This window comes from Neovison vison, chromosome 1 (assembly GCF_020171115.1).
Source record: "Neovison vison isolate M4711 chromosome 1, ASM_NN_V1, whole genome shotgun sequence".
NCBI classification, from domain to species: Eukaryota; Metazoa; Chordata; class Mammalia; order Carnivora; family Mustelidae; genus Neogale; species Neogale vison.
Window position 1 is genome coordinate 155,655,782 of NC_058091.1, and position 144,179 is coordinate 155,799,960.

Here is a 144,179-nt window from a genome sequence, read left to right on the forward strand (position 1 = left end):
GAGAGACAGAAGCCTTAGCTGTACAAATGGCTGAAAAATTTACATTCACTGCCAGATGCAGTCTCTTCTCAGACATTAAGCATCAATGTTATTAGCAATCCACATGACACAATAACCACAGCAAGATCTCAAGTGTCAATGGGCAGACAACTAATCCTCTCACCCAAGGCCAGAGGGCTAAAGAACAGAAAGCCAAGTATCTAAAAGGCAAAATCATGTCTCAATCTTCAACAGCTAGTTGGTAAAAACTTAAAAATATTGTTTTGATTTTTTAAAACACAATGTTGACCCTATGGCATAATGTGATTTTTGTTTTTTGTACTATTTTATCTTTGTGATGGTAAGTAGAAGAAAAAAGTGAAAACCTAACGACTGATTTGCCCCCTTGATGATTTTGAGCCTATCATTTTCTCTTCACCTTTGGGGGGGAAATGAACATAGATGATTGAGTTTGCATATGACCTCAGGAACACACGTAAAATCATGACAGTGACTACTATGGGGACAGAGGATATATAATATTTAGTGCTATGAATGTTATTCTACAAGTACACATAAAATTTAGAATAAATAACATAAGAAATCCTTTCCCCTGGATCTCAGGGTCTGTTCTGCACATCTTCGTCTTTTGTCCATGAGGAGAAAAATACTGCATTTTCAACACAGACACCTTGGCCAGAGGAAACCATGACAATGGGAGCCAGGCTGAGGACAAGACTCCAAAGACCCATAGGACTTATTGAGGGTTATATTGACAGAATTCCTTTATGAACAAAAAATGTCTGATATAAGCAGCTTTGAAGACAACCCCATGGGTCCCCAACACTGATCTTTCAGAGAAGGTGCAAATAAGCTCTGAGGTGACAGAGAACCCACCGCAGAGGACACTCAGATGAAACGCTAATTTTCATCTGGGAAGCAGTCCCAGTGGCCTCATCAGCCAAGAGGAGTCTTTCTGGGATAGGCAGAAAATTTCCAGGGCCATTATTTCTCCTTGATTCTGTGCACCAAGATGCTAATAAAAGCATGTCTCCAATCCCAGGCCCCCATCAACAACTATGGTGCTCTGGAGGTAAGTTATTTACCTCACTGCTCATGTGGTAACCAAACCTGGGCTGAAATGCCATACCTTAAAATCCTGTGAGAAGGAAGTGTGTACCTAAGTGATGTCTTAGGCGAGGATTTGATAGACTCAGTGGGGGGAAAGAGGTTGAGATTATTATATGTTTTCCTTGCTCAACAGTTCTCTGCATTTTCAGGAAATTCAGAAACTGGTATCTTCAGTTAAGGGCAGAGCAATCTGATATTTGCTCTGAGGGTCCAATGCCAGGGACTTGCCACAGCGTGTAGACATATAGCTTAGCCATCTGTAAGAGGACATAGCCAACTGCCACAGAAGAATGAAAATGAAAATGGAATCCAGCATGAATTTACATAAGTAAAAGTGGAAAAATAAGATGCATTTACTTTGTCAATAGTATTTTATATCAATTTGATTAAATTATTTAAATATGTTAACATTTTTATTTAATATGTTAATATTTTTTAAATAACAAAAACTATAAGAGGTATGCATTGAGACAGTGCAAACTGAGAATTGTTGGCCATTCAAGTACTTAGATGCAGATGGGGGGAGAAAAATATGCATATTAAATCATTAGGTAGCAGCCAAGAGAATATTTCTGTAAATTTCAAGTAGCTGTAGTAAAACTAATTTATGTAAGTCCTTAAATGTATCAGATGCCATGATGCATCTGATAGTCATGATAAGATCTGATAATCATGATATATCATATCATGATAAGATCTGATAATCATGATAAGAGTTGCTGTAGGGTTTTTGGGAGAAGGCAGGAGCCCTTGCACTCATACATGTGGACAGGTTCAGTGAGGTCAGTGAATGGCATAGCAGGGGAATTGTCAGAAGATGACCATGCAGGGTGCAATGGAGGACTGAATTATACCGTAAGGTCCATAGCATCCACCACAGAAACACTTCATTGTACCCCCAAATGTGCACAAAGTCTAGGTAAGACAGTGTTATTTCCTCAGCAGATACTCCTTTTGTTGTTATTTTGCTTGTTTTAGATTTTCCTGGCCTGCCCAAAGCTATGCCCAGATTCTCTACTGCTCATCACCATCTATAACTACAACTGGGGTGTTACATGAATTATCAAACCTGGACAGGTAGAAAGATGGGGAAGGAAAGGCAAGTGTAGGGACTAATTTCCTGAAGAGGAACCACAAAGCTATCACCTTGGGGTATTAGCAAATGCCTTGGGATATTAGCAAATACCTTGCGGTATTTAGCAGAGTTTGGGGCCAGAGCACAAACTGTTAGACCACTCAGTGCTTATTGCATGGGAAAGACTTGCAAAAAAATGGACTAAGGTGTATTTAGTCCTACTGTAATGCAGCTTACACAAGCAAAACCATCAGGAAAGACACTGCAGTAGTAATAATGCCTCATACCCGCAAACATCCTTACCAAAGGAAGTGGCATAGTCAGCTGTACCTTACAAACAGTTTTAAAATCTCCCTAGGACCATTTTTTAATTCAGTCATGTAAGAAGCTGAGACTTAAGGACATGTATTTCAGGCAAAAACACAGTCAGTTCCGTGGAGTGAGGGCCAAATGGGACAAGTATATCTGGTAAATTAATATGCTCTAAGATCCATGGATCTAGGCTTTACCACACATGGGAGGGGAGCAGTTGCATAGCTGTTAGCTGCCAACCTCTGTCACAACTTCAGGTAAGAGAGCACAGAGCATGTACAATATACAATGTACAATGTATTAAAATACTTTGTTAGTTCTTAAAATCATGGTGGCTTCACCAATGATCAATGGAAAAACCACTAAGTGACACATTTGAAGTCAAATTCTGCTCATTAGGAAAAAGGCAGACATGACTCAGGGTGAGTACAAAAGTGGATTTGTTTCAGGGTTTTTTTTTTCCAGGTAGAAAACGCAAATTTCAACCTAAAATAACTTACAAAGAAACAAAAGGGTATCCTTGATTCTAAAGAAAAGGTGGAAGAATCAAATGATGCTATTTCCAAAAGGATGACAAAGGTAGGTGGGCTGTTCTCCAGGTTACTAGGATATAATTAATTTGCATCACTCTCTAAGTTACAGCACCATGGTTTGACTCACGTATATTATGATATGATCACACCCATTTCTCATAAAGATACAATATATATGTATCATATAGATACAATAAAAAGAAAAAAAATGAGGAAAAAATTTCTCCTCGTGATGAGAACTCTTAGGATTTACTCTCTCAGCAAATTTCCTGTACACCCCAAAGCAGCATTAAACATCATTTATGCATTACACCCCTAGTGCTTTCCTACTTTATAGCTGGAAGCTGATAACTGTTGACACCTTCTTGCAATTCCTCTTATCCCCAACCACAAATCTGGGGTAAACACAAATCCCATCTCTTTCTCTAGGACTATGTGGTTCTCTGTTTTCCTTTTTCTTTTTTCTTACATTCCACATATAAATGAGATCAATAGTGCTTCCTTTTTCTGTCTAATTTCACTTAATAAAAAGTCCTCAAGGTCCATCAATGTTGATATAATTGACAATATTTCCTATTTTTTATGGCTGAATAATATAATAATACTATAATAATTAATAATAATTAGTGATGATATAGAATAAATATAATAATATATAAATAATTAATAATAATGATGACAATGTATATTTATCATAAATCTACTTTTTATTTATTTTTTTCCAATTTATTTATTTTCAGAAAAACATTATTCATTATTTTTTCACCACACCCAGTGCTCCATGCAAGCCGTGCCCTCTATAATACCCACCACCTGGTACCCCAACCTCCCACCCCCCCGCCACTTCAAACTCCTCAGACTGTTTTTCAGAGTCCATAGTTTCTCATGGTTCACCTCCCCTTCCAATTTACCCAAATTCCCCAATCCTCTCTAATGCCCCTTGTCCTCCATGCTATTTGTTATGCTCCACAAATAAGTGAAACCATATGATAATTGACTCCCTCTGCTTGACTTATTTCACTCAGCATAATCTCCTCCAGTCCTGTCCATGTTGATAACAAAAATTGGGTATTCATCTTTTCTGATGGAGGCATACTCTATTGTATACATGGACCATATCTTCTTTATCCATTCACCTGTTGAAGGGAATCTTGGCTCTTTCCACAGTCTGGCGACTGTGGTCATTGCTGCTATGAACATTGGGGTACAGATGGCCCTTCTTTTCCATACATCTGTATCTTTGGGGTAAAAACCCAGTAGTACAATTGCAGGGTCATAGGGTAGTGCTACTTTTAATGTTCTAAGGAATCTCCAGACTGTTTTTCAAAGTGGCTGCACCAAACTTCTGCCTCTTTTTTAATTGTATTGAATTGTTTGTTTGATGTTGAGTGGTATAAATACTTCAAATATTTTGGATATTAACCCTTTATTGAATACATCACTTGCAAATATTCACAATTAGTAAGTTGCCTTTTAATTTTGTTGATTGCTTCCTTTACTGTACAGAAACTTTTAATTTTGAGGAAGTCCCAAGAGTTTATTTGCACTTTTGTTTCCTGTCCCTCGGGAGACATATGTAGAAAAATGTTGTTATGGCCAATGTCAGAGAAATTACTAAGTGTGCTCTCATCTAGTATTTTTATGGTTTCAGATGTTACTTTTAGGACTTTAATCCATTTTAAGTTTATTTTAGTGTATGGTGTAAGAAATGGTCCAGTTTCATTGCATTGCATGTAGTTATCTCATTCCAACACCATTTGCTAAGAGATGGACTTTGTATATTCTTGCCTCCTCTGTCATAGATTAATTGATTATGAAAGTTGGAGTTTATTTCTGGGCTTTCTATTCCGTTCCATTGATATTTGAATCTATTTTGTGCCAGTATAATACTGATTTTATTACCATAGCCTTATATTATATCTTGAAATTTGGAATTGCAGTATCCCCCGCTTTATTTATTTATTTTTTCCTTCTTAAGATCACTTTGGCTGTACAAGGTCCTTTCTGGTTCCATAAAAATTTTAGGATTATTTGTTCTAGTTTTGTTAAAATTGCTGTTGGTCTTTTTTTTAAAGATTTTATTTATTTATTTAACACATTGACATTGTATCCTGCCACGTTGCTGAATTGCTTTATGAGTTCTAGTAGTTTGGGGGTGGAGTCTTTTGGGTTTTCCATATAAAGAATCATGTCATCTGCGAAGAGAGAGAGTTTGACTTCTTCATTACCAATTTGGATACCTTTTATTTCTCTCTGTTGTCTGATTGCTGTTGCTAGGACTTCTAATACTATGTTGAACAAGAGTGGTGAAAGTGGGCATCCTTGTCTTGTTCCTGATCTCAATGGGAAGGCTGCAAGCTTTTTCCCATTGAGGATGATATTTGCTGTGGGTCTTTCATAGATAGATTTGATGAGGTTCAGGAATGCTCCCTCTATCCCTATACTTTGAAGCGTTTTAATCAGGAACGGATGCTGGATTTTGTCAAATGCTTTTTCTGCATCAATTGAGAGGACCATGTGGTTCTTCTCTCTTCTCATATTAATTTGTTGTATCACATTGATTGATTTGCGAATGTTGAACCATCCTTGTAGCCTAGGGATGAATCCCACCCGATCATGATGGATAATCTTTTGAATGTGCTGTTGGATCCTGTTGGCTAGGATCTTGTTGAGAATCTTAGCATCCATATTCATCAGTGATATTGGTCTGAAACTCTCCTTTTTGGTAGGGTCCTTGCCTGGTTTGGGGATCAGGGTAATGCTGGCTTCATAGAAAGAGTCTGAAAGTTTTCCTTCTGCTTCAATTTTTTTAAACAGCTTCAGGAGAATAGGTGTTATTTCTTCTTGGAAGGTTTGGTAGAATTCCCCAGGGAATCCGTCAGTTCCTGGGCTCTTGTTTTTTGGGAGGTTTTTGATCACTGATTCAATCTCGTTATTAGACATTGGTCTATTCAGGCTGTCGATTTCTTCCTGGCTCAATGTTGGTAGTTTATATTTTTCCATGAATGCATCCATTTCATGTAGGTTGCTAAGCTTATTGGCATATAACTGTTCGTAATAACTTCTGATGATTGTTTCTACTTCCTTGGTGTTAGTTGTGATCTCTCCCTTTCCATTCATAATTTTATGAATTTGGGCTTTCTCTCTTTTGGCTTATCGATCTTATTGATTCTTTCAAAAAACCAGCTTCTAGTTTCATTGATACGTTCTACTGTATCTCTGGTTTCTCCCTCATTGATCTCAGCTCTAATCTTGATGATTTCCCGTCTTATGTGTGGAGTTGGTTTGATTTGTTGTTGATCCTCCAGTTCTTTAAGGTGTAGAGACAGCTGGTGTGTTCTGCATTTTACAATTTTTTTGAGCAAGGCTTGGATGGCCATGTATTTCCCCCTTAGGACAGCCTTTGCTGTATCCCTTAGGTTTTGTTTTTTTTTTTTTTTAATGGTATATATATTTTTTTTTATTTTTTTTTCCCAATTTATTTATTTTCAGAAAAACAGTATTCATTATTTTTTCACCACACCCAGTGCTCCATGCAAGCTGTGCCCTCTATAATACCCACCACCTGGTACCCCAACCTCCCACCCCCCCGCCACTTCAAACCCCTCAGACTGTTTTTCAGAGTCCATAGTCTCTCATGGTATCCCTTAGGTTTTGGACCGAAGTGTCTTCATTCTCATTGGTTTCCATGAATTGTTTCAGTTCTTCTTTGATCTCCTGGTTGATCCAAGCATTCTTTTTTTTTTTCAATTTATTTATTTTCAGAAAAACAGTATTCATTATTTTTTCACCACACCTAGTGCTCCATGCAAGCCTTGCCCTCTATAATACCCACTACCTATACCCCAACCTCCCACCCCTCTGCCACTTCAAACCCCTCCGATTGTTTTTCAGAGTCCATAGTCTCTCATGGTTCACCTCCCCTTCCAATTTACCCAAATTCTCTACTCCTCTCTAACGCCCCTTGTCCTCCATGCTATTTGTTATGCGCCACAAATAAGTGAAATCATATGATAACTGACTCTCTCTGCTTGACTTATTTCACTCAGCATAATCTCTTCCAGTCCCGTCCATGTTGCTACAAAAGTTGGGTATTCATCCTTTCTGATGGAGGCATAATACTCCATAGTGTATATGGACCACATCTTCCTTATCCATTCATCCGTTGAAGGGCATCTTGGTTCTTTCCATAGTTTGGCGACTGTGGCCATTGCTGCTATAAACATTGGGCTACAGATGGCCCTTCTTTTCACGACATCTGTATATTTGGGGTAAATACCCAGGAGTGCAATTGCAGGGTCATAGGGAAGCTCTATTTTTAATTTCTTGAGGAATCTCCACACTGTTCTCCAAAGAGGCTGCACTAACTTGCATTCCCACCAACAGTGGAAGAGGGTTCCCCTTTCTCCACATCCTCTCCAACACATGTTGTTTCCTGTTTTGTTAATTTTGGCCATTCTAACTGGTGTAAGGTGATTATGTTCAACCTTAGATCTCATCTAAGTGAAGTCTTCCTTGAGGAAATGGAAGAAAGTTTTCAAATTTTACTTGACTCCTCGCACCCCAGTTTTTCACTTTATATGTTTGATGCTGAAATTTCATTATCACTTATTTAATCTTTGAATGCATTTACCTGGACCTATGATCATTTGGCTGTTGATAAGTAAATTAGACCCTTTTATTTGTGCCAAAAGTCATGGATTTTCTGCACTAACTCCGCATTCGGGCATTTAGAGCATACTAGTTTGCTAGGGCTGCCATAACAAATACCACCATCAGCTTAATGGACAGCTTAAATGACAGAAAGTTATATTGCCACTGTTTTAGAGGCTACAAAGTCCAAAATAAACATGTCAGCAGGGAAGATTTCTCCTCAGGTGTCTCTCCTTGGCCTGTGGATAACTGTCTTCTCCTTGTGTATGCGTATGGTTTTCCCTCTTCGCATGTATGTGTCCTAACCTACTCTTCTTATAAGGAAGGACCCCATCAGACTGAATTACAACCTAGCCTAATGAATATGCTTTAACTTAATATCTTTTTTGAAGTCTCTTTTTGAAGTCTCTATCTTTAAATACAGTCACCTTTTTGAGGTACTGGGGGTTGGGGTTTCAACATAGGAATTTAGGGGTGGGGGAATACAATTCAGTCCATAACACAGAGCCATAGAGAACACAGCACAGTTCAAGTATATATTCTGAACAGACAGCTATTGAGGAAGGGAAGATAATAGCTCCTCAAAGGTTAGAATGCACATGTCCATTAAGAGAATTCTAAGCAGGAATAACTAAAGAAACAGGACTGAAAACAGGCATGGTTGTCCAATCACACTCATAGCCACAAATACCTGTCTACCCCGAGTCAGGCACAGAGATCCCACCCCCATGCACAGCTGGTCACCCACTGTCACACAGTGCTCCATTATTATGGAGATGAAGAACATGATGAGAACCTGCAGTCTTATCCCAATAATAGGATAGTCCTCATTTCTCAGACACACTTAGAGCTGAAAGAGACTTAATGGTACCTCTTGCATGACAGGCATTATTCTAAGTGCTTTACAGATATTAACTCATTTCTTCCTCACACACCAATTATGTGTGAAGCAGATGTGATGATCTTTGTCATGTTACAGATGAGGACTCAGAGACAGAGATAAAGGGGCTCCCATGGTCACACAGTCAATGAATAGTGAGGAGGTACTGGCCTGTGTGGTCAGTCCAGAGATCACGATCTTGACCCCAGGATGGGCCATGGCAATGACAATGTTGAGGGTGTGGTATGCAGCTGTGTGTGATGTGTGGCTCTCTCTGTGTGACACAGTCCACATCTACAACAACAGGGAAATTGGGGTAGCTCCTAGAGGTTGGAATTAGATATTCCTCTGGCTGGAGGTGAGATAGAAAGGAGAGAGGGGAGAGGGGAGTGCCCTCATCCCACTGACTTCTAAGCCCTGCAACTCTTAGTGGGAAACATGACACAAACACGCATTGTGGCGATGTGATTGACAAAGGTGCCAACAGGGTCTGATCAGATCCTGGGAGTTCAAAGGTCTCCAGACCTCTCTAGCACCACCACAAAATACTTTGGAGGAAGAGCAAGCAAAGTATTTACTGCTGAAGGGATGCCTGGATGGCTTAGTTGGTTAAGCTCTGCCTTTGGACTCAGGTCATGATCTCAGGTCCTGAGATCCAGTCCCAGGTGGGGGTGGGGGAGGGGTCTACTCAGCAGCGAGTCTGCTTCTCCTTCTTCCCCTGCTCCTCCACTGCACTCTGCGCACTCTCTCTTTCTTTCAAATAAATAAAATCTTTAAAAATACATCTCCTGGTGAAAATAGAAGAAAACTACAGAAAACTAAGCTGCAAAGATAAATTAAGTCATGCAGATAGAAAACGATGACAGGCATAGAAGACTATGACTGTCCTTTTACACAAAATTATTATCACTAACGAAAACACAGCAAAACAGATGTACCTGGAAATTATTAAAACATAGCATGTTCCTGAAATAAAAGAGTTGAATCTGAAGGTTAAAAGGCCAAAAAGAAATAGAACATGCAGTATTGAAAGAGAAGTGCCTAATGAAGTTACTTAGCTTCAAAGATAAAAAAGTAGAATCTAGGGTGGCTCGGTGGGTTGAAGACTCTGCCTCTGGCTAGGGTCACGATCCCAACGTCATGGGATCGAGCCCTGCTTCAGGCTCTCTGCTCATCAGGGAGCCTGCTTCAACCTCTCTCTCTGCCTGCTTCTCTGGCTACTTGTGATCTCTGTCAAATAAATAAATAAAAGAATTTTCATATGTTAAAGTAAACTTTCAGGATCGTGGGGGGTCTGGTTAAGATTGTCAGTTGCCCTTAACAAAGTATCAACATCGAGGCAGTTGGATCCCTAGAGAAATATCACTCTACCTGTTTGAAGGACTTGTCAATGGGTTGTAGATAGTAAGGAAATTTAATAATTTTTCTTCTGCCTTTGTTTCCCACATTAAAAACTATATAATGGGGGGGGGGACAAGATGGCGGGGTACTAGGAAGAGGCGTCTTTTCAGCTGGTACCCCAAAGTGAGCTGATTACCTACCAAAGAACTCCGATCACCCATGAAATCAGCCTGAGATCAGAATTATACACGTCTGGATCTCTACAGGGGCAGAAGATGCCAGTGGGCAGGTAAAGCGGAATGGGAACGGCGGACTGATATCGGAAGATAAACAAAAGGGGGAGGGAGCCACCAGAGGCAACCAGTGCGAAAGTCATACCCCGATACGAGCGAGAGTGCCCTGCGTCTGGGGACCAGCATTAACTTGGAGACTGGTTGAAAGCATTCCAAAAGAGCAAAGGATTGCGGGGGCAAATTGTGGGAATCAGGGCGGCTAGGGACAGGGGCTTAAGTCCCCGGTCCCAGACGGCCTCCCCGGCGCGGAGGCAGAGAGAGTGCGGCGGAGAAACCGGCTCCTGGTCCCTAAGCTGCCAGCGCACCCCAGAGCGCGTGGGTTCCGGCTCCTGTGAGGGGATGGGAGCTGCGCCAGTCTGCAGAACGTGCACTAGCCCTACCACAAAGCTTGAGATGCGCGCGCACGTCGCCACAGCTCTCCAGGGTTTCTAAGGCCCGGGGGCGCTTCTTGACCCGGGGCCATTGTTTCAAAGCCTAAGCCACGCGCGCGCGCAACTCTTCCCCGGACAGAGGCCCGCAAAAGCCCAGCCTGCAGGTTATGGACCAGCGCCCCGTTCTCAGTGCCCCAGATGCGCGCCCGACCCACAGCCGCCTCTGAAAAGAGGTGCGCGCAAGCCGGGCACTCCCAGCCCAGACCGGCGGCAAAATCTCAGTGTGTGATCGCTGCTTGGAACCTCTCTGGCGGTCAGGAGCTCCCAGACAGCCGCCACTGCCTTGGCTTTGGGTACGAGGAAAAGATCCTGCGCCCCCAGGGTCTTTAACTTGGAACCTGCACTGCCAGGGTACAAGGGGGAATTTATTCAGCTTCTGCACCCAGACTGAGGCTTCTCTCTGAGACGGAGATCAGGAAGTGTTCCAGGGTGCACCTAGACTGGACCAGAGTTGATACATCCAGCTACATCTGTTCAGTCTTCTCCCACCAAAATGACTAGGAGGAGGAATGCCCAACAGAAGAAAAATACAGAGGATGGACCTTCTGCAATAGAGCTAACGGCTATCAACATAGACAATATGTCGGAAAGAGAATTCAGGTTAACAATTATCCAGGCAACAGCTAGGTTGGAGAAAGCCATGGATGACCAAACAGAATTGATTAGGGCCGAAATGAAAGCGACCAGACAGGATGTTCACAATGTTAGGGCGGAACTTAAAGCTACCAGGGAGGAGGTCCACAATGCTCTCAGTGAGTTCCAATCCAATCTAAACTCTCTCAAAGCTAGGGTAACTGAGAGAGAAGAAAGAATTACTGATATGGAAGACAAACAGATAGAGAGAAAGGATCAGGAGGAAGCCTGGAACAAACAGCTTAGATCCCACGAAAGCAGAATTAGGGAAATAAGTGATGCCATGAAGCGTTCCAACATCAGAATTATTGGAATTCCTGAAGGGGAGGAGAAAGAAAGAAGTCTAGAAGATGTCGTGGAACAAGTCCTTCATGAAAACTTTCCGAATCTCGCGAATGAAACCAGTGTTCATGTACTAGAGGCTGAACGGTCTCCACCCAAGATTATACACTCCAAAAAAACATCACGACACCTGATAGTCAAATTGAGAAATTATAATTGTAGGTATAATCACTTGAAAGCTGCCAGGGCAAAGAGGCTCCTTACTTACAGAGGGAAGCCCATCAGAATAACGTCAGACATGTCCACAGAGACTGGCAAGCCAGAAGAGGCTGACAAGATATATTCAGGGCACTAAAGAGAAGAACATGCAGCCAAGAATACTTTATCCAGCAAGACTGACATTCAAAATGGATGGAGAGATAAAGAGTTTCCAAGACCGGCAAGGCTTAAAAGACTATGCAACCACCAAGCCGATACTGCAGGAAATAATAAGGGGGGTGCTATAAAAGAGGAAAAATCCCAAGAATAGCATTGAACAGAAATATAGAAACAGTCTACAGAAAGAAAGACTTCAAAGGTAACTCGATGTCAATAAAAACATATCTATCAATAATCACTCTCAATGTGAATGGCCTAAATGCACCCATAAAACGGCACAGGGTTGCAGATTGGATAAAACGACAGGACCCATCCATATGCTGTCTACAAGAGACCCATTTTGAACCTAAAGATACATGCAGACTGAAAGTGAAGGGGTGGAGAAGCATCTTTCATGCCAATGGGACTCAAAAGAAGGCTGGGGTAGCGATTCTCATATCAGATAAATTAGACTTCAAACTAAAGACTGTAGTCAGAGATAAAGAAGGACACTACATAATCCTTAAAGGGACTATCCACCAAGATGATCTAACAATTGTAAATATCTATGCTCCCAATATGGGAGCAGCCAATTACTTAAGAAAACTGTTAATCAAGATAAAGAGTCATATTGATATGAATACACTAATCGTAGGAGATCTTAACACGCCTCTTTCAGAATTAGACAGATCATCGAAGCAGAAAATCAATAAAGAAAAAAGAGCATTGAATGACACATTGGACCAGATGGACCTCATAGATATATACAGAACATTCCACCCTAAAACAGCAGAATACTCATTCGACTCAAGTGCACAAGGAACCTTCTCCAGAATAGACCACATACTGGGTCACAAATCAGGACTCAGCCGATACCAAAAGACTGAGATTATTCCCTGCATATTCTCAGATCACAATGCTTTGAAACTGGAGCTCAATCACAAGGAAAAGTTCCGAAGGAACTCAAACACCTAGAAGCTAAAGACCCCCTTGCTTAAGAATGCTTGGATCAACCAGGAGATCAAAGAAGAACTGAAACAATTCATGGAAACCAATGAGAATGAAGACACTTCGGTCCAAAACCTATGGGATACAGCAAAGGCGGTCCTAAGGGGAAAATATATAGCCATCCAAGCCTTGCTCAAAAAAATTGAAAAATCCAGAACACACCAGCTGTCTCTACACCTTAACGAACTGGAGGATCAACAACAAATCAAACCAACTCCACACATAAGAAGGGAAATCATCAAGATTAGAGCTGAGATCAATGAGGGAGAAACCAGAGATACAGTAGAACGTATCAATGAAACTAGAAGCTGGTTTTTTGAAAGAATCAATAAGATCGATAAGCCACTGGCTACACTAATCCAAAAGAAAAGAGAGAAATCCCAAATTCATAAAATTATGAATGAAAAGGGAGAGATCACAACTAACACCAAGGAAGTAGAAACAATCATCAGAAGTTATTACGAACAGTTATATGCCAATAAGCTTTGCAAACTAGATGAAATGGATGCATTCCTGGAAAAATATAAACTACCAAAATTGAACCAGGAAGAAATCGACAACCTGAATAGACCTTTATCTAATAACGAGATTGAAGCAGTGATCAAAAATCTCCCAAAAAACAAGAGCCCAGGACCTGTCGGATTCCCTGGGGAATTCTACCAAACCTTCCAAGAAGAAATAACACCTATTCTCCTGAAGCTGTTTCAAAAAATTGAAGCAGAAGGAAAACTTCCAGACTCTTTCTATGAAGCCAGCATTACCCTGATCCCCAAACCAAGCAAGGACCATACCAAAAAGGAGAATTTCAGACCAATATCACTGATGAATATGGATGCTAAGATTCTCAACAAGATCCTAGCCAACAGGATCCAACAACACATTAAAAGGATTATCCACCATGATCAGGTGGGATTCATCCCTGGGCTACAAGGATGGTTCAACATTCGTAAATCAATCAATGTGATACAACAAATTAATATGAGAAGAGAGAAGAACCACATGGTCCTCTCAATTGATGCAGAAAAAGCATTTGACAAAATCCAACATCCGTTCCTGATTACAACGCTTCAAAGTATAGGGATAGAGGGAACATTCCTGAAACTCATCAAATCTATCTATGAAAGACCCACAGCAAATATCATCCTCAATGGGAAAAAGCTTGCAGCCTTCCCGTTGAGATCAGGAACAAGACAAGGATGCCCACTTTCACCACTCTTGTTCAACATAGTATTAGAAGTCCTAGCAACAGCAAATACACAACAGAGAGAAATAAAAGGTATCCAAATTGGTAATGAAGAAGTCAAACTCTCTCTCTTCGCAGATGACATGATTCTTTATATGGAAAACCCAAAAGACTCCACCCCCAAACTACTAGAACTCATACAGAAATTCAGCAACGTGGCAGGATACAAAGTCAATGTGCAGAAATCAGTGGCTTTCTTATACACTAACAATGAAAATACAGAAAGGGAAATTAGAGAATCGATTCCATTTACTATAGCACCAAGAACCATAAGATACCTTGGAATAAACCTAACTAAAGAGGTAAAGGATCTATACTTGAGAAACTACAGAATACTCATGAAAGAAATATAAGAAGACACAAAAAGATGGAAGACCATTCCATGCTCTTGGATCAGAAGAATAAACATTGTTAAAATGTCTATACTGCCTAGAGCAATCTATACTTTTAATGCCATTCCGATCAAAATTCCACCGGCATTCTTCAAAGAGCTGGAGCAAATAATCCTAAAATTTGTATGGAATCAGAAGAGACCCCGAATCGCTAAGGAAATGTTGAAAAACAAAAATAAAGCTGGCGGCATCACCTTACCTGATTTCAAGCTTTATTACAAAGCTGTGATCACCAAGACAGCATGGTACTGGCATAAAAACAGACACATAGACCAGTGGAACAGAGTAGAGAGCCCTGATATGGACCCTCAACTCTATGGTCAATTAATCTTCGACAAAACAGGAAAAAATATACAGTGGGAAAAAGACAGTCTCTTCCATAAATGGTGCTGGGAAAACTGGACAGCTATATGTAGAAGAATGAAACTCGACCATTCTCTTACACCGTACACAAAGATCAACTCAAAATGGATAAAAGACCTCAACGTGAGACAGGAATCTATCAGAATCTTAGAGGAGAACATAGGCAGTAATCTCTTTGATATCAGCCACAGCAACTTCTTTCAAGATACGTCTCCAAAGGCAAAGGAAACAAAAGCGAAAATAAACTTCTGGGACTTCATCAAAATCAAAAGCTTCTGCACAGCAAAGGAAACAGTCAAAAAAACAAAGAGGCAACCCACGGAATGGGAGAAGATATTTGCAAATGACAGTACAGACAAAAGGTTGATATCCAGGATCTATAATGAACTCCTCAAACTCAACCCACACGAAACAGACAAACACATCAAAAAATGGGCAGAAGATATGAACAGACACTTCTCCAATCAAGAAATACAAATGGCTATCAGACACATGAAAAAATGCTCATCATCATTAGCCCTCAGGGAGATTCAAATTAAAACCACATTGAGATATCACCTTACACCAGTTAGAATGGCCAAAATTAACAAAACAGGAAACAACATGTGTTGGAGAGGATGTGGAGAAAGGGGAACCCTCTTCCACTGTTGGTGGGAATGCAAGTTGGTGCAGCCTCTTTGGAGAACAGTGTGGAGATTCCTCAAGAAATTAAAAATAGAGCTTCCCTACGACCTGCAATTGCACTCCTGGGTATTTACCCCAAAGATACAGATGTCGTGAAAAGAAGGGCCATCTGTACCCCAATGTTTATAGCAGCAATGGCCACGGTCGCCAAACTATGGAAAGAACCAAGATGCCCTTCAACGGATGAATGGATAAGGAAGATGTGGTCCATATACACTATGGAGTATTATGCCTCCATCAGAAAGGACGAATATCCAACTTTTGTAGCAACATGGACGGGACTGGAAGAGATTATGCTGAGTGAAATCAGTCAAGCAGAGAGAGTCAATTATCATATGGTTTCACTCATTTGTGGAGCATAACCAATAGCATGGAGGACAAGGGGTGTTAGAGAGTAGTAGGGAATTTGGGTAAATTGGAAGGGGAGGTGAACCATGAGAGACTATGGACTCTGAAAAACAGTCTGAGGGGTTTGAAATGGCGGGGGGGTGGGAGGTTGGGGTACCAGGTGGTGGGTATTATAGAGGGCACGGCTTTCATGGAGCACTGGGTGTGGTGAAAAAATAATGAATACTGTTTTTCTGAAAATAAATAAATTGGGAAAAAATAAATAAATAAATAAATAAATAAATAAATAAAGTTAAAAAAAAAAACTATATAATGTAACAAACCAAGAAGGAAGAATAAGATGTAGGAGGATGAGTAAAGAAGAGATAGCCTTGTTATTATTTGAAGGCATTATCTATATAGGAAAGATGAGTAGATCACTAGATGAACCCACTAGACAAACTACTAGAACATTAAGACATCTCAGTATAACTGTTTGACTAAAGATAAATAGTAAATATTTACATAGTAACTTACTATTTAAGTTGTTGATTTTATATATATATATATATGTATATATATGTGTGTGTGTGTGTGTGTAATCACTTTCACAATCCAACAGTGACACTACCCAGGTGATCCACCCAACTGAAACCAGGAATAGAAATGTGGTTATATGGGACAGATCTACAAAGGACCCTCTTTGACAGTTTGGACCCCTATGATTGCACAGGAAATGAATAAAATTTCTGTGAATGTTCTATCAGCAGAATCACTGACAGCTTGGAAAAGTAAGGAGAAAGATACAGAATGAAATGAAGGAAGGCTGTCAATGTAAGATTCCACTGGCAGGAAATGGGAAAACTGAGCTATATATCTGGAAATATATATTATTTTTCAAGAAAAGGAAAGAATAATCCCAGAGGTGGTCCGAGTTTAACAAGGCTGTCACTGGCATCAGGACCCAGAGGGTAGAGTCTCAGAGGTGGGGCTGTCTTTTCCTCAGTCCCAGGGTGTAGACAAGGAGGGCAGAAGACAGCCAAAAAGGATTATTCTCAAGCCTTCAAATCTAATGAAATCTGCCATCAAGTTGAATACTCACTTGGGACCAATGCCCCTGTTTCCCTTCTGATTTCTCTCCCTTGGAATGAGAGTGTCTATCCTATGCTTGCCCCACCATCGTATCTGGAAAGCACATGGCAAGAGGTCTGGCTTCATGGGTTCACAGCTGGAAAGGATGAATCATCCCTCAAGTCTCACCTATATCTGATTTAGATGCTGTTCAGATGAAATTGGGTGCTGAAGTGAGTTAAGACTTCAGGGGATTTGGGAAGACAGTGGATAATTTTACAGGTAAGAACATGAATTTGGGGAAAGATCACATTTATGAGTTGAACCGTGTTTCCCAGAATTCGTATACTGAACTCCCAATCCCTTCAACCTCAGAATATGACCTTATTTAGAAAAACAACATTGCAGTTGTAGCTAATTAAGATGAGGACATACTAGCATACAGTGGACCTCCTCCTTTCCTACAGGTATTTCTTCAAAGTTTGGTTACTAGGAAATCTTCAGTTGAATGCCTTGATTCTGGGACTGAATGGTACCATTGTAACCCAACTGTACATTTTGCTGTTACGGATTGTACGTGTTTGCTGGGGCTGCCACAAACAGCATAATCTAAACAATAGACATGTATCATCCCACAACTCTAGAGGGTAGGAATCTGACCGTGGTATGCCAGAAGATTTGGGTCCCCTCAGAGTTATAAGAAAGAATCTGTTCCATGTCTCTCTCATAGCTTCAAGTGGTCTGTGGGAAATCCCCAGCATTGCATGGCTGGTACATCTCTGTCATCATTCATCCTCACCTGGTGTTTTCCCTGCATGCATTTCTGTGTCCAAATTCCACTCTTCCCATCTCATGTTAGATATAAATTAGGACTCACCACACTCCCTGTGTTCCCATCTTAACTAATGACATCTACAACAGCTTTATTTCCAAGTAAGGTCAAACTCTGAGGTACCAGGGGTGAGGATTTTAACCTCTGAATTGAAAAGTCCTGGGGGGGGGCAGGGGACACACTATACCCCATAAGTAAAGGAAACAAATACAAGGGAATTCTAATGAACTGGCATCTACAGCTAGATACAGAGGCTCAGTCCCAGTGGACCTTCCGAAAGACTTGTAGAATGTATCTCAGAAAAGGGGTGAAGGGGGGCCTGAGTGACTCAGTCATTAAGCATCTGCCTTCAGCTCAAGTGAGGATTCCAGGGTCCTGGGATCAAGCCTCACATTGGGGTCCCTGCTCAGTGGGGAGCCTCTTTCTCCCTCTCCCTCTGCCCCTGCTTGTGTTCCTTCTCTCATTATCTCTCTCTCTGTCAAATAAATAAATAAATATTTTTTAAAAAGAAAAAGAAAATGGGTGGAAATCTTCATGGGGCCCCCACCAGTGTTGGTCAAAGGCAGCTCCACAGGCATTCATTTTGTTGTATTGACAGATTGAGCAAAAGGGAGTGGTTCTGCATGTGTCCTAAGCAGTGTCACAGAAACTCTATGAAGAATCACAGGCAGCCCACTGATGTGTCATGCTGTCAGATTATATCTCCTGCAGTTTGTGGCATGTGTGGGCATAATCATGGCTGGAGGGAAATGTGGACCAGAGCCCAGCACAAAAAGTCTTAAGCTGGGGCTATAATGTTAACTGTACAATATTCAAAAATTTTAATTTTTAGTGTAGTTTAATTTACTAAGTTTTCCTTTATACTGTGTGCATTTTAAGTCTATTCCAAGAAATTCATTCAACTTATATCTTAGATATTTTGCCCTATTATCTTCTAAATGATTTATGCCTTTATCCCCCCCCATGTTTCACACCCATGGAAACAATATGCTTTTATGGTAATTCCATTCTGTTAAGTTAATGTTCAATGTCAATATGCTTACATGATATGCAATGAAACTTGTTGGCTTTTTTAATCCAGGTTTATATACGGTATATAATGTAATCTTTTGAAACAAGTATGCATTGTGCAATCAATACCACCAACAAGATATTTAACATATCCATCATTTCACATAGTCACCCTTTTAATCTGTGCATTTGTGTGTGTGTGAGTGATGAGAACACTTAAGATCTACCTTCTTAACAATTTCAAGAGTGCAATACAGCATAATTAACTATAGTCAGACTACTCTACATTTAGATCTACTTTTAGAAGAATCCATCAAAATGGCAGCAACCTCTTTGACATCACCCACAGCAACATCTATATTAGAGGTGTCACTGAAGACAATAGAAAGAAAAGCAAAAATGAACTATTGGGACTTCATAAAAATAAAAAACCTCTACACAGTGAAAGAAACAATCAACAGAACTCAAAGACAACGTAGAAAGTTATTTTCAAATCACATATCTGATAAAGGGTTAATATCTAAATCTGTAAAGAAGTTATTAAACTTACCCCCCCCAAATAATCCAGTTAAGAAATGGGCAGAAGGGGGGGACAAGATGGCGGGGTACTAGGAAGAGGCGTCTTTTCAGCTGGTACCCCAAAGTGAGCTGATTACCTACCAAAGAACTCCGATCACCCATGAAATTAGCCTGAGATCAGAATTATACACGTCTGGATCTCTACAGGGGCAGAAGACGCCAGTGAGCAGGTAAAGCGGAATGGGAACAGCGGACTGATATCAGAAGATAAACAAAAGGGGGAGGGAGCCACCAGAGGCGACCAGTGCGAAAGTAATACCCTGATACGAGCGAGAGTGCCCTGCATCTGGGGACCAGCATTAACTTGGAGACTGGTTGAAAGCACTCCAAAAGAGCAAAGGATAGCGGGGGGAAATTGTGGGAATCGGGGCGGCTAGGGACAGGGGCTTAAGTCCCCGGTCCCAGACGGCTTCCCTGGCGCGGAGGCAGAGAGAGAGCGGCGAAGAAACCAGCTCCTGGTCCCTAAGCCCCCAGCGCGCCCCAGAGCGCGTGGGTTCTGGCTCCTGTGAGGGGATGGGAGCTGCGCCGGTCTGCAGAACGCACGCTAGCCCTACCACAAAGCTTGAGATGCGCGCGCACGTCCCTCCAGCTCTCCTGGGTTTCTAAGGCCCGGGGGCGCTTCTTGTCCTGTGCCATTGTTTCAAAGTCTAAGCCACGCGCGCTCGAAACTCTTCCCCGGACAGAGGCGCACAAAAGCCCAGCCTGCGGCTTACGGACCAGTACCCCGTACTCAGTGCCCCAGACGCGCGCCCGACCCACAGCTGCCTCTGAAAAGAGGTGTGCACAAGCCTGGCACTCCCAGGCTGGGCCGGCGGCAAAATCTCAGTGTGCGATCGCTGCTTGGAACCTCTCTGGCGGACAGGAGCTCCCAGACAGCCGCCAATGCCTTGGCTTTGGGGAAGAGCAAAAGATCCTTCGCCCCCAGGTTCTTTAACTTCTATAACAACCTGCACTGCCAGGGTCCAAGGGGGAATTTATTCAGCTTCTGCACCCACACTGAGGCTTCTCTCTGAGACGGAGATCAGGAAGTGTTCCAGGGTGCACCTTGACTGCACCAGAGTTGATACATCCAGCTACATCTGTTCAGTCTTCTCCCACCAAAATAACTAGGAGAAGGAATGCCCAACAGAAGAAAAATACAGAGGATGGACCTTCAGCAACAGAGCTAACGGCTATCAACATAGACAATATGTCGGAAAGAGAATTCAGGTTAACAATTATCCAGGCAATAGCTAGGTTGGAGAAAGCCATGGATAAACAAACAGAATTGATTAGGGCCGAAATGAAACGACCAGACAGGATGTTCACAATGTTAGGGCGGAGCTTAAAGCTACCAGGGAGGAGGTCCACAATGCTCTCAGTGAGTTCCAATCCAATCTAAACTCTCTCAAAGCTAGGGTAACTGAGACAGAAGAAAGAATTAGTGACCTGGAAGACAAACAGATAGAGAGAAAGGATCAGGAGGAAGCCTGGAACAAACAGCTTAGATCCCACGAAAGCAGAATCAGGGAAATAAATGATGCCATGAAGCGTTCCAACATCAGAATTATTGGAATTCCTGAAGGGGAGGAGAAAGAAAGAAGTCTAGAAGATATCGTGGAACAAGTCCTTCATGAAAACTTTCCGAATCTCCCGAATGAAACCAGCGTTCATGTACTAGAGGCTGAACAGTCTCCACCCAAGATTATACACTCCAAAAAAAAATCACGACACCTGATAGTCAAATTGAGAAATTATAATTGTAGGTATAATCTCTTGAAAGCCACCAGGGCAAAGAGACTCCTTACTTACAGAGGGAAGCCCATCAGAATAATGTCAGACCTGTCCACAGAGACCTGGCAAGCCAGAAGAGGCTGGCAAGATATATTCAGGGCACTAAATGAGAAGAACATGCAGCCAAGAGTACTTTATCCAGCAAGACTGACATTCAAAATGGATGGAGAGATAAAGAGTTTCCAAGACCGGCAAGGCTTAAAAGACTATGCAACCACCAAGCCGACACTGCAGGAAATATTAAGGGGGTTCTATAAAAGAGGAAAAATCCCAAGAATAGCATTGAACCAAAATATAGAGACAGTCTACAGAAAGAAAGACTTCAAAGGTAACTCAATGTCAATAAAAACATATCTATCAATAATCACTCTCAATGTGAATGGCCTAAATGCACCCATAAAACGGCACAGGGTTGCAGATTGGATAAAACGACAGGACCCATCCATATGCTGTCTACAAGAGACCCATTTTGAACCTAAAGATACACGCAGACAGAAAGTGAAGGGGTGGAGAAGCATCTTTCATGCCAATGGGACTCAAAAGAAGGCTGGGGTAGCGATTCTCATATCAGATATATTAGACTTCAAACTAAAGACTGTAGTCAGAGATACAGAAGGACACTACATAATCCTTAAAGGGACTATCCACCAAGATGATCTAACAATTGTAAATATCTATGCTCCCAATATGGGAGCAGCCAATTACTTAAGAAAACTGTTAATCAAGATAAAGAGTCATATTGATATGAATACACTAATCGTAGGAGATCTTAACACGCCTCTTTCAGAATTAGACAGATCATCGAAGCAGACAATCAATGAAGAAACAAGAGCGTTGAATGACACATTGGACCAGACGGACCTCATAGATATATACAGAACATTCCACCCTAAAACAGCAGAATACTCATTCTTCTCAAGTGCACACGGAACCTTCTCCAGAATAGACCACATACTGGGTCACAAATCAGGACTCAACTGATACCAAAAGACTGAGATTATTCCCTGCATATTCTCAGATCACAATGCTTTGAAACTGGAGCTCAATCACAAGGAAAAGTTCCGAAGGAACTCAAACACCTGGAAGCTAAAGACCACCTTGCTTAAGAATGCTTGGATCAACCAGGAGATCAAAGAAGAACTGAAACAATTCATGGAAACCAATGACAATGAAGACACTTCGGTCCAAAACCTATGGGATACAGCAAAGGCGGTCCTAAGGGGAAAATATATAGCCATCCAAGCCTCGCTCAAAAGAATTGAAAAATCCAGAACACACCAGCTGTCTCTACATCTTAAAGGACTGGAGGATCAACAACAAATCAAACCAACTCCACACATAAGAAGGGAAATCATCAATTTAGAGCTGAGATCAATGAGGGAGAAACCAGAGATACAGTAGAACGTATCAATGAAACTAGAAGCTGGTTTTTTGATAGACTCAATAAGATCGATAAGCCACTGGCTACACTAATCCGAAAGAAAAGAGAGAAATCCCAAATTCATAAAATTATGAATGAAAAGGGAGAGATCACAACTAACACCAAGGAAGTAGAAACAATCATCAGAAGTTATTACGAACAGTTATATGTCAATAAGCTTAGCAACCTACATGAAATGGATGCATTCCTTGAAAAATATAAACTACCAAAATTGAACCAGGAAGAAATCGACAACCTGAATAGACCTTTATCTAATAACGAGATTGAAGCAGTGATCAAAAATCTCCCAAAAAACAAGAGCCCAGGACCTGACGGATTCCCTGGGGAATTCTACCAAACCTTCCAAGAAGAAATAACACCTATTCTCCTGAAGCTGTTTCAAAAAATTGAAGCAGAAGGAAAACTTCCAGACTCTTTCTATGAAGCCAGCATTACCCTGATCCCCAAACCAGGCAAGGACCCTACGAAAAAGGAGAATTTCAGACCAATATCACTGATGAATATGGATGCTAAGATTCTCAACAAGATCCTAGCCAACAGGATCCAACAACACATTAAATAGATTATCCATCATGATCAGGTGGGATTCATCCCTGGGTTACAAGGATGGTTCAACATTCACAAATCAATCAATGTGATACAACAAATTAATATGAGAAGAGAGAAGAACCACATGGTCCTCTCAATTGATGCAGAAAAAGCATTTGACAAAATCCAACATCCGTTCCTGATTAAAACGCTTCAAAGTATAGGGATAGAGGGAACATTCCTGAACCTCATCATATCTATCTATGAAAGACCCACAGCAAATATCATCCTCAATGGGAAAAAGCTTGCAGCCTTCCCATTGAGATCAGGAACAAGACAAGGATGCCTACTTTCACCACTCTTGTTCAACATAGTATTAGAAGTCCTAGCAACAGCAATCAGACAACAGAGAGAAATAAAAGGTATCCAATTTGGTAATGAAGAAGTCAAACTCTCTCTCTTCGCAGATGACATGATTCTTTATATGGAAAACCCAAAAGACTCCACCCCCAAACTACTAGAACTCATACAGAAATTCAGCAGCGTGGCAGGATAAAAAGTCAATGTGCAGAAATCAGTGGCTTTCTTATACACTAACAATGAAAATACAGAAAGGGAAATTAGAGAATCGATTCCATTTACTATAGCACCAAGAACCATAAGATACCTGGGAATAAACCTAACTAAAGAGGTAAAGGATCTGTACTTGAGGAACTACAGAACACTCATGAAAGAAATTGAAGAAGACACAAATAGATGGAAGACCATTCCTTGCTCTTGGATCAGAAGAATAAACATTGTTAAAATGTCTATACTGCCTAGAGCAATCTATACTTTTAATGCCATTGCGATCAAAATTCCACCGGCATTCTTCAATGAGCTGGAGCAAATAATCCTAAAATTTGTATGGAATCAGAAGAGACCCCGAATCGCTAAGGAAATGTTGAAAAACAAAAATAAAGCTGGCGGCATCACCTTACCTGATTTCAAGCTTTATTACAAAGCTGTGATCACCAAGACAGCATGGTACTGGCATAAAAACAGACACATAGACCAATGGAACAGAGTAGAGAGCCCTGATATGGACCCTCAACTCTATGGTCAATTAATCTTTGACAAAACAGGAGAAATATACAGTGGAAAAAAGTCTCTTCAATAAATGGCGCTGGGAAAACTGGACAGCTATATGTAGAAGAATGAAACTCGACCACTCTCTTACACCGTACACAAAGATCAACTCAAAATGGATAAAAGACCTCAACGTGAGACAGGAATCTATCAGAATCTTAGAGGAGAACATAGGCAGTAATCTCTTTGATATCAGCCACAGCAACTTCTTTCAAGATACGTCTCCAAAGGCAAAGGAAACAAAAGCGAAAATAAACTTCTGGGACTTCATCAAAATCAAAAGCTTCTGCACAGCAAAGGAAACAGTCAAAAAAACAAAGAGGCAACCCACGGAATGGGAGAAGATATTTGCAAATGACAGTACAGACAAAAGGTTGATATCCAGGATCTATAATGAACTCCTCAAACTCAACCCACACGAAACAGACAAACACATCAAAAAATGGGCAGAAGATATGAACAGACACTTCTCCAATCAAGACATACAAATGGCTATCAGACACATGAAAAAATGCTCATCATCATTAGCCCTCAGGGAGATTCAAATTAAAACCACATTGAGATATCACCTTACACCAGTTAGAATGGCCAAAATTAACAAAACAGGAAACAACATGTGTGGAGAGGATGTGGAGAAAGGGGAACCCTCTTCCACTGTTGGTGGGAATGCAAGTTGGTGCAGCCTCTTTGGAGAACAGTGTGGAGATTCCTCAAGAAATTAAAAATAGAGCTTCCCTATGACCCTGCAATTGCACTCCTGGGTATTTACCCCAAAGACACAGATGTCGTGAAAAGAAGGGCCATCCTTAGCCCAATGTTTATAGCAGCAATGGCCACAGTCGCCAAACTATGGAAAGAACCAAGATGCCCTTCAACGGATGAATGGATAAGGAAGATGTGGTCCATATACACTATGGAGTATTATGCCTCCATCAGAAAGGGTGAATACCCAACTTTTGTAGCAACATGGACGGGACTGGAAGAGATTATGCTGAGTGAAATCAGTCAAGCAGAGAGAGTCAATTATCATATGGTTTCACTCATTTGTGGAGCATAACAAATAGCATGGAGGACAAGGGGCGTTAGAGAGGAGTAAGGAATTTGGGTAAATTGGAAGGGGAGGTGAACCATGAGAGACTATGGACTCTGAAAAACAGTCTGAGTGGTTTGAAGTGGCTGGGGGGTGGTAGGTTGGGGTACCAGGTCTTGGGTATTATAGAGGGCACGGCTTGCATGGAGCACTGGGTGTGGTGAAAAAATAATGAATACTGTTTTTCTGAAAATAAATAAATTGATAAAAAAAAAAAAGAAATGGGCAGAGGTCATTTCTCCAAAAAAGACATACAAATGTCTAACACACATAAAAAGATGCTCAACCTCACTCATCAGGGAAATACAGATCATACAGGTCATAAAGAGATACCACCTCACACCACATACAAATGTCTAACACTCATAAAAAGATGCTCATCCTCACTCATCAGGGAAATACAGATCATACAGATCATAAAGAGATACCACCTCACACCAGTCAGAAAAGCTAAGATTAACAACTCAGGAAACAACAAGTGTTGGTGAGGATGTGGAGAAAGGGGAACAGTCTTATACTGTTGGTGGGAAGGCAAGCTGGTGCATCCACTCTGGAAAACAGTACGGAGGTTACCCAGGACATTAAAAATAGAGCTACACCAGGACCCAACAATTGTCCTTCTTACCCAAAGGATAGAAACTCTCCTATTTACCCAAAGGATATAAACATTGTGATCCAAAGGGACACTTGCACCCCAGTGTTTTTAGTGGCAATGTCCACAATAGCCAAACTGTGGGAAAGGCCCAGATGTCCATGGACAAATGAATGGATAAAGATATAGTATATAGTGGGTATTATAGAGTACATGGATTGCATGGAGCACTGGGTGTGGTGCAAAAATAATGAACACTGTTATGCTGAAAATAAATAAAAAATAAATTTAAAAAAAGATATAGTATATATATAATGGAATATTACTCAGCCTTCAGAAAGGATGAAATCTTGCAATTCGTAATGATGTGGATGAAGGTAGAGTCAAACAAGTCAGTCAGAAAAAGACAAATAACGTGATTTTACTCATGTGGAATTTAAGAAAAGAAACAGGTGAACATAGGGAGGAGAAAGAGAGAAGCAAACCATGAAACAGACTGTTAACTATGGAGAACACACTGAGGGTTGATGGAGGGAGAGGAGTGGGGGGTGATGGGCTAAATGGGTGATGGGTATCAGGGAGGGAACTTGTGATGAGCACTGGATGTTATATGTAAGCAATGAATCACTAAATTCTACTCATGAAACTAATATTACACTATATTTTAACTAACAGGAATTTAAATAAAAACATGAAATAAAAAATAAAATAAATAATATCAACATTATTGAAAAAAAATAAACTGTGTCTTTACTACATAGGGAAGTTATTTGTATGATATGAGTAGCAGTGTTCCCATGTTTATAGATATTTGTCCCAACCAGGTTCCTTGACTAGTCCTTCCTTTCTCCATCATTTTCAATGTCACAGATGACATTCCCATGCATTCCATTGGCAGCACATGAACTCTATCCTGCCTCTACTGCACAGACCAATTTTAACACCTTAATATCTAGTACAGAAAATCCTCCTATGTTGCCAAAATTCCCCTCAATCCTCTCTCCATCTATTTTTCATATACATTTTCAAAATCATCTTGCTCAAATCTGTTAAAATCCCTGTTAGTATGTTAATAGCAATTGCACTAAATTTTTGTTATTTGGTGGAAAGTGGGGGGCAAGGGGAGAGAACTTGCATTGTTGCATTACTGAAACTTTTGAACCTTGTCATCCATAAATAGTTCTCCATTTACTTAGTTCTTTTTTGTATAATTTTATACAGTTTTTGATAGATTTACTTCAGGTACCTGATTTTCATTTATTTATTTATTTATTTGACAGACAGAGATCACAAGTAGGCAGAGAGGCAGACAGAGAGAGAGGAGGAAGCAGGCTCCCTGCTTAGCAGAAAGCCTGATGCTGGGCTCAATCCCAGGACCCTGGAATCATGACCTGAGCTGAAGGCAGAGGCTTCAACCCACTGAGCCACCCAGCCATCCCAACCCCCCAATATTTTTTATTAGATGGTCAGATCACTATCTAATTTCTGTTCTTTATACAGTTACTATTTTTTTGCAACTGATTACCCAACTGTGGAGAGATGCTTTCCAACTGTGTAAGTATCCTGCTCTTCACTTATACTCTTTTTAGAGTTTCGCATCCATTTACTTCATACCTTATCCAATCTTGACTATTATAGTTGAGAAAAATTATTTGTTTTACAATTGCATGCTGTTGATGTTTGTATGTCAATCTTCTATCCAGAAACTTTACTCATTTTTTAGTTTTACTGACATAGAAAGCCTCATGGATTTTTCCAAATTAATAGTCACACTGTGGCTATTTGTTCAGATATTCCTCTGATGATTGACAGGTAAACTCTTAATTCGGTTGTAAATTCATGGTGCCCAGAAGTTTTTCTCTTTCCAGATTAAATGTGCTTTGATTACATTTTACTCAGCATGTCGAGGTGTATATAACAGGGAGACAGTATGCAATAGTTCACTTCACCAACATGTGAAAAATAAAAACCTACATCAGAGTTACTTCCAAGTGCTAGTCCTAGACAAGAAAAAAGTTTGCAACAGAATATAAATCACATACCACTTCCTTTATTGATTTAATCTTACCAAGAAAAAAAAGCTTATCTAAAAAGCATATTTTGTAATGTGATTGACTTACATTATTGCACAAGTTCCTTATATCAACAGTCCACAGGCCATGCTTGAGCAGCAGAAGTCTGGATGACTAATTTAACAGAGGAAGCAGTGTTTCCATCCTGAAAAATCCCATGTGGTTCAAGGGTTGTCCCATGTGTAGAGGAGAAATTAATCAATATGAAGTATGGCAGATGAACTGCTCCTCAGATCAGATAAATCCAAGATAAGCTCTTATAATTGAAGGCAAAAGGCATTTTTTAAAATTTATAAGAAAAAGTTTAATTATAAAAAGGAGGCTGTAATTTAAAAGACTGCAAAGACATAATATACTTCATTAAATTTTGTAAAATGCTGTTTTTCTTTTTTTAATTTCTTTTCAACGTAACAGAATTCATTGTTTTTGTACCACACCCAATGCTCCATGCAAAACGTGCCCTCCATAATACCCACCATCTGGTACCCCAACCTCCCACCCCCCACCCCTTTAAAACCCTCAGGGTTTTTTTCAGAGTCCCTCGTCTCTCATGGTTCACCTCCCCTTCCAATTTCCCTCAACTCCCTTCTCCTCTCCATCTCCCTATGTTCTCCATGTTATTTATTATGCTCCACAAATAAGAGAAACCATATGATAATTGACTCGCTCTCTCTGCTTGACTTATTTCAACCAGCATAATCTCTTCCAGTCCCATCCATGTTGCTACAGAAGTTGGGTATTCATCCTTTCTGATGGAGGCATAATACTCCATAGTGTATATGGACCACATTTTCCTTATCAATTCCTCCGTTGAAGGGCATCCTGGTTCTTTCCACAGTTCGGCAACTGTGGCCATTGCTGCTATAAACATTGGGGTACAGATGGCCCTTCTTTTCACTACATCTGTATCTGTGGGGTAAATACCCAGTACTGCAATTGTGGGGTCATAGGGAAGCTTTATTTTTAATTTCTTGAGGAATCTCCACACTGTTTTCCAAAGTGGCTGCACCAACTTGCATTCCCACCAACATTGTAAGAGGGTTCCCCTTTCTCCACAACCTCTCCAATACATGTTGTTTCCTGTCTTGCTAATTTTGGCCATTTTAACTAGTGTAAGGTGATATCTCAATGTGGTTTTAATTTGAATCTCCCTGAGGGCTAGTGATGATGAACATTTTTTCATGTGCCTGATAGCCATTTGTATGTCTTGATTGGAGAAGTGTCTGTTCATATCTTCTGCCCATTTTTTGACATGATTATCTGTTTTGTGTGTGTTGAGTTTGAGAAGTTCTTTATAGATCCTGGATATCAACCTTTGTCTGTACTGTACATTTGCAAATATCTTCTCCCATTCCATGGGTTGCCTCTTTGTTTTGTTGACTATTTCCTTTGCTGTGCAGAAGCAAAAGGCATTTTCTACATTATGCATTCATTTATGAGTATAGGTTCCATCTATTCTAAAACCTTCTTTTGCATGATTTTTAACTTCCTGTCCTATCAGAGCTGAAATTTTAACCAGCAGAGTTAGGGTTAAGATGATTTTTCCCCCATTTATTACAAGTGAATCATTTGCCAAAGAGATTTTTTTAATACATAAAGCAATTTAATTTATATTCAGTAGTTTAAAGTAAAAATATTTCTAGTCACTTTCTTTTTTTTCAATTTATTTATTTTCAAAAAACAGTATTCATTATTTTTTCACCACACCCAGTGCTCCATGCAATCCATGCCCTCTATAATACCCACCACCTGGTTCCCCAACCTCCCACCACCCCCCGCCACTTTAAACCCCTCAGATTGTTTTTCAGAGTCACCTTCTTTTAAAATTAAGGGAAAGAGGAGTCCAGGATGGTGAAGTAGGAAACATTAATTTCTTCTGGCCCCAGGAATTCAGCTAGATAGCTATCAAATCATTCTGAACACCTGCATACTCAGCTGGAGATTGGAGAAAAGAATAGCTACAAATACAAAAAGACAAGCGATCATTTTCCACAAGGTAGGAGGTGCAGAGAAGTGAATCCAATGTGATATATGGGAAGATAAACTCCAGGGGGAGGCAACCTCCATCAGCCAGCTTCTAGCAAATGATAGAGCAGAGGAGCACAAAATCAGAACTTTTAGGAGTCTGCTTCTCTGAAGGGCATCCCTCAGGCAGCCAAGCAGGAGGTAAAACACTTGCTGGGACAGTGTGGTCCCCGGATTCTCAGGGTCACAGGAAACCTTGTGCAGCAGAGATCCCTAGTATCAGAATGGGGAAGCCAGGCCGAAAAATGAGCCCAGAAATGGGCTTTCAGCTCAGGCATGACTGATCTGCAGCGCTGTTGGCCCCTACTCCTGGAACAGGGGCCAAACAAGTGGCAGAACCAGGGAGAGCCCCCTTCCTCCTCTAGGAGGAATAGTGAGTAACACACCACAGGATGCTTCTGGGTTTGGAGACTCAAAACAGGGTCACATCCCTGAGATAGAAATGCTCGGTCACAGGCTGAGTGAGCACAGATTGTGGCCAGAGACCAGGCAGACAGGAGTGATTGACTACTTTTCTCAGAGGGCTCACTGAGGAGTGGGGCCCCAAGCTTTCAGCTCCAGGCCCAGAAATTGTGAGGTCGCCATTTTCATTCTTATCCTCTAAACCTGCACAGAAAGATTTCAGGGAACAAAAGCCACATAGAGCAAACAAGAGCAGATTACTTAGCCAGGCCCCCAGACGAGGATGTAGCAATTCCATCTGGGGAAAAGTTATTTGATAATCAACACAACACGCTCTCCCACAGAAGATGTGTGAGTCTATGGAGTTTGGTACAGGCAGAGGTGGATACAGATTGACCTGGATGATTTGTTAAGGGGCATGGACCAGGACACTGAAACTGCGCTGGAGATTCCTGCATGGCCACATTTGCTCTAACCATCTAGAGAGAAGCAGAAAGATACCAGGGAACAAAAGCCACACAGCCAAGCAGCTCACATTAAGTTCATCCCCCTGACAAGAGGTGGGGCAACTCCACCGAGGCTAAGACACCTGAGAAGCCAAGCAACAGGCCTTTCCCTAAGAAGACCGACTGGAAGAACAGATGAATAAGCTTTTAAGCTTATTTCCCAGAGGACTGTAAAACTCCAGTGCCAGGGGGAAATAATATAAGGAGCTCCAGGTGTTCCCTTCCAACTTGATTATACTTTAGGCTAAAATGTTATATTTCTTTATTAGTTTTTTTCTTATTTTATTTTTTTGACCCTGCTGCCATTTCAAATAGATTTGTATCTCCCAAACTATGTATTAAGTCACTTTTTAACTTTTTTTTGTTGTTTTCATATATATATATATATATATATATATAAAAATAGACTTATACCCCAAACATTCTCCTTGGATTCTTTCTCTGCACCTCCTACCTTGTGGCCCATTTTTCACTCTATTCAATTTTATCTTGATATATATGCAAGTTCTGGTTTTTTGCAATGTTGGGATATAGTGTCTTCTAACACAGAGACCAAAAATGAAACAAAAACAGGCAAATCACCCTGCTGTGTCCACTCTGTGAGGTTATCATCTCTCTCCCTGTCCCCCCTCTTTTTTTTCTCTTTATCTTTGTTTTGTATTGTTTTGGATCATCTGCTTTAATGGTGTATCTGTGGTAGCTTTAGACTACTTTGTATTTTGTGTGGGTGCATTTTGCTTGGGTCATGGTTGATATTTTGGAATCTGTACATTCCTTCAACCATTTCTCATCAGAATGACTAGGAGGAAGAACTCCCAACAAAGAAAAGAACCAGAGAAAATGGTCTCTGACACAGAACTAATAGATATGAATATAAGCAAGATATCAGAGATAGACTTCAAGGTGGCAATTATGAAGTCAATAGTTAGGCCTCATAAAAGCATTAGCAACCTGGGGCACCTGGGTGGCTCAGTGGGTTAAGCCTCTGCCTTCAGCTCAGGTCATAATCTCAGGGTCCTGGGATCGAATTCCACATCAGGCGCTTTGCTCAGCAGGGAGCCTACTTCCTCCTCTCTCTCTCTCTCTCTCTCTGCCTGCCTCTCTGCCTACTTGTGATCTCTCTCTGTCAAATAAATAAATAAAATCCTTTAAAAAAAAGTATTAGCAACAATATAGAATCTCTGAGGGCAGAAATGTGGTCTAATACGCCAAACTTTAAAATGCTATGAATAGAATACAGTCTGAACTGGATACTCTAACAACCAGGGTAAATGAGGCAGAACAAATTGGTATTCTAGAAGAAAAGCTGATAGAAAGGAAGGAAGCTGAGGAGGATAGAGATAAACAGCTAGAAGCCCATGAGAACAGACTTAGAGAGATCAATGATGCCATGAAATGCTCCAATGTCAGAATTCTTGGTATCACTGAGGGGGTGGAGAGAAAGAGAGGACTAGAAGATATATTTGATCAAATCATAGCTGAGAAGTTACTTAACTTGGGGTAGGAAACAAGTGATCATGTCCAAAAGGCAGAGAGGACCCCTCTCAAGATCAGTAAAATAAATAAAATTGATAAAAATAAAGCAACACTGGCATATAGAAATAATATCAATTATTAAATTAATAACAATAAATCAATAAAAATAAATATCAATAAAATCAATAAAAATAAAGAAACACTGACATATAATAATGAAACTTTCACATCTTAGAGCCATGTAATATGTCCTGAGAGCAGCTTTGGAAAGATATTTCTTACATATGGAGGGAGGGTCATCAGAATAACATCAGACATGTCCACAGAAACCTGGAAAGCCAGGTGTTTTTTTGGGATTTCAATACAATCTATATTATCATATATATATATATATATATATATATATATATATATATATTTCTTACTTTATTTGCTCACTTCTGTCACGCATTTAAAATGTCACAGAGACCAAAATAGAGCGGCTTTCTGGTGGAACTCATGGCAGTCATACACAAGATACAAAACTAGGAGACTCTGTCCTCCCATACATCATACAGTTCAGTTTTCAAGTATTTTTTATGTACAAAGAGCTACTCTATAGGGGGAAGGGATTTAAAAAAAAAGATTATGCATCCTAGGAAGGAAGGGTGGAGTGGGCAGGCACCCATTCCTGGCCCCTCAACTCCCCAGGGGCCACTAGCTCCCTGCCCCAGAGCCCCTCCTTTGTGTCCCCCCACGAACCATGCTAGCCAGCAAGTGCCAGGGCAGCCAAGACAAGGGGGCAGGGAATCGGCAGCACACTTTGGCCTGGAAGGAGGCTGACAAGACTGACAAGACATATTCAGGGTACTAAATGAGAAGAACATGCAGCCAAAAATACTGTATTCAGCAAGGCTGTCTTCCAGAATGGATGGAGAGATAAAGAGTTTCCAGAATAGGCGGAAACTGAAAGAATATATGACCACCAAGCCAGTCCTGCAAGAAATATCAAGGGAGATTTATAAAAGAAGAAAGATCCCAAAGGTAATATGGACCAGAAATTTAGAGAGAAAGGCACTAAATTCTTATCTGTCAATAGTTACCCTCAACATGAATGGCCTAAATGCCCCCATGAAATGACCCAGGATTGCAAATTGGGTAAAAAAAAAAACAGGACCCATCCCTACATAGTCTACAAGAGACTTATTTTGAACCTAAAGACACTTCCAGATTGAAAGTAGGGGGATGGAGAACCATTTATCAGGCCAATGGACCTCAAAAGAAAGCTGGTGTAGCAATTCTCATATCAGACAGTTAGATTTTAAACCAAAGACTGTAGTAAGAGATGTGGAGGGACACTGTATCATACTGAAAGTGCCTTTCCAACAAGAAGATCTAACAATTATAAATATCTATTCTCCAATATGGGAGCAGCCAACTAGTCAACTGTTAACCAAAAAAAGAATCACGTTGATAATAATACATTAATAGTAAGAGACCTAAACATTCCACTCACAAAAACAGATAGATCATCTAAGCAGATCATCAAAGAAACAAGAGCTTGATTGACACATTGGACCAGAAGGACTTCATAGATATATACAAAAATTTCACCCTAAAATAAAAGAATATTCATTCTTCTCCAGTGCACATGGAATTTTCTCCAGAATAGACCACATACTGGGTCACAAATTAGGTCTCAACTGATACCAAAAGATTGTGATTATTCCCTGCATATTATCAGACCACAATGTTTTGAAACTTGAACTCAATCACAAGAAAAAATTTGGAAGGAATTTAAATATTTGGAAGTTAAAGAGCATCATGTTAAAGAAGGAATGGGTCAACCAAGGAATCAAAGAAGAACTTAAACAATTCATGGAAACTAATGAGAATGAAAACACATCAGTCCAAAACCTATGGGATACTGCAAAGGTGGACCTAAGGGGAAATATATAGCCATCCAGCCCTCTCTCAATAAAGTAGAAAAATCCCAAAGGCACAAGCTAACCTCACACCTAAAGGAGAAAGAACAGCAAACAAAACCTAAGACAAGCAGGAGAAGAGAAATAATAAAGATTAGAGCAGAGTTCAATGAAATAGAAACCAGAAAAAAACAGTAAGACAGATCAATGAAACTAGAAGCTAGTTCCACGAAAGAATAAGATCAATAAACCATCGGCCAAACTTATCCAGGAAAAAAGAAAAAAAAAGGACCCAAATTAATAAAATCATGAATGAAAGGGGAGACATCATGACTAACAGCAAGGAAGTGAAACAATTATTAGAAATTATTACTAGCAACTATATGTGAACAAATTAAGCAATCTGGAAGAAATGGATGCTTTCCTGGAAATATACAAACTAACAAAACTCAAACTTGAAAATATAGACAACTGAATAGACCAATTATCAGATGTAAAAAAAAAAATTGAAGTAGCAATCAAAAACCTCCCAAAAAAAAAACAAAAGTCCAGAGCCAGATGGCTTCCCAAGGGAATGCTACCAAATATTTAAAAAAGAAATAATACCTATTCTACTGAAACTGTTCCAAAAAATAGAAACAGAAGGAAAACTTCCAAACTGCTTTTATGAGGCATTACCCTGATCCCAAAACCAGGCAAAGACCCCATCAGAAAGATTTACAGACCAATATCCTTGATGAACATGGATAGATGCCAAAATACTCAAGATTCTAGCCAATAGGATCTGACAGTACATTAAAAGTCTTACCTATCATGACCAGGGATTTATGCCTAGGATGCAAGTGTTAAACTTGCAAATCAATCAGTGTTATACAGCACAATAATAAAAGAAAAGAGAAGAACCATATGGTCCTCTCAAGTGATGCAGAAAAAGCATTTGACAAAATACAGCATCCTTTCCTGATTAACTCTTCAGCGTGTAGGGATAGAGAGGACATACTTCAATATCATAAAGGCCATCTATGAAAAGCCCACAGCGACTATCACTCTCAATGGGGAAAAACTGAGAGATTTTTCTTTTAAGGCCAGAAACACGACAGGGATGCCCATTCTCACTACTTTTGTTCCTCATAGTACTAGAAGTCCTAGCCTCAGCAATCAGACAACAAAAAGAAATAAAAGGCATTCAAATTGGCAAAGAAGAACTCAAACTCTCTCTTCACAGATGACATGATACTTTTTGTGGAAAACTCAAAAGACTCCTCAAATTACTAGAACTCATACCACAATTCAGTAAAGTGTCAGGATACAAAATCAATACACAGAAATCAGTGCATTTCTATACACTAACAATGTGTATGAAGAGGTATTAAGGGATCGATTCCATTTACAATAGCACCAAAAACCATAAGATACCTAGGAACAAACCTACCAAAGATATAAAAGATATAGATTCTAGAAACTACATAATGCTTATGAAAGATACTGAGGAAGACACAAAGAGTTGGAAAAACATTCCATGCTCACGGGTTCGAAGAATAACATTGTTAAAATGTCTATGCTGCCAAGAGCAATCTACACTTACAGTGAGATCCCTATCAAAATGTCACTGGCATTTTTTGCAGAGCTAGAATAAACAATCCTGAAATTTATATGGAACCAGAAAAGACCCCAAATTTACCAGGGATTGTTGAAAAAGAAAACCAAAGCTACAGGCATTACAGTGCTTGACTCCAAGCTATATTACAAAGCTGTGATCATCAAGAAAGCATGCTATCAGCACACAAACAGACACATAGATCAGTGTAACATAATAGAGACCCCAGAAATGGACCCTCATCGCTATGGTCAACTAATCTTTGACAAAGCAGGAAAGAATACCCAATGGAAAAAAAAGACAGGCTCTTCAATAAATGGTGCTGGGAAAATTGAACAGCCACATGCAGAAGAATGAGTCTGGACCATTCACTTACACCATACACAAAGGTAAACTCTAAATGGTTGAAAGACCTCAATGTGAGAAAGGAATTTATCAAAGTCTTAAAGGAGAACATAAGAAGTAACCTCTTCAACATTGGTCACAGTGATCTCTTTCAAGACACATGTATAAAGGCAAGGGAAACAAAAGCAAAAATGAACTATTAGGACTTCATCAAGAAAAAAAGCTTTTGCACAGCAAAAGAAATAGTCAACAAAACAAAGAGGCAATCCACAGAATGGGAGAAATAATTGCAAATGACTTTATGGATAAAAGACTGGTATCCAGATCTATAAAGAACTTCTCAAACTCAACACCCAAAAAATAAATAATCCAGTCAATAAATGGATAAATGGGCAGAAGAGTTGAACAGACATATCTCCAAAAAGAAGACATACAAATGGCTAACAGACAAATGAAAAAATGTTCAACATCACTAGCCATCAGGGAAATACAAATCAAAACCACAATGAGATATTACCTTACTCCAATTAGAATGGCAAAAATTAAAAAGACAGGAAACAAGTGTTGGTGAGGATGTAGAGAAAGGGGAACTCTCTTACACTGTTGGTAGAATGCAAGCTGGTACAGCCACTCTGGAAAACAGTATGGAGGTTTTTTCAGGTTATTAATAATAGAATTACCTTAGGATGCAGTAATTACACTACTACTAGGTATTTATCCAAAAGATAAAGATGTAGTGAAAAGAATGGGCACATACATCCAAATATTCATAGCAGCAATGTCCACAATACCCAAATTGTGGGAGGAGACAAGATGCCCTTCAACAGATGAATGGATAAAGATGTGGTTCATATATACAATGGAGTATTACTCAGCCATCAAAAAGGATGAATACCCAGCATTAACATCAACATGGACAGAACTGGAGGAAATTATGCTAAGTGAAATATGTCAAGCAGAGAAAGACAGTTATCAGATGGTTTCACTCATATGTGGAAACTAAGGAAAAGCACAGGGGAAGGGAGGGAAAACTGAATTGGAAGAAATCAGAGAGGGAGACAAACTATGAAAGACTCAACTCCAGGAAACTAACTGAGGGTTACAGAAGGGAGGACATGGGGAATGGGGTAGCTGGGTGATGGGTATTAAGGAGGGCACATGTTGTGATGAGCACTGTGTGTTATATGCAACTAATGAATCGTTGTTCATTAAAAACTAATGATGTACTATCATTGCACGTAATAATAATAAATAATTTAAAAATAAAATTAATTAATTAAGGGAAAGACACTATTTAAATCAATAAATACAAAAAGGTTTTAAATTTTCTGACTTTTCAACCAGCTACAATAAACATGAATTATTTTATTAGAAAATATAACTGTTACAAAAATTAAAAATAAATAAGTTGCTGCTACAAAACTGCAACATAGCATATAGTTTACTAGTTCTGTTATAGTCAGAAAGATAGGAATGTGTGATAATGTTGATATGGGTGAAGGTAAACAGAACAAAGATGGGTAAAAAGGGTATGAGGGAAAGGAGATTTAGAGAGAGTAAGAAGAGAAAAACAGAAAAAGTGCTTTATTACATGAGTTAGTTATATGAGGTCACCAACAGGAACATATCCTCTAAGGTTCTATAATGAGAACCACCTCATTTGGATGATTTCATTGTCCTGGTGTCTTCAAGCCAGGGGAAAGGAGATGCTTCTCTTGTAAAACACACCATCGGCAAGATTTCGCTGTCCCACCCTGGACCAGAGGAATCGTGGAGTGATGGTCTTCACCTTGGTTGGGGGAGTGCTCATTCTCACTTCTCCACACCTGGATGACAGGAAGCCAAAATGCAGGCATCTGGCAGCCGGCATCTATCACTACCAAAAGGGCTCAAAGACAATGGTCAACTCGGGCTTTTCTTCTTGAAGTGTTTCTAATGCACATTTTGTATCATAATTGAAATACATTTCACATAACCTGTAAGAACAAATTGACAGCCTTGTGTTATATTCTTCAGAGAGCACTCTCAGAGTTTTGCCTTCAAAACCTCATCTCCTTACTTCCCTTAACCTAAGCTCTCCAATGCTACACTTCATGCCTATTGTTTTTATGTTATATTTTTAACCTTCAAGTTTGGAAATATTTAAACATGTTAATTTAGAGAGAATGGTAGTGAATCCCTATGCCTATTACCCAAATTTGACAATTAATAACCCATTGCCAGGGACGCCTGGGGAGTTCAGTCAGTTAAGAATCTGCCTTCAGCTCAGGTTATGATCCTAAGGTCCTGGAATTGACTACCATGTCATCAGGCTCCCTGCTCAGTGAGGGGTCTGCTTCTCCTTCTCCCTCTACCCTCCTCCCCTGCTCATGCTCTTGCTCTCTCTCAATCTCTGTCTCTCCAATAAGTAAATAAAATCTTTTTTAAAAATACATTAAAAAAGATAACTCATGGCCAATCTTGTTTCATCTATCACCCACCAAATGGATTATTACAAACAGCATTGCATGCATCTATAAATGTTGCACTATGTGACACTAAATGAAGGTTTTTAGAAACACAACCACCAATGCCAATATCACACTTAAAAAGTTAACACTGATTCCTTAATATCAATATATGTCCAGTCAGCGTTTAAATTTCCTCGATTAGCTAATACATTTTTTATATTAGGTTCATTTAATCAGGAGCCAAGTAAAGCTCCCACATTGCAACTGTTTTGTATGCCTCTCAAGTCTTCTTTGATATATAATTTCTTCCCTCTTGTCTCTTTTTTTCTTGTTTCCCTTGCAAGTTAGCTAAGAAATCACACCATTTGTCCTGCACCATTTTTACCAATCTTTATTTGGTTATGTTATGGATTTAATGTTTGTGATTCTTCAAAATTCCTATACAGAAGCCCTAATCCCTCATGTGATGGTATTTGAAATGGACATTTGGGATATAGTTAAGGTTAGATGAGGTCATGGGAGTGGGTCATCACAATGAGATCATTCTCCTAAGGTAAGAGATGTGAGGGCACACAGTGTCCCTGTCTCTGTCTCTCTCTTCCACATAAGTACATGGGTAAAAGACAGCCATCTGCAAGCCTGGAAGAAAACTCTCACCAGAACCTGAATTGGTTGGCACTGTGATCTTAGACTTCCCATATTCAAAACTGTGACCAATAAATATCTGTTGCTTAAGGCACCCTGAGCTAATGAGACAGGTTGATTGTATCCAGAGGTTCCTTAGTCAGTTTGAAGCCTATCCCTCATCTGCAGAGTGTCCCTCAGGGCTAGGTCAGTGACTTCAGATACAGCATTTTCTCAGCTTCATCCTGGCCTACACTTCCCTTTTTCATTCTATTTCTCTTCACTCTTAGAATGTTGGCTTTTCCTGCAGTACCTGTGTTCCACTGTCTCTACATAAGGATGCACACTTCTGTTTATTTGAGCCTGCATTCCAACTAGTTCTCAGCCTTGAGGTCATGAACTAGAACAGAAGCCCAGGACTAATAGAATTTATATTATTTGAGTAAGATATAGATAACAAATAAGCAAGAAAGTGATGTAGCAGGTATGTATGATGGTGATCACACTATGGAGGAAAATAAGTGAAAAGGGGGGGAATATGCTGGACTGTTATTTTCAGTAGGATGGTTAGAGACAGACACAGAAGAAAACCTCGAAGCAGAGAATTTAAGGATACATGGGAACAAGACACATGGATATCAAAGGGGAGAGAGGTTCAGGCAGAGGGAACAGGAAATGCCAAGTTCTGGAGGTGACCATATTTTTGGAAAACTACAAAATCAGTGTGTGTGGAGCAGAAGGAACATGGATTAGGAGACAATGAATTTGCAGAAAGAGCAGAGGGTGGATCAAAGGAGGCCTTAGGCATTGCCATGGATTTGTGGATGTTACTTTCAATGTGATAAGGAGTCACTAGAGCACATGGGTAGGAATGATATAATCACTTGCTCCTGTTTTAGCTGCACCCTCCATCTGCCATGGTCAGGATACTAATAGATGCAGAGTAGCCTGGAAGGTGCCATTGGAACAATTCAGACAAGGGGGACAGTGGCTTGAACTAGGGTAGGAGTCAAGAAGCTGGCATGATACAGAAGCAGAACAAACAGGACATGCCAATGAGCTAATGTGCATATAAGAAAGTTGACCTAGATGCACTCCTGGGTATTTACCCCAAAGACACAGATGTCGTGAAAAGAAGGGCCATCTGTACCCCAATGTTTATAGCAGCAATGGCCACAGTCGCCAAACTATGGAAAGAACCAAGATGCCCTTCACGGATGAATGGATAAGGAAGATGTGGTCCATATACACTATGGAGTATTCTGCCTCCATCAGAAAGGATGAATACCCAACTTTTGTAGCAACATGGACGGGACTGGAAGAGATTATGCTGAGCGAAATAAGTCAAGCAGAGAGAGTCAATTATCATATGGTTTCACTTATTTGTGGAGCATAACAAATAGCATGGAGGACAAGGGGCGTTAGAGAGGAGTAGGGAATTTGGGTAAATTGGAAGGGGAGGTGAACCATGAGAGACTATGGACTCTGAAAAACAATCTGAGGGGTTTGAAGTGGAGGGGGGGTGGGAGGTTGGGGTACCAGGTGGTGGGTACTATAGAGGGCACCACTTGCATGGAGCACTGGATGTGGTGAAAAAATAATGAATACTGTTTTTCTGAAAATAAATAAATTGAAAAAAAAGAAAGTTGACCTAGAGTGATGGGGTTTTTTGTTGTTTTGTGGCATTGTTTTGTTTGTGTTTGGCTTGAGCAATTCTCACTGAGTAACCATTGACTTGAGATAAGGAAGAGGCAGAAGAGGGGCCAATATAGGTTTGGATTTGGACATGTAAAGTTTAGCACATTTATTAGACATAAAATGGAAAGGTCAGACTAACATTTTGACATGGAATTCACGCAGGTATAAATTGGCTGGCACAGCATATATATGGTAAAGCCAGAACACTGGATGATATCAACATGGGATAAAGTATAGAGAAAAAAAATAGCTCAATGATTGAGTCCTGGTGTTTCAGCATGTGCAGGTCAAGATGATAAAGAGAATCCACAAAAGGAGACTGAGCAGAAATAGCAAATGAAGGAGAAAAAAATCCAGTGTGGAGAAGGTGTGGCCCCTAAAGCCAAGTGAGGGAAAGTTCTTCTGGCAAGAACGTGATTATCAGGGTTGACAAAGATACAGGACTCACTAGGAAGCTCTTACTGGAGAGGTAATGAATACCAGTGGTATCACCAGTAATGAAACACAACACAATGCACATAAACTGGCTTATAGAATTTCTAATCTTGACATTTCTGGAAATTTCTTTTCTCATTTTCAAATCCTAAGAACACCCCCACTGTGCAAAGACCTTTGCAATTAAGAGGAACCATGGACTGCTCTAGGTCTACAAAGTACCTTTGGTCCCTTTCAGGGTCATATAATTTTATTTGGCCACTTTCACTGGGACTTGGGTTTCTTTCAGGAATATAAATGGAAACTCTTTTGACACCCAACTGAACCTTAATTATTCTAACTGTCTGGATGAAGTTAAATATGTGGTTTGTGAATCATAAAAAAGTCTGCAACAATAGACACAGACCCAACCTCACTCTTTGAATACAAATGAAGCCATCCTGGGTTTTGATAACTCATCAACTTGTCCTTAGTACTCTGAACACTGCCACATAAATCTGTTCAAATCATACTTACTTCAGGCTTTTTAGGAGGCAGCCCTGCTGTTTTAACACTTCACAGAGCAGCATGACCCCTAGATCACCCAGGTCATTACTGCCCAGGCTCAATTCCCGCAGGCTCTTATTGGAGGTCAGAAGTGTGGAAAGATCCCAGCAACAGTGTGAGGTGAGGCTACAGCCATCTAATCTGCAAGAAAGACAGTGATTTAAGGAAAATGTCCCCTTAACTATCCTCCTAGACCCCCCAGATCTCAGCCTGCAATGTTTCAAATGCACAAAAAGCACAGGATTAATGAATTTGGAACAATTTTATGTGCCTGTGCTTATCCTTCTCCTGTTTCAGATGAAGGCATTTTTTTCAGTCTCCTGGATTGTGCAGATCCAATCAGTAATAGTTTGTGAACTGATTTTTCCAAGATTCTATGGCTCTCTCCAAATTTCCCTTAAACACAAGTGCCATATTGCCCCATTCTTTTTTGATGAAATCCAGTTTTTACCTTTATACCACCAAGAAATAGAACTCCTCCCAGTCCCATGATCCTGTAATAAGCCAAATCTTAGGAGACCACCATCACTTCTCAGATAAAAATCATCCCACCATCATTCCCCCCACCTTAGCCACCATGCATCCCCATCACTATAATTAGCTAAGGGACTTACTCCAATATCTGAAGCTTACAGTTGGGGTGCAAGAGGCCTTCACAGAGTAGCTTAACTCCCGTGTCTCCAAGAGAATTGCCCCGTAGGTAAAGGTGTGTGAGCTTCTGGTTAGTGCTGAGCACTGATGACAAAGCTGGACAACAACCTGATGTAAGGCCAGAATTCATCAACCTGGAGAAGGAACAAGGAAATGAGTCCTCAATGTTCAGCCTTTCTTGAACACTGCAAAGCTATCTTAGCACAGGAATCTCATCTCATCTAAAAAGTGCATTCTTAGGGCACTTGGGTGGCTCAGTTGGTGAAGCATCTGCCTTTGGCTCAGGTTGTTGTCCCAGTGTCCTGTGATCAAGCCCCATGTCAGGCTCAGTGGAGAGTCTGCTTCTCCCTCTCTCTGCCCCCCACTCCAAACTGGTTTGTTCTCTCTCTCTCTCTCTCTCCCCCTCTCTCTCTCAAATAAATTAAATCTTAAAAAAAATTTTTTTTAAAAAGCTGCATCCTTCTCCTTCAAGGTCAGGACCCAGCCTCTTGGATATAATCTGAGGAAAGCATGACTCTCTGTCTCTGAACCCATAAGAGAGACAAATAATAGTCACAGTGGCTGCTCTGCTGGGATTGGTGGAAGAGACAGAAAAAGCAAATGGATTCAGATTTCTTACATATTCTTCTTCCATCTTATACATTCTTCTTCCTTCTTACACATATTACCTCTGCCATTCATGCTCTTTGCCACCACACCTACCAGAAATACATCCCAGATTATCCTTCACTGATAATTCCAACAACATTGCAAAGAGTTGCCTTATTGGATTCTCACATTAACTGAGTAAGGCAGCAGTGAAGCTGTAACTATTATGTGTCTTTTGCAGACTAGAAATCAGGTTTATCGAATCCTATGTTTCTCTTAAGTTGAAAGAGCAAGTGTTTAGTGGGAAGAGACATGAATTTAAGCCTTATAGGGCCATCCCTCTTCTGTGGCCCTTCTATCCATATCACCCTTCCTTCTGCACTGGTAGGGGACTCTCAGAGTTTAGAGCTCTAGATTTTTATTACACTCAGTGGGACTAAGAAGTTTGGTGTGCTGCATTGGGGTCAAATTGAATATATTTTCTTACCCAACAGAACATGAGGGTTTTAGGAGAGAGAGCTGCATCCCTCTAGCACAGAAGCTCAGAGGAGGGTATACAGTACACAGAAAGCCACTTATGCTAGGCCTTCAACAAAACCTTGACTTAACAACATCTCATGCAGTCACATTCCTTCCTGAAGGAATTCTTAACAATAACATGTTCATAAGTTCCAAGATGTCTTAGAATCAGGAAAAATAGAAACATAGAAAGTAGCACCAGCAGGTGGTCAAAAGAAAACAGAAGTATTTATCCTCTTACTGGTTTCCATCTTGGCAGTCAGGGATGAATCGTAATTTTAAAAAAAACCTGAATATGCAAGACCAAGAGGGGAATAAATCCCAAGATGGGTGAATTAGAAAAAACAACAACAACAAATAAACAAACAAACAAACAAAAAACAAGACAAGGCTTCTAGTAAGAACTTTATTTCCAGCTGAGAATAATTTCATCAGATGGTCCTTAATTAATGTGCTGAAGGGATTTGCAAGATTATTAGCTATTACGAGCCAAATGTTTGTGTCATATTGAAATCATATGTTGAAATCTTAACCTTCATTGTGATGGTAAGAGTGCAGACTTTAAGAAGTAATTACGTCATCAGGGTGGAGTCTTCATGATGGAATTAGTGCCCTGATAAAACAGACCCCAAAGAGTTCCCTTGCCACTATTGTCATGTGAAGACACAACAATAAGGTGGCTATTTGAAAGCCGGGAAGGAAATGATCTACAGGCACCTTGATACTGGGCTTCCAGCCTCTAGAACTGTGAGTCATGTTTGTTGTTTGAGTCACCCAGACCATGGTGTTTTTGTTACAGCAGCTTGAACAGACAAGATGAAGATGAATAACAGCAAAGATAAAGACCATTCCAGAAAACTGAAGATACTCATCCAAAAAAAAAAAGGAAAGGAAAAATTATTTTGTAAGCTACAAAATAACAAGCTTTGCCATCATTTCCAGAAAATGACAAGAAGGGATTATGAACAGGTGTTTGACTAGCAGTGCACAAAATGGCAGCACAAGGTGGTTTTGTTAAATATAAGTCACATCTCAATTATCAAAATGTTAATTACTATTGAGACTGAGTGGTGGGTGCATGGAGTGCATAATGAAATGTTTAGGCAATCAAACAAGTTCTAGCCAGCAATCCGCTTGATTAGAGGGATGTAACCAACATCACACATCTTGGTCTCAATCAATCCATTTGACTCAGTTCTACATTCACTGAGTAAAGATTTCTTGCCATATACTATATTGTTAAATGATTGTATTTTTAATCACTAATATATGCTTATGTTATAAAAATGTGTCAGAAAGAAAATTAAGTAATAAAAATGCAACAAGTCTGTTTCATTTCTACACAATAATAATATTTGGCTGAAATAATGACTTAAAATGGGATTGTCTCATAGAATTACAACAAAACCAAGATTTAGGTATCATTTTTGTCCTTATTTTTAAATGGAAAAGCTGTAAAATTACTTGAAAAATAAGAAGGAGTTTCCTAGATAGACTATGATGATGGTTGAATAATTTGCATACTAGGCAAAAAGAAAGTGGTAAGCAAAGGAAGGAAGGGTAAAATAGGTCACATTCTTAGAACTAAAAGCTTACTAAATATGACTCAGAATGGAGTGAAGCATGTGGCAGAAGCAATGATCTAAAGCTGATCAGGGACAATTTTGTGTACTATGCTAAGACACAGCAACTACACTTTGACTTCAAAGAACTTTTGAAGTTTGTTTGGTTTTTTTCTTTGTTTGTCTTTGTTTTTGTTTAATTTATTTGACATAGGCAGCTAGAGAAGAAATACAAGCAGGGGGAGTGGGAGAGGAAGAAGCAGGCTCCATGCTGAGCCCGGAGCCCAATGCAAGGCTCAGTCCCAGGACCCTGGGATCATGACCTGAGCCAAAGGCAGACACTTAACAACTGAGTCACCCAGGTGTCCCTTTTTGAAATTTTTTTTGAGAAAAAGTGTGATATTATAAAATCTGCATTTTAGAAAACTCCTCTGGTGTTTTGAAAAAGAAAGAAGCAGGTAAAGGGAACTGAAAGTAAAGATAATCTAGGTTTTTCCTCTGTTTACTGGCTAATCAGCCTTCTGGAAAGTCCCAGTATTCAACAAGGCAGTAAAGAAAGGGCAAGAAGGGGACAAAGGATGACGGTGGAGAGTAAGTTATAAGAATTAAAGAATTTTGCAATTGCTCACTATGAGGCACTTATGTAATATGGGAGGGGGAGCGCAAAATGCAACCAAAAATAGAGGCCTAAAATTCAGGACATGTGGCCATACCTAACAAAATATAAAATGCCTTAAAGGATGACTTCATTAATTACGTTTATAGGTTTCCATCTTAAAAGAAATATCCACACATAAATAAATTTATATATATAAATATATTTTTCATAGTTACTTATAATAATAAAAAAGGAAAAGGTCATCCAAAAGTTTATCATTTGGTAAGAACCTGAATAAATTACTGTAATGTATACTATGTAATATTGTGCCTAAATCTGTAGATCTGTATATGTCAGCATGGTAATAAATTCCTGATAAATTTAAGAAGATATAATAAAAAAGACTCCACAAAAAATTGCTAGAACTGATACACAAATTTAGTAAAGTCACTGTACACAAAATCAGTGTACACAAGTCTGTTGAATTTCTATATACCAATAATGAAGTAGCAGAAAAAGAAATCAAGGAATTGATCCCATTTATAATTGCACCAAAAACAATGAGATACCTAGGAATAATCCTAATCAAAGAGGTAAAAGATCTGAAAACTATAGAATACTTACAAAAGAAATAGAAGAGGACACAAAGAAATGGGGGAAAAAATCCATCTAGTAGACTGGAAGAATAAACATTGCTAAAATGTCTATACTACCCAAAGCAATCTACACATTTAAAGCAACCCCCTATCAAAATAACACCAGCATTCTTCAGAGAGCTAGAACAAACAATTCTAAAATTTGCATGGAACCAGAAAAGAGCCTGAATAGCCAAAGCAATCCTGAAAAGAAAACTTGAAAGCATCGCAATTCTAGACCTCAAGATATATTACAAAGTTGTAGTCAACAAGACAGTAAGATACTCACACAAAAACAGGTGCATAGATTCATGGAACAGAATGGAGAACCCAGAAATTGACCCTCATCTTTATGGTCAACTAATCTTCAACAAAGCAGGAAAGAGCGTGCAATGGAGAAAGATGGTCTCTTCAACAAACAGTGCTGGGAAAATTGGATGGCCACACATAGATGAATGAAACTGGACCATTCTCTTACACCATACACAAAGATAAACTCAAAATAGATGAAAGACCTCAATGTGAGAAAAGAAACCACCAAAATCCTAGAAAGGAAAAAATGAAGCAATTTATTTGACCTCAGCTGCAGCAACTTCTTGCTAGACATGTCTCCAGAGGTGAGGGAAACAAAGACAAAAATTAACCAATGGGACTTCATCAAGATAAAAACCTTCTGAAGAGTGAGGAAACAGTCAAAAAAACCTAAAAGTCAATGTTCGGAATGGGAAAAGATTTGAAAATGATATCTGATAAAGAGTTGGTATCCAAAATCTATAAAGAACATATCAAACTCAATACCCAAATACAAATAACCCAGTTAAAAAATGGGCAGAAGACATGAATAGATATTTTTCCAAAGAAGACATCCAGATCACCAACAGACTCATGACATAGATGTTCAGTATTTCCCACCTTCAGGGAACTACAAATCAAAACCATGATGAGAGCACCCCACACCTGTCAGAATGGCTAAAAAGCACAGAAATCAACAGATGTTGGCAAGCATGTGGAGAAAGGCAAGCCCTCTTATGCTGTTGATAGGAATGTAAACTGGTGTAGCCACCCTGGAAAGTAGTATGGAGATTCCTCAAAAAGTTAAAAATAAAACTACCTTACAACCCCACAATTGTACTTCTAGGCATTTACCCAAAAGATACAAAAATACAGATTTGGGGACAGGTTCAGTCAGTTAAGCATCTGCCTTTGGCTTGGGTCATGATCTCAGAACCCTGGGATTGAGTCCCACATTGGGCTCCTTGCTCATAGGTAGCCTGCTTTTCCTTCTGCCTGATCCTCCCACTGTTTGTGCTCTCTGATAAATAAACAAATAAAATATTTTTTAAAAAATAAAGGAATGTTAGATGGCCCTTAGCTCTATGCTTTGGAGACACTAAAAAAAAAAAAAATACGGATTTGAAGGGGGCATATGCACCCTGATGTTCATAACAGCATTATCAACAATTGCCAAACTATGGGAAGAGCCCAAATATACAATGACTGATGAATAAATAAAGATGTGGGGTATACATATTTACGTACACACACACACACACACACACACACACAATGGACTATTGCTCAGCCATCAAAAAGAATGAAATCTTATCATTTGCAACGATGTGGATGGAGCTAGAGTGTATCATGCTAAGTGAAATAAGTCAGTCAGAGAAAGACAAGTACTGTATGATCTCACTCACATGTGGAATTTACGAAACAATATAGATGAACGTAAGGGGAAGGGGAAAAGAGAAAGGGATGCAAATCACAAGAGATTCTTAACTATAGAAAACAAACTAAGGGTTGATGGAGGGTGGTGGGTGGGGATGGGCTAAATTGGTGGTGAGTGTTAAGGAGGGCACTTGTTTTGATGAGCACTGGGTGTTGATGTAAGTGATGAATCACTGAATTCTACTACTGAAACCTATATTACACTATTGTTAACTAACCAGAATTTAAATTTAAAAATTCAAAAAAAAAAAGGAAGAACAACAACAACTATAACCAACAAACTGGACAACCCAGAAGAAAAGGAAAAATTCTTAGAAACATACAACTCTGAAAAACAATCTGAGGGGTTTGAAGTGGCGGGGGGGGTGGGAGTTTGGGGTACCAGGTGGTGGGTATTATAGAGGGCACGGCTTGCATGGAGCACTGGGTGTGGTGAAAAAATAATGAATAATGTTTTTCTGAAAATAAATAAATTGGAAAAAAAAATTCCCCACAAAGAAAGAGTCAGGAACAGATGGCTTCACTGGTGAATTTCATCAACACTTAAAGAATTAATAGCAAGACTCCTCAAACTTCCCCCCAAAAATTCAGAGAAAGGAATACTCTCAAAGTCATTTTTGAAACTAACATTACCCTGATGTTAACAAACCAGACACTACAAGAAAACCGGAGGTCCATATTCTTCATGAATATAGAGCAAAAATTTTCAACAAAATAATAGTAAACAGAATTCGACAGCACATGTGAAGGATTAATTATGTCAAGTGGAATTTATCCCTAAGATTCCAGGATGGTTTCCACATATGAAAATCAATGAATATAATAAGTAACAGTAATAAAATGAAAGATAAAATTCATTTGATCCAGTGGTGGGTATTATGGAGAGCACGTATTGCATGGAGCATTGGGTGGGGTGCATAAAGAGTGCATTCTAGAAATTTTGAAAAGAATTTAAAAAAGAAATTTAAATTTAAAAAAGAAATTAAAAAAATAAATCTAGAAAGAACAGGAAAAAATTCATTCGATCCTCTTAATAGAAGTGGAATAGACATTTAATAAAACTCAACATCCATTCATTATTAAAACTTTTAACAAATTAAGCATAGAAGGAATGTACCACAACATAATAAAAACAATATATGGTGAGCACAGAGCTAACATCTTGGTCAATGGTGAAAGGTTGAAAGTTTTTTCTCTGTGGTCAGGAACAAAACAAGAGTGCCCATTCCCTACACTCCTATTCAACATAGTCTGGGAAATCCTGGCCAGAGCCAGCAGGAAACAAAAAGAAAGAAATAAAAGTCCTCAGAATTGGAAAGGAGAAGTAAATATGACTTTTACAATTGACTTGATTTTATAGATAGAAAATCCAAAAGACTCAACTAAAAAACAGTTAGATCCTGCACCTCAGTGGCTCAGTGGGTTAAGCCTCTGCCTTTGGCTCAGGTCATAGTCTCAGGGTCCTGGAATCGAGGCCCGCATTGAGCTCTTTGCCCAGCAGGGAGCCTGCTTCCCCTTCTCTCTCTACCTGCCTCTCTGCCTACTTCTGATTTCTCTCTCTATCAAATAAATAAGTAGGTAATTCTTTTTAAAAAAAATCTAATCAATGGATTCAGTAAAGCTGCGGGATACAAAATTAATATACAAAAATTAGTACTATTTCTATAATGAATTATCTGAAAATGAAATTTTAAAAAGTATCTCATTTTCAATAACATCAAAAACAGTAAACTATTTAGGAATAAGTTTAACCAAGGAATGGAGAGATCTCTACTAAAATCTACAAAATTGAAGATGAGACAAATAAATGTAAAGATACCCTGGTTCATGGATTAGAATTAATATTATTGGGGCACCTGGGTGGTGCACTCAATTAAGTGTTTAACTCCTGGTTTTGGTTCAGGTCATGATCTCAGATCCTGAGATCGATCTCTGTGTTGGGCTCCACAGTTAGTGTGAAGTAAGATTGAGATTCTCTTACTTTCCCTCTCCCTCAGCCCTTCCCTCTCATGCTCTCTCAATCAATCAATCAATCAATCAATCAATAATCTTTAAAAAGTAACCATATTAAAAAAATAATTAATATTGTTAAAATGTCCATTCTATCCAAAGCCATCTATAGATTCAATACAATCTATATCAAGACTCCAGTGACACTTTTAAGTGGAAAAAAAGAAAATTCTAAAATTTGTATGAAGCTCAAAAAACTCCCAAATAGCTAGAGTAGTCATGAGAGAGAAGAATGCAGCTATAGGCATTACACTTCCTGATTTCAAATGGCATTATTAAGCTATAGTAATCAAAACAGTATGGTGCTGACATAAAAACAGACACATAGATCAATGGAACAGAATCAAGAACACAGAAATAAAGCCATGTGAATATGGTTAACTAATACTTAAAGTATTAGTATCTAAAGATACTTAGTTACTTAGATAAGGAAGCTAACATTACTCAGTAGAAAAAAGACAATTTCCTCAATAAATGGTACTGAGAAAACTGAATATTCACATGTAAAACAAAACAAAACTAGACCCCTATTTTAAACCATTCACAAAAATTACTCAAAATGAACTAATAATTTAAAATAAGACCTGAAACCATAAAAACTTCTGGAGGAAAATACAGGGAAAAATCTCTTTGACATAAGTCTTAAGAATGATCTCTTTTTAATATGACACCTGAAACACAAGCAATAAAATAAACAAACAAAACAAACAAACAAACAAAAAACATCGAGAATTTCACCAGACTAAAAATCTTCTGCACAGCATGGGAAATGATCAACAAAATGAAAAGGCAACTTACAAAATGGGGGGGGAAAAATTGCAAATGATATATCAGATAAAGGGCTAATATCCAAAGTGGATAAACACCAATAAATATATAAACAATCTGAGGGGTTTGAAGTGGCGGGGGGGTGGGAGGTTGGGGTACCAGGTGGTGGGTATTATAGAGGGCACGGCTTGCATGGAGCACTGGGTGTGGTGAAAAAATAATGAATAATGTTTTTCTGAAAATAAATAAATTGGAAAAAATCACTAATCATCAGCAAAATGCAAATCAAAAATACCAAGAGATTGCCACCTCACACCTGCCAAAATGACTATCATTATAGAGACAAGAGGTAACAAATGCTGGGAGGATGTGGAATAAAGGGAGTTCTCATGCAATGTTGGTGGGAATTCAAATTGGTAAGATCAGTGGAAACCAGTGTGGATGTCAAAAAATTAAGAATACAACTATCATGTTCTACCAATTTCTCATTTGAGTACTTATCTAAAAGAAATAAGATCAGTATATGAAAGATATCTGCACCCCATGTTCATTGCAGCATTATATACAATAGTCAAAACAAGGAAACAACATAACTGTCCATCAGCATATGAATGGATAAATAAGATATGATTGTATATACAACTGAATACTGTTCAACCATAAAAAAGAAATAAATTCTGTCATTTACTACAAGATGGGTGGACATTGGGGAATGCTATACTGAAAGACACAAGTCAGAGAAAAACAAATATTATGATCTCACTTATACATGAAATTAAAAATATTAAAAACTGAAACCACACTTACAGAAAAAGATATCAGATTTGTGATTATCAGAGATGTGGGGAAGGGAGTGGGGGAACTGGATGAAGGTGGTCAAAGGGATAAACTTCTAGTTATAAATAAGTACTGGGGACATTACATAACATAATAACTATAGTTAATACTGCTGTATGGAATACTTCAAAGTTGATAAGAAAGTAAATCTTAAATGTTCTCATTACAGGGAAAAAGCATATTTTTGTAACTAAACGAGGTGACGGATGTTAACTAGACTTATTGTGACGATTTTTACAGTATATGTACATCCAGTCATTATGCTTTAGACCTTAAATTTATACAGTGCTGGGTGTCAACTGAATCTCAATAAAGCTGAAGGAAAATAAATGACTCTTGTTAACCACCCTTTTGTGGATGTTGGTTACAGCAGACCTAGAAAATCAATTTATAGAGTGTATTAAGATAGGCAACTTTTGTAGCAACATGGACAGGACTGGAAGAGATTATGCTGAGTGAAATAAGTCAAGCAGAGAGAGTCAATTATCATATGGTTTCACTTATTTGTGAGCATAACAAATAGCATGGAGGACAAGGGGTGTTACAGAGGAGAAGGGAATTTGGGTAAATTGGAAGGGGAGGTGAACCATGAGATACTATTGACTCTGAAAAACAATCTGAGGGGTTTGAAGTGGTGGGGGGGTGGGAGGTTGGGATACCAGGTGGTGGGTATTATAGAGGGCACAGCTTGCATGGAGCACTGGGTGTGGTGAAAAAATAATGAATACTGTTTTTCTGAAAATAAATAAATTGGAAAAAAATAAATAATGAATACTGTTTTTCTGAAAATAAATAAATTGAAAAAAAAACTAATGATGTACTGTATGGTGACTAACAACATAATTTTAAAAAAAAGAAGTGAAAAAAAATAAAAAATAAAAAATAAAAAAGTTAGGTGAGTGGAACGGTTGCCAAACTGTGGAAAGAACCAAGATGCCCTTCAATGGACGAATGGATAAGGAAGATGTGGTCCATATACACTATGGAGTATTGTGCCTCCATCAGAAAGGATGAATACCCAACTTTTGTGGCAACATGGATGGGACTGGAAGAGATTATGCTGAGTGAAATAAGTCAAGTAGAGAGAGTTGATTATTACATGGTTTCACTTATTTGTGGAGCATAACAAATAGCATGGAGGACATGGGGAGATGGAGAGGAGAACGGAGTTGAGGGAAATTGGAAGGGGAGGTGAACCATGAGAGACTATGGACTCTGAAGAACAATCTGGAGCACTGGGTGTGGTGCAAAAACAATAAATACTGTTACGCTGAAAAGAAATAAAAATAAATAAATAAATAAAAATAAAAGAATCCTATAAATATGTCTATGCCTACAGAGTTAATAAGCTAGGTTAAATGGACCAATGATTAAAGAACACAATCTGCCAAACTCACACAAGAAGAAATACACAATCTGAACAGGCTTTTTATCTATTAAAGCAATTGAATCAATAATTAATCAATTTAAACACATACAAACACACACATAAGCACCTGACTCAGACTATTTCACTGGTTAATTCTAGCAAATATTTAAGGAAGAAATTTTGTCAATTATCTACATCTCTCTGAAAAGAAAAGAGTAAAAGGAATACTCTCAAATTCATTCTATAAGGCCAACATTAACTTAATATCAAAACCAGACAAAGATATTACAAGAAAAAAATTACATATATTTCCTATAACCATAAGTTCAAAAATCTCAACAAAATATCACCAAATTGAATCCAACAATGTATAAAGAGAATTACATGCCATAAGCACATAGGATTTATTCCCAGTACACAAAGCTTATTCTACCTTTGAAAGTTACTTAACATTTAAAAATAAATTAAGGGGCACCTGGGTGGCTCAGTGGGTTAAAGCCTCTGCCTTCAGCTCAGGTCATGATCCCAGAGTCCTGGGATCGAGCCCTGCACTGGGCTCTCTGCTCTGCAGGGAGCCTGCTTTCCCCTCTCTCTCTGCCTGCCTCTCTGCCTACTTGTGATCTCAGTCTGTCAAATAAATAAATAAAATCTTTTAAAAAATAATAAAATAAAATAAATTAATATAACACATCACATCAAAAGACTATAGAAGAGAAATCACATGATGATATCAATAGATGCAGGAAGAGTTGTTTGTTTGTTGTTTTTTAAAGATTTTATTTATTTATTTGACAGACAGGGATCACAAGCAGGCAGAGACACAGGCAGAGAGAGAGAGGGGAGGAAGCAGGCCCCCCGCAGAGCAGAGAGCCTGATGCAGGGCTTGATCCCAGGACCCCGAGATCATGACCTGAGCCGAAGGCAGAGGATTAACCCACTGAGCCACCCAGGAGCCCCACAGGAAGAGTTTTTGACAAAATTCCAATACTCATTCATGATCAAAGAATTCAGCCAATTAAAAATAGAGGGGAACTTCCTCAATTTAACAAAGAATATCTACAAAAAAAATCTACTGCCACAGCATATATAGTGGAGAGGAACTCAAAGCTTTCCCACTTAAATCAGAAAAAGACAAGGATTCTCCCATTCTTTAATTCTTTTAATTCACCTAATGGAAGTCCTATCTAATGCAATATGACAACAAAAGGAAAAACACAAAGAAATATACAGATTGGAAAGGAACAAATGAAACCGTTTGGAAATGGCATGATCTTTTATATAAAAATCTGAAAGAATTTACTAAAAAACTCTTAGAATGAAGTATATGCTGACATATATCACAAAATATGTACAAGATCCATATGAGAAAAGCTACAAGATTCTGATGAAAGAAATCAAAGAAAAAACAAATAAATGAACAGATAGTGCATGCTCATAGTTAGAAGACTCAGTGTTATCAAGATGTCAGTTCTGCCCAATTTTATCTATAGATTTGATGCAATTCCAACAAAATCCCAGAAAATGTTTTTAAGATATTGGCAAATTGACTCTGAAGTCTATATGGGTGGACAAAAAAAAAAAAAAAAAAAAAAAAAAAAAAAACAGAACAACCTACACAGTATTGAAGGAAAAGAACAAATTCAGAGGACTGACTTTACTGAACTCCAAGAGTTGCTGTAAAGCAACAATAATGAAGACAATGTGGTACTGCCAAAGTAACAGCAGAATAGAAAGCTCAAAAATAGACCCACATAAACATCATCAGTTGATCTTTGACAAAGAAACAATGGACCAAAGTTAATCTTTTCAAAAAATGGTGCTGGAACAACTGGACATCCACGTGAAAAAAAATAAAAAATAAAAAATGTCTCTTGATAGTTGTCTTTCTCCACTTGACTCATTTTGCTGAGCATGATACGCTCTAGTTCCATCCATGTTGTTGCAAATGGCAAGATTTCATTTCTTTTGATGGCTGCATAGTATTCCATTGGGTATATATACCACATCTTCTTTATCCAATCATCTGTTGATGGACATCTAGGTTCTTTCCATAGTTTGGCTATTGTGGACATTGCTGCTATAAACATTCGGGTGCATGTGCCCCTTTGGATCACTACGTTTGTATCTTTAGGGTAAATACCCAGTAGTGCAATTGCTGGGTCATAGGGCAGTTCTATTTTCAACACTTTGAGGAACCTCCAGGCTGTTTTCCAGAGTGGTTGCACCAGCTTGCATTCCCACCAACAGTGTAGGAGGGTTCCCCTTTCTCCGCATCCTCTCCAGCATCTGTCATATCCTGACCTGTTGATTTTAGCCATTCTGACTGGTGTGAGGTGATATCTATCATATGATCTCCCTGATATGAGGAAGTGGTGATGCAACATGGGGGCTTAAGGGGGTAGGAGAAGAATAAATGAAACAAGATGGGATTGGGAGGGAGACAAACCATAAATGACTCTTAATCTCACAAAACAAACTGAGGGTTGCTGGGGGGAGGGGGGTTGGGAGAAGGGGGTGGAGTTATGGACATTGGGGAGGGTATGTGCTTTGGTGAGTGCTGTGAAGTGTGTAAACCTGGCGATTCACAGACCTGTATCCCTGGGGATAAAAATATATATTTATAAAAAATAAAAAAATTATTAAAAATAAATCTCTTGACACTGATCTTCTTTTTTTTAAAAGATTTTATTTATTTATTTGACAGAGAGAGATCACAAGTAGGCAGAGAGGCAGGCAGAGAGAGAGAGGAGGAGGCAGGCTCCCTGCTGAGCAGAGAGCCCAATGCGGGACTCGATCCCAGGACCCTGAGATCATGACCTGAGCCGAAGGCAGCGGCTTAACCCACTGAGCCACCCAGGCGCCCCTCTTGACACTGATCTTAATGCACTTCATGTATGTATGTAAAAAAAATTTAATTGATGCAAAATAGATCTAAATGTAAAAAACACAAAATTATAAAACTCTTATAACAGGAGGAAACCTAGATCACCTGTGCTTGACAATGAGTTTTTAGATACAATACCAAAGGCAAGATGCAGGGAAAAAGAATCAGTAAGTTAAACTTTATTAAAATTAAAATTATTTTCTGTAAGATACCATCAAAAGAATAAAAAGACAAGCCATACTGGGAGAAAATATCTCCAAAGACATTTTTTATAAAGGACTGCTATTTAGAATATACAAAGAACCCTTAACACCCAATAAGAACATAAAACACCTGATTTAAAATGTGCCAAAGACCGTAACAGACACCTTACCAAAGAATACACACAAATGACTAATAAGTTTATGAAAAGACACTCAACATCATAAGTCATCAAAGAAATGCAAACTAAAACAAAAAGAAAAACAAAATATGACTACATGAATATTAAAATTGCCATGATGGAAACTGATAATGCCAATTGTTGCTGAGGATATGAAGCAACACAAGTGCTCATTCATGGTGTTTGGGATGCAGAATGGTACACACCATCTTTAGAAGGCACATTTGAGATTTCTTACAAAACTAAACATCCTTTAATTATATAATGCAGCAATATCTCTCTTTGATATTTATCCTGAGGAGCTGAAAACTTATTTCCATGCAAAACCTTCACACAGACGTGTATGCCCCCTAATTCATACATATCAAAACTTGAACACAAGAGGTTCAGTAATAAGATGGAGTAGGAAAAATTCAAAAGATGGCTGCAGAGTAGGAGGACCCTAGGTTCATCTCTTCCATGAACACAATTAGATATCTAACAAATCATCTTAAAAACCTCCAGAAACTGACCTGAAGACTGACAGAGCACACTATACAACTAAAGGGACATAAGAGAGCACACTGAAGAAGAAGATAGAAAGGTCAGAGACGTGGTTTGAGGGAGAAATGGATTATGGGTGTCTGGTAGGATGGGACCTATGGTAATGGAGACGGGTGAAAGAGAGGAGACCACATAGGGGAAGTTCAAAGAGAAAAATTCACCAAAGGCATTGGCTGGGAAAGTGAGAAAGACTGAATTTTGTGAGTTCTTGAAAACCAGCAGGGCTTAAAGCTTGGATTTTAAAAGTCACCAGGCTTGGCTGGGATACAGCCTAGAGGGTGCTACCCTACTCCTACAGCAAATTACATTGAAAGAGTAATTTGAAAATGCCTGGGGCACACAGTGGGGCAATTATTCCCTCTTCCTGGAACACTTTCCCACTCAAGGAAGCATTCAAGGAGACCCTCTACAGGAACAAAGGAAGTAGCTAGTGCCATTTCCTTCCTCCATCCCTCATCATAAACAGAAATCACCAGCAGAAAGCAAGGCAGAACACACATTGGCTACCTAACGTGCTTACACCAAGCCCCGCACACTGGTGCTCTGGAGACTCTGCCCTTCTCAGCAAAGTATGCCTCACTCTCAGCATGGTGGGGTCCTCCCCACAGAAGACCACACATAGCACAGCCCCACCACATCAACTGACCAGAGAGTTCTATAGGGTCCCCTGATCTCATGGAAGTGGTATAAGGTTTCATTTTATATGCAGACAAGAACATACCACATTAAAACTTAACCACATGCAAGTCAGGGACCAAACACTGCCCACAGCAGGGAAAGAGTGCTTCTTCAGATGACTGGCCTGAAAGATAGAGCAGCCAGAACACAATAGCACAGTGCATGCAACACACACCAGAGATACTCCCTGAGGCATCAGAACCTTGACACTATATGATCTCTCCTTGACACAATGCCAAGATGGAAGAATTTATCCCAAATGAAAGAACAAGATAAGGGATGGCCAGAGATCTAATTGAAACAGTTATGGGTAATGTGTGGTAGAGAATTTAAAGCAACCAGCATAAGGTTACTGACTGGGCTTGAGAAAAGAAGACCCTTATCACAGAGACAAAATACCACAATGAGACCCTTACCACAGAGATAGAAGTTAAAAAGAATCAGAGATGAAGAACACAATAAACAAGACTGGAAACAGACTTGATGCAATGAACAGCAAACTGGAAGAAGTAGAAGAAGGTATTAGTGGCATATAAGACAAGATAATGGAAAATAATAAAGCTGAACAAAAGAGAGAAAGAATTATGGATCATGAGAAAAGACTTAGGGACTCAGTGGCTGCCATCAATCATAATAACATTTGTATTTTAGGAATCCTGGAAGAAGAGAGAGAAAATGGGACAGAAAATTAATTTGAGAAAATTACAGCTGAAAACTTCTATAATCTGGGGAAGAAAACAAACATCCAGATCCAGCAAAAACTCCCATCAAAATCAAGAGAAGCAAGTCAACACTAAGATATATTGTAATTAGATTTTCAAAATATAATGTTAAGTGGTACCTTAATGATATGGGACTTTAACACCTCACTCACAACAAAGGACAGATCATCTACAAAAAATTGAATGGATCAAGAAGATGTGGTATATATACACAATGGAATACTATGCAGCCATCAAAAGAAACGAAATCTTGCCATTTGCGACAACATGGATGGAACTAGAGCGTATCATGCTTAGCGAAATAAGTCAAGCGGAGAAAGACAAATTTCATATGATCTCCCTGATATGAGGAAGTGGTGATGCAACATGGGGGCTTAAGTGGGTAGGAGAAGAATCCATGAAACAAGATGGGATAGGGAGGGAGACAAACCATAAGTGACTCTTAATCTCATGAAACAAACTGTGGGTTGCTGGGGGGAGAGGGGTTGGGAGAAGGGGGGTAGGGTTATGGACATTGGGGAGGGTATGTGCTTTTGGGTAAATTGGAAGGGGAGCTGAACCATGAGAGACTATGGACTCTGAAAACAATCTGAGGGGTTTGAAGTGGTGGGGGGGTGGGAGGTTGGGGTACCAGGTGGTGGGTATTATAGAGGGCACAGCTTGCATGGAGCACTGGGTGTGGTGTAAAAATAATGAATACTGTTTTTCTGCAAATAAATAAATTGGGGAAAAAAAAAGAAACCAAGGGAAATAAATAAATAAATAAATAGGAAAAAAATAAAAAATAAAAAAAATCAATAACAAAAAAAAAAAATCTGTAGAAATTCATCTGCAGACAGATCATCTGCAGAAGATCACCAAGGAAACAATGGCTTTGAATGACACACTAGACCAGATGGACTTAACAAATATATTCAGACATTACATCCTCAAACAGAACAATACACATGCCTTTCAAGTGCAGAAAAGATATTCTCCAGAATAGATCACACATTAGGTCACAAATCAGGCATCAAAAAACACACAAAAAAAGATTGTTTATGTGGAGTAACAAAAGATCCTGAATAACCAAAGAATACTTGAAAAAGAAAAGCAAAGCTGGACACATCACAATTGTGGACTTCGAGTTATATTACAAAGCTGTAATCAAAACAGCACAGAACTGGCAAATATATCAATGGAACAGAATAGAAAACCCAGAAATGAACCTATAACTATGTGGTCAACTAATCTTCAACAAAGCAGTAAAGAATATCTATTGGGAAAATTGTGTTGGGAAAACTGGACAACATCATGCAGAAGAATGAAACTGGACCATTTTATCACACCTTACACAAAAATAAATTCAAAATGGATAAAAGACCTAAAACCTGAAACCATAAAAAGTCTAGAAGAGAAGACTGGCAATAACCTCTTTGGTCAGCCATAGCAACTTCTTTCTAGATATGTCTCCTGAGGCAGTGGAAACAAAAGCAAAAATAAACTATTGGGACTTCATCAAGATAAAAATCTCTGCACAGCAAAAGAAATAATCAACAAACTAAAGACATCCTACTGAGTTAGAGAAGATATTTACAAATGGCATATCTGATAAAGGATTAGTAGGCAAAATCTGCAAAGAACTTCTCAAACTTATCACCCAAAAACCAAACAATCCACATAAAATAGGGGCAGAAGACATGAATAAACATTTTTTCTAAGAAGATATACAGATGACCAACAGACACATGAAAATATTTTCAACATCACTCAGCATCAGGAAAATACAAATCAAAACTACAATGAGACATCACCCCACACCTGTCACAATGATTCAAATCAACACAAGAAATAAGTGTTGATAAGGATATGGAGAATGGGGAACCCTCTTACACTGCTGGTGGATATGTAAACTGGTACAGCCACTTCAGAAAATAGTATGGAGGTTCCCCAAAAAGTGGAAAATATAACTACTCTAAGATCCAGCAATTGCACTTCTAGATATTTGCCCAAAGGACACAAGAACATTAATTTGAAGGGACACATGCATCCTGATGTTTATGGCAGCATTATCTACAATAGTCAAATGATGGAAAGAGCCCAAATGTCCACAGAATGATGTATGGATAAAAAAGATGTGGGGTGTGTGTGTGTGTGTGTGTGTGTGTAATGGAATGTTATTCAACCATTAAAAAAAGAGTAAACCTTGCCATTTGCAATGACATAGATGAAGTGAAAGAGTATTATGTTAAGCAAAGTAAGTCAATTAGAGAAAAGCAAATACCATAGAGTATCACTCATGTGTAGAATTTTTTAATTAAAGATTTTATTTATTTATTTTTCAGAGAGAGTGAGCACAAGCAGGGGGAGCTGTAGGCAGAGGGAGAAGTAGGCTTTCTGCTGAGCAAGGAGCCCAATGTGGAACTTGATTTCAGAACCCTGGGATCATGACCTGAGCTGAAGGTAGACACTTAAACCGACTGAGCCACCCAGGCATCCCTCATGTGTGGAACTTAAGAAACAAGACAAATGAGCAAAGGGAAAAAGAAACAAACCAAGAAACAGACTTATAACTATAGAGAAACACTGATGGTTACCAGAGGGGAAGTGGGTGAGGGGATGAGTGAAATGGTGATAGGGATTAAGAACACTTCTTGTGATGAGCACTGACTATTGTATGGAAGTGCTGAATCACTGTATTATACATCTGAAACTAATGGTACATTGTAAGTTAACTAACTGAAATTTAAATTAAAACTTTTTTAAAAGATGGTGGTATAAGAGGATCCTGAGTTCACCTTGACCCATGGACACACCAAGAGCTACATCTCTGGAACTAAAACTCTGAAAATAATTGGAAAACTGGTGGAAAAGATATTCCACAGAGAGAAGGCCACATGGAAACAGCAGTCATGGAGGCCCAGTTAAGAACAAAATGCCTGGCAAGTCTAACCACAAATGAGATGGACAACACAAGCATGAGGGACTCAAACTGTGAAGAAAATTCACCATAACATCTGGCTTTGAAAATAAGCAGGACTTAACTCTGGTCACTTTAAAAATCAGCAGACTAAAATTTAGGAGAGCCAGAGGACAACAAAAAATGTAATCCTTGCTGGCTCAGTCAGAAGAGTGTGGGATTCTTGATAGATTCATGAATTTAAGCCCCATGTTGGGTACAGAGAGTAATTAAAAAAAAAATAAAAATATTTATTTATTTGTTTATTTGAGAAAGAGAGATAAACAGTGGGAGAAGGAGAAGATGGAGGGGGAGAGAAAGAACCCCAAGCAGACTCCCTGCTGAGCAAGAAGCCCAAAGCAGGACTCAATCCCATAACCAATGAGATCATGACATGACTAGAAATCAAGAGTCAGACACTTACTGTCTGATACTTACTGGACTGAGCTACCCAGGTGCCCCAAGTTAAAAATATTTAAAAAACAACAACAACAACATAAAAGATAATATAGCCCAAAACACAACACACAACTGAAAAGTGCCAGGTCAGAGGGGAAGAGCCTCGGTGGTTCAGTAGATTTTTGGTTCAGGTCATGGTCTCAGGGTTGTGAGATTGAGATCTGTCAGGATCCATGTTCAGTGGAGAGCCTGTTTGAGATTCTTTGCCCTTTGCCCTTCATCCCCTTTTTAATTAATTAATTAATTTTTTAAGTGCCAGGGGTATATGTGAAAATGATTTATTTTCTTTTTTTTTAAGATTTTATTTGTTTATTTGACAGACCGATCACAAGTAGGCAGAGAGGCAGGCAGAGAGTGGGAGAGAAACAGGCTCCCTGCTGAGCAGAAAGCCCAATGCAGGGCTTGATCCCAGGACCCTGAGATCATGACCTGAGCCAAAGGCAGAGGCTTTAACTCACTGAGCCACCCAGGCGCCCCAAAAGTGATTTGTTTTCTTATCTAAGATCACCTTCTGGAGGGGCAGTAGTCTTCAGAAGATTTTTCTGAGATTAAAAGTGTTAGTTGGTACCATTTCTCTTTTCCTTCCTCACCTAGATAGCTGGAAACTAGCCAAAGCCAGCACTAACATTCTCCACCTACCTTACTAACATTGCATGCCCTTCTCTGTATTCCCCTGCAGATCCATCATATCCAAACCACCCACCTCAACAAGTGTCCACCCAAAATGGCTGCCCCACCAAAACCAGCAAGCCAGCCAAGCAGGGACCTGCACCACTCCAAGGCGACTCTTGTCCTGTAGAGATAGGAAGATAACCCCACACACCAGCTTCAGCAGCTAAGCCTTTAAGCTGGCTGCACAGGAAGATTGCCCTGCCTTTCCATGTACCCACATCTGTAGCAGAGAGGCTAAGTCCAGAAAACTAGCCTGATTGTTGACCCCACCTACTTATAAGCCTGTAGCAGCCTCAGAAGGCTCCTCAACAGAGCAGGAACTAAACCCCATCCACTGCACCTACAGTAGGCACAAGAAGGTGTATGAAGTCCACATAGAAGAGCACACCTGGAATTCTTGATTCTGTTAACCAGGAGCATTGCACCATAAGGAATTAAAGAATCTTTTCTACACAAGGTCACTACTTCCAAGACCAGGAGATGTAGATAACTTCCTTAATACAAAGAAGCAAATACAGAGAATCATACAAAAAGAGGAGGAAGATAAATATGTCCCAAATGGAAAAAACAAGACAAATTTACAGCAAAAGAACTAAATAAAACACAAAAAACCAATATGCCTGGTAAAGAATTCAAAGTAACAGTCATAAAGATAAAGGACTTGAGAAAAGAGTAGATGAACTCAGAGAGAACCTCAACAAAAAGATAGAAAATATAAAAAAGAACAAGCCAGATATAAAGAATTCAATAGCTGAAATAAAATATACACCAGAGGGAATCAACAGCAGATTTAAGGATACAGAGTAATGGATCAAAAATCTGGAAGACAAGGTAATGGAAACCAACCAAGTTGAACAATGAGAAGAAAAAAGAAAAGAAAAAATTACAGTAGATTAAAGTACTTTACCAACATCATCAAGCATAACATTTACATTCTAGGGATCCCAGAAGGAGAAGAGCAATAACATACTTGAAGAAATAATAGCTGAAAAATTCTCTAATCTTGGGACAGGAATAGACATCCAGGTCCAGCAAGCACAGAGTTCCTAACAAGATAAACCTAAAGAGGTTTACACAAGAATGCATAACAATTTAAATGACAAAAAAGTAATGATAAAGAATTTTTTTTTAATTTTCAGCAAAAGCATTTCAGGCCAGAAGATAGTGGTATGATATATTCAAAATGTTGGAAGGAAAAAGTCTGCAATCAACAATATCCTACCTGGCAAGATTATCACTCAGAATAGAAAGAGAGACACAGTATTTCCCAGATGAAAAAAAGTTAAAGGAGTTCATTAACACTACATCAACCTTACAAGAAATGCAAAAGGGGTTGCTTTCAATGTAAAGAAAAAGCTGTAACTAGAAGTAAAAAAATTATAAAAGAAAAAAAATCGATAATAACAAACATTCAGTAAAGGTAGTAGACTAATCAATTATAAAGTTAGTATGAGGGGGGGACAAGATGGCGGGGTACTAGGAAGAGGCGTCTTTTCAGCTGGTACCCCAAAGTGAGCTGATTACCTACCAAAGAAATCTGATCACCCATGAAATCAGCCTGAGATCAGAATTATACACGTCTGGATCTCTACAGGGGCAGAAGATGCCAGTGAGCAGGTAAAGCGGAATGGGAACGGCGGACTGATATCGGAAGATAAACAAAAGGGGGAGGGAGCCACCAGAGGCGACTGGTGCGAAAGTAATACCCCGATACGAGCGAGAGCGCCCTGCGTCTGGGGACCAGCATTAATTTGGAGACTGGTTGAAAGTACTCCAAAAGAGCAAAGGATCGCGGGGGCAAATTGTGGGAATCGGGGAGGCTAGGGACAGGGGCTTAAGTCCCCGGTCCCAGACGGCCTCCCCGGCGCGGAGGCAGAGAGAGTGCGGCGGAGAAACCGGCTCCTGGTCCCTAAGCCGCCAGCGCGCCCCAGAGCACGGGGGTTCCTGCTCCTGTGAGGGGATGGGAGCTGCGCCGGTCTGCAGAACGTGCACTAGCCCTACCACAAAGCTTGAGATGCGCGCGCACGTCGCTCCAGCTCTCCTGGGTTTCTAAGGCCCGGGGGCGCTTCTTGACCCGCACCATTGTTTCAAAGTCTAAGCCGAGAGCACGCGAAACTCTTCCCCGGACAGAGGTGCGCAAAAGCCCAGCCTGCGGCTTACGGACGAGCGCCCTGTTCTCAGTGCCCCAGACGCGCGCCGGACCCACAGCCGCCTCTGAAAAGAGGTGCGCGCAAGCCGGGCACTCCCAGCCCGGGCCTGCGGCAAAATCTCAGTGTGCGATCGCTCTTTGGAACCTCTCTGGCGGTCAGGAGCTCCCAGACAGCCGCCACTGCCTTGGCTTTGGGGACGAGCAAAAGATCCTGCACCCCCAGGGTCTGCAACTTGGAACCTACACTGCCAGCGGCCAAGGGGGAATTTATTCAGCTTCTGCACCCAGACTGAGGCTTCTCTCTGAGACGGAGATCAGGAAGTGTTCCAGGGTGCACCTTGACTGCACCAGAGTTGATACATCCAGCTACATCTGTTCAGTCTTCTCCCACCAAAATGACTAGGAGGAGGAATGCCCAACAGAAGAAAAATACAGAGGATGAACCTTCTGCAATAGAGCTAACGGCTATCAACATAGACAATATGTCGGAAAGAGAATTCAGGCTAACAATTATCCAGGAAATAGCTAGGTTGGAAAAAGCCATGGATGACCAAACAGAATTGATTAGGGCCGAACTGAAAGCGACCAGACAGGATGTTCACAATGTTAGGGCGGAGCTTAAAGCCACCAGGGAGGAGGTCCACAATGCTCTCAATGAGTTCCAATCCAATCTAAACTCTCTCAAAGCTAGGGTAACTGAGACAGAAGATAGAATTAGTGATCTGGAAGACAAACAGATAGAGAGAAAGGATCAGGAGGAAGCCTGGAACAAACAGCTTAGATCCCACGAAAGCAGAATTAGGGAAATAAATGATGCCATGAAGCGTACCAACATCAGAATTATTGGAATTCCTGAAGGGGAGGAGAAAGAAAGAAGTCTAGAAGATGTCGTGGAACAAGTCCTTCATGAAAACTTTCCGAATCTCGCGAATGAAACCAGCGTTCATGTACTAGAGGCTGAACGGTCTCCACCCAAGATTATACACTCCAAAAAAACATCACGACACCTGATAGTCAAATTGAGAAATTATAATTGTAGGTATAATCTCTTGAAAGCTGCCAGGGCAAAGAGGCTCCTTACTTACAGAGGGAAGCCCATCAGAATAACGTCAGACCTGTCCACAGAGACCTGGCAAGCCAGAAGAGGCTGGCAAGATATATTCAGGGCACTAAATGAGAAGAACATGCAGCCAAGAATACTTTATCCAGCAAGACTGACATTCAAAATGGATGGAGAGATAAAGAGTTTCCAAGACCGGCAAGGCTTAAAAGACTATGCAACCACCAAGCCGACACTGCAGGAAATATTAAGGGGGGTTCTATAAAAGAGGAAAAATCCCAAGAATAGCATTGAACAGAAATATAGAGACAGTCCACAGAAAGAAAGACTTCAAAGGTAACTCGATGTCAATAAAAACATATCTATCAATAATCACTCTCAATGTGAATGGCCTAAATGCACCCATAAAACGGCACAGGGTTGCAGATTGGATAAAACGACAGGACCCATCCATATGCTGTCTACAAGAGACCCATTTTGAACCTAAAGATACACGCAGACTGAAAGTGAAGGGGTGGAGAAGCATCTTTCATGCCAATGGGACTCAAAAGAAGGCTGGGGTAGCGATTCTCATATCAGATAAATTAGACTTCAAACTAAAGACTGTAGTCAGAGACACAGAAGGACACTACATAATCCTTAAAGGGACTATCCACCAAGATGATCTAACAATTGTAAATATCTATGCTCCCAATATGGGAGCAGCCAATTACTTAAGAAAACTGTTAATCAAGATAAAGAGTCATATTGATATGAATACACTAATCGTAGGTGATCTTAACACGCCTCTTTCAGAATTAGACAGATCATCGAAGCTGAAACTCAACAAAGAAACAAGAGCATTGAATGACACATTGGACCAGATGGACCTCATAGATATATACAGAACATTCCACCCTAAAACAGCAGAATACTCATTCTTCTCAAGTGCACACGGAACCTTCTCCAGAATAGACCACATACTGGGTCACAAATAAGGACTCAGCCGATACCAAAAGACTGAGATTATTCCCTGCATATTCTCAGATCACAATGCTTTGAAACTGGAGCTCAATCACAAGGAAAAGTTCCGAAGGAACTCAAACAACTGGAAGCTAAAGACCACCTTACTTAAGAATGCTTGGATCAACCAGGAGATCAAAGAAGAACTGAAACAATTCATGGAAACCAATGACAATGAAGACACTTCGGTCCAAAACCTATGGGATACAGCAAAAGCGGTCCTAAGGGGAAAATATATAGCCATCCAAGCCTTGCTCAAAAAAATTGAAAAATCCAGAACACACCAGCTGTCTCTACACCTTAAAGAACTGGAGGATCAACAACAAATCAAACCAACTCCACACATAAGAAGGGAAATCATCAAGAATAGAGCTGAGATCAATGAGGGAGAAACCAGAGATACAGTAGAACGTATCAATGAAACGAGAAGGTGGTTTTTTGAAAGAATCAATAAGATCGATAAGCCACTGGCTACACTAATCCGAAAGAAAAGAGAGAAATCCCAAATTCATAAAATTATGAATGAAAAGGGAGAGATCACAACTAACACCAAGGAAGTAGAAACAATCATCAGAAGTTATTACGAACAGTTATATGCCAATAAGCTTAGCAACCTAGATGAAATGGATGCATTCCTGGAAAAATATAAACTACCAAAATTGAACCAGGAAGAAATCAACAACCTGAATAGACCGATATCTAATAACGAGATTGAAGCAGTGATCAAAAATCTCCCAAAAAACAAGAGCCCAGGACCTGACGGATTCCCTGGGGAATTCTACCAAACCTTCCAAGAAGAAATAACACCTATTCTCCTGAAGCTGTTTCAAAAAATTGAAGCAGAAGGAAAACTTCCAGACTCTTTCTATGAAGCCAGCATTACCCTGATCCCCAAACCAGGCAAGGACCCTACCAAAAAGGAGAGTTTCAGACCAATATCACTGATGAATATGGATGCTAAGATTCTCAACAAGATCCTAGCCAACAGGATCCAACAACACATTAAAAAGATTATCCACCATGATCAGGTGGGATTCATCCCTGGGCTACAAGGATGGTTCAACATTCGTAAATCAATCAATGTGATACAACAAATTAATATGAGAAGAGAGAAGAACCACATGGTCCTCTCAATTGATGCAGAAAAAGCATTTGACAAAATCCAACATCCGTTCCTGATTAAAACGCTTCAAAGTATAGGGATAGAGGGAACATTCCTGAACCTCATCCAATCTATCTATGAAAGACCCACAGCAAATATCATCCTCAATGGGAAAAAGCTTGCAGCCTTCCCATTGAGATCAGGAACAAGACAAGGATGCCCACTTTCACCACTCTTCTTCAACAGAGTATTAGAAGTCCTAGCAACAGCAATCAGACAACAGAGAGAAATAAAAGGTATCCAAATTGGTAATGAAGAAGTCAAACTCTCTCTCTTCGCAGATGACATGATTCTTTATATGGAAAACCCAAAAGACTCCACCCCCAAACTACTAGAACTCATACAGCAATTCAGCAGCGTGGCAGGATACAAAGTCAATGTGCAGAAATCAGTGGCTTTCTTATACACTAACAATGAAAATACAGAAAGGGAAATTAGAGAATCGATTCCATTTACTAGAGCACCAAGAACCATAAGATACCTGGGAATAAACCTAACTAAAGAGGTAAAGGATCTATACTTGAGGAACTATAGAACACTCATGAAAGAAATTGAAGAAGACACAAAAAGATGGAAGACCATTCCATGCTCTTGGATCGGAAGAATAAACATCGTTAAAATGTCTATACTGCCTAGAGCAATCTATACTTTTAATGCCATACCGATCAAAATTCCACCGGCATTCTTCAAAGAGCTGGAGCAAATAATCCTAAAATTTGTATGGAATCAGAAGAGACCCCGAATCGCTAAGGAAATGTTGAAAAACAAAAATAAAGCTGGCGGCATCACCTTACCTGATTTCAAGCTTTATTACAAAGCTGTGATCACCAAGACAGCATGGTACTGGCATAAAAACAGACACATAGACCAGTGGAACAGAGTAGAGAGCCCTGATATGGACCCTCAACTCTATGGTCAATTAATCTTCGACAAAACAGGAAAAAATATACAGTGGATAAAAGACAGTCTCTTCAATAAATGGTGCTGGGAAAACTGGACAGCTATATGTAGAAGAATGAAACTCGACCATTCTCTTACACCGTACACAAAGATCAACTCAAAATGGATAAAAGACCTCAACGTGAGACAGGAATCTATCAGAATCTTAGAGGAGAACATAGGCAGTAATCTCTTTGATATCAGCCACAGCAACTTCTTTCAAGATACGTCTCCAAAGGCAAAGGAAACAAAAGCGAAAATAAACTTCTGGAACTTCATCAAAATCAAAAGCTTCTGCACAGCAAAGGAAACAGTCAAAAAAACAAAGAGGCAACCCACGGAATGGGAGAAGATATTTGCAAATGACAGTACAGACAAAAGGTTGATATCCAGGATCTATAATGAACTCCTCAAACTCAACCCACACGAAACAGACAAACACATCAAAAAATGGGCAGAAGATATGAACAGACACTTCTCCAATCAAGAAATACAAATGGCTATCAGACACATGAAAAAATGCTCATCATCATTAGCCCTCAGGGAGATTCAAATTAAAACCACATTGAGATATCACCTTACACCAGTTAGAATGGCCAAAATTAACAAAACAGGAAACAACATGTGTTGGAGAGGATGTGGAGAAAGGGGAACCCTCTTACACTGTTGGTGGGAATGCAAGTTGGTGCAGCCTCTTTGGAGAACAGTGTGGCCATTCCTCAAGAAATTAAAAATAGAGCTTCCCTACGACCCTGCAATTGCACTCCTGGGTATTTACCCCAAAGATACAGATGTCGTGAAAAGAAGGGCCATCTGTACCCCAATGTTTATAGCAGCAATGGCCACAGTCGCCAAACTATGGAAAGAACCAAGATGCCCTTCAACGGATGAGTGGATAAGGAAGATGTGGTCCATATACACTATGGAGTATTATGCCTCCATCAGAAAGGACGAATATCCAACTTTTGTAGCAACATGGACGGGACTGGAAGAGATTATGCTGAGTGAAATCAGTCAAGCAGAGAGAGTCAATTATCATATGGTTTCACTCATTTGTGGAGCATAACCAATAGCATGGAGGACAAGGGGCGTTAGAGAGGAGTAGGGAATTTGGGTAAATTGGAAGGGGAGGTGAACCATGAGAGACTATGGACTCTGAAAAACAGTCTGAGGGGTTTGAAGTGGCGGGGGGGTGGGAGGTTGGGGTACCAGGTGGTGGGTATTATAGAGGGCACAGCTTGCATGGAGCACTGGGTGTGGTGAAAAAATAATGAATACTGTTTTTCTGAAAATAAATAAATTGGGGGAAAATAAAAGTTAGTATGAAGGTTAAAACAAGAAGGTAATAAAATCAGTTATATTTACAAATATTAGTCAGGCGATACGCAAATTAAAAAAGGAGATAAAATATGACATATACATAAAACATGGAAGGGGAGTAAAAATTTAGTGTTTTTAGAATGTGTTCAAACTCAAGCAACCATTAACTTAATATAGACTGATAAATGCCTAAGATGCTATATATGAACCTCATGGTAAATACAAATCAAAAACCTATAATAAATACCTACTCCCAAAATTTTTAACTTAATCTACACATAACACTGGAGAATGTCACCAAATCACAAGGGAAGAGAACAAGAGGACAAGAAAGGAACTACAAAAGCAACCAGAAAACAATTAACAAAATGGAAATAAACGCATGCTTATTAATAACTACTTTAAATGTAAATGGACTAAGTACTCCAATCAAAACACATAGGTTGACTGGATAAATTAAAAAAAAGAAAGAAATAGATCCATCTACATGTTCCCTGCAAGAAATTTACTACAAACTTAAAGACAAAAACAGACTTGGGCACCTGGGTGGCTCAGTCATTAAGCATCTGCCTTCAGCTCAGGTCGTGATCCCAGGGTCCTGGAATTGAACCCCGCATCAGGGTCCCTGCTCAGTGGGGAGTCTGCTTCTCCCTCTCCCACTCCCCCTGCTTCTGTTCCCTCTCTCACTGAGTCTCGCTCTATCAAATAAATAAATAAAATCTTTAGAAAAAAGGGTCACCTTTGTGGTCCTGGGATCGAGCCCCACATTGGGGTCTCTGCTCTTCGGGGATCCTGCTTTCTCCTCTCTCTCTGCCTGCCTTTCTGCCTACTTGTGATCTCTGTCTGTCAAATAAAAAAATAAAATCTTTAAAAAAATCTTTTTAAAAAGAAAAAGACTAAAACTGAAAGGATTGAAAAATATAATATACAAATAGAAAAGAAAAAAAAGCCAAAGTGGTAATACTTGTCTCTAACAAAACAAACTTTAAAGCAAAGATTGTGGGGTGCCTGGGTGGCTCAGTGGGTTAAAACCTCTGCCTTCGGCTCAGGTCATGATCCTAGGATCCTGGGATCCAGCCCTGCAACGGGCTCTCTGCTCAGCAGGGAGTCTGCTTCCCTTCCTCTCTCTCTGCCTGCCTCTCTGCCTGCTTGTGATCTTTGTCAAATAAAATCTTTAAAAAAAATAAAAATAAAGAAAAGATTGTAATTTTAAAAAAGGAAAAAAGAAAGGCACTGTATAATGGTAATGGGAAAATCCAATAAGAGGCTATAACAATTGTCAATATCTAAGCACCCAACATAGGAATACCTATAAGTAAATCAGTTATTAACAGGCATAGAAGGAGAAAATGACAGTAATACAATTACAATAGGTGATTTTAACACTCCAATTACACCAATGGACAGATCATCCACACAGAAGGTCAATGAGAAAACAGCGGCTTTGAATAACGCATTGGACCAGATGGACCTAACAGATATATACAGAACATTCCACCCAGAAACAGCAGAACACACATTCTTTTCAAGTGCATATAAAACATTCTCCACAAGACAAATCTCAATAAATTTAAGAAGTTTGAAGTTATATCAAGCATCTTTTCTGACCACAACAGTAAAAAAACCAGAAATGAATTACAAGAAACAATCTGTGAGGAACACTAATACATGGAGGTTAAACAACATTCTCCAAAACAATGAATGGGTCAACCAAAAAATCAAAGAGGAAATTTTTAAAACCATGGAGAAAAACAATCTGAGGGGTTTGAAGTGGCGGGGGGTTGGGAGGTTGCGGTACCAGGTGGTGGGTATTATAGAGGGCATGGCTTGCATGGAGCACTGGGTGTGGTGAAAAAATAATAAATAATGTTTTTCTGAAAATAAATAAATTGGAAAAAAAATAAAAATAAAATAAAAAAAAACCATGAAGACAAATCGATAACAGAGCAATTTGAAATCTTTAGGATGCAGCAAAACCTGTTCTAAGAGAAAACTTAATAGCAATACAAGCCTGCCTGAAGAAACAAGAAAAAATGTTCTAGACTAGAACATAAAAAAATTAAATAGAGACTAAAGAAACAGTGCAAAAGATCAATGAAACCAGGAGCTGGTTCTCTGAAACTATAAACAAAATTAAAAACCCTTAGCCAGACTCATTAAGAGAGAAAGGAGACCCAGATACATGAAAATAGAAATGAAGGAGAAATAACATAAGACACCACAAAAGTACAAATGAATATAAGAGAATTTTATGAAAACGTATATGCCAACAAACTGGACAACCTATAAGAAGTAGATAAATTCTTAGAAACATAATTTTTCAAATTGAATCAGAAAGAAATAGAAAATTTGAACAGACCAATTAATGAAATGTCATCAGTAATCAAATATAATTACCAACAAATAAAAGTCAGGGCCAAATGGTTTTACAGGTGTATTCTATCAAATATTTTAAAAAGAGTACTACCGGAGGGGGGACAAGATGGCGGGGCACTAGGAAGAGGCGTCTTTTCATCTGGTACCCCAAAGTGAGCTGATTACCTACCAAAGAACTCCGATCACCCATGAAATCAGCCTGAGATCAGAATTATACACGTCTGGATCTCTACAGGGGCGGAAGACGCCAGTGAGCAGGTAAAGCAGAATGGGAACAGCGGACTGATATTGGAAGATAAACAAAAGGGGGAGGGAGCCACCAGAGGCGACCGGTGCAAAAGTAATACCCCGATACGAGCGAGAGTGCGCTGCGTCTGGGGACCAGCATTAACTTGGACACTGGTTGAAAGCACTCCAAAAGAGCAAAGGATCGCGGGGGCATATTGTGGGAATCGGGGCGGCTAGGGACAGGGGCTTAAGTCCCCGGTCCCAGACGGCCTCCCTGGCGCGGAGGCAGAGACAGTGCGGCAGAGAAACCGGCTCCTGGTCCCTAAGCCGCCAGCGCGCCCAGGGCGCGTGGGTTCTGGCTCCTGTGAGGGGATGGGAGCTGTGGCGGTCAGCAGAACGCGCGCTAGCCCTACCACAAAGCTTGAGATGCGCGCGCACGTCCCTCAAGCTCTCCTGGGTTTCTAAGGCCCGGGGGCGCTTCTTGACCCGCGCCATTGTTTCAAAGTCTAAGCCGCGCCCGCGAAACTCTTCCCCGCACAGAGGTGCGCAAAAGCCCAGCCTGTGGCTTACGGACCAGCGCCCCATTCTCAGTGCCCCAGACGCGCGCCCGACCCACAGCCGCCTCTGAAAAGAGGTGCGCGCAAGCCGGGCACTCCCAGCTCGGGCCGGCGGCAAAATCTCAGTGTGCGATCGCTGCTTGGAACCTCTCTGGTGGTCAGGAGCTCCCAGACAGCCGCCACTGCCTTGGCTTTGGGGACGAGCAAAAGATCCTGCGCCCCCAGGGTCTTTAATTTGAACCTGCACTGCCAGCGTCCAAGGGGGAATTTATTCAGATTCTGCACCCAGACTGAGGCTTCTCTCTGAGACAGAGATCAGGAAGTGTTCCAGGGTGCACCTAGACTGGACCAGAGTTGATACATCCAGCTACATCTGTTCAGTCTTCTCCCACCAAAATGACTAGGAGGAGGAATGCCCAACAGAAGAAAAATACAGAGGATGGACGTTCTGCAACAGAGCTAACGGCTATCAACATAGACAATATGTCGGAAAGAGAATTCAGGCTAACAATTATACAGGCAATAGCTAGGTTGGAGAAAGCCATGGATGACCAAACAGAATTAATTAGGGCAGAACTGAAAGCGACCAGACAGGATGTTCACAATGTTAGGGCGGAGCTTAAAGCTACCAGGGAGGAGGTCCACAATGCTCTCAATGAGTTCCAATCTAATCTAAACTCTCTCAAAGCTAGGGTAACTGAGACAGAAGATAGAATTAGTGATCTGGAAGACAAACAGATAGAGAGAAAGGATCAGGAGGAAGCCTGGAACAAACAGCTTAGATCCCACGAAAGCAGAATTAGGGAAATAAATGATGCCATGAAGCGTTCCAACGTCAGAATTATTGGAATCCCTGAAGGGTAGGAGAAAGAAAGAAGTCTAGAAGATATAGTGGAACAAGTCCTTCATGAAAACTTTCCGAATCTCGCGAATGAAACCAGCGTTCATGTATTAGAGGCTGAACGGTCTCCACCCAAGATTATGCACTCCAAAAAAAATCATGACACCTGATAGTCAAACTGAGAAATTATAATTGTAGGTATAATCTCTTGAAAGCCGCCAGGGCAAAGAGGCTCCTTACTTACAGAGGGAAGCCCATGAGAATAACGTCAGACCTGTCCACAGAGACCTGGCAAGCCAGAAGAGGCTGGCAAGATATATTCAGGGCACTAAATGAGAAGAACATGCAGCCAAGAGTACTTTATCCAGCAAGACTGACATTCAAAATGGATGGAGAGATAAAGAGTTTCCAAGACCGGCAAGGCTTAAAAGACTATGCAACCACCAAGCCGATACTGCAGGAAATATTAAGGGGGGTGCTATAAAAGAGGAAAAATCCCAAGAATAGCATTGAACAGAAATATAGAGACAGTCTACAGAAAGAAAGACTTCAAAGGTAACTCGATGTCAATAAAAACGTATCTATCAATAATCACTCTCAATGTGAATGGCCTAAATGCACCCATAAAACGGCACAGGGTTGCAGATTGGATAAAACGACAGGACCCGTCCATATGCTGTCTACAAGAGACCCATTTTGAACCTAAAGATACACGCAGACTGAAAGTGAAGGGGTGGAGAAGCATCTTTCATGCCAATGGGACTCAAAAGAAGGCTGGGGTAGCGATTCTCATATCAGATAAATTAGACTTCAAACTAAAGACTGTAGTCAGAGATACAGAAGGACACTACATAATCCTTAAAGGGACTATCCACCAAGATGATCTAACAATTGTAAATATCTATGCTCCCAATATGGGAGCAGCCAATTACTTAAGAAAACTGTTAATCAAGATAAAGAGTCATATTGATATGAATACACTAATCGTAGGAGATCTTAACACGCCTCTTTCAGAATTAGACAGATCATCGAAGCAGAAAATCAATAAAGAAACAAGAGCATTGAATGACACATTGGACCAGATGGACCTCATAGATATATACAGAACATTCCACCCTAAAACAGCAGAATACTCATTCTTCTCAAGTGCACATGGAACCTTCTCCAGAATAGACCACATACTGGGTCACAAATCAGGACTCAACCGATACCAAAAGACTGAGATTATTCCCTGCATATTCTCAGATCACAATGCTTTGAAACTGGAGCTCAATCACAAGGAAAAGTTCCGAAGGAACTCAAACACCTGGAAGCTAAAGACCACCTTGCTTAAGAATGCTTGGATCAACCAGGAGATCAAAGAAGAACTGAAACAATTCATGGAAACCAATGACAATGAAGACACTTCGGTCCAAAACCTATGGGATAAAGCAAAAGCGGTCCTAAGGGGAAAATATATAGCCATCCAAGCCTTGCTCAAAAAAATTGAAAAATCCAGAACACACCAGCTGTCTCTACACCTTAAAGAACTGGAGGATCAACAACAAATCAAACCAACTCCACACATAAGAAGGGAAATCATCAAGATTAGAGCTGAGATCAATGAGGGAGAAACCAAAGATACAGTAGAACGTATCAATGAAACTAGAAGCTGTTTTTTTGATAGAATCAATAAGATCGATAAGCCACTGGCTACACTAATCCGAAAGAAAAGAGAGAAATCCCAAATTCATAAAATGATGAATGAAAAGGGAGAGATCACAACTAACGCCAAGGAAGTAGAAACAATCATCAGAAGTTATTACGAACAGTTATATGCCAATAAGCTTAGCAACCTAGATGAAATGGATGCATTCCTGGAAAAATATAAACTACCAAAATTGAACCAGGAAGAAATCGACAACCTGAATAGACCGATATCTAATAACGAGATTGAAGCAGTGATCAAAAATCTCCCAAAAAACAAGAGCCCAGGACCTGACGGATTCCCTGGGGAATTCTACCAAACCTTCCAAGAAGAAATAACACCTATTCTCCTGAAACTGTTTCAAAAAATTGAAGCAGAAGGAAAACTTCCAGACTCTTTCTATGAAGCCAGCATTACCCTGATCCCCAAACCAGGCAAGGACCATACCAAAAAGGAGAATTTCTGACCAATATCACTGATGAATATGGATGCTAAGATTCTCAACAAGATCCTAGCCAACAGGATCCAACAACACATTAAAAAGATTATCCACCATGATCAGGTGGGATTCATCCCTGGGCTACAAGGATGGTTCAACATTCGCAAATCAATCAATGTGATACAACAAATTAATATGAGAAGAGAGAAGAACCACATGGTCCTCTCAATTGATGCAGAAAAAGCATTTGACAAAATCCAACATCCGTTCCTGATTAAAACGCTTCAAAGTATAGGGATAGAGGGAACATTCCTGAACCTCATCCAATCTATCTATGAAAGACCCACAGCAAATATCATCCTCAATGGGAAAAAGCTTGCAGCCTTCCCATTGAGATCAGGAACAAGACAAGGATGCCCACTTTCACCACTCTTGTTCAACATAGTATTAGAAGTCCTAGCAACAGCAATCAGACAACAGAGAGAAATAAAAGGTATCCAAATTGGTAATGAAGAAGTCAAACTCTCTCTCTTCGCAGATGACATGATTCTTTATATGGAAAACCCAAAAGACTCCACCCCCAAACTACTAGAACTCATACAGCAATTCAGCAGCGTGGCAGGATACAAAGTCAATGTGCAGAAATCAGTGGCTTTCTTATACACTAACAATGAAAATACAGAAAGGGAAATTAGAGAATCGTTTCCATTTACTAGAGCACCAAGAACCATAAGATACCTGGGAATAAACCTAACTAAAGAGGTAAAGGATCTATACTTGAGGAACTATAGAACACTCATGAGAGAAATTGAAGAAGACACAAAAAGATGGAAGACCATTCCATGCTCTTGGATCAGAAGAATAAACTTTGTTAAAATGTCTATACTGCCTAGAGCAATCTATACTTTTAATGCCATTCCAATCAAAATTCCACCGGCATTGTTCAAAGAGCTGGAGCAAATAATCCAAAATTTGTATGGAATCAGAAGAGACCCCGAATCGCTAAGGAAATGTTGAAAAACAAAAATAAAGCTGGCGGCATCACCTTACCTGATTTCAATCTTTATTACAAAGCTGTGATCAGGGGGACAAGATGGCGGGGTACTAGGAAGAGGCGTCTTTTCAGCTGGTACCCCAAAGTGAGCTGATTACCTACCAAAGAACTCTGATCACCCATGAAATCAGCCTGAGATCAGAATTATACACGTCTGGATCTCTACAGGGGCAGAAGACGCCAGTGAGCAGGTAAAGCGGAATGGGAACAGCGGACTGATATCGGAAGATAAACAAAAGGGGGAGGGAGCCACCAGAGGCGACCAGTGCGAAAGTAATACCCCGATACGAGCGAGAGTGCCCTGCGTCTGGGGACCAGCATTAACTCGGAGACTGGTTTAAAGCACTCCAAAAGAGCAAAGGATCGCGGGGGCAAATTGTGGGAATCGGGCGGCTAGGGACAGGGGCTTGAGTCCCCGGTCCCAGACGGCCTCCCCAGCGCGGAGGCAGAGAGAGTGCGGCGGAGAAACCGGCTCCTGGTCCCTAAGCCGCCAGCGTGCCCCAGAGCGCGGGGTTCCGGCTCCTGTGAGGGGATGGGAGCCGGTCTGCAGAACGCGCGCTAGCCCTACCACAAAGCTTGAGATGCGCGTGCACGTCGCTCCAGCTCTCCTGGGTTTCTAAGGCCCTGGGGCGCTTCTTGACCCGGGCCATTGTTTCAAAGTCTAAGCCGCGCGCCCGCGAAACTCTTCCCCGGACAGAGGCGCGCAAAAGCCCAGCCTGCGGCTTACGGACCAGCGCCCCGTTCTCAGTGCCCCAGACGCGCGCCCGACCCACAGCCGCCTCGGAAAAGAGGTGCGCGCAAGCCGGGCACTCCCAGCCCCGGCCAGCGGCAAAATCTCAGTGTGCGATCGCTGCTTGGAACCTCTCTGGCGGTCAGGAGCTCCCAGACAGCCGCCACTGCCTTGGCTTTGGGGACGAGCAAAAGATCCTGCGCCCCCAGGGTCTGCAACTTGGAACCTGCACTGCCAGCGTCCAAGGGGGAATTTATTCAGCTTCTGCACCCAGACTGAGGCTTCTGAGACAGAGATCAGGAAGTGTTCCAGGGTGCACCTTGACTGCACCAGAGTTGATACATCCAGCTACATCTGTTCAGTCTTCTCCCACCAAAATGACTAGGAGGAGGAATGCCCAACAGAAGAAAAATACAGAGGATGGACCTTCTGCAACAGAGCTAACGGCTATCAACATAGACAATATGTCGGAAAGAGAATTCAGGCTAACAATTATCCAGGCAATAGCTAGGTTGGAGAAAGCCATGGATGACCAAACAGAATTGATTAGAGCCGAACTGAAAGCGACCAGACAGGATGTTCACAATGTTAGGGCGGAGCTTAAAGCTACCAGGGAGGAGGTCCACAATGCTCTCAATGAGTTCCAATCCAATCTAAACTCTCTCAAAGCTAGGGTAACTGAGACAGAAGATAGAATTAGTGATCTGGAAGACAAACAGATAGAGAGAAAGGATCAGGAGGAAGCCTGGAACAAACAGCTTAGATCCCACGAAAGCAGAATTAGGGAAATAAGTGATGCCATGAAGCGTTCCAACGTCAGAATTATTGGAATTCCTGAAGGGGAGGAGAAAGAAAGAAGTCTAGAAGATGTCGTGGAACAAGTCCTTCATGAAAACTTTCCGAATCTCGCGAATGAAACCAGCGTTCATGTACTAGAGGCTGAACGGTCTCCACCCAAGATTATACACTCCAAAAAAACATCACGACACCTGATAGTCAAATTGAGAAATTATAATTGTAGGTATAATCTCTTGAAAGCTGCCAGGGCAAAGAGGCTCCTTACTTACAGAGGGAAGCCCATCAGAATAACGTCAGACCTGTCCACAGAGACCTGGCAAGCCAGAAGAGGCTGGCAAGATATATTCAGGGCACTAAATGAGAAGAACATGCAGCCAAGAATACTTTATCCAGCAAGACTGACATTCAAAATGGATGGAGAGATAAAGAGTTTCCAAGACCGGCAAGACTTAAAAGACTATGCAACCACCAAGCCGATACTGCAGGAAATATTAAGGGGGGTTCTATAAAAGAGGAAAAATCCCAAGAATAGCATTGAACAGAAATATAGAGACAGTCTACAGAAAGAAATACTTCAAAGGTAACTCGATGTCAATAAAAACGTATCTATCAATAATCACTCTCAATGTGAATGGCCTCAATGCACCCATAAAACGGCACAGGGTTGCAGATTGGATAAAACGACAGGACCCATCCATATGCTGTCTACAAGAGACCCATTTTGAACCTAAAGATACACGCAGACTGAAAGTGAAGGGGTGGAGAAGCATCTTTCATGCCAATGGGACTCAAAAGAAGGCTGGGGTAGCGATTCTCATATCAGATAAATTAGACTTCAAACTAAAGACTGTAGTCAGAGACACAGAAGGACACTACATAATCCTTAAAGGGACTATCCACCAAGATGATCTAACAATTGTAAATATCTATGCTCCCAATATGGGAGCAGCCAATTACTTAAGAAAACTGTTAATCAAGATAAAGAGTCATATTGATATGAATACACTAATCGTAGGTGATCTTAACACGCCTCTTTCAGAATTAGACAGATCATCGAAGCAGAAAATCAATAAAGAAACAAGAGCATTGAACGACACATTGGACCAGATGGACCTCATAGATATATACAGAACATTCCACCCTAAAACAGCAGAATACTCATTCTTCTCAAGTGCACACGGAACCTTCTCCAGAATAGACCACATACTGGGTCACAAATCAGGACTCAGCCGATACCAAAAGACTGAGATGATTCCCTGCATATTCTCAGATCACAATGCTTTGAAACTGGAGCTCAATCACAAGGAAAAGTTCCGAAGGAACTCAAACACCTGGAAGCTAAAGACCACCTTGCTTAAAATGCTTGGATCAACCAGGAGATCAAAGAAGAACTGAAACAATTCATGGAAACCAATGACAATGAAGACACTTCGGTCCAAAACCTATGGGATACAGCAAAGGCGGTCCTAAGGGGAAAATATATAGCCATCCAAGCCTTGCTCAAAAAAATTGAAAAATCCAGAACACACCAGCTGTCTCTACACCTTAAAGAACTGGAGGATCAACAACAAATCAAACCAACTCCACACATAAGAAGGGAAATCATCAAGATTAGAGCTGACATCAATGAGGGAGAAACCAGAGATACAGTAGAACGTATCAATGAAACTAGAAGCTGGTTTTTTGAAAGAATCAATAAGATCGATAAGCCACTGGCTACACTAATCCAAAAGAAAAGAGAGAAATCCCAAATTCATAAAATGATGAATGAAAGGGGAGAGATCACAACTAACACCAAGGAAGTAGAAACAATCATCAGAAGTTACTACGAACAGTTATATGCCAATAAGCTTAGCAACCTAGATGAAATGGATGCATTCCTGGAAAAATATAAACTACCAAAATTGAACCAGGAAGAAATCGACAACCTGAATAGACCGATATCTAATAACGAGATTGAAGCAGTGATCAAAAATCTCCCAAAAAACAAGAGCCCAGGACCTGACGGATTCCCTGGGGAATTCTACCAAACCTTCCAAGAAGAAATAACACCTATTCTCCTGAAGCTGTTTCAAAAAATTGAAGCAGAAGGAAAACTTCCAGACTCTTTCTATGAAGCCAGCATTACCCTGATCCCCAAACCAGGCAAGGACCATACCAAAAAGAGAATTTCAGACCAATATCACTGATGAATATGGATGCTAAGATTCTCAACAAGATCCTAGCCAACAGGATCCAACAACACATTAAAAAGATTATCCACCATGATCAGGTGGGATTCATCCCTGGGCTACAAGGATGGTTCAACATTCGTAAATCAATCAATGTGATACAACAAATTAATATGAGAAGAGAGAAGAACCACATGGTCCTCTCAATTGATGCAGAAAAAGCATTTGACAAAATCCAACATCCGTTCCTGATTAAAACGCTTCAAAGTATAGGGATAGAGGGAACATTCCTGAACCTCATCAAATCTATCTATGAAAGACCCACAGCAAATATCATCCTCAATGGGAAAAAGCTTGCAGCCTTCCCGTTGAGATCAGGAACAAGACAAGGATGCCCACTTTCACCACTCTTGTTCAACATAGTATTAGAAGTCCTAGCAACAGCAATCAGACAACAGAGAGAAATAAAAGGTATCCAAATTGGTAATGAAGAAGTCAAACTCTCTCTCTTCGCAGATGACATGATTCTTTATATGGAAAACCCAAAAGACTCCACCCCCAAACTACTAGAACTCATACAGCAATTCAGCAGCGTGGCAGGATACAAAGTCAATGTGCAGAAATCAGTGGCTTTCTTATACACTAACAAGGAAAATACAGAAAGGGAAATTAGAGAATCGATTCCATTTACTATAGCACCAAGAACCATAAGATACCTGGGAATAAACCTAACTAAAGAGGTAAAGGATCTATACTTGAGGAACTATAGAACACTCATGAAAGAAATTGAAGAAGACACAAAAAGATGGAAGACCATTCCATGCTCTTGGATCGGAAGAATAAACATCGTTAAAATGTCTATACTGCCTAGAGCAATCTATACTTTTAATGCCATTCCGATCAAAATTCCACCGGCATTCTTCAAAGAGCTGGAGCAAATAATCCAAAAATTTGTATGGAATCAGAAGAGACCCCGAATCGCTAAGGAAACGTTGAAAAACAAAAATAAAGCTGGCGGCATCACCTTACCTGATTTCAAGCTTTATTACAAAGCTGTGATCACCAAGACAGCATGGTACTGGCATAAAAACAGACACATAGACCAGTGGAACAGAGTAGAGAGCCCTGATATGGACCCTCAACTCTATGGTCAATTAATCTTCGACAAAACAGGAAAAAATATACAGTGGAAAAAAGACAGTCTCTTCAATAAATGGTGCTGGGAAAACTGGACAGCTATATGTAGAAGAATGAAACTCGACCATTCTCTTACACCGTACACAAAGATCAACTCAAAATGGATAAAAGACCTCAACGTGAGACAGGAATCTATCAGAATCTTAGAGGAGAACATAGGCAGTAATCTCTTCGATATCAGCCACAGCAACTTCTTTCAAGATACGTCTCCAAAGGCAAAGGAAACAAAAGCGAAAATAGACTTCTGGGACTTCATCAAAATCAAAAGCTTCTGCACAGCAAAGGAAACAGTCAAAAAAACAAAGAGGCAACCCACGGAATGGGAGAAGATATTTGCAAATGACAGTACAGACAAAAGGTTGATATCCAGGATCTATAATGAACTCCTCAAACTCAACCCACACGAAACAGACAAACACATCAAAAAATGGGCAGAAGATATGAACAGACACTTCTCCAATCAAGAAATACAAATGGCTATCAGACACATGAAAAAATGCTCATCATCATTAGCCCTCAGGGAGATTCAAATTAAAACCACATTGAGATATCACCTTACACCAGTTAGAATGGCCAAAATTAACAAAACAGGAAACAACATGTGTTGGAGAGGATGTGGAGAAAGGGGAACCCTCTTCCACTGTTGGTGGGAATGCAAGTTGGTGCAGCCTCTTTGGAGAACAGTGTGGAGATTCCTCAAGAAATTAAAAATAGAGCTTCCCTACAACCCTGCAATTGCACTCCTGGGTATTTACCCCAAAGATACAGATGTCGTGAAAAGAAGGGCCATCTGTACCCCAATGTTTATAGCAGCAATGGCCACAGTCGCCAAACTATGGAAAGAACCAAGATGCCCTTCAACGGATGAATGGATAAGGAAGATGTCGTCCATATACACTATGGAGTATTATGCCTCCATCAGAAAGGACGAATATCCAACTTTTGTAGCAACATGGACGGGACTGGAAGAGATTATGCTGAGTGAAATAAGTCAAGCAGAGAGAGTCAATTATCATATGGTTTCACTCATTTGTGGAGCATAACCAATAGCATGGAGGACAAGGGGCGTTAGAGAGTAGTAGGGAATTTGGGTAAATTGGAAGGGGAGGTGAACCATGAGAGACTATGGACTCTGAAAAACAGTCTGAGGGGTTTGAAGTGGCGGTGGGGTGGGAGGTTGGGGTACCAGGTGGTGGGTATTATAGAGGGCACAGCTTGCATGGAGCACTGGGTGTGGTGAAAAAATAATGAATACTGTTTTTCTGAAAATAAATAAATTGGGAAAAAAAAACATATTATTAGAAGTCCTAGCAACAGCAATCAGACAACAGAGAGAAATAAAAGGTATCCAAATTGGTAATGAAGAAGTCAAACTCTCTCTCTTCGCAGATGACATGATTCTTTATATGGAAAACCCAAAAGACTCCACCCTCAAACTACTAGAACTCATACAGCAATTCAGCAGCGTGGCAGGATACAAAGTCAATGTGCAGAAATCAGTGGCTTTCTTATACACTAACAAGGAAAATACAGAAAGGGAAATTAGAGAATCGATTCCATTTACTATAGCACCAAGAACCATAAGATACCTGGGAATAAACCTAACTAAAGAGGTAAAGGATCTATACTTGAGGAACTATAGAACACTCATGAAAGAAATTGAAGAAGACACAAAAAGATGGAAGACCATTCCATGCTCTTGGATCGAAAGAATAAACATCGTTAAAATGTCTATACTGCCTAGAGCAATCTATACTTTTAATGCCATTCCGATCAAAATTCCACCGGCATTCTTCAAAGAGCTGGAGCAAATAATCCAAAAATTTGTATGGAATCAGAAGAGACCCCGAATCGCTAAGGAAACGTTGAAAAACAAAAATAAAGCTGGCGGCATCACCTTACCTGATTTCAAGCTTTATTACAAAGCTGTGATCACCAAGACAGCATGGTACTGGCATAAAAACAGACACATAGACCAGTGGAACAGAGTAGAGAGCCCTGATATGGACCCTCAACTCTATGGTCAATTAATCTTCGACAAAACAGGAAAAAATATACAGTGGAAAAAAGACAGTCTCTTCAATAAATGGTGCTGGGAAAGCTGGACAGCTATATGTAGAAGAATGAAACTCGACCATTCTCTTACACCGTACACAAAGATCAACTCAAAATGGATAAAAGACCTCAACGTGAGACAGGAATCTATCAGAATCTTAGAGGAGAACATAGGCAGTAATCTCTTCGATATCAGCCACAGCAACTTCTTTCAAGATACGTCTCCAAAGGCAAAGGAAACAAAAGCGAAAATAGACTTCTGGGACTTCATCAAAATCAAAAGCTTCTGCACAGCAAAGGAAACAGTCAAAAAAACAAAGAGGCAACCCACGGAATGGGAGAAGATATTTGCAAATGACAGTACAGACAAAAGGTTGATATCCAGGATCTATAATGAACTCCTCAAACTCAACCCACACGAAACAGACAAACACATCAAAAAATGGGCAGAAGATATGAACAGACACTTCTCCAATCAAGAAATACAAATGGCTATCAGACACATGAAAAAATCCTCATCATCATTAGCCCTCAGGGAGATTCAAATTAAAACCACATTGAGATATCACCTTACACCAGTTAGAATGGCCAAAATTAACAAAACAGGAAACAACATGTGTTGGAGAGGATGTGGAGAAAGGGGAACCCTCTTACACTGTTGGTGGGAATGCAAGTTGGTGCAGCCTCTTTGGAGAACAGTGTGGAGATTCCTCAAGAAATTAAAAATAGAGCTTCCCTACGACCCTGCAATTGCACTCCTGGGTATTTACCCCAAAGATACAGATGTCGTGAAAAGAAGGGCCATCTGTACCCCAATGTTTATAGCAGCAATGGCCACAGTCGCCAAACTATGGAAAGAACCAAGATGCCCTTCAACGGATGAATGGATAAGGAAGATGTGGTCCATATACACTATGGAGTATTATGCCTCCATCAGAAAGGACGAATATCCAACTTTTGTAGCAACATGGACGGGACTGGAAGAGATTATGCTGAGTGAAATAAGTCAAGCAGAGAGAGTCAATTATCATATGGTTTCACTTATTTGTGGAGCATAACAAATAGCATGGAGGACAAGGGGCGTTAGAGAGGAGAAGGGAATTTGGGTAAATTGGAAGGGGAGGTGAACCATGAGAGACTATGGACTCTGAAAAACAGTCTGAGGGGTTTGAAGTGGCGGGGGTGTGGGAGGTTGGGGTACCAGGTGGTGGTTATTATAGAGGGCACAGCTTGCATGGAGCACTGGGTTGGTGAAAAAATAATGAATACTGTTTTTCTGAAAATAAATAAATTGGGAAAAAAAAAGAATGGCAGTGAGTAAGACAGACCAAGAGTCATTTTTCACAAATATTGATAGAACAGGCAACAGACACTAGACAATAGACAAACAATATACAGTACATGCAAGTGACATAATAATATATATATATATATATAATATATATATTAGAGGAATATAATATTCCTCTCAAACTATTCCAAACAATAGAAGAGGAAGGAAACTTCCAAATTCATTCCCTGACTCCAGCATTACTCCAATACCAAAACCAGACAAAGACACACACACACACTCATACACACACACGAAAAAAAAAAAAGAAAAGAAAAAGAAAGAGAGAACTACAGGCCAATATCCCTGATGAAGCCAAATGAAAAAATTCTCAACAAAATATTCAACAATACACTAAAAAATCACTCATCATGGTCAAGTAGGATTTATCAGGGATGCAAGAGTGCTTCAATATTTACAAAACAATATTTACAAAACAATCAATGTGATATATCACATTAATAAGAGAAAGGTTATATGATCATCTCAATACTTGTAGAAAAAATCATGTGAAAAAATACAACATCCATTCATAATAAAACCTCCCAACAAAGTGGGTTCAGAAGGAATATATTTCAATATAATGAAGGTCATATGTGGCCAAACTCACAGCTATAATCATATTCAATTGTAAAAACGGAGAACTTTTCCTCTAAGACCAGGAATAAGAAAAGATTGCCACTCCCTCCACTGTTATTCAACATGTTACTGGAAGTCCTAGCTGCAGGAATCAGACAAGAAAAAAAAAAGGAATCCAAAGTGGTAAGGAAAAAGAAAGATTTTCATTATTTGCAATCACATGATACTATAAACCCTAAAGAATACAACAAAAAAACTATTAGAACTGATCAATGAATTCAGTAAAGTTGCAGGATACAAAATTAATATACAGAAATTGGTTGCATTTCTATACACTAATAATGGAACAGAAAGAGAAATTAAGAAAATGATCCTATTTAATATATCACATGATATATATGTGGAATCTAAAAAACAAAACAAAGCAAGAAATCAATAAAAAACAGAGACACAATCTGAGGGGTTTGAAGTGGCGGGGGGGTGGGAGGTTGGGGTACCAGGTGGTGGGTATTATAGAGGGCACGGCTTGCATGGAGCACTGGGTATGGTGAAAAAATAATGAATAATGTTTTTCTGAAAATAAATAAATTGAAAAAAAACAGAGACAGAATCATAAATACAGGGAACAAACTGGTGGTTCCATGAACAAAATGGAGACAAATGGAGATGGAGACAAATGAGAAAGCAAAATAGGTGAAGGGGATAACTTGTGGTTATAAAATAAATTAGTGATGAGGACAAAAAGTACAGCATAGAGAATATAGTCAATAAAATTGACTAAAACATGTTCTGGACCTCTTCCCTTCTATTTTTCCCTTGGGTTTTGTTTTTTGTTTGTTTGTTTGTTTGTTTGTTTGTTTTTCCCTGACTCCTTCACCACTCATACTTTCACTTCACTAAGTACTTGATCCCACGTCACTCAAGAGGCATTTGAGGAACACTTGGACAAGAAAGCAGATTTTACTGTCAACTCCAGTTTTATTATGTCACTTGCATGTACTGTATATTGTTTGTCTATTGTCTAGTGTCTGTTGCCTGTTCTATCAATATTTGTGAAAAATGACTCTTGGTCTGTCTTACTCACTGCCACTGTCAGCAACTACAAGTGAGCCTCCAGCATGCCCAGAAATAAAGGAGCCAAAATATGTCTGTTGAACAAGTAGGGAGTAGCAGAAGCCAAACTGCTGAGGTAGAGTAAGAAGGAGAGGATATGGAGACATTGAAGACAGGGCTTTCCAAGGAAAGAGATGCAGTGATATCTGAGGATGGGTTGATGGGACAGGTAGAAGGATATCACAGTGTTGTGAACCTATGCAGGTTGTAATGATGAATTAATGTATTATTCCTCATCAAAGACCCTTTCTATTATATTTGTCTTGGTGCTGATATGGTTGGTATTCATATCAGTAATGTCAATGAAGACATTTACAGTTTGCTTGTTGTAGGTAGAGATAACATTGACAGAATCACAATTCAAAAATGCCTAAGCAATCTGTCCAAAAAAAGATAAGATTGTGAGGCCCAGACAGGGATGTAGATGCCCCCTAGAAAACCTGACAGCAAGACTCATGACTCAGTATTGCACTAGTGTTAAGGCAACAGGCAGGGGGTTACACTGGGCTGTGTCTTCATGGGTTCCACTGCCTTCTATCCAAGTGTCCTTAGGAAAAGGTCTTAAGCTCTCTTGGCCTCATTTGTTCCTATTTGAGTTAGAGACACTAATATCTACTTGGCATGATTTTTATGAGGTCAGCTGAGATAATCCATGTAAAATGATCATGGAAAAGGCATGATACATGTTTAAGTACATGATTGTCAGTAGATATTTTGTGTGTCATAATGAGAAATACATTTAGTCTTTGTCCCCAGTTCCTACACAGAGCTTCTAAAACCCTTGAAATGTCCTAAGTGAAGCAGCCTCTTTTCCTATTCAAAGGAGCCCTTTCTGATCACAGGTAAGTTTGTAGTAATGAGGTGACTGAAGGTGGGTCCCACAGATAGCCTTGGGATGGGGCTGGTCACCAGAATGATCAGGCGATTGGTGAGGTGGAACTTTCAGCCCATCCACCAACCCTGAGGAGGCAGAAAGAAGGAAGGATGATCAAACTCTATAAAATAATCTCTTAAACAATGAGGTTTGGTGACCTTATGGGTTGGTGAATGCATCCGTTGCTGGGAGAGTGAAATGCCCCAACTACATGGGGACAAGTGTCCCTGTGCTCCAGACCCTTCTCGACTTCACCCTGTATCACTGTTCATATGTATTTTTTATAATATCTTTTATAATAAATGTAACTGTAAGTTGTGTTTCCCTGATTTCTGTGAGGGGTCCTAGCAAACTTTAAAACCTGAGGAGGGGGGTGTAAAACCCCCCAGGTCATAAAGAAAGAAGTGCAAGTAACCTGTGCCACTACTTGCATTGATATCTGATATTGCCAGTGTGGGAACATGTAGGACAAGGTTCTTAACCTGTGGGGTCCGCACTACCTCTGAGTAGTTAGTGTCAAAACTGAATTGACCTGTACGGCACCTAGTTGGAAGTCTGCAGAGATTTGGTTGTTAATGTTAGAAAACACATCAGAATTTCACATTATTATTTACTACAGAATTCCAATATGAACTTGTGATCTGATGTGACTACCAGAAACACAAGGAAATCAGAGGCTCCCTCTGTGACAGTTACAGGGCCCTGCCACAGGAGGTGAAAATTCCACCATACATCTCTAGGAGTATCAGGTTCAGGTCTGGGCAATGTACTTCAAATAGGGACACGAACAGCAGCCCTTCCCTAGGACAACATGACTATGTAGGTGAAGGCGTGAAGCTATATCCTTCTTGAGAATTTAGAGATGTCCAGGCAAGAGAGGAGAAGGCCTAGAATGTGAGTGTTGTCTCTGGGGAACTGAGATCAATACCTCTCAGCAGAGTCCTGCGTAGCAGAGCAAGGACCAACACACAGAAACCAAAGGTGTTATGTAGAAATAAGAACTCTCTCTCACTGCAATGGCCGCATGTGCAGCAATGGCTGGTGTGCTTGGAAGAGTCCACACATGAAACCAGTGACTATCCATGTGAATGTCTGAGAAACAATGGCTTCCCTCAGTGGGGGATTGGGCTGAGCAATCCCTAAGGTTTCTTTCAGTTCTATAGTCATAAATACCTTACTAGTAGAAAGTAGTATCTCGTATTCCAACGACTTCATATACTGTCTCCTCCATTCTCTACCCTCAACTCTGTCTGATCATCCTACTCTAGAACGACCCTCATCCATGTTTCCCAAGCAATACTTCGTGAAGAGAAGCTGATTTCTGCTGAGATACCAATGAATACTTACCCCAGTTTCTGCAGCTTACATTGTGGATGCTTTGCTTTTTCACATAGAATTCCAACTCCTGCATCTCCCAGGGCATTTTCCCCCAAGTAGAGTCTGGTCAGGGACTGGTTGGTGCTCAGGACGGATGCAAGGTCCTCACAACATGCTGATGTGAGACAGCAACTGACCAACCTTCCATAAAGATGGCAGAATGTCAGACATTTCTCTCACCTCACTGTCTGTGAGTCATGGAAGCACTTGCTCCAATGCTGCTTCTAGTCCTTTCCACACAGAGGAAGAGTGTCCAAACTGTATATTAACTATTTATTTCCTTTTGTTTGGTGTAATAGCAAGTAAACACCTTCCAAGCCCATGCCAATACTCCATCTTATCAGCTCCCTATACTTTTTTTTTACTGTGGTAAAATATACATAACATAAAAATTACCATTGTAATCCTTAAGTGTACAATTCAGTAGCATTTAAGTACCTTCTCATTGTTGTATAACTGTGACCACCATCCATCTCCAGAAGGTTTTCATCTTTCCAAACTGGAGCTTAGTACATACTGAACACTAACTCCTCACTCCTCTCTCCCCTAGCCCCCAGGACCCACTATTCTATTTTTTGCCTGTATGAATTTGATTATTTTAGGTCATTCCTATAAGTGGAATCACACATTTCTGCCCTTTTGTGTATGGCTTATTTTAATTAGTATAATGGCATCCATGTTGCAGCATGTGTCTGAATTCTCCTGAAGGCTGTATGCATATATCTACCACATTCTTCTACCCTCCAACCCCACCCCCTTACCACATGTTTAATCCATTCATTCATCCATGGGTATTTGAGTTGATTCTACTTTCTGGCTATTGTGAATAATGCTGCTATGGACACAAGTGTACAAATACAGGTTTGGATGCCTGATTACACTGCTTTTTATATACCTGGAAGTGAAATTGCTGGATCATACGGTAATTCTATGTCCACTTTGAGGAACTAACATACCAGCTATACTATTTTTTTTGAATTTATTTATTTTCAGAAAAACATTATTCATTATTTTTTCACCACACCCAGTGCTCCATGCAAGCCGTGCCCTCTATAATACCCACCACCTGGTACCCCAACCTCCCACCCCCCCCGCCACTTCAAACCCCTCAGATTGTTTTTCAGAGTCCATAGTCTCTCATGGTTCACCTCCCCTTCCAATTTACCCAAATTCCCTTCTCCTCTCTAACGCCCCTTGTCCTCCATGCTATTTGTTATGCTCCACAAATAAGTGAAACCATATGATAATTGACTCTCTCTGCTTGACTTATTTCACTCAGCATAATCTCTTCCAGTCCCGTCCATGTTGCTACAAAAGTTGGGTATTCATCCTTTCTGATGGAGGCATAATACTCCATAGTGTATATGGACCACATCTTCCTTATCCATTCATCCGTTGAAGGGCATCTTGGTTCTTTCCATAGTTTGGCGACTGTGGCCATTGCTGCTATAAACATTGGGCTACAGATGGCCCTTCTTTTCACGACATCTGTGTCTTTGGGGTAAATACCCAGGAGTGCAATTGCAGGGTCGTAGGGAAGCTCTATTTTTAATTTCTTGAGGAATCTCCACACTGTTCTCCAAAGAGCCAGCTATACTATTTTACATTCCCACCAGCAATTATGATGGTTCCAATTTCTCCTCACCTACACTTATGTTTTGTTTTGTTTTTTTATAATAGCCATCCTAATGGGTGTGAATTGGCCCTACCATTTTCAAGTGCTTTCTCTTATTCAAAAATTAAGTCTCCCAGAAACATTTAGTGAAGGGCTTCATAAAATATCAAGTGTGTTAACACCTCTTTTCTGTTTTGTGTGGAGACCAAGAGCTTGTCATAAAGTCCTAAAACTCTCCTGGAGCAATGCATTACACTGGTTGTGTTTTCTCAGCTTGACTGTAAATACCTTAAAAGTGAGCATGATTTGTTGAATTACTTAAGTTCCTTTCTAAGACTTAGTATATGGCTCTTCCACAACAAACACTAACTGAATGAATTACTGATAAACACCTGGAAATCTTCTGAGCAGTAAAGTCTATTCTCATGCTAAAACTGTAGCGCATCATAGATCCCCGAAGCCAGAGCTCATGTTTCCTGAAGGAAAATAGCTCAGACTCACCAGAGCGTCTTCAGATTGCAGAATAGATGCCTCAGCCCCACACAAAGAAGTCTAATTCCAAAGTCTCCCAGAGTGTTGTGGCTCAGATCCAATTCCATCAGCTTCTGGTTGCTGCTCAGGACCGAGGAGATGTTGAAGCAGCAGTGATGGGAAAGGCAACACCGCCCCAACCTTCATGCCAAGTACAGAAGCAGAAAGTATCAGAACAGAAGCTGCTTCTCTGACACTGCCTTCTGGTCTATGCCAGTTTTCAGCACCAAATGGGGCGATTTGTGGTCTCATGTTACAAAGGGAAAATTTTAAGGAAAGAAGTTAGGTGAGAATATGATCTTACCAGAACTCCTACATGCAGGCTGAGACTTATTGTGAAGTTAGTTCCCAGGCTTATGAACTCATAGCCTGAGACCACAACCACTGAGTATGTCAGTGAACTCCCTCCATAAATAATGGTCAGCTCTACAATGTATACAGGCATGTCCCTGTTTTATAAATGAAAAAGGAGGTAAATCTGTGTCCCACCTCTGTATCACATGTTCTTCACTGCAAAAATCCCTCAGGTGGACACTGATCTCTCTGGGGTTTTATACTTATCTACTTCTCTGTCAATCTTGTCTCCATTGTTCTGTTTAATGATTAAATTCCAGCCCTCCACCTACACCAAAATAGCAGGAAGCTCTGTTTCTTGATTTGATTTACAACTCCCCCCCAACACACACACACAGACACACACAAAGACACCGTTATCACCATCATCAACAACAACAACTAGGAGTCCCTGTGTCAGAGGACTAAGAATGTTGATTCTTCTTTCCAGATGAATACTTCATCATCCTATAGCCTGTTAACATCTTCCTTTATACCCCTATCTTCACACCAACTAGAGCTGAATGCATGACTAAACCTCTATTTACTTGCAAAATATCTCATCATCACCCATGTCTCTCTATTTGTGTCTCACTCTATGGAATCACACAGGGGCACCCAGCAGGATAAGTGGGAAGACTGGCATGGGATAGAGAAGGCAAGGAGCCAAAACCAGCCAGAACCTTGAAGTCAAGAGGAGGATTTGTAATTTATCAAAAGAACAAAGAGAAAGCATTCAAGCAAGGAAATGACATAATTAAAGTAGAATTTTCTAAATAACCCTCTGACTTCTGTATGGAGAATAGGTTGGTGCTATGTGGAGAATAGGAAGGTGGTAAAGGTGGATGTGGGAAAACCAGTCAGTAGTCACTCAGTATGTATTTTTGAGCACTGATGTGTGCTAAGACACTTGTCCAGACATTGTAGGGACAGTGGAAAGATGAACACAAATTCTGTTCCATGATCTTGAATTGTATTGCAATATCATGGCAAACAGTCATGGTTACTGGGCCTGGGCTACTGGTTTGTATAGGAGATAAAATTGATAAAGTTGGTGTTAGGGTGGGTATAATGATCAAGAAAGGGATGTATGAAAACATCCTGGAGGGATGGGCTTTAGTGCTGGCTATGTAGCTCATAAAAAATGCAGATGTGTGATGGAAGAGTGTTTGTAGGATGGCCCAGACACTCATGTATTGTCTTGGGGAATGTGAGTCTGATTCACAGTGTGAGTCCAGAGCAAGCATTTTTTATTAAGAAAGCTGAAAGAGATTCTCTGTGACATTTCAATGTATATGAAATGTTTTGATGGGGTCCAGCCCAGGTAGACATTGTATATGATGAAACTCTCCAATTCTCAGCCGTGATGAGGGCCAGTGAGGAAACAGAAGATATTGAGGGCCATGCACTTTTTGTCCTATCACCAAGAAATGGCTTACTTTCAGTTCCCCATCATTCTTCCCTGTTTGAAACTTTCTAAACAAGTGACCTCCAATCCATTTTACCTTCCTACTTGTTATGGGCTGAACTGTGTCCACCCCCACCAAAAAAAAATCATATGTTGAAGTCTTAGTCCCTAGGATTTCAGAATTGTGACTATATTTGGAGATAAGGTTTTAAACCCTTAAATGAAGTCATGAGGACAGGCCCCAATCCAACATAACTGGTATCCTTTAGGAAATCAGACATGAACACAGAGACCACATGAAGACTTAGGGAGAAGACCACCATCTACAAGCCAAAAAGAGAGACTTCAGGAGAAACCAATCCTGCTGACACCTTCAGCTTGGACTTCCAGACTCCAGGACTATGAGAATATGAATTTCTATTGTTCAAGCTTCTTTTTCTCTGGTACTTTGTTACAGCAGCCCTAGAAAACTAACAAACCACTGATCTAGACCCTGAGGTCTTCCTCCACTCTGCTCTCTGTGTCACTCACAGATATGCGTGCACACACAAACGCACACACACACAGTTTCTTACCACAGTCTCCGAATATTACAGCCAGGTCGCTGGAGCATTTCACATAACACCTGTACCCCTGGGTCCCCCAGAGCATTGTCACTGAGGTTCAGTTCAGTGAGGCTCAGTGAGTTAGTGCTTAGGACTGAGAACAGCCCCTGCCAAAGGCTGAGAGTGACATGACAATTCACCAACCTGAAATTGTAGGGAAGGAAGAAAGAAAAGAAAATCAGGAGTGTCTGGCCCCAGTTCAAAGACTCCCCAAGGATTAAGAACTGACTCACAGAACCAAAAATTGCCTACTAAGGAATGACAAAGACCAAGGGGCAACGGTAAGACTGTCCTGCATACCTTATTATGGAAACAGCATAAGTCTGTGACTGGCTGCCTTGGCACACCCTCCAGTACCTCCCTCAGATGTCTTTCTCCTCCCTCTGTCATCAGACAGCTGTCCTGCCCAAGGCCTTGTTTTCTGTTAAGTGATCCAGAGACTACACTGTGAGATTCAGATCTCAGATCTCACATTGGCTGCATAATAGCATCACCAATGCTCTCAAAAGAGAGCCAGGCCACACCATAGGACTAAGGTCTCTGAGGCAGGACCAAGTTTATCAATAGTTTTAAGACTTCCACGTGGTTCCAACATGCAGTCCTTGTTAGAATACAGATTCTGGCTCTGTGTGTCTAAGATTGTGCCTGCAATTCTGTTCTTTTGACAGCATGGGGTGGGATATCCATGCTGCCGGCCTTCAGAAGGTTCTGGAACACAAAAAGCAAGCTCCTGCCCTCAGAAGAAGGTAGCTGTCACCCAATCAAATGGGCATCAGGCTTTTCATCAGGAGTTTTAATTCAAGTCTCTGCCAGCCTTCTTTATAGCTCTGTAATCTTGGTCAGGTTTCTTTCAAACATAGTTTTTAGGTCCCTAAGAGACAGATGTGCTTCCTTCCTTCATTACCTTTCTCTCACCCTCTCTAGGTTTTCTGAATCATTTGCCATCATAGGGACATAATTGTTTCCCCAGCCTCTGCCCTCTGAACCCACTGTTCCCTCTGTTTGAGCTGCCCCTTGCCTACACTCAGGTTTCTCATACTCCATGTGTCAGAGTCCAGTTGTTCAAGGGCTTCCCACCATGTGTTTCTGGTGCATTCTATATGTGTTCTTTTTTTTTCCAATTTATTTATTTTCAGAAAAACAGTATTCATTATTTTTTCACCACACCCAGTGCTCCATGCAAGCCGTGCCCTCTATAATACCCACCACCTGCTACCCCAACCTCCCACCCCCCCGCCACTTCAAACCCCTCAGACTGTTTTTCAGAGTCCATAGTCTCTCATGGTTCACCTCCCCTTCCAATTTACCCAAATTCCCTATTCCTGTGTTCTTGCCATAGCCCATCCTCTCCACTGTCTGTCCTTTTTTCCCAGATATCCCCACAATTGAACCTTAAGTTGCTATGAGCAAGGCCTGGGTCTTCATCACCACTGAAGCTCAAGCAGGTGGTCCTGGATGACCAAATGATAAATTAAAAGGTCATCCTGCTAGTGATGCGAAGGATGAAAGAAGGAGCTGAAAATTCATTATTCTTGGTGGAAAGGCCAGTCTCCTTTCTCCTTAATTTTATCCCATATCAAGTGCTTTCTGTGCAGGTTAAACCCAAGCTTTCATAGACTATCCACCCTCCCACCGTAGCTGTGGCAGTTCCCAAGCAGGGACTTCAGAGGTCAGGTAACTGAACTGCATTGCTGTCCCAACATAGCAACTCGCCTGTGATCTCCTACATTACTGACCAGACCTCAAAGAGGGAGCTGTTGGTGACTTCCTGGTTGTAAACACAGTGCAGGAGCTTAAAAGCACCCTCTCCTTCCCAGCTCTATGTCCCTCAATTTTCCCCATTATATCTGTTCCAATGAAGCCATGTCCCTTGGCATAGTCTCCTATGTACACTGTTCCTCAGACACCAGACTCTACTGCTAGAATCCCTTTAACTTCTCCTGCACTCACCCACATCCTACCGGTCCTTCAAGTCAGGCTCAAAACTTACTCCTCTGATAAACCTCCCCCCAGCACCCAGAACTAAAGGCCTTCTGTCCTCTGTGTTCCTGGGACAGTCACTAGGGTTGTTTGGCTCCTTGTGTGTTAACTGAATACTGTGCACTAGAGCCCCAAGTCGACTGCAAGCATTTTGAGTTTACATTTTTATTCAACTCTGTAACCCACATAATACCTTGCACTGAGTTGGCATCTACCAAATACTTGCTTATTTTCTTCATTGGCTTTTCTCCTCATCCATTTATCTACCTCCCTTTCCTCTACTTGTCCATCTCTGCCACTGAAGGAGTCTGGTAGAAATGGGGGGGGTGGTATTATTATGTAGCTGTGGCAACCATATTGTAAAGACAGTTGAGAAGCAGGCAGAAAGAACAAATGCCCAGAGAAAGGTGGTTAGATGGCGGAGAGCAGCCCTACCATTCTAATACCTGCCTGACGGCAAATCACCTTACCGGTGAGTACAGGCAGCATGAGGATCTAGGCGGACACAGTGATCCACCTCAGAGAGCTGCATTTCCCCTTCTTCCTCCTCTTCCTCCTCCTCCTCCTTTGAGGAGTTATGAAGCAGCCTCAGGGAAAGTGATTCCACACTGTGGCAGTTCTCAATACAAAAGGAAGAAACCACATGGTCCATTCTGGTGGAGAGACTGATCTCAATTTTGGGGAAATGGCCCATGGCTTTTTGTACAAAATCCTCCTCTTGCATCTCATACAAACAGTAGAACAATTCCAGCTGGCTGGGCTGGATTTGAAGATTCTTGGCCTTGGCTTTCTCTTTAATCCATTTTAGCAGTTCCAGCCTGATGTGCTGCGAGATCTTGCAACTCAGTTTTTTCTCCAAGTAGGAGGTTCTCTCCTGGTTTACAAGGCCAAAGAGGAAACGGACAACAAAGATCAGATATCCCTTTTCAAATTTGCCATAGTTTTCAAGAAGGACAGTCACGTCTCGGTTAGGAAGCTTGGAACTTCTCCATGGCAGGTTCCTCAACCCTCCCTGTTCCTCCTCTTCCAGCAGGTAGTACATGGCAGCAAAGAACTCCTGGAAAGTCATGTGAATGAAGCTGTAGAATTTCTCACAGTCCACTTCTTTTTGGAATAGGTTCATCCTCAAGAAAGCAGACACATCGGCCCTCTGAAGGCCATGGTTCCTAAGGTCACACTCTTCAAACAGGATTTTCTGATTCCAGATTCCATCTGCAGCCAGTGAGCAGAGACCCCGGATGTTGGCAGAGACTTGGTGTTTCTGGTTCTCTCCATGAGACTGCAACAAACTGGAGAGGAAGAAGACATACACAGCAGTGGTGGTCTTGGATGTCTGGGCAAGACTCTTGCCACTGTCCATCTGCTGCTTTAACCCAGTGCATACAATCCAGCAGACCAAGGGGATAAAGCACATGGTGAAGAGGATCTCATTCTCCTGAATCAGCCTGAAGGCCTCTGTGGCTTGTTGCTCATCTGAAAAATACTTAAAGAAATATTCCTTTCTTTTGGCCTCTGAGAAACCCAGGATCTCCACATGACGGGGACGGTCCAGCAAATGCTGCAGTTTCTCCAGAGCCACAGGTCTTGTGGTGATGAGTAAAGAGGCCTCAGGAAGGAGCCTCTTTCTGATGAGGCTGCTCAGGAGAATGTCTCCCCGCTCCACCTTCTGCCAGTTTGTGCATAGAGTCTCTGTGTGCTCATCAAAGGCACCCTGCAGCTCATCGAAGCCATCCATGAGGAAGAGAATCCTGGAAGGCTTGCTCACAATCTTATATATGGGTGGGTTTGGGTCAGGGCAGCAGCTGACAATCAGGTCCCCCAGGCTCCTCCGTGTCCCAAGGCTTACCTCCCGACAGTGGATATAAAACAAATAGTCAAACCTGTCCTGGTAAATTTTCTCTGATGCCCAATCCAACATGATCTTCCTGGCCAGTATTGTTTTCCCAATGCCTGCCGCTCCCTGGAATACCACCGTGTGAACAGGCTCTGAGTGTTGGTCATCAGGCTCAAACAGCAATTCCATATTCAGGGAACTCACAGGGCTGTCCAGCATCCTGGCTGAAGTCCTGCCAATGGCCAGGAGCTCTTGCTCTCTCTCCTGCTGGCTCTGGTGTTCTTTGACAAGACGCAGCCTGGTGTAGCGTTTGTTGAGGTTCACACTCTCACCTAGACGGGCATTCCTGTCTTTAATACATTGGAATCTGCTCCTCACATGTTTTTTGTACTTCTTACAGTAATCTGGGGTAAAGACAGAAAGGTAGTATTTGGGAGAAGTCCAAGCATACATGAGCTATTAACAAGGATCTGTGGTCCAGAGGGAGTGATGACCAGAGCTAAGGAAAGGGAGATGCACATTCTCTTCACTGTGGGTATGGACAGCCCCAGAAAATCTAGGATGTCAAAATCTTCCTATACACAGTTGAGCAGGAGAACAGCAAAGTGCCATAGGCACTGTCACTTGCCAGAAAATCCTTCTTATTCGTTTTTTTCCCTCTTATTCAGTTTTATTCCTTTAGTTAGTCTGCAGCCCATACTTTTTAGAACCTGAGACACTCAATCACCTCCACTTGGTTCTGGGAGTACAAGGAGCCATGTGAACACTGATCTGTTTTTCAGCTCTAGTGGATTTCCTGAAATGGGCCTTTGCTCACCAAGGAGAAGGAACATTTAGAATGATCAAGCTTCTCAGCTTCCAAAACTGGGTTTCCAAATGCAGTATGAAGTGCTACCCTCATTGCTTACCTTTCCTTTTTTTACAAATAGAGATTCTGGTTAGGTACCCCAATAAACCCATCCACTCTTCTTCAAGGCTTTCTTCCCGGCATACCACATGTACATTATCTGGAAGAACAAAAAAAAAAGAAAGAAAGAAAGAAAGAAAAAGAAATACAAAGTTAAAAATCAGGACTCCTGAATAAGATGATGTAATTGAGACCCAGTACTCAACACCTGGCACAGCTCAAAGTCACCTATCCCAGACATCTTGCAAACAAACACATAGCTTTGAACTTCAGATGACAGGTGTACAGTTTAACATCCAGTTTGTGGCATTTGTGCACTCCTAATTTCAAAGCAATGGATGTCACTATCACTTACCCAGTTAGCATTGTGTGCTCACAGTATCCAGTCTCAGGATCTCTCCCAGGCTCAGAAATCAATCAGCAAACACATGAGATAGGCAAGGTTTCTCCTATCCTTTGTTTTTGGCAAACTTCCCTTGGTGCCCTGGTTTTGAGGCCATCCCCACACTAAATATCTAAATATCCCCAAAATGGTTATGGACCAGCAGGATTCTCCTCCTCCCCTGCCCCCAAATGCCTGGATTAATCATACACACATTCTGAGTCTTCAAGAAAGAATTGTCAAGCTGGTTTATTTTTTTTTCAATTTATTTATTTTCAGAAAAACAGTATTCATTATTTTTTCACCACACCCAGTGCTCCATGCAAGCTGTGCCCTCTATAATACCCACCACCTGGTACCCCAACCTCCCACCCCCCCCCCGCCACTTCAAACCCCTCAGACTGTTTTTCAGAGTCCATAGTCTCTCATGGTTCACCTCCCCTTCCAATTTACCCAAATTCCCTACTCCTCTCTAACGCCCCTTGTCCTCCATGCTATTGGTTATGCTCCACAAATGAGTGAAACCATATGATAATTGACTCTCTCTGCTTGACTGATTTCACTCAGCATAATCTCTTCCAGTCCCATCCATGTTGCTACAAAAGTTGGATATTCATCCTTTCTGATGGAGGCATAATACTCCATAGTGTATATGGACCACATCTTCCTTATCCATTCATCCGTTGAAGGGCATCTTGGTTCTTTCCATAGTTTGGCGACTGTGGCCATTGCTGCTATAAACATTGGGCTACAGATGGCCCTTCTTTTCACGACATCTGTATCTTTGGGGTAAATACCCAGGAGTGCAATTGCAGGGTCGTAGGGAAGCTCTATTTTTAATTTCTTGAGGAACCTAGGACGCTTTTAAAAAGCTACACCTCCAGTAAATATTTTTCAGTCTATCCAAGGCGTGACCAACAAAATTATATATTTTTTATTTTTTTATAAACATATAATGTATTTTTATCCCCAGGGGTACAGGTCTGTGAATCACGAGGTTTACATACTTCACAGCACTCACCATAGCACATACCCTCCCCAAAGTCCATAATCCAACCACCCTCTCCCGACCTCCCTCTCCCCAGCAACCCTCAGTTTGTTTTGTGAGATTAAGAGTCACTTATGGTTTGTCTCCCTCCCAATCCCATCTTGTTTCATTTATTCTTTCCTTCCCCCCAACCCCCCCATGTTGCATCTCCACTTCCTCATATCAGGGAGATCATATGACAGTTGTCTTTCTCCGATTGACTTATTTTGCTAAGCATAATAACCTCTAGTTCCATCCATGTCGTCGTAAATGGCAAGATTTCATTTCTTTTGATGGCTGCATAGTATTCCATTGTGTATATGCATATATATATATATATAACCACTTATTTATCCATTCGTCTGTTGATGGACATCTAGGTTCTTTCCATAGTTTGGCTATTGTGGACATTGCTGCTATAAACATTTGGGTGCACATGCACTATTATATTTTGAAAGCTCCAACATGCATCTACAGTTAAGAATCATAGATCTATATTACCCAGGTGGTGGGTATTATAGGGGGCACGGCTTGCATGGAGCACTGGGTGTGGTGAAAAAATAATGAATACTGTTTTTCTGAAAATAAATAAATTGGAAAAAAAAAGAATCATAGATCTAAGCAGTCACCAAATTACACATCCTAAAGAGGAGGCACTTCACTGGAGAAACTGAGATACAAAAGAATGAGTGCTAAGCACCAGGGGAAATATTTGGGAGATGAACCCAATATCAACATAAAGGATTCCTGGTAGGTGTCTACTCAGTCTGAATGCAAAAGCTATTGGTGACCCGAATTACAAAACAAAATCTAAACATTAACTTGTGCCAAAATCATGACTTAATTCTTATCTAAAGCCTTACCCTATAATCTGGTCCTCCCCAGCAAAAGACAAACAAACTTCTTACTAGGTATAATTCTTTCATCTCATAGCCCAGTTACAGAAGCCAAAATAGCCTAGTGGTTAAGAGCCAGACTCCAGTCAAAGACACACCCAACATTGAACCCAGGCCTTGGCTCTGACTGAAAGAGAGCCACAAGCAACAAAAACCTCTTTCAGGCTCACTTTACGTGGCTGGTTGAGCTCCAGAATTATCTTTTATTTGCAAAACTGAAATTCTATAGCCATTAAAAATTCCCCAGTCCCTACTCGGCAGCCCCTGGCAACCCCTTCTTGTCTATAAAGTTATGTACTCTAGTACCTATTACAAACAGAAACATACTGCATTTGTCTTTTTGTGACTGGCGTACTTCGTTTAGTAATGAAATTGAAAGTTCTTTCGAAAGTGCAGCCTGAAGGTTCCTGGTTGGCGTAGTTGGTAGGCCATGAAACTCTTGATCTAGAGGTTGTGAGTTCAAGCCCTACATGGGCATGTACAGACTACAAAAAAAAAAAAAAAAAGGCAAAATGCCAGTTCTGTGGTGTTTTTATGAGGAATGATGAAAATCCATAAAAACTGCTTAGTAAACTCATTTCTGTAACTTAAATTTGGTTAGCTAGCATATAAGCACTGACACAATCATAATTGTGTTATTATATGCAATTTAATACCGTGCACCCCTGCCTCATGCCTCCATGTCATGTGTCTCTCCTTCATTTCACCCATATTGCTGCTCCACTCACCATGCTTCTCCTAATCTGCTGATCCATTTTTATTCCTCTTTTCAACTAGTTCAACATCACCATCCTGTGATTTTCTAGATTCCTCTGAGCCCTTGCTTGTGCTCTTCCCATGATCTGAACACCAAGCCAAAAGAATAAAAACTTCACTCCCAGCATCTCCACAGTCCTAGGGGTAGATGAGCCCTGACTTTCATTTTTAAAGAAAATTTCATTTCATTTCACTCTAGTTTCATTTTTAAAGAAACTAGAAAAAAGAAAACTGTTTTCCTCCAACTTCTCATAGCACTATCATGAGATGAAAACAGAGGATAAAGCCAAGATGGTAAAAGGAATTATCGAAAAACAAACATACTAACTTCATTGCATCAAAAGATACCATCAACAGATGAAACGGTAATCCATGGAATGGGAGAAAACATTTGCAAATCATATATCTGATAGTGTTAGTATCCAAGATATATAAAGAACCCTTATAAGTCAACAACAAAAAAAAAATAACCCAATTAAAATATGGGAAAAAGTTGAATAGACATTTCTCCAAAGATAAACAAATGGTGAACAAGGACATGAAAAGTCATTCAGTATCAGTAGTCAATAGGGAAAGGCAAACCAAAACCACAAGGAGATATCACCTCACACCCATTAGAATAACTAGTATCAAAACAAAAATAAAATAAAATAAACATTGGTGACAATGACGAAAAATTAGAGCCCTTGTACACTGTTGATGGAAGTGCAAAATGGGGCAGCCACTATAAAAAACATTATGATGGTTCCTCAAAAAATGAAACCTAGAGTCACTATATAATACAACAATTCTACTTCTGAACATATAATCAAAAGAACTGAAAGCAGGGTCTCAAAGAGGTTTGTACCCTCATGTTCCTAGCATCATTATTCACAATTAACTAGAAGCAATCTGAATGTCCACTGATGGATAAATAAATGAACAAAATGTGGTATACGCATACCACAGGATATTATTCTACCTTAAAAAGGACTGAAATCATGTCATATGTGACAACATGCAAGGGGCTCAAGGACTTTATACTACATAAAGTAAGCCAGATACAAACAGACAAATACTTTATCATGCAGTTTATAAGTACCAAGAGTAGTTAAATTCATAGAGACAGAAGGTGGTGGTTCCAGGGTCTGAGGGTAGGGGAAAAGAGGAATTGTTGTTTAATGGGAACAGGGTGTTGCAAGATGAAGAAAAGTTGTAGAGATTGATTGCACAACAGGAATGTGCTTAACACTGCTGAAACGTATGCTTAGAAATGGCTTAAAAAGGTAATTTTATGTTATATGTATTTTATTATGATTTTAAAAATATGCTGTCTTCCTTCCACTCACCCCACTCTGGTGCATCCCTCTTAGCTTTCTCATAAAGGTCTCTCCTGTTGATTTCAGCAAAAATCCACACTGCCATGGCCCATGCCTTCTCTTCACCATTGAAGTCAATCATCAGAGTGGCCAGATCCATGTGGTCGGCTTTCTCTGTCTGACTCCGAGGGAGTGGTCGGCACCCTTTCTGAGAAGGATAGTCTTGTAAGTGCATCTTGAACTTCTTAAAGTCTGCATCCTCCAGATCCTCCAGGTAACGGGCCAGCTTGCAACGGACACTAGTCATGTTCATCTGTGGCTTTTCTCAGGGTCCTTGTGTAGAGATTCACACCAGGAAGCTGGATGGTGAAAATAGTGCACATGCAAGGAGAGTCTTCAATAAAGTCTATCCTCTTTAGAAAGAACTAAACCATGAAAAACCCACAATACAAAGGAAAAAAAAATATATATATATAACACTGAACTTTAATGAGATGCCATCTTTAGTTTTGAAAAGTGACCCAAATACTCACCACAACGTTTTCCTGTTGTTGGCTTGACTCAGGGGTGTGTCCTGATCCATGGAAAGTGTCCCTATGGAGAGAAACAGTAGTTACACCTACAAACGCAATCATGTCCACAGTACTATATGCCCAAACCGCTTCACAATGTCCCCTCAACATACCACGGGGAGAACTTTGTTCTTACTGTTTCCTGGACTATGTTCTAGGACAAACTCTTCCTCAGCTTCTGTTTCTTCATCTATAAAATGACAGAATGGAAAATATGACTTTTCTATTCCTTCCAACTGAAAGGCTCTGGTTCCCTGTTTCTGTTTTGACCCAGGAAGTGAGTAAGTATAATTGTAATAGAGCAGCACGTGGCTAGACAGAGAAAGGAGAAGACGGACATGCACAGAGAAGGGAATGGTCTTCGACTGCACTTCCGTCCATCTATTGATAGATAGAAACAAATGAGAAGACATTTGGGGTGCATAGGGGGAATGATAAACATGTGACACCTCCTTGAGGTCTCCTGGCAACATTCACAATCATAGTCATTGTTAGAACTCATGGTTACTGAGAACCTCTCATGGGCAGGACCCTGCACTAATGTGTTTTCTTAACTCTTGCAAAGCCCTGGGAGGTATACATAGGCCTAGACGTACTTTATGGAAGAGGAACTGAGTCTTAGGAGAAATTAAGTGAGTTACCCAGGGTTTCAAAACAAAAGGGGGGGGTGGTTCAAAACCAGAATTTAGATCAGGGTCACTGATTTCTGAACTTATGTCCCTAAATACTACTTTCACAGCATGAAAATGTGTGTGACTCTTTCATCAACTACTTACCTAGGTTCCTTAGTCAGATACCAACAAACGAGATCAAAGACAATAAAATAGATGGTTAAAAGGCAAAAAAACACTTTTGCAGCATTTACCACACACAGCATCTTGTTACAGAGTTCATGATCTGTTTTACTACATAGACTTAGGGTTCACAAAGAGCAGAGGTCAGCTACTGTGTCTTTCTCTGTTCTATGTCTCCCATATTTTGGATTAATAAATACTTTGGCTTTGTTTGGGATCAATCCCCTCACATTACTGAATTTGGGAAAGCACACCAACCCAAAGCCATAAATGATGTTAACAGAAGATAGAGGGCCTATGGAGCTGTGGAACAGTGCATATGGGAATTTAGTGTGACCGCAGCGAGTGTGCAAGAAAACTGAAGCATGCTCACCTCTCCTTGTACCTTCATCTTGCCTCTCATTTTTGGCTCCACACAACCACCAAGTCCATTCCTTATGCATTTTAAAGGGAGGTGGGGCATATCCAGATAGATCCATCAGTTTTACAGACCTTCCCAGGTCCCCCTCCATCAGTCTTTCCACCCACACCAGGACTCTACCTCTCCTCTGTGACCCCTATCCCTAAGTCTCATGCACTCTATCCTTTTACCTCCTGTGTCCCTTGGTGTCCAAGACATTTATTTCCTCATACACACCCACTCCTTGGCGGGAGGCAGGGGGCGTGCTTGGCAAATCTGATGCAGTTGTGGATATAAGCTGTACACTACTTCCCTCACCCCCTGCCCCTACACACACACACACACTTGCATACATGCACAGAGCCCAATAATGAGAAACATAAAAGGAATTTCCAGAATCATTGTTGAAGGGCAGACTTGGAAGTGGTCAGAAGAAATCCTTAGTGTATTAACCAAGACAACTCTGGCCCTCCACATCCCCTCCTCATTTCTCCCCAGACCTTTCCAGCCATGCAGCTCCACAGAACTGGACTCACCCAGATGACAGCCTCAGAAACAGCCCAAGAGGAAACTTGATGCATTTATAATGGTCACAGCCCAGCAGGAGAAGGAAGGATGTGGCCTCAGCATGGAGTGAACAAGCTTGCATCACAGACAAAGCCAGAGACTAACAGTTACTTATATAGCTGGATTTTCCAAACCAAATGAATAGTGTTCTTATCTCTGGCTGTAGTCAGAGATGTCTGCACTGTCCTCAGTGGCCATTGGGGTAGGGATGTTCCCTCTGGGTCTCACAGCGGCCATGGGAAGGTTCTGAGTGGGATAGAGGATTCTGCCAGGGCTGGCAAGTACAGGATCAAAAGCCTGACCAGCCTTCAAGCCATCAGATGGAAACCATTGGCAGGCAGTAGGCTCTCCGCATCACCTGTCACCGTCTGTAACCACCTTACTTAAGTGAGAATATGCTTGTGAAAACATCACCTCCACCAGACTACATTTATCTCCTCCCAAAGTTTCCTAACATCCTTGTATTATTGTTGTTATTTTATCATTACTTTTTTGTGTGTATGGTAAGAACACTTAATACAAAATCTACCTTTTAGTAAATATTTAGTGCACATCACAGAATGATCAGTTATGGGCACTGTGCTGCACAGATCTCTAGGACTCCGTCATCTTGCATCACAGAAACTTGTTTAACCTGACCGATACTTCCCCAGTCCTCCATTCCCCAGCCCATGGCCACTACTATTCCACTCTCTGTTTCTATAATTTTGACTAATTCACATTCCACATATATGTGACATCATACATCATTTGTCTTTCTCTGTATGACTATGTCACCTTGCATAATGCCCTCAAGGTCTATCCATGTTGTTGCAAGCACCAGGATTTCCTTTTCTTTCATGGCTGAATAATATCCATGCTGTGTGATATATATATATACATACACACACATCATCTTCATCCATTATTCCATTTATGGACATTCAGATTGTTTCCATATCTAACTATTGTGAGTAATGCTATAATGGACCTGGGAGTGTAAGCCTCTCTCCGAGAGCCTGATTTCAATTCCTTTGGACAGACACAAACTCTGCTCCCTGACTCACTAACTCACTTGTCTTCAAACACTTAAAGAACACCTGGTGTGTGCCAGGCATGACTGCAAGTCTAAAAAGCATGTTGCTAGGCCCAGGAAGATCTGGGGTCAGAGAAGCACCCAGACCATGTTTCCCAGCACTCATGGTGGCTGCAGGACCACAGTGTGCCACTGTCATGTGTTTCATAGAGCATGGTGGAGGACAGGTGCTCAGCTCCCCAAGCCAGGGCAGAACCCTTGAGCAAGAGGGACACGAATCCATGTCCAGAGGAGGGGTGCTGGAAAATGATTTGTCTCTGTGCTGATGACACTGAAGGCAGAGAGTTATCCTAGGGATTGAACAAATGACTAAATGAGCACAACCTGATTCAGTGAAGCTGGAGTCAGTGATTAAGTCCTGTTACTGGTAGTAGCAATTGTTATACAATTGTGTGCAGAACGTCCTGAGAGAAGAAAGAGAGATAGCTACTCCTACTATGGAAAGGGCAGAAGAACAGACCTGAATGCCAAGCTTTACCGATATGAGGAGTAGCAAGCACTTCACATGGTCAGGACAGAGACACAGACCATCATGCTGAACCAGAAAACATGGAATTTATTTTTTTTTAGGATGAGACAGCCTTTCCCTTTTGTTTTCTATCTTTCTGTACTATTTGAATTTTATTTTGTTGCCATAATCAGGCATTACTCATATGAGTAAGAAATAAATTAATCAGTCAATAGACCCCACTTCTTCAAAGTAGATCTAAAAGAAACCTTCAATCTTTTTGAGGTGCTGTTGGATCCTATTTGATAGGATCTTGTTGAGAATCTTAGCATCCATATTCATCAGGGATGATGGTCTAAAATTCTCCTTTTTGATGGGGTCTTTGCCTGATTTGGGGATCAGTGTGATGCTGGCTTCATTTAAAAAAAAAGGTCTAGAAGCTTTTCCTTCTGTTTCTATTTTTTGAAACAGCTTCAGGAGAATAAGTATTATTTCTTCTTTGAATGCTTGGTAGAATTCCCCAGGGAATCTGTCAGGTCCTGGGCTCTTGTTTTTCGGGGAGGTTTTTGATCACTGCTTCTAGCTATTGGTTACTAGATATGGTTACTAGATATTGGTCTATTCAGTTTGTCATTTTCTTCCTGTCTCAGTCTTAGAGCTTTCCAGAAATGCATCCATTTCTTCTAGGTTGCTTAACTTACTGGCATATAACTATTGATAATAATGTCTGATGATTGTTTCTGTTTCCTTGATGTTAGTCATGATCTCTCCCCTTTCATTCATAATCTTATTAATTTAGGTCCTCCCTTTTTCCTTTTGGATTAGTTTGACCAGTGGTTTATCAATCTTATTGATTCCTTCAAAAAAAAACAGCTTCTAGTTTTGTTGATGTGTTCTACTGTATCTCTGGTTTCTATCTCATTGATCTCCACTCTAATCTTATTTTCCTTCTTGTGCATGGGGTTGGCTCAATTAGTTGTTGATTTTTTCAGTTCTCTAAGGGGTAAAGAGAGCTGTTGTACTCTGGATTTTTCAATTTTGTGAGTGAGGCTTGGATGTCTATGTATTTCCCCTTTAGGACTGCTTTTGCTGTACCCCATGGTTTTGGAACAATGTGTCTTCATTCTCACTGGTTTCCTTAAACTCAACGCACACAAAACAGATAATCATGTCAAAAAATGGGCAGAAGACATGAACAGACACTTCTCCAATCAAGACATACAAATGGCTATCAGACACATGAAAAAATGTTCATCACCATTACCCATCAGGGAGATTCAAATCAAAGCCACATTGACATACCACCTTACACCAGTTAGAATGGCCAAAATTAGCAAGACAGGAAACAACGTGTGTTGGAGAAGATGTGGAGAAAGGGCAACCCTCTTCCACTGCTGGTGGGAATGCAAGTTGGTGCAGCCACTTTGGAAAACAGTGTGGAGATTCCTCAAGAAATTAAAAATAGAACTTCCCTATGACCCCACAATTGCACTACTGGGTATTTACCCCAAAGATACAGATGTAGTGAAAAGAAGGGCCATCTGTACCCCAATGTTTAAAGCAGCAATGGCCACGGTCACCACACTGTGGAAAGAACCAAGATGCCCTTCAATGGACAAATGGATAAGGAAGATGTGGTCCATAAACACTATCATGTTTTGTATCAACATGAATGGGACTGGAGGAGATTATGCGAGTGAAATAAGTCAAGCAGAGAAAGTCAACTATCATATGGTTTCAATTGCCTGTGGAGCATAAGGAATAACATTGAGGACACTGGGAGAAGGAGAGGAGAAGTGAGATGGGGGAAATCATAGGGGGAGAAAAACCATGAGGGACTGTGGACTCTGAGAACCAAACTAAGGGTTTTGGAGGGGAGGGGAACATGGGATTGGGTGAGTCTGGTGGTTGGTATTAAGGGGGGCATGTATTGCATAGAGTACTGGGTGTGGTGCATAAACAATGATTCTTGGAACACTGAAAAAAATTGAGCTTTTACCTCAATATAATAGAAATATTTTAAATCCTATACTGAAGACAAATTGGAGCAATACTGTTTTTTTTCCAATTTATTTATTTTCAGAAAAACATTATTCATTATTTTTTCACCACACCCAGTGCTCCATGCAAGCCATGCCCTCTATAATACCCACCACCTGGTACCCCAACCCCCCACCCCCCCACCACTTCAAACCCCTCAGACTGTTTTTCAGAGTCCATAGTCTCTCATGGTTCACCTCCCCTTCCAATTTACCCAAATTCCCTACTCCTCTCTAACGCCCCTTGTCCTCCATGCTATTTGTTATGCTCCACAAATGAGTGAAACCATATGATAATTGACTCTCTCTGCTTGACTGATTTCACTCAGCATAATCTCTTCCAGTCCCGTCCATGTTGCTACAAAAGTTGGGTATTCATCCTTTCTGATGGAAGCATAATACTCCATAGTGTATATGGACCACACCTTCCTTATCCATTCATCCGTTGAAGGGCATCTTGGTTCTTTCCATAGTTTGGCGACTGTGGCCATTGCTGCTATAAACATTGGGGTACAGATGGCCCTTCTTTTCACACTGTTTTAAAAGATTTTTCTTTCCTCCTTATTATTACATTTGTTAATGTATTAGGAAGAAACAACAAAATCCTGAGTAGGCTTTTTTCTAAAAAAATCAACATTCTTTGTCCAGATTTTAGATTCTCAGAATAATTCCCTTTTATAGATAAAAGCAAAAAACAAAAAAATAAAACAAAACAAAACAAAAACAAAAACAAACAAACAAAACCCACTTCCAACATCCCCCAACCTCTTCTCCTCCCTCTTCCACCCACAGACCCAGGCACAATGGGGACCTGGTTTCCAGAGTGTCACAGACACAGAATCCAATGGCATGTAGCCTTTTGTTGCCAGGTCCTTCCATTCCTTGTGATGCCCATGAACCTCATTCCTGCTGCTGCATCTCCATCCTCCTCTGCTGCTAAGATGGATTCCATGGTGTGCACAAACCACAGTGTGTTTGTCTATTTTCCACACAAGCACATGTGGGTTGTGTCTCATTTTTGGCAAATGTTAATAAAGCCACTATAAACACTCACATGCAGATTTTTGTGTATGCTTTCATTCCCCTTGTGTAGATATCTAGGAGTGGAATGGCTGGATTGTGTGAGAAGACTGTGTTTAAATGCTAAGAACTGTCAAACTATCTTCCAAAGTGGTTCCACCACCAACCATGCATGAGAACTCCAGTCCCTCTGCCCCCTTGCCAGAAACAGTTGTGTTGTACTTGTTTAAGCCATTGTAACAGGTTTGTAGGGAACTAGTGAAATTAAAGAAATCATTTGAAAATTGGTGCAGTTTGACTAGTTGCAATTACTTAGGGACACTAGTCATTGGGAAACCGAGGAAGAAAAGACATGATCTCCAGCCTTCACAATGCTTAACCTCATTTCCTTCTATCCCTATTGGCTGGTCCATTCTCTTTTCCCTTTCAAATGTGGGAATAGAAAAGTCAACATGAATAATAAGCAAGGATGGTCAGCCACAAAAGTAAAACATACTTTCTTCTTCATTTGTATTCATACCTCCTTGAAAAACAGAGTGGAGAACCACAATTTTTAACAGTGAACTGAAGAAAAAGCCTATTTAACACTCGAAGCTCACACTGTAAGGAGAACCCAAAGTGGCCACAAATTCTTTCTCACTGAACGAACTACAGGAAGCTAAAAGAAAACAAAAATAAACCCACTCTGAGAAACCAATGACTAATGTAAGCCACAGGGACAGCATCCTACCAAATGTGAGGGGAAAAGAAATATGGCCAGCACAGATATGCTTTGCCCTCCCTACATCGTAGTCTTCCCTTGTTCAGCAGATGGGAGCAGAGCCAGGAAATGCCACACAGATTTTTCTGATCCAAAAATTCACACACCAGACCTGGGGACAAAGACCCAAATACTGAAAGTCAGGATCATTTTGGAAAACCCAAAACAATAATAACAGAGCAGGACACCCCAAATCCTTACCCTGCTCCCTGCTCCCTGCTCCCTCCACCAACCCTGGGAACACCATGCCACATCAATCATCCCCTCTGGGTGGGGAGGGGAGACAGTTTCATTTCTCCCACATGGGTTGCAAGAAGTACACTGGTTTCCTGGAAGAGAAATTCTCTCAGTCTACAGGATGGCTTTTACTTTCTGTCTGTTAGCCCTCCACTGATCAGTAGAGGAGCCATTAGCTACCTGTGTTTACTGCAATTCAACTTTATTTTTCCCCACTTTTCTAAGGATTTTTTTTTTTAGTTTTAAGGTTTTATTTAAATTTTAGTTAGCTAACATATAGTGAAATATTAGTTTCAGGTGTACAACATAGTGATTCTACAATTCAACATACGAGTGAAGTCATATGGTATTTGTCTTTTTTTTTTTTTTAAAGATTTTTTTTTATTTTATTTATTTGAGAGAGAGAGAGACAGTGAGAGAGAGAATGAGCGAGGAGAAGGTCAGAGAGCGAAGCAGACTCCCCATGGAGCTGGGAGCCTGATGTGGGACTCGATCCCGGGACTCCAGGATCACACCCTGAGCCGGAGGCAGTCGTCCAACCAACTGCGCCACCCAGGCGTCCCATATATGGTATTTGTCTTTCTCTGACTTATTTCACTTAACATAATACTCTCTAGTTCCATCCAGATCATTGCAAATGACAAAATGTCATTCCTTTTGATAGCCAAGTAATGTTCCATTATGTATATGAACCACATCTTTTTTCTATTTTCTTTTTTTTTTAAGATTTTGTTTATCTATTTGAAAGAAAGAGAGATAGTGAGAAAGAGAATGATCAAGGTGGAGAGGAAGAAGCAGGTTCCCGAATGGGAGGGGAGCCTGATGCAAGGTTATATATCCTAGGAACCCAGGATCATGACCTGAGCCAAAGGCTGACACTTAAAAGACTGAGCCACCCAGTTACCCCCTGAACCACATCTTTATCTGTTCATCTGTCCATGGACTTCTGGGCTCTTTCCATAGTTTGGCTACTGTGGACATTGCTGCTGTAAACATTGGGGTTCAGGTGCCCCTTTGAATCAGTACTTCTGTATCCTTTGGATAAATACCTAGTAGTGCAATTGCTGGGTCATTGGGTAACTCTATTTTTAACTTTCTGAGGAACTGCAATACTGTTCTCTAGAATAGCGGCACCAGTTTGCATTCCCAGCAACAGTGTAAGAGGATTCCCCTTTCTCTACATCCTTGCAACATCTATTGTTTCCTGAGTTGTTAATTTTAGCCATTCGGACTGGTGTGAGGTGGTATCGCATTGGGGTTTTGATCTGTATTTCTCTGTTGCTGAGTGATGTTGAGCATGTTTTTATGTGTCTATTGGCCATCTGTATGTCTTCTTTGGAGAAATGCCTATTCATGTTTCTGCCTATGCTTTAATTAGATTATTTGTGGCTTGGGTATTGAGTTTGATAAGCTCTTTATAGGTTTTGGATACATCCCCTTTATCTGTCATGTCATTTGCAAATATTTTCTTGCATTCCATAGGTTGCCTTTTAGTTTTGTGGACTATTTATTCCCCTGTGTGAAAGTTTTTATATTGATGAAGTCTCAATAGTTCATTTTTGTTTTGTGGAGATATATCTAGTAAGAAGTTGCTGCACCTGAGGTCGAAGAGATTGCCGCCTGTGTTCTCCTCTAGGATTTTGATGGATTTCTGTCTCACATTTCAGTCTTTCATCTGTTTTTAGTCTATTTTCATGTATGGTGTAAGAGAATAGTCCAGTTTCATTCTTCTGCGTGTGACTGTCCAGCTTTCCCAGCACCATTTGTTGAAGAGACTGTCTTTTTTTCCATTGGATATTCTTTCCTGATTTGTCGAAGTTTATTTGACTATAGAGATGAGGGTTTGTTTCTGGGTTATCTATTCTATTCCATTGATCTATGTGTCTGTTTTTGTGCCAATACCATGATGTCTTGTTGATCACAGCTTTGTAATATAGCTTGAAGTCTGGCATTGTGATACCTCCAGCTGTGCTTTTCTTTTCCAAGATTACTTTGGCTATTGGGGGTCTTTTTTGGTTCCATATTAAGTTTAGGATTTTTTTTCTAGCTCTGACCAAAAATTGGTGGTATGTCAATAGGGATTGTTATCGGTATGTGTAGATTGAATGTGTAGCTTGCTTTCAGTAGTATAGACATTTATCATAAGCATTGAGTATTTTCCCATTTCTTTGTTTTACCTTCAATTTCTTTCATAAGTGTTTCATAGTTTTTGGACTACAGATATTTTACCTCTTTGGTCAGGTTTATTCCAAGATATGTTACTGCTTTTGGTGTAAATGGAAATGGGATCGATTCCTAGATTTCTTGTTCTTTTACTTCATTATTGGTGTGTAGAAATGCAACACATTCTTTTACACTAATTTTTGTATTCTGTGACTTTATGAATTTGTGTATCAGTTCCTACTGTGTTTTGCTGGAGTCTTCCATGTTTTCTACATAGAATATCATGTCATATTTGAAGAGTGAGAGTTTGACTTCTTTGCCAATTTGGATGCCTTTTATTTCTTTTTCTTGTCTCATTGCTGAAGCTAGGACTTCTAGAACTATGTTGAACAATAGTGGTAATGGGCATCCCTGTTATGTTCCTGACCTCAGGGAAGAAGCTCTCAGTTTTTCTCCATTGAAGATGATGTTAGCTGTGGGTTTTTCATATGTGGCTTTTACTATGTTGAGGTACATTCCCTCTCAACTTACTTTATTGAGGATTTTAATCATGAATAGATGTCATAGTCCTTATCCTTTCTCTTATTGCTTTGGTGTATCACATTGATTGATTTGTGATAAGAAATCATCGTTGCAGCCCAGAAATAAATTCCACTGTATCATGGTGAATGATTCTTTTAATGTACCAGTGGATTCAATTTGCTAGTGTTTTTTAGAATTTTTTTCATCCATGTTCATCAGGGATATTAGCTTGTACTTCTGTTTTATTAGTGGAGTCTTTGTTTTAGATATCAGGGAAATGCTGGTCTCATAGAATGTATTTGAAAGTTGTTTTTCCTTTTCTATTTTTTGGAATAATTTGAGAATAGGTATTAATTTTTCTTTACATGCTTGGTAGAATTCCCCTGTGAATGCATCTGGTCCTGGGGTTTTGTTTCTTGGGAGGTTTTTAATTATTGATTCCAGAGAGGGGAGTCAAGATGGCAGAGAAGTAGCAGGTTGAGACTACTTCAGCTAGCAGGAGATCAGCTAGATAGCTTATCTAAAGATTGCAAACACCTACAAATCCATCAGCAGAACGAAGAGAAGAACAGCAATTCTAGAAACAGAAAAACAACCACTTTCTGAAAGGTAGGACTGGCAAAGAAGTGAATCCAAAGCGATGGGAAGATAGACCCCGGGGGGAGGGGCCGGCTCCCGGGAAGTGGCGGAGCAACAGAGCACAAAATCAGGACTTTTAAAAGTCGGTTCCACTGAGGGACATCGCTCCAGAGGCTAAACCGGGGTGAAGCCCACGTGGGGTCAGCGTGGCCTCAGGTCCCGCAGGGTCACAGAAGGATCGGGGGTGTCTGAGTGTCACAGAGCTTACAGGTATTAGAACGGGGAAGCCAGCTACAGAGACAGAGCTCGGGGTACCTGGAACCAGTCACAGGCTCGATGAGCTTGGAGCACTGCTGGAGGTCAGGCAGACAGGAGTTACTGGGCACTGTTCTCTGAGGGTGCACTGAGGAGTGGGGCCCCGGGCTTTCGGCTCCTCCGGGCTGGGGACCAGGAGGCCGCCATTTGTATTCCCTTCCTCCAGAACTCTATGGAAAGCGCTCAGGGAACAAAAGCTCCTGAAATCAAACCCTAGCAGATTACTCAACCTGGCCCCTGGTAAGGGTGGTACAATTCCGCCTGGGGCAAAGACACTTGAGAATCACTACAACAAGCCCCTCCCCCAGAAGATCAACAAGAAATCCAGCCAAGACCAAGTTCACCTACCAAGGAGTGCAGTTTCAATACCAAGGAGAGCAGCAGAATTCCAGAGGATAAAGCAAAGCATGGAACTCATGGCTTTCTCCCTATGATTCTTTAGTCTTGCAGTAAATTTAATTTTTTTCTTTTTCATTTTTTTTCTCTTCTTCTGCTAAATTTTTTTTAACTATTACCCTTTTCTTTTTTAACGTTTTTTAAAGAATTTATCTAATATATATATATATATATTTCTTTTTTATACTTTTCTTTATTCATTTTCTTTTTTTAATTCTTTTCTTTCTTTTTTTTTCTCTTTCTTTCTTTCTGAACCTCTTTTTATCCCCTTTCTCCCCCCCCTCACGATTTGGGATCTCTTCTGATTTGCTTAAAGCATATTTTCCTGGGGTTCTTGCCACCCTTTTAGTATTTTACTTGCTCCTTCATATACTCTTATCTGGACAAAATGACAAGGTGGAAAAATTCACCACAAAAAAAAGAACAAGAGGTTGTACTGAAGTCTAGGGACCTAATCAATACAGACATTGGTAATATGTCAGATCTAGAGTTCAGAATGACAATTCTCAAGGTTCTAGCTGGGCTCAAAAAAGGCATAGAAGATATTAGAGAAACCCTCTCGGGAGATATAAAAGCCTGTTCTGGAGAAATAAAAAACTAAAATCTAACCAAATTGAAATCAAAAAAGCTATTAATGAGGTGCAATCAAAAATGGAGGCTCTTGTGTGGCATAACAAATAGCATGGAGGACAAGGAGTGTTAGAGAGGAGAAGGGAGTTGGGGCAAATTGGAAGGGGAGGTGAACAACGAGAGACTATGGACTCTGGAAAAACAACTGAGGGGTTGGAAGTGGCGGGGGGGGTGGGAGGTTGGGGTACCATGTGGTGGGTATTATAGAGGGCACAGATTGCATGGAGCGCTGGGTGTGGTGAAAAAATAATGAATACTGTTTTTCTGAAAATAAATAAATTGAAAAAAAAATGGAGGCTCTCACTGCTAGGATAAATGAGGCAGAAGAAAGAATTAGTGATATAGAAGACCAAATGATAGAGAATAAAGAAGCTGAGCAAAAGAGGGACAAACAGCTACTTGACCACGAGGGGAGAATTCGAGAGATAAATGACACCATAAGACAAAACAACATTAGAATAATTGGGATTCCAGAAGAAGAAGAAAGAGAGAGGGGAGCAGAAGGTATACTGGAGAGAATCATTGGGGAGAATTTCCCCAATATGGCAAAGGGAACAAGCATCAAAATTCAGGAGGTGCAGAGAATGCCCCACAAAATCAATAAGAATAGGCCCACACCTTGTCACCTAATAGTAAAATTTACAAGTCTTAGTGACAAAGAGAAAATCCTGAAAGCATCCCAGGAAAAGAAGTCTGTAACATACAATGGTAAAAATATTAGAATGGCAGCTGACTTATCCACATAGACCTGGCAGGCCAGAAGGAGCTGGCATGATATATTCAGAGCACTAAATGAGAAAAACATGCTGCCAAGAAGACTATATCCAGCTAGGCTATCATTGAAAATAGAAGGAGAGATTAAAAGCTTCCAAGACAAACAAAAACTGAAAGAATTTGCAAACACCAAACTAGCTCTACAGGGAATACTGAAAGGGGTCCTCTAAGCAAAGAGAGAGCCTACAAGTGGTAGATCAGAAAGGAACAGAGACAATACGCAGTAACGGTCACCTTACAGGCAATACAATGGAACTAAATTCATATCTCTCAATGGTTACCCTGAATGCCAATGGGCTAAATGCCACAATCAAAAGACAGAGGGTATCAGAATGGATACAAAAACAAAACCCATCTGTATGTTGCCTACAAGAAACTCATTTTAAGCCTGAAAACACCTCCAGATTTAAAGTGAGGGGGTGGAAAAGAATTTACCATGCTAATGGTCATCAGAAGAAAGAAGGAGTGGCAATCCTTATATCAGATCAATTAGATTTAGAGCCAAGGACTATAATAAGAGATGAGGAAGGACACTATATCATAATCAAAGGGTTTGTCCAACAAAAAGATCTAACAATTTTAAATACCTATGCCCCCAACGTGGGATCAGCCAACTATATAAACCAATTAATAACAAAATCAAAGAAACACATCAACAATAATACAATAATAGTAGGGGACTTTAACACTCCCCTCACTGAAATGGGCAGATCATCCAAGCAAAAGATCAACAAGGAAATAAAGGCCTTAAACCACACACTGGACCAGGTGGACATCACAGATATATTCAGAACATTTTATCCCAAAGCAACGGAATACACATTCTTCTCTAGTGCACATGGAACATTCTCCAGAATAGATCACATCCTCGGTCCTAAATCAGGACTCAACCGGTATCAAAAGATTGGGATCATTCCCTGCATATTTTCAGACCACAATGCTCTGAAGCTAGAATTCAATCACAAGAGGAAGTTTGGAAAGAACCCAAATACATGGAGACTAAACAGCATCCTTCTAAAGAAGGAATGGGTCAACCAGGAAATTAAAAAAGAATTGAAAAAAATCATGGAAACAAATGATAATGAAAACACAATGGTTCAAAATCTGTGGGACACAGCAAAGGCAGTCCTGAGAGGAAAATATATAGCGGTACAAGCCTTTCTCAAGAAACAAGAAAGGTCTCAGGTACACAACCTATCCCTACACCTAAAGGAGCTGGAGAAAGAACAACAAAGAAACTCTAAGCCCAGCAGGAGAAGAGAAATCATAAAGATCAGAGCAGAAATCAATAAAACAGAAACCAAAAAACAATAGAACAAATCAACCAAACTAGGAGCTGGTTCTTTGAAAAAATTAATAAAATTGATAAACCTCTCACCAGACTTATCAAAAAGAAAAGAGAAAGGACCCAAATAAATAAAATCATGAATGAAAGAGGAGAGATCACAACTAACACCAAAGAAATACAAACTATTATAAGAACATACTATAAGCAACTCTATGCCAACAAATTTGACAATCTGGAAGAAATGGATGCATTCCTAGAAACATATAAACTACCACAACTGAACCAGGAAGAAATAGAAAGCCTGAACAGACCCATAACCAGTAAGGAGATTGAAAGAGTCATTAAAAATTACCAAACAAACAAAAGCCCAGGGCCAGACGGCTTCTCGGGGGAATTCTACCAAACATTTAAAGAAGAACTAATGCCTATTCTCCTGAAACTGTTCCAAAAAATAGAAGTGGAAGGAAAACTTCCAAACCCATTTTATGAGGCCAACATCACCTTGATCCTAAAACCAGACAAGGATCCCATCAAAAAAGAGAGCTATAGACCAATATTCTTGATGAACACAGATGCGAAAATTCTCACCAAAATACTAACTAATAGGATTCAACAGTACATTAAAAGGATCATTCACCACGACCAAGTGGGATTTATTCCAGGGCTGCAAGGTTGGTTCAACATCCACAAATCAGTCAATGTGATACAACACATCAATAAAACAAAGAACAAGAACCATATGATACTCTCAATAGATGATGAAAAAGCACTTGACAAAGTACAGCTTCCCTTCCTGATCAAAACTCTTCAAAGTGTAGGGATAGAGGGCACATACCTCAATATTATCAAAGCCATCTATGAAAAACCCACCGCAGGGGCGCCTGGGTGGCTCAGTGGGTTAAGCCGCTGCCTTCAGCTCAGGTCATGATCTCAGGGGCCTGGGATCGAGTCCCACATCGGGCTCTCTGCTCTGCAGGGAGCCTGCTTCCTCCTCTCTCTCTCTGCCTGCCTCTCTGCCTACTTGTAATCTCTCTCTGTCAAATAAATTAAAAAAATCTTTAAAAAAGAAAAAGAAAAACCCACCGCAAATATCATTCTCAATGGAGAAAAAATGAAAGCTTTTCCGCTAAGGTCAGGAACATGGCAGGGATGTCCTTTATCATCACTGCTATTCAACATAGTACTAGAAGTCCTAGCCTCAGCAATCAGACAACAAAAGGAAATTAAAGGCATCCAAATCGGCAAAGAAGAAGTCAAACTATCACTCTTCACAGATGATATGATACTACATGTGGAAAACCCAAAAGACTCCACTCCAAAACTTCTAGAACTTGTACAGGAATTCAGTAAAGTGTCAGGATATAAAATCAATGCAGAGAAATCAGTTTCATTTCTCTACACCAACAACAATCCAGGAGAAAGAGAAATTAAGGAGTCAATCCCATTTATAATTGCACCCCAAACCATAAGATACCTAGGAATAAACCTAACCAAAGAGGCACAGAATCTATACTCAGAAAACTATAAAGTACTCATGAAAGAAATTGAGGAAGACACAATGAAATGGAAAATTTTTCCATGCTCCTGGATTGGAAGAATAAACATTGTGAAAATGTCTATGCTACCTAAAGCAATCTACACATTTAATGCAATTCCTATCAAAGTACCATCCATCTTTTTCAAAGAAATGGAACAAATAATTCTAAAATTTATATGGAACCAGAAAAGACCTCGAATAGCCAAAGGATATTGAAAAAGAAAGCCAAAGTTGGTGGCATCACAATTCCGGACTTCAAGCTCTATTACAAAGCTGTCATCATCAAGACAGCATGGTACTGGCACAAAAACAGACACATAGACCAATGGAACAGAATAGAGAGCCCAGAAATAGACCCTCAACTCTATGGTCAACTAATCTTCGACAAAGCAGGAAAGAATGTCCAATGGAAAAAAGACAGCCTCTTCAATAAATGGTGTTGGGAAAATTGGACAGCCACATGCAGAAAAATGAAATTGGACCATTTCCTTACACCACACACAAAAATAGACTCAAAATGGATTAAGGACCTCAATGTGAGAAAGGAATCCATCAAAATCCTTGAGGAGAACACAGGCAGCAACCTCTTCGACCTCAGCCGCAGCAACATCTTCCTAGGAACATCGCCAAAGGCAAGGGAAGCAAGGGCAAAAATGAACTTTTGGGATTTCATCAAAATCAAAAGCTTTTGCACAGCAAAGGAAACAGTTAACAAAATCAAAAGACAACTGACAGTATGGGAAAAGATATTTGCAAACAACATATCAGAAAAAGGACTAGTGTCCAAAATCTATAAAGAACTTAGCAAACTCAACACCCAAAGAACAAATAATCCAATCAAGAAATGGGCAGAGGACATGAACAGACATTTCTGCAAAGAAGACATCCAGATGGCCAACAGACACATGAAAAAGTGCTCCATATCACTCAGCATGAGGAAAATACAAATCAAAACCACAATGAGATATCACCTCACACCAGTCAGAATGGCTAAAATCAACAAGTCAGGAAATGACGGATGCTGGTGAGGATGCGGAGAAAGGGGAACCCTCCTACACTGTTGGTGGGAATGCAAGCTGGTGCAACTACTCTGGAAAACAGCATGAAGGTTCCTCAAAATGTTGAAAATAGAACTGCCCTATGACCCAGCAATTGCACTACTGGGTATTTACCCTAAAGATACAAATGTAGTGATCCGAAGGGGCACGTGCACCCGAATGTTTATAGCAGCAATGTCCACAATAGCCAAACTATGGAAAGAACTTAGATGTCCATCAACAGATGAATGGATAAAGAAGATGTGGTATATATACACAATGGAATACTCTGGAGCCACCAAAAGAAATGAAATCTTGCCATTTGCCACAACGTGGATGGAAGTAACGAAATAAGTCAAGTGGAGAAAGACAACTATCATATGATCTCCCTGATATGAGGAAGTGGTGATGCAACATGGGGGCTTAAAGGGGTAGGAGAAGAATAAATGAAACAAGATGGGATTGGGAGGGAGACAAACCATAAGTGACTCTTAATCTCACAAAACAAACTGAGGGTTGCTGGGGGGAGGGGGATTGGGAGAAGGGGGTGGGGTTGTGGACACTGGAGAGGGTATGTGCTTTGGTGAGTGCTGTGAAGTGTGTAAACCTGGCGATTCACAGACCTGTACCCCGGGGGATAAAAATATATTATATGTTTATTAAAAAAATAAAAATAAAAAATTAAAAAAATCTCCTGCAGAATATTTTATGAGACACTATGCAATTTGTTGAAGGTATGCATGATATTACTTATTTTCTTAAATATATTTATATGCATTTTCTAGTACACATGTAGACAAATCTGGAAGAACTATATTTGAAACTGCAAATATGAAGTGAAAGCTCCTGAGGATAATTATTTTCTACACTAATAAGGAATGCAGGGTTCCTTGGTGGCTCAGCTGGTGTAAGTGTCTGCCTTCAGCTCAGGTCATGATCCCAGGATTCTGGGATCAAGTCCTGCTTTGCCTCAGGGCTTCTGCCCCTTTTCCTCTGCCCCTCTCCCTCTGCTCATGCTCTCTCACTTTCTCTCTCAAGTAAATAAATAATCTTCAAAGAAAGTAGAAAAATATTATTATTTTGTACATTTCTTTATTAATTGTTTTTTCCAAGAAGCATATATAGCTTTCTAACTTATTTTTTAAATATTTTATTTATTTATTCATTTATTTGGGAGATAGAGAGCACTGAGGGAGACTACATGGGGTTCAATCCCAAGATCCTGAGATCATGACCTGAACTGAAGGCAAATGTTTAACCAACTAAGCCACCCAGGTGCCCTTATAATTTTGTAATATAAAAAGAAAAACAAAGAGATAATGTTACCTAACTCATGTATCAAGTTGGTGGAATTTTGGTCACCTCAATATAGGATGGTAGGGACAACTGGACTGCCCTTCTCTTCCAGCCTTCATCAGTATACAAGCCCACTATCTAATCATGGTCTTTTTTCTCTGCCCCAGCAGGTACTAATCCTTTTTTTCCTGCTTTCTATTTCATGTCAAGGCCTGAACTACAAAAGTCTAAGTATGTACTGTACTCTAAAATGAAGGTACAATTCCACAGAAGTGGAGCAAATCCTTTAGGTGGTCAGACCAGCATCCATTGTCTGTCTTCTTCCTTGGTAATAAGACTCCAGTTTTGCATAATTGTCCATCTTTTCCCCCACAAGACTCAAGAAAAGTGAACTCTTTCCTCCAACTCCAGGAGTGTATTCCAATTTACGCAAGGCAATCATTGGATCTTCTTCTCCTAATGATTCTTTAGGGAGTCAACTATTGAGTAAGTCCTATGAAGACCAGAACTTCACAGGGGTGAAAAGGTCTGTGCTCCTATGAAAGAATTTTGATAATGTTTTCTCCTTTACTAATAAAGGAGCTTACATCTGGCATGAAATGTTGCCTGAAACAGCTGAGGCCATTTTGTGGCTATGAGAGAGCACAAAACAAGAAGGATGGCAGAGCCAGGAATGCACAGAACATGTCCACTGACGCAACAAACCCAACAATAAAATGCCTTGATATTTAAGCCAATTTAGTATTTCTTTTTGTTCCTTATATCCAAAGGCAACATACGGAGTAGCTGCCATTTTTGAGATTTGACTATTATCTTTGAATTTCCACTTCTCTGGAACTGACTTTGAGCTAAGAATTAGTAGTACAGATGTAATATTGCTGACAATGTGACTGTCTGATAGATGGGTGTCTGTGCCCTAGGACTATGAAATATTTCTCAAGAATTCTCCTGCTATAGGCCACTAGCATCCCTTTAGTAATTGCTCACCATAGTTTTCCCTGGGGCAACATGGTCAAAAATAAGGAGTTTTCAGCCAGATCTGAATTTCAAGTTAGAATGACGACTTTGAACAAAGAACTTCTGTGGTCAAATACCACAAATATTGAAAAAATTGAAAACACACACACACACATACACACACACACACACACACATATATATATATATGAATGTTGGTGTCACCCCCTGAAACTCATATGTTGAAACCTAATCCCCAATGAGATGACATTTGGAGGTGGGGCCTTTGGGACATCTTAGGTGACTAGAGTGTAGTTAGAGCTCTTGTGTAGGATATCAAGGAGAACCCTCCCTCCTTCTTCCTTGTGAGGACACAGTAGAGAGATGACCTAGTTTTGTGTGTGTGTGTGTGTGTGTGTGTGTGTGTGTTTTCAATTAGCCACTGTATAATACATCATTAGTTTCTGATGTAGCATTCAATGATTCATTAGTTACATAAAATACCCAGCTCTGGTCACAACACATGCCCTCCTTAAGGGGGAGAAATCAGAAAGGGAGATGAGTTGTGACAGACTGTGGACCCTGCAAATACAGGCTTTTTGAGAGAGAAAAGTTTTGTTGAGTTCCTAGTAGCATAAGCATTCATGAATTCAGGAAATAAATTTCATCTCACACTACAGCACAGGGAAGACTATGAGGTGATGTAAGGACAATTTCAAAGAACATGAAATTTTTTTATTAACATATAATGTGTTACTTGCTGCAGGGGTACAGGTCTGTGAATCATTAGGCTTACACATTTCCAGCACTCAACATAGCACATACCCTCCCCAATGTTGATAACCCACTCACCCCATCCCTACCCCCCTACACCCCCCAGCAACCCTCAGTTTGTTTCATGAGATTAAGAGTCTCTTATGGTGAAAATTTTAACATGAGGCTGAATTGGAGAACGGGAGAGTCCCTACATTGGGTAATTTAATGTGTCAAGTTAGCCAGTCCATGGTACCCAGATATTTGGTCTGGATGCTGCTGTGAGAGTACTTTTTTAGATGAGATCAAGTTGTGTAACCAGTTGAAAGTCTTAAGAAAGAAGACTGTGATATTCCAAAGAAGAAGGAGTTCTGCCTGTAAGCTGCCTTCAGATTCAAAACTTGAATGTCATTTCTTCCTAGGTCTCCAGCCTGCCCTGCCAGTTTGGGACTTGACAGCTTCCACAATCATATGAGATAATTCTTTAAAATACCCATAGATAAATAGGTAGATTAATTGACAGATGACAGATAGATTGATTGACTGATGGTTTATTGATAGATGATTGGTAGGGAAATATAGATCAATATATAAATAAGATATAAGTATAATATATACATATATATTGCATCTATTCAGAATACTATGACAAAAATGTCAGACCATAAAATGGGTGGCTAAAAAAATAAGCATTTATTTAACACAGTTCTGGAAGTCATGTAGTCCAAGACAAAGGAACAAGCAGATACAGTGTCTAATGAGGGTCAGCTTTCTAGCTTCTAGGTCATCTCTCTACTGTGTCCTCACAGGGAAGAGGGAGGGAGGGCTCTCCTTGATATCCTACACAAGAGTTCTAACTACACTCTACTCGCCTAAGATGTCCCAAAGGCCCCACCTCCAAATGTCATCTCATTGGGGATTAGGTTTCAACATATGAGTTTCAGGGGGTGACACCAACATTCATATATATACATACATAAATGTACACATCCTACAGATGCTGTTTCTCTGGAGAGCTCTAATACAGAGGACCCAGAGCCCAACCACACAACTGAGGTGCAATTCCCAGGAAATGGTGGACACCTGGGTGGCTCAGTGGGTTAAGCCACTGCCTTCGGCTCAGGTCATGATCCCAGGGTCCTGGGATAGAGTCCCGCATCGGGCTCCTTGCTCAGCAGGGAGCCTGCCTCTCTCTCCACCTCTGCCTGCCTCTCTGCCTGCTTGTGTGCTTTCTCTCTCTCTCTTTCTGACAAATAAATAAACTATATATATATATATATATATATATATATATATATATATATGGAAATAGTGTGTGAAGTGCCAGGCCATGATGTATGCACAAAACCCTCCATGGACCAGACCCAAGGAGGGAGCATGCATTCTGGAACAACCAGAAATCCCAGAGCACCCGAGATCAATGAGGACATGGTGCCAGATGCAGCTGGGAGAAAGAAGGGGAGCCATGTGAGTGCAGGGAGACCTCCAAGAGGTCTAGCAAAGACAGAGAGCAGCCCCGGAGCTGGACACCCTCCCTTTACCAGGGACAAGGGAAGGGACAGGAGACATGGGGTCCCAAGGTATCTAGGCTTTCCTTGAAAAAGACTCCATTGTAAATGCAGGTAACCAAAGCAAGTCACATGGTGAAAAGGAGATGTTGAGGCAGGGGCAGTGCTGTGTAAAGACAAAGGCAGGGTTGGGAAATAAAGCTGTAATTTTTCATTACTGAGTCCATGAGTTCTTGTAGGAAGAAGCCTGGTCAAGGCAGCCAATGCTGTCACTGTGTTCCATCTCTGAAACCACCACCTCCCCAGAAAAGGTGGGTTTCCATGGGTGTATGAACCCCCAATTCTTTGACCTCTACACCGGGGATATGGATTGAAGAATATTTGGCTGGTGATCATGACAAATAGTTCTCAGTTCCTACTTTACAAAAGGCAAGCCCTCCATTCAAAATCCTGTGCCTCATATTTCTACAAGGTTGTTTTGTTTCCATTTTTTTGCCTGTGTCATTAAGCCTTTCTGTAGAATTACTCTTTACAAGGAACATTAGCATTGGAGACCCTGGTCAGGGGGTTCCAACCGTGGCCTGTTGCCTCCTCTTCCTGTTAGTTCTCCACAACAATCCTGGTTGACAGGGACTAAGGAGAAGGACAGAGGGAGTTGTTGAGTGGGTACAAGGTCCAGTTTGAGATGGACAGTGGCAATCATTGCACGATAATGTGAACATTTATCCCAGAAGAAAGTAAACAAGAGCTTTAGTATAAATGCTACTTTTTTACATTCATAAAGCTAAAAGTAAGCAATTATACTTCACTTTATAAGATATACCTATATAAATTGAAGATGTATTGAACACAAAAAAATTGAATATAAGAATAGAGAAAAGACAGGAAAATAGATACCACACATATTTTTGCCTCTCAGGTCACCCCCTAAGAGAGGTGACTCTGTGTGGGAAGATATACCTACATCACACTGTTCTGTGCTACCACTTTGTTCTAAGGGACTTCAGTAAATATAAAAAGATAATAATGCAAATAGCTGACAAGCTGTTAAAGAAGGCAGAGGGAAAGCCCTCAACCCTGTGTCATCTCTGAAGTCAACTGAAGACAACAAGAAAGAGAGACTGAGAAAGAACCTCCACTTGATAAAGTCACCAAGCAAGAGAGGCTCCTAGATCCATGGAGCCTGGGCTGGCAACAGAAGGACACAGGGAGGGAGCACATCTGCAGGGAAATAAAGGGAATCTAGGGTTTTGGGTGGGGGGTACATGCATGGATGGGAAGGAGTCACTCCAGACCTACCCTCCTTGGAATCTAGAAGTCTAGGTGAACAGGCAAACCACCAAACATACTTGGATCCTATGCTCCACAGGCTTTGGCTATGAAGCAGGGACATGTATTTTCAATAGCAGGTACTGGTCACCAGTGTGGAGAGAAAGTATAAGACAGTAAAAACCTAACACAGGCTCAGTGACACTGGTCACTGAAAGTCCAATAAAGTCACCCAAAACTCCAGTCATGCATGCACTATGTGAGTCAAGGACACTTCCTATTACTCACACCAAGCAGAGAAAGGCTCCAGTTTCTACGGTACCAAACGCAAATGACTTATGGATGTCACTGGGCTGTACTGCCTGCATTTGTGACAGAAAATTGAGATTCAACTTTCTCCTACCCATGTTCAAAGACTCCTAAAATAAAGCTGGCGGCATCACCTTACCTGATTTCAAGCTTTATTACAAAGCTGTGATCACCAAGACAGCATGGTACTGGCATAAAAACAGACACATAGACCAGTGGAACAGAGTAGGGAGCCCAGATATGGACCCTCAACTCTATGGTCAATTAATCTTTGACAAAAGAGGAAAAAATATACAGTGGGAAAAAGACAGTCTCTTCAATAAATGGTGCTGGGAAATCTGGACAGCTATATGTAGAAGAGTGAAACACGACCATTCTCTTACACCGTACACAAAGATCAACTCAAAATGGATAAAAGACCCAACGTGAGACAGGAATCCATCAGAATCCTAGAGGAGAACATAGGCAGTAATCTCTTTGATATCAGCCACAGCAACTTCTTTCAAGATACGTCTCCAAAGGCAAAGGAAACAAAAGCGAAAATAAACTTCTGGGACTTCATCAAAATCAAAAGCTTCTGCACAGCAAAGGAAACAGTCAAAAAAACAAAGAGGCAACCCACGGAATGGGAGAAGATATTTGCAAATGACAGTACAGACAAAAGGTTGATATATCCAGGATCTATAATGAACTCCTCAAACTCAACCCACACGAAACAGACAAACACAGCAAAAAATGGGCAGAAGATATGAACAGACAATTCTCCAATCAAGACATACAAATGGCTATCAGACACATGAAAAAATGCTCATCATCATTAGCCCTCAGGGAGATTCAAATTAAAACCACATTGAGATATCACCTTACACCAGTTAGAATGGCCAAAATTAACAAAACAGGAAACAACATGTGTTGGAGAGGATGTGGAGAAAGGGGAACCCTCTTCCACTGTTGGCTGCAAGTTGGTGCAGCCTCTTTGGAGAACAGTGTGGAGATTCCTCAAGAAATTAAAAATAGAGCTTCCCTATGACCCTGCAATTGCACTCCTGGGTATTTACCCCAAAGATACAGATGTCGTGAAAAGAAGGGCCATCTGTAGCCCAATGTTTATAGCAACAATGGCCACAGTCGCCAAACTATGGAAAGAACCAAGATGCCCTTCAACGGATGAATGGATAAGGAAGATGTGGTCCATATACACTATGGAGTATTATGCCTCCATCAGAAAGGGTGAATACCCAACTTTTGTAGCAACATGGACCGGACTGGAAGAGATTATGCTGAGTGAAATAAGTCAAGCAGAGAGAGTCAATTATCATATGGTTTCACTTATTTGTGGAGCATAACAAATAGCATGGAGGACAAGGGGTGTTAGAGAGGAGTAGGGAATTTGGGTAAATTGGAAGGGGAGGTGAACCGTGAGAGACTATGGACTCTGAAAAACAGTCTGAGGGGTTTAAAGTGGCGGGGTGGTGGGAGGTTGGGGTACCAGGTGGTGGGTATTATAGAGGGCACGGCTTGCATGGAGCACTGGGTGTGGTGAAAAAATAATGAATACTGTTTTTCTGAAAATAAATAAATTGGAAAAAAAAATAGAGCTTCCCTATGACCCTGCAATTGCACTCCTGGGTATTTACCCCAAAGACACAGATGTCGTGAAAAGAAGGGCCATCTTTAGCCCAATGTTTATAGCAACAATGGCCACAGTCGCCAAACTATGGAAAGAACCAAGATGCCCTTCAACGGATGAATGGATAAGGAAGATGTGGTCCATATACACTATGGAGTATTATGCCTCCATCAGAAAGGATGAATACCCAACTTTTGTAGCAACATGGACGGGACTGGAAGAGATTATGCTGAGTGAAATAAGTCAAGCAGAGAGAGTCAATTATCATATGGTTTCACTTATTTGTGGAGCATAACCAATAGCATGGAGGACAAGGGGCGTTAGAGAGGAGTAGGGATATTGGGTAAATTGGAAGGGGAGGTGAACCATGAGAGACTATGGACTCTGAAAAACAATCTGAGTGGTTTGAAGTGGCGGAGTGGTGGGAGGTTGGGGTACCAGGTGGTGGGTATTATAGAGGGCACGGCTTGCATGGAGCACTGGGTGTGGTGAAAAAATAATGAATAATGTTTTTCTGAAAATAAATAAATTGAAAAAAAAAAGACTCATAAATTATAGCCACGGAATGCTTGGGGATATGTGCCAGCTATTCCAGGAAAAACTCCATTATTTCAAAGAAATGTGTTGTTTTTTTTTTAAGGAAACCATCATGAAAACTGTGTAAACATAATTGGGGATGGGGGAAGCACAGGGAGGAAAGGCATCTGGCCAATAGAAGATAGTGAAGAACACTCCAATAGGGTGGATATTCGGTAGGCATAGTAATGCTCTCACCCTGTGTCCACACGCTGATTCTCATAAGCCATGAGCATGTTACAGTGTATGGCCCACAGCAGTTAAGGCAGCAGAGGGCATGAAGCATGGTCATCATTGACCTTAAGTTAGGGAAAGGACCCTGGGTTGTTCAGGAGGGCTTAATATCATTACAGGGTCCTTAAAAGAGGAAGGGAGGGAGGGAAGAGTTTATAGTGATTCCATGTGAGAGGGACTCTGGAAGCTGGAAAAGACAGGGAAACAATTCCTCGCCTAGACCCTCTAGAAAGGAACATGGTCATTGAAAAGCTTTTGCACAAAAATTTAAAAAGGCAACATACTTAATGGGGAAGGTATTTGCAAATGGTATATCTGCCAAGGGGCTAATATTTAAATATATAAAGAAGTTGTAAAACTCAACACCAAAAGTAAATAAAATTAAAATAAGCTGAATAAAAAGGGACAGAGGACCTGAATAAACATTTTCTCTAAAAGACATCCAGATGACCAACAGAAACATGAAAAAATGCAACATCACTCATCATCAGGGAAATTCAAAGTGAAACCACAATGAGATACCACCTCATACCAATCAGAATGGATAAAAGCAATAAGACCTGGTGTTGGTGAGGATGTAAAGAAAAAGGCAATTCTGGGACGCCTGGGTGGCGCAGTTGGTTGGACGACTGCCTTCGGCTCAGGGCGTGATCCTGGAGTCCCGGGATCGAGTCCCACATCGGGCTCCCAGCTCTATGGGGAGTCTGCTTCGCTCTCTGACCTTCTCCTCGCTCATGCTCTCTCTCACTGTATCTCTCTCTCAAATAAATAAATAAAATCTTTAAAAAAAAAATAAATGTATTTAAAAAAAAAAGAAAAAGGCAATTCAACATATACATAAAGCTTGTCCCTGAAGACAAGAGCAAATGCAATAGGAAAAAAAGAAAAAAAAAAGAAAAAGAAAATCAAAGACTTAAAGAAAGCTTTCCTAAAATTAAGGCATGCTTGAATCTACCAGCTAAAAAGCACAATGCATCTCAAGGAAAAAATGATTTGGGATGTACAACATTTGGGCATGCCTTTCAGAGACTGAGAAATAATCCTATGGTCAAAAGTGAACTGATAAAAGCATCTGTAAAGCATACCAGTCAAGCTACTCCGACTTGCTCAAAATCTCAGGATCATTTAATTGAAATCTTAAAGCAAAGTTTGGCTTAAACTATGGAAAGACCCTAGATATTTTTCAACAGATGAATGGATAAAGTTGTGGGGGGCACCTGGGTGGCTCAGTCATTAAGCATCTGCCTTTGGCTCAGGTCATAATCCCAGAGTCCTGGGATCAAGCCCCATATCAGACTCAGCGGGAAGCCTTTTATTCCCTCTTCCTCTCCCCTGCTCGTATTCCCTCTCTATCTGTGTTTCTCTCAGTCAATTAAATAATTAAAATTTTAAAAAAAATGTGTGTTATACACACGTGTGCATGCAGTGGAATATTATACAGCCATCAAAGAAATGAAATCTTGCCATTTGCAACGACATGGGTGGAACTAGAGGGTATTGCACCAAGCAAAATAAGTCAATCAGAGAAAGACAATTATATGATCTCATTGATAGGAGGAATCTGAGAAACAAGAGAGAGGATCATAGGGAAAAAGAGGGAAAATAAAACAAGACAAAACCAGAGAGGAAGACAAACCATAAGAGACTCTTAATCTCAGGAAACAAACTGAGGGGTTGCTGGAGGGGAGGGGGGTTGAGATGGACGGGTTAGCTGTGTGATGGACATTGTGGAGTGTATGTGCTATGGTGAGTGCTGTGAATTGTGTAAGACTAATGATTCACAGACATGTACCCCTGAAATAAATACTACATTATATTAATAAAAAAGAAGGGGCACATGCATTCCAATGTTCATAGCAGCAGTGTCCACAATAGACAAATTGTGCAAAGAGCTGAGATGCCCTTCAACAGATGAACAGATAAAGAAGATGTGGTCCATATATACCATAGACTATTATTCAGCCATCAGAAAGGATGAATACCAACTTTTGCATCGAATGGATGAGACTGGAGGAGATTATGCTGAATGAAATAAACCAAGCAGAGAAAGTCAATTATCATATGGTTTCACTTGTGGAACATAAGGAATAACATGGAGGACATTAGGAGAAGCAAAGGATAAGTGAAGGGGGTGGAAATTGGAAGGTGAGAAGTACCAAGAGAGGCTGTGGACTCTGAGAAACAAACTGAAGGTTTTGGAGGGGAGAGGGGAAGGGGTTTGGGAGAGCTTGGTGGTTGGTATTAAGGAGGGCACGTATTGCATGGAGCACTGGATGTGGTGCATAAACAATGAATCTTGGAACACTGAAAAAATAAAATCAAATTTAAAAAAAAGAAAAAGAAACAAAAATTTTCAAGACAAACAAAAATTAAATGAATTCATATCACCATTAAATCAGCCTTACAAGAAATGTTAAAGGGAATTCTTAGGAAAGAAAAAGTCTAAATCAGGTATATGAAATTTCATAAAGGGAAAAAATTCACAGGCAAATAAAAACATAATAAAAGTAGAAGATTAAACTCTTTAAAAATGGTACAGAGGTTAAAGCACAAAAGCAATAAATAAATTTTATCTATAAAAATTAGTCAAGGAGGTCTAGCTACTTCAGTTGGTGGAACATGTGACTCGACCTCAGGGTCAAATAAAATTAAATTAAAGAAAAAAAGAATTGTGGATGCAGCTAATTCATTGAAGCAAATACTCAAGAAAAGCATTTTAAAACAGAAAAGAACCTCAAAAATACCATTGCCATGCCTGATTTTTGGAAAAGGAGGAAAACAAACAAACAAACAAACCTGCTAGAGAACAAATTTAAGCCTACCTGTAACAAAAGGAGAAGACACTGTAAAATGATGGGGAGCTGAGCTTCCTTTTATATTTTGAAATTAATTTTTGCCATTCTAACTGGTATAAGGTGGTATCTCACATGGGGAGTCAGCTTCGCTCTCTGACCTTCTCCTCGCTCGTGCTCTCTCTCACTGTCTCTCTCTCAAATAAGTAAATAAATAAATAAATCTCAATGTGGTTTTTATTTGTATTTCCCTGATGGCTAATGATGTTGAACATTTTTAATGTGTCTGTTAACAATTCTTATGTCTTTGGAGAAATGTCTGCTCATGTCTTCTGCCCATTTTTTGAGTTGATTATCCATTTTTTGGGTGTTGAGTTTGAGAAGTTCTTTATAGATTTTGGATATGTCATTTGCAAATATCTTTTCCCATTCTGTGGGTTGCTTCTTGGTTTTGTTGATGGTTTCTTTTCTTTTTTTTCCAATTTATTTATTTTCAGAAAAACAGTATTCATTATTTTTTCACCACACCCAGTGCTCCATGCAAGCCGTGCCCTCTATAATACCCACCACCTGGTACCCCAACCTCCCACCACCCCGCCACTTCAAACCCCTCAGATTGTTGTTCAGAGTCCATAGTCTCTCATGGTTCACCTCCCCTTCCAATTTACCCAAATTCCCTACTCCTCTCTAACACCCCTTGTCCTCCATGCTATTTGTTATGCTCCACAAATAAGTGAAACCATATGATAATTGACTCTCTCTGCTTGACTTATTTCACTCAGCATAATCTCTTCCAGTCCGGTCCATGTTGCTACAAAAGTTGGGTATTCACCCTTTCTGATGGAGGCATAATACTCCATAGTGTATATGGACCACATCTTCCTTATCCATTCATCCGTTGAAGGGCATCTTGGTTCTTTCCATAGTTTGGCGACTGTGGCCATTGCTGCTATAAACATTGGGCTACAGATGGCCCTTCTTTTCACGACATCTGTATCTTTGGGGTAAATACCCAGGAGTGCAATTGCAGGGTCATAGGGAAGCTCTATTTTTAATTTCTTGAGGAATCTCCACACTGTTCTCCAAAGAGGCTGCACCAACTTGCATTCCCACCAACAGTGGAAGAGGGTTCCCCTTTCTCCACATCCTCTCCAACACATGTTGTTTCCTGTTTTGTTAATTTTGGCCATTCTAACTGGTGTAAGGTGATATCTCAATGTGGTTTTAATTTGAATCTCCCTGAGGGCTAGTGATGATGAACATTTTTTCATGTGTCTGATAGCCATTTGTATTTCTTGATTGGAGAAGTGTCTGTTCATATCTTCTGCCTATTTTTTGACATGTTTGCCTGTTTCGTGTGTGTTGAGTTTGAGGAGTTCATTAGATCCTGGATATCAACCTTTTGTCTGTACTGTCATTTGCAAATATCTTCTCCCATTCCGTGGGTTGCCTCTTTGTTTTTTTGACTGTTTCCTTTGCTGTGCAGAAGCTTTTGATTTTGATGAAGTCCACAAAGTTCATTTTCGCTTTTGTTTCCTTTGCCTTTGGAGACGTATCTTGAAAGAAGTTGCTGTGGCTGATATCGAAGAGATTACTGCCTATGTTCTCCTCTAGGATTCTGATGGATTCCTGTCTCACGTTGAGGTCTTTTCTTTTCCGGTGCAGAAGCTTTTGATCTTGATGAAGTCCCAAAAGTTCATTTTTGCTTTTGTTTTCCTTACCTTCGGAAACATGTCTTGAAAGAAGTTACTGTAGCCAATGTTGAAGAGGTTGCTGTGAATGTTCTCCTCTAGGATTTTGATGGATTCCTGTCTCACATTGAAGTTTTTCATCCATTTAGATTTTATCTTTGGGTGTAAGAGAATGATCAAGTATCATTTTTCTATACATAGCTGTCCAATTTTCCCAGCACCTTTTATTGAGAAAACTGTCTTTTTTCCATTGGATATTCTTTCCTGATTTGTTGAAGATTAGTTGACCATAGAGTTGAGGGTCTTTTTCTGGGTTTTCTGTTCTGTGCCATGGATCTATGTGTCTGGTTTTGTGCCAGTACCATACTGTGTTTATCGCTACAAGTTTTTGTTGTTGTTGTTGTTATTTGTTTTGTTTTGTTTTGTTTTCTCACTACAAGTGTTTTAATACAGCTTGAAGTCCGGAATTGTGATGCCTCCAGCTTGCTTTTTTTTTTCCCCCAAGATTGTTTTTAGGATTGTTTTAACTCTGTGAAAGATGGTGATATTTTGATAGGGATTGCATTGAATGTGTAGATTGCTTTGGGTTGGTTTTCCTAAAGGAATGTGAGTGATGGAAATCCCAATGGGGTTTACAGATGTTATTTTCAATAAATGCTCTCCTACAGTTTAAATAAAATGTGATACACCCAGACTATGGAATGCTCCAGAGCTGCTAAAAAGAATAAAGTGGTTTATATTTTAATATATTTTTTATATATATATATATTTAATATATTTTTATATTTTAATATATTTTAATAAACAGGTTATTTTAAAATCTGAGGTAGAGTCTTGTGGCTCCACCAAAATGAAGTAACACGATTCCAGGTCCTCCTTTGCATAACTGAAGAATCCTGGATACAACGCAATAAAAACACATAGGAAGTACCTGAAAGTTCTAAAGAAGAAGGTGGACTGTCTTGGGATAACATGACTATAGGATGCTGAGGCATCTGGGTTTCTTTCTTGCCTCCCTTACATGCTGGATAGAGCAGTAAAGAATCCTCTGATGGAGCTCAGGGTACTCTGCCCCCAAATATGGTGCCTTGCCTTAATGGAATATTTTAGGATGAAGGAATTAAGAAATGGCAGGTGCAATAAGGCCTTTCTGACCTTCCCTGAAGCAGGTCATAAAACCCTCAATCATCTGCTCTTCCTGAATAAACCCATTTTTCTTGGTAAAATAACAAGCAGTTTATCTTATATCTTTTTATGGTCCTATTACGTCTTTCCATGACTTTCCACTCTTCATGAAACTATGATAAAAATGTTCAGACTTAACTGCTTCTTCACAACTTTATTCCCTCATGAAGGTTCCTATGTCATATAAAATTAGAATTAAATAAATCTATAAGTTTTTCTCTTCTAAGTGACATTTTCCCAACAACAGCTAGCCTTCTCAAGGTCCTGGAAACTTTACTTCCAAAATACTTTAGAGACTCACACTCTCCCTAACCCCCTCCCAAGTAGGAAAGAATATAATGGGCCACACCTCATGACCCCAGTGCAACTCTTTCTGCTCATGGGTCCTGTCACCATGCTTTAATAAAATCACCTTTTTGCACCAAAGATGTCTCAAGAATTCTTTCTCGGCCATGGGCTTCAAACCCTAATGTCTTTCCTACATTAGTAGTCCCTGCAGTACAACATTCTAATATTTTTTTTCATATTTCTACAAGTCTCATGTTCAAAGCACAATATTACTGAAGGTATTTCTAAGTATGGTAGGAGATTAAAAAAAAAAAAAAAAAAAAAAAAAAACAGCCTTTCAGGTAATGTTGTCCAGTGACAGAAGTCTCACCTTGCCCAGAATTCACTCAGGCTCCTTTGAGCCTGTTCTTGAGGAGACCCCAAAATTGGCCTTCATCCCGCCTTCTGACAGTCACGCTAGCTTCAGGGAGAATTCTGCTAGGTCCTCCCACATACACCCCCTCAGATCCCATCAGGTTTCTCACCCCCACCCTGAAAGGCTCAGCAGCCCCCCCCCACTGCCCCTTGGCCTTTAGTAAGAATGATGTTAGCTGGGTTTCTGGAGAATCTTCAGCAACAGACCTCCTCCCTGTTGTCCTGGCCTGTCTCTACTGTCTCAGCTATCTCTACTGTATTTCATGTTGAGAGGGATCTCTCTCCCCTCCTGCAAGACCTCTGTTATAATAGTCCTGTGAAGTCGTTCCACTATAACAAGTGTCAGAATGATCTTTTATTCCTTAAGAACAGCCGTTGCTCAAGCTCCTAATTGTATAAAACGCCCCAGCTCAGCTAGAGTCCCCTAGTGAGATTACTGTGTTCAGAAACAGGACCTGAAATTCTGCACCCTGCCAGAGAGCCCCCTCACTGTCTTTTTGGGCACCTAGAAATAAAATATCATTGCACGGGACCTTGAATACATGTAAATGCAGGTTTATTCCAGGTAACCAGTGAAAACATACCCGTTTTGAAACTCTGCTTTGTCATTTCTTCTCCTCCTTCTTCCCCTTTTTTTAATAAGCTGGGATTCTCAAATCACAAAAAAAAAAAAAAAAAAAAAAATAAAGTAGGGGAAGGAAAAAAAAAAAATGGAAGTGGCCTGGCTGTGCTGTCGCAATACTTGTCCTGCCCGCCTTCGGGCACTTCTCCTTTCTTGGACCTGAGCGCAGCTGCATCTTAGCTGGGGAATCTCAGCAGGCCTGGCCTGGCCCCTGCAGTTCCAACACCTGCCTTCCGAGCTCCAGGCTGGTGGGAGTGCCCCCCAGCTTCGCCTGCTGCTTTCTGCCGCCCTCTACTGCTCATGGCTGTCAGAGGTGCTCTCCCACCCTCACCCCCAAGCAAAGCAGGGACGGAGGGGCATGCACAGGCCTGGAAAAGGAGAAGGTTCCTCAGGGAGGAAAGAGCACAGGAGGCCTGGGAACAGCCGGCACAGAGAGAGGACGGGATGCCTGTGGAAGATGTCCTTTGAATGAACGTGAATGTCGCTGCTTGCAGGGGTGGGAGAGGCCAGGAGAGGGAGTACGTCTGGCATACGGGGATTATCGTGGACTTTTGCGAGAGAAAAACGTCCTTTGTTTGCAAAAGCCGCCAGTCCTGAAATCTGAATCCTAGAAGTCTCCCACGCAGCTCCCGGAGAGCGCCCCTTTTTCCAGATGGGACAGGATGTGACTCCTTGTCCAGGCAGCCCTCCAGCGACCCCCTTCCCCCAGCTCCCTTCAAGGAGACGGCAGCAACCAGCGCATCCTTTGCTGGGAACATGGACCAAAGGCTCCATGCACCCTCCTGAACACCGGCACAGCTAGTGAACTCCTGCACACCCTCTCCACACCCTGTCCAGGCTGTGATCCACCCCCCGCGTGCCCCTTCCTGGGCTCCTCTGTGCTTGCTGATCTGGAGTCCTGTTCAAATCAAATCCCTGCTCTGTACCCACTGAACCCCTGAGCCGGGCAGTGCAGAGCCCCAATCCCGGCAGGCCCTCCGCTCCTGCACCCGCGCCTTCCTCACCTCCTTTTCCCCCCGCCTCATCGACACCCAGTCACAAGAAAGGCTCGTGCAAGCCTGCAACTGTACAGAAGTGAAGAGACATTGGAAACCATCCCATCTAATGCTCTCCCTTTACAGGCAAGGTTGGAGACCTTTGTGTGCTCGGTGTTAAAAAGGCTGAAGCCCCAGTTCTTCACGTGTTTGGCAAGGACCCTTTACACTCCCCAAAATGAGAATCCCAGAGGGTTTTCCGGGGAGGATCCCATCTATCAATACTTATGCTGTCATAAATCAAAAGGAAGGAAAATGCTAATTGTTAATTGTAATTGTTAATTTAACAATTGTAATTGTTAATCTAATTGTAATTGTCAATTTGTTTTAAAATAATAATAAAAACATGTGACCTTAAGTTTTCTTAAAAATAACTGTTTCCCCTGACAAACAAATGCCTCATGAGAGGAGTGACCTTCTTTTACATTTGGCACATCTCCTGAACTTCTGATTGAGTGGAAAACAGTGAATTTTCACATCTGCTCTGCATACTGGCTGTTGCAATACCATACATCGTGGAGCCTACTGAAATTCCACTGCACCCTTGTGAGGGTGAAAAAGAAATGTCTGAATACTATTATGAAAATAGTTTGAACCTCGCAGACCCCCTGAAAGGCTGCCAAGGGTCAGGAGGTTTCCCCTACTGCATTTTAAGGACTACAGGTAGACATCTGGAGTGTCTCCCAAACCTCTCTCTTCTGCCTTGACATCCTCTGATTCTACTATGCATTGTCATGTCATCTCTTTATTTATTTATTTATTTTAAAATCAAAATTATTGTTAGAGCTTTATAGAAAACTCTGGAGAATATGTTCGGGATGACTGGACTGAAAAGAGAAGTTGCATGAATCACCTCAAAAAGATGTCCGGTTTTCTGTTCACGGAACCCAAAGGAGAATTGCGGAAGATGGGCTCCAGCATTGCTGTGGTGGTAGACACAAATTGTTGGTGCCAGCACATTCCCCACTGATTGGCTCTGCACACAGGAGCTGCTCTTTGGGCACTGAAAGTTGTTCCCTATGGAAACTCTATATCCTGATGCACTCCAAGGGTGGAAAACACTCCTGCTGTCTTTCTTTTTAATTTAACAGTGGTTAGTGGTTTAGGCTTATGCAGCTAGGGCCAACCAGGCAGTTGAGGATATTTTGCCTTCAGTCCATTAGTAGGGAGCCCACAAATGTTGCTGCAGGGAGGACAGCCTCCGTCCTGGGACCCACAGAATGAAGAGTGAGAGCTGCAAATCTGAGTGCTGCCTGTCTCCCTCCGCCTCTCCCTAACTCTCAGCCCTTTCTCCTCTGCCTTGCTCCATCTCCCGCTGAAGCTCTTTGCTCCAGGACTCAAGGAAGTTGCTCTTTTCTTCCAGTTTTAATCCAGATATAAGGAGTACAAACACAAAGCTTCTGAGCATCAACAAACCCCTGGATATGGTAGCACAACAAAAGACAAAAAAAAAAAAAAAAAGGCAGGGTGAGTAGAGAGAGACTTTCCGGTGTTAAGAAATTGGTTAATCTTGCGGAGTGTTGGTGGAATTGTAAATTAGTACACCCATGAGGGAAAACAAAAGGGAAGTTCCTCAAAAAATTAAAAATAGAGCTGTCACATGAGCTAGCAATTCTACTTCTGGGTATATATCAAAAGGAAATGAAATTCATGCTGAAGATGTCTGCACCCCATGTTCATCACAGCATTATTCCCAGTAGTCAGGACATGGAAACAACCTAAATGTCCATCAACACATGAGTGGGTAAAGAAAATGTGATATATTCAGACATTTTAAGAAAGGGAAATCCTGCCATTTGCAATAATGTGGATGGACCTTGAGGGGATTATGCTGACTGAAATAAGTCAGATAGGAAAAAATTAGGACTGTACAATCTCACTTATATGTGCAATAAAAAAAAAAATCATGCAGAAGGAGATCTGATTTGTGGTTACCAGAGGCAGGGGCTGGGGTGTGGGAGAACTGGATGAAGGTGGGACAAAGTACAAACTTCCAGGTTCCCCGCTATTCAATAAATAAGTACCAGTGATGGGACGTCCCTTATGATGACCAGAGTTAACACAGCTCGATGATGTGCTTGGAGTTGCTAAGAGAGTAATTCGTGTAAGTTTTCATCACAAAGGAAAAACACATTCTGTTTTCTCTTTTGTGTCTATATGTGATGATGTTCTTGACAGTCATCTCATGATATAGAAGTCATTGTGCTGTCCACCCTAAATTTAAATAGTGCATGTGTCAACGACACCTAGGTAACACTGGAAAAGAAAGGAACTGGTTAATGTCATTAATTAATATTAATAGGACAAAAAAGCACAAAACAATCACATGGTCATCTCCATGAAAGCTAATGATACATTAATAAAATTCAACATCTTTATTGATTTGTTTTATTGACCTATTTTTGATTTTTAAATACTTTTTGGGGTGCCTGGGTAGCTCAGTTGTTAAGTGTCTGCTTTCAGCTCAGGTCGTGATTCCAGGGTCCTGGGATTCAGCCCAGCATTGGGCTCTCTGCTCAGCAGGGAGCCTGCTTCGGCCTCTCCCAATCTCTCTCTCTTACTGTGTGTCTCCTTGTCCAATACGTAAATAAAATCTTTAAAAAAAAAAGAATAAAAATAAATACTCCTTAAAGTAACAGTCACAGGACCAAGTGCATCCATGATGATAAGCGTATCTACCACCACTTAGCTATGGATGGGATTGATAGGTTGGAGTCTTAAGTCACAGACGGTGACCTTGTTTGGAAATTGGTTAGTTGCAGCGGTAGTTTGTTAACATGAGGTTGTGCTTGAATAGGTAGACCCTTAGTCCTTAGATGAAGGACCCAGGCACAAGGATAGCTATGGGAGAATGCAGACAGACAGCAGAGGAACACAACTGCAGGCCAAGGGGCACCAAGGGTTGCTGGCAAACACTGGAATCTAGAAGAAGCAAAGAAGGGCTCTGTCCTGGGTGTCCAAGTATGTGGTCTTGTCAACACCGTGATTTCAGATGTCTGGCCTTCAGAATGAATAGACGATAAATTTCTGTTAAGTCATGTAGTTTGCAGCACTTTCTTATGGCGGTCCTAGCAAACAAATATGCTCCCAAATGTCAACCTCATGCAGAATGGAAAAACGCAAGGAGTATCCTAATTACATGTGGGAACAGGACACATCTACCCAAGATTATTTTTAACCCTGGTCCAGAGGTGGTGACCTGCAGTCAGGTAAGAGAAAAACGGGCACTGTAAAAACTAAACAGAAATATCGACTTGTCATTCTTTCCAGACCAGGTGATTATTTCCTGAGGAACTCTAACTTCCTTTCTAGAGAATTAACCCAGAAATTTTTAAGAAGCAGGAAAGTTAGAATTTACAGCTGAACACAAACCTGCAGAAATCAGTACGTTTCATGTATATAAGCAAATCAAAGTTAAAAAGGAAAAAGTATATCTATAACCGCAAACAAAAGAATAAATACCAAATAGGTGAACTGTATTTAAGATGTGCATAAGGGGCGCCTGTGTGGCTCAGTCGGTTAAGCCTCAACTCTTGGTTTCAGCTCAGGTCGTGATCTCATGGATGGTGAGATCAAGCCCCCCGTCGATCTCTGCATTCAGCGGAGAGTCTGCTTGAGGTTCTCCCTCGCTCTCTGTCCCTCCCCACCTCCGCTTGCACATGTTCTCTTTCTGTCTCTCTAAAATAAATAAATGAGGGCACCTGGGTGGCTCAGTCTGTTGAGGGACGGTCTTCAGCCAAGTTCATGATCCTGGAGTCCCAGGATCAAGCCCTACATTGGGCTCCCTGCTCAGTGGGAAGTCTGCTTCTCCCTCTGCCCCTCACCCTGCTCATGCTCACTCTCTATCAAATAAATAAATAAAATATTTTTAAAAATAAATTAATAAAAATAAATGAGATGAAATTCATTAAAATAAAAATTGATTAAAATAAATAAAAAGCTTTAAAAAGAAAGAAATGTGCAAGCATTTTGTATCTTCATGTGTATGTTCATTTCAGCTTTATTTATGATGGTGAAAAAACTGGACACACCTTAAAATTCCAATAAAATGTGAATGGTTAAAACTTATGGCACATCTAAGTAATAAAATGCCTATAGCTATTAAAACTCAGATTGACCAAGTGTACAGGGGAATGCTTATTTTGTACCATTAAGGAAAGCATTTATATTAACTAGTATAAACTCAAATATTTGAAAACTGTACAAGACATTAGAGGAATGTTTACAAATACTGTAATAAAAATGAACTTTGGGAAGACATTTTTAATAATGATTTTTTCCTGTTCTGTTCTATTTTTCCATACTTTCCAACTTGTCTAAAATGAGCATGTTATTTTTTTAAATATAAAGTTAAGAAAAAACAAAGAAAGAAATATGCCAATACTATATGAAGAGACACAGAATATAGAAGGGGATTAGAGAAAACGTGAGCCCCCCCCTCGGCTAGCAGGACTCAGGACCCTAAAACCACTGCTTTTGCCAAGTCAATCTCCAGGGTCAATAGTCAATAGGTTCTGTGCATGAGAGATGGGGACACACAGGATTTTATGGGCAAAGAGAAAATACTGCAAAGAAAGAATGAAGAGGAAAGATTAATCCCTCTGGACACTAAAACATTTTAGAAACCAGAGCTGGCATATCGGTGGGATGAGAACATCTCCGTCCCCTGCAGACACTCAATTTGTGCACATGGTGGCTGGGAGCACTCCACATTGCTTTTGTTTGTGTCTGGCTTTCCTGAGGGATGTTGATGTCCTTAATTCCCGTGCATCAGTCTCTGCCTCTCCAGTGCCCAGAGGTGCTTCATCAGCCAGGAGCACTCAGACTCCTGCTATGCACACATGCCCTCCTGCCCTGTGCAGGGCCCTATGGGTGAGGGGAGGGTGGGCACACCTCGAGGCCAGGGATCCCTCACTCTCCAAGTGGTGCTCCCAATCAGCTCCCAGTCAGCTCCCAGTCAGCCTTGCAAAGGCCAAGCCAACCAGCATCCCTCCCCAGCCAAGTTGCTGCCCAACATCTGCAGGAGGACAGACAGCACACCCCACCTCCACATCCCAAACATCCCCGCCATCCACAAATCTGCTGTCATGCCTCCGAGACTCCACACGCCTATGTGTGTCAGTGAAAATGCTCATGTCCCTGGAAATTCAAGGGATCACCAACCATGAACAGCTTACTCTGAGGTGCCTTAGCAGCTCCCAGAATCAATAGGGCCCACCGCACTGGGATAGGACAGCACTGTCCATACCTGTGTGTTTGTGCTCTGATCAACCGAAACTCACTGACACACCATATGGGGCTTCATTCAGCCACAGCACAGGTTCTCTCAGCTCTCTGGGATTTCCTGCCTTCAACAGTGGAACAGAAAATAGTCTAGAGAGGCTCTGTGATGTCTCCCAGCTGTTTGAACATACAATGCTTTCATACCATCTCCTCTGTTTCAGACCCACTGGTCTTCCTCCCAAATTCCTATGTTGAAGTCCTAATCCCCAAGGACCTCCAAATGTGACCATATTTGGACACAGGATCTTTGTTTTTTTGTTGTGGTTGTTTTAGGGGGATTACTGTATTTTTTATTATGCTCAACTAGCCACAATACAGTGCATCAGGGGCGCCTGGGTGGCCCAGTGGGTTAAGCCTCTGCCTTTGGCTCAGGTCATGATCTCAGGGTGCTGGGATCAGGCCCCACATCAGCCTCTCTGCTCAGCGGGGAGCCTGCTTCCCCCTCTCTCTCTGCCTTCTTATGATCTGTCTGTCAAATACATAAAATCTGTTTTAAAAAAGTACAGTGCATCATTAGTTTTTTATGTAGTGTTCAATGATTCATTATTTGCATGTAACACACAGTGCTCATCACAACTCCTGCCCTCCTTAATACCCATGACTGGGTTACCCTCCCTACCCCCTTCTCCTCTGTAACCCTCAGTTTAGTTCCTGGAGTCCAGAGTCTCTCATCATTTGTCTCCCTCTCTGATTTCTTCCCATTCAGTTTTCCGCCCATTCCCCTGTGGTCCTCCATACTATTCCTTATGTTCCACATATGACTGAAACCAAATGATAACTGTCTTTCTCTGCTTGACTTACTATACTCAGCATAATCTCCTCCAGTTCCATCCATGTGGATGCAAATGGTGGGTATTTATCCTTTCTGATGGCTAAGTAATATTCCATTATATATATGAACCACATCTTCTTTAGCCTTTCATCTGTTGAAGGGCGTTTTGGCTCCTTCCACAGTTTGGCTATTGTGGACATTGCTGCTATGAACATTGGGGTACGGTGCTTCTTCTTCTCACTACATCTGTATTTTTGGGGTGAACACCCAGTAATACAATTGCTGGTTCCTAGGGTAGAAGTATTTTTAACTTTTTGAAGAACATCATACTATTTCCAGAGTGGTTGTACCAGCTTTCATTCCCACCAACAGTGTCAGAGAGGTCCCTTGGACATAGGGTCTTTGGAGAGATAATTACAATTAAATTGAGGTCATTTGAGTTGGCCCTGATCCAGTACAACTGATGTCCTCGTATGAAGAGATTAGGACACCCACACACATAGAGGGACAGCTATGTGAGCCCAAAATGGTCATCAACAAGCCAAGGAGTGAAGCCTCAAGAGAAGCTAGCCCTGCCCACACTGTGATCTCAGACTTCAGCCTCCACAATGGTGAAAACACAAATTTCTATGTTTATGTTACGGCCACTGCAGCAAATTCATACACACCGCCACCCTGGTGTCTTCTTCCTGCACCACCCCATGTTCACAATGAGGGGTGCAAGGCGCTAGGAGTAGACAATACTGGGATTTTACGATGTAGCTCTTGAGGAAGAACCTGTCTTCCCCCTCACTAAATGTTGGTGATGTTCCTCAGCCCCCAGGACAACTGGAAACACTCACTGCACTGCCCAGCACACGCTCTGGGCACCCATGTGGACGCTTGGGAAGCAGATGCAGGACAAGGCCCGGCTTGAGGATTTCACTTGTGACCTTGCAGAGGAGCTGCACTGATGTTCCCATATGTCATCCTTGTGGCCCTCATCCCACACCCAAATACTCCGACCGGCGAGCAAGGGTGGGGTACCTCCCAGAGAAGAGTCCGCCCCACACTGTGGCTAAGCAGTTCCGTGTGCTGCGCTCCACTCCCAGCAGAAGGCCCCACACTGCACACCCCAGGAGATGCTGACACGGTCTCATGACAGCCTTCCTTTGCAGACAGACAGACATGGGCGATGGCCTCCCCGGCAGCGTTCCCAGGCTCACCGTGGGGACTCCC

The 144,179-nt window shown here is 40.7% G+C and overlaps 1 protein-coding gene across 2 annotated transcripts; it reads right to left on the minus strand.

Moving 5' to 3' along the window:
• Positions 1 to 37,713: 37,713 nt before the first annotated feature.
• On the minus strand, positions 37,714 to 104,008 carry NLRP3 (NLR family pyrin domain containing 3). 2 transcript variants are annotated; one of them, XM_044239181.1, is made up of 11 exons: positions 103,904 to 104,008; positions 103,729 to 103,789; positions 103,226 to 103,554; positions 98,838 to 98,936; positions 96,566 to 98,333; positions 94,086 to 94,259; positions 91,740 to 91,910; positions 89,594 to 89,764; positions 42,657 to 42,827; positions 42,013 to 42,183; positions 37,714 to 38,265 (listed from the first exon to the last, which is right to left on the minus strand). In XM_044239181.1, exons 3-11 carry the CDS (start codon positions 103,506 to 103,508, stop codon positions 38,166 to 38,168), a joined length of 3,108 nt encoding a protein of 1,035 aa, XP_044095116.1. In that variant the 5' UTR covers positions 103,509 to 103,554; positions 103,729 to 103,789; positions 103,904 to 104,008; the 3' UTR covers positions 37,714 to 38,165. The 2 variants fall into 2 exon arrangements, with proteins under 2 accessions (XP_044095116.1, XP_044095107.1); XM_044239172.1 differs by having other exon boundaries at positions 103,881 to 104,008.
• Positions 104,009 to 144,179: the final 40,171 nt, after the last annotated feature.

Coding starts and splice junctions, on each gene's coding strand:
- NLRP3 (XM_044239181.1), bottom strand. CDS start 103,508: ATGAACATGACTAGTGTCCGTTGCAAGCTGGCCCGTTACCTGGAGGAT. Junction 98,937..103,225: donor GAGGGATGCACCAGAGTGGG/GTGAGTGGAAGG, acceptor TTGTTCTTCCAG/ATAATGTACATGTGGTATGC. Junction 42,184..42,656: donor TGTAAGCTTCAGATATTGGA/GTAAGTCCCTTA, acceptor TCTTTCTTGCAG/ATTAGATGGCTGTAGCCTCA.